Source organism: Salvelinus fontinalis, chromosome 5 (genome assembly GCF_029448725.1).
Source record: "Salvelinus fontinalis isolate EN_2023a chromosome 5, ASM2944872v1, whole genome shotgun sequence".
NCBI lineage: Eukaryota > Metazoa > Chordata > Actinopteri > Salmoniformes > Salmonidae > Salvelinus > Salvelinus fontinalis.
This window is the reverse complement of record NC_074669.1, coordinates 24588974-24733152: the sequence shown is the minus strand read 5'-3', so window position 1 is coordinate 24733152 and position 144179 is coordinate 24588974. Positions and strand designations below refer to the sequence as shown.

Here is a 144179-nt window from a genome sequence, read left to right as displayed (position 1 = left end):
TCACATATGGAAGGCTAAGTGTGGGTTTGAGTCTGGACTGCGATAAACTTCTTAACAATAACTGCAATACTGCCGTCTGTAGGATGATAACGAGAGTGCAACCTGTAATCCTACTCTATTAGTCTTCGTAATGCTTGTTCTCCAATCAATTAACCATAACGCATATGTGACATAGTATATGACCATAAAAATGCATGTGAAACATTGTAGGCTTACATTTAGGTGTACACCTCCATGTAATATAGCCTATGCAACATGATTATGAGGCCATAGCAGTGTGTTTGTCTGCAAGGCTGAATAAAGAGATAGCTCCTTATTAAATGAATTCTTAATCTTCATTTTCAACCTGTTGGCTGTAGGCTACATCCCTTCTACATACTAAAATAATAAATGCAATTATACGTTTCAAATGGGGGAAAAACTTGTGAGATTTCAACCCCTGCCACAATCCATGACAATTACGAGGAGCTAGGCACTCTACACAGAGAGCAATGTGACCAGTCAGTCAAAAACATGTGATGTAGTTGCTTTGATTTTCAGATAGTGCTGTTTGACTTACAGTACCAGTCAAAAGTTTGGACACACCTACTCATTGAAGGGTTTTTCTTTATTTTTACTATTTACTACATTGTAGAATAATAGTGAAGACATCAAAACTATGAAATAACACATATGGAATCATGTATTGACCAAAAAAGCGTATATATTTTATATATATTTTATATACTTTGAACACTCTTGGCATTCTCTCAACCAGCTTCTAGAGGTAGTCACCTGGAATGCATTTCAATTAACAGGTGTGCCTTGTTAAAAGTTAATTTGTGGAATTTCTTTCCTTCTTAATGCGCTTGAGACAATCAGTTGTGTTGTGAAGGTAGGGGTGGTATACAGAAAGAGCCCTATTTGGGGAAAGACCAAGTCCATATGTCCTTGCTGTTTCTGAATCCTGGCTTAGGAAGGCCACAAAAAATTCTGAGATTTCCATCCCCAACTACAACGTTTTCCGTCAAGATAGAACTGTCAAAGGGGGAGGAGTTGCAATCTACTGCATAGATAGCCTGCAAAGTTCTGTCATACTTTCCAGGTCTATGCCCAAACAGTTCAAGCTTCTAATTTTAAAAATGAATCTCTCCAGTGTCACGAATCCCGCCGAAGATGGTGCATCTTCCTGTTTGGGTGGTGCTCGGCGGTCGTCGTCACCGGCCTACTAGCTGCCATCGATTCCCTTCTTTTTGTTTCTGTTAGTTTGGGCTGATTGGGGACACCTGTTTTGAGTTTAGTTTTGTGGGTAGGCTATTTAAGGGCAGTAGGCCCGCCGGCTTTTGTGTGGGCTTGTTTTTTCTGTTCATTGGTGTTGGAATTTAGGTGGATGCTATTTTTCCGGACAGTTTAGTCCTGTGTGTTTGGACTGGTATTTTTCATGCGCCTGTGTGTTGGGCATGACCGTTTTCACTGTCGTCAGGAATAAAGATCCACGTTCTGAACTAACCTGCTCTCTGCGCCTGACTCCTCCACCCAGTACTCCTAGAAGCCTTAACATCCAGAAATAAGTCTCTCACTGTTGCCGCTTGTTATAGACCCCCCTCAGCTCCCAGCTGTGCCCTGGACACCATATGTGAATTGATTGCCCCCCATCTATCTTCAGAGTTCGTTCTGTTCGGTGACCTAAACTGGGATATGCTTAACACCCCGGCCGTCCTACATTCTAAGCTAGATGCCCTCAATATCACACAAATTAGCAAGGAACCCACCAGGTACAACCCTAAATCCTTAAACATGGGCACCCTCATAGATAAAAGCTTTCCAGAACTTGCAAACTGCTTTTTATACTGTTCAACATACCTTGTGTCAGTTGAAGCTTATCCTCAATACTGACAAAACTAAACTAATGGTGTTTTCTAAAGCAAGAAATAGACCTCTGAACCTTTCACCTATTACTACCTGTCAGGGCAAGGAGATTGAGGTTGTAACCTCATATAAATATCTTGGAATTTTAATTGATGACGGCCTCTCTTTTAAATTGCATATTCAACAACTTACAAAAAAATTGAAGCTGAAATTGGGAATATATTTTAGGAATAAGGCCTGTTTTTCTTTTGAAGCCAGAAGGAGGCTAGTATCAGCTACATTTATGCCTTTACTAGACTATGGGGATATTTTATATATGAATGCTTCCGCTCAGTGTTTGAGATCAATTGACACCCTTTACCATGGCACTTTGAGATTTATTTTAAACTGCAAAACCCTTACGCACCACTGCACTTTGTATACCAGGGTTGGCTGGCCTTCTCTAGTCACTCGTAGGCTCAGTCACTGGTATACTTTTATTGATAAATCCATTTTGGGTTTACTACCTTTTTATTTGGGCATTTTTATTGTTCAGAAATGTGGTGGGTACTCTCTTCGTTGGCTGGACTTTATCCTGCTAACTGTACAAAATGTCCGAATTGAATTTGGTAAAAGGGCTTTTATGTACTCTGCGACATCGTCTTGGAACGCCTTACAAAATGCTTTTAAACTGGAGGAACTTGTCCCGATTGGTTTTTTAAAATCACTGATGAATGATCTTGAGACTGATTCCCTGACCTGTCAATGTTTTTAATTTGCTGTTTTTTATTTTTGTTGTACTCTTGGGAATTCTATGGTTTTTACTGGATTACTTGTAGTTTTTCATGTTGTTTGTCTGTAATTTTTGTAATGACTTGGTGCTGCCTATCTTGGCCAGGACGATCTTGAAAAAGAGATTTTAAATCTCAATGAGCCCTTTCGGGTTAAATAAAGGTTAAATAAATAAAATTTAAATAAAAATATTATCCTGACCAACTTGCCCTCCAAAGACACCTCTGCTGTTTTCAATCAGGATCTCAGCGATTACTGCCTCATTGCCTGCATCAGGAAGTCAGGAACTAATACACACAGTCAAATAAGAAAGCAAAGGCTAGCTTTTTCAAACAGAAATTTACATCCTGTAGCTCTAACTCTAAAGTTCTGGGACACTGTAAAGTCCATGGAGAATAAGAGCTCCTCCTCCCAGCTGCCCACTGCACTGAGGCTAGGAAACACTGTCACCACCGATAAATCCACGATAATCGAGAATTTCCATAAGCAATTCTCTACGGCTGGCCATGCTTTCCTCCTGGCTACCCCGGGCCAAAACAGCTCTGCACCCCCTGCAGCAACTTGCCCAAGCCTCCCCCATTTCTCCTTCACCCAAATCCAGATAGCTGATGTTCTGAAAGAGCTGCAAAATCGGGACCCCTACAAATCAGCTGGGCTAGACAATCTGGACCCTCTCTTTCTAAAATTATCCGCCGAAATTGTTGCAACCCCTATTACTAGCCTGTTCAACCTTTCTTTAAGTATCATCTGAGATCCCAAAAGATTGGAAAGCTGCCGCGGTCATCCCCCTCTTCAAAAGGGTTGACACTCTGTTACACCCAAACTTTTACAGACCTATATCCATCCTGCCCTGCCTTTCCAAAGTCTTCGAAAGCCAAGTTAACAAACAGATCACTGACCATTTTGAATCCCACCGTACCTTCTCTGTGCAATCCGGTTTCCGAGCTGGTAACGGGTGCACCAGAGCCACGCTTAAGGTACTAAACGATATCATAACCGTCATCGATAAAAGACAGTACTGTGCAGACATCTTCATCGACCTGGCCAAAGCTTTCGACTCTGTCAATCACCACATTCTTATCGGCAGACTCAACAACCTTGGTTTCTCAAATGAATGCCTCACCTGGTTCACCAACTACTTCTCAGATAGAGTTCAGTGTGTCAAATCAGAGGGCTTGTTGTCCAGACCTCTGGCAGTCTCTATGGGGGTGCCACAGGGTTCAATTCTTGGGCCGATACTTTTCTCTGTGTATATCAATGATGTCGCTCTTGCTGTGGGTGATTCCTTGATCCAACTCTACGCAGACAACACCTTTCTGTATACATCTGGCCCTTCTTTGGACATTGTGTTAACAAACCTCCAAACGAGCTTCAATGCCATACAACTCTCCTTCTGTGGCCTCCAACTCCTCTTAAACGCTAGTAAAACTAAATGCTCTTCAACCGAACGCTGCCCGCATGCACCCGCCCGCCCGACTAGCATCACTACTCGGGACGGTTCTGACTTAGAATATGTGGACAACTACAAATACCTAGGTGTCTGGCTAGACAGTAAACTCTCTTTCCAGACTCATATTAAGCATCTCCAATCCAAAATTAAATCTACAAACAGCTTCCTATTTATCAACAATGCACCCTTCAGTCACGCTGCCAAACATACCCTCGTAAAACTGACTATCCTACCGATCCTCGACTTCGAGGATGTCATTTACAAAATATCCTCCAACACTCTACTCAGAAAACTGGATGTAGTCTATCACAGTGCCATCTGTTTTGTCACCAAAGCCCCATATACCACCCACCACTGCGACCTGTATGCTCTCGTCAGCTGGCCCTCGCTACATATTCGTCGCCAAACCCACTGGCTCCAGGTCATCTATAAGTCTTTGCTAGGTAAAGCTCTGCCTTATCTCAGCTCACTGGTCACATAACAACACCCACCCGTAGCACGCGCTCCAGCAGGTATATCTCACTGGTCATCCCCAAAGCCAACACCTGCTTTGGCCGACATTCCTTACAGTTCTCTGCTGCCAAAAATCGCTGAAGTTGGAGACTTATATCTCCCTCACTAACTTTAAGCATCAGCTATCTGAGCAGCTTACCGATCGCTGCAGCTGTACATAGCCCATCTGTAAATAGCCCATCCAACTAACTACCTCATCCCCATATTGTTTTTATTTACTTTTTTGCTCTTTTGCACAGCAGTATTTCTACTTGCACATCATCATCTGCACATCTTTCACTCCAGTGTTAATTTGCTAAATTGTAATTACTTTGCTACTATGGCCTGTTTATTGCCTTATCTCCTTACTCCATTTGCACACACTGTATATAGATGTTTATATTGTGTTATTTACTATACTTTTGTTTATCCCATGTGTAACTCTGTGTTGTTGTTTTTTGTCGCACTGCTTTGCTTTATCTTGGGCAGTTCGCAGTTGGTAATGAGAACTTGTTCTCAATTGACCTACCTGGTTAAATTAAGGTGAAATAAAATAAAATAAAAATAATTTAAAAAAAATATTATGGCAAGAACAGCTCAAATAAACAAAGATAAACAACCATCTTTAAGAATTTCCTGTCAATCCGGGAAAATTTCAAGAACTTTGAAAGTTTCTTCAAGTGCAGTTGCAAAAACCATCAAGCTCTATGATGAAACTGGCTCTCATGAGGACCGCCACAGGAAAGGAAGACCCAGAGTTACCTCTGCTGTATAGGATAAGTTCACTTGACTTACCAGCCTCAGAAATTGCAGCCCAAATAAATGCTTCACAGAGTTCAAGTAACAGACACATCTCAACATCAACTGTTCATAGTAGACTGCGTGAATCAGGCCTTCATTGTCAAATTGCTGCAAAGAAACCACTACTAAAGGACACCAATAATAAGAAGAGACTTGCTTGGGCCAACAAACACGAGCAATGAACATTAGACCAGTGGAAATCTGTCCTTTGGTCTGATGAGTCCAAATATGAGATTTTTGATTCCAACCAAAAAGGTGGAGGGATGATCTCCTCATGTGTGGTTCCCACCGTGAAGCATAGAGGAGGAAGTGTTGGGGTGCTTTGCTGGTGACACTGTCAGTGATTCATTTAGAATTCAAGGCACACTTCTTTTAACCTTTATTTAACTAGGCAAGTCAGTTAAGAACAAATTCTTATTTACAATGACGGCCTACCCCAGCCAAACCCGGACGACACTGGGCCAATTGTGCGCCACCTTCTGGGACTCCCAATCACGGCCGGATGTGATACAGCCTGGATTCAAACCAGGGACTGTAGTGACACCTCTTGCATTGAGATGCAATGCCTTAGACCACGGCGCCACTCGGGAGCCCATTTAACCAGCATGGCTACCACAGAATTCTGCAGCGATACCCCATCCCATCCGGTTTGCACTTCGTGGGACTATCACTTATTTTTCAACACACCTCCAGGCTGTGTAAGGGCTATTTGACCAAGAAGGAGAGTGATGGAGTGGTGCATCAGGTGACCTGGCCTCCACAATCACCCGACCTCAACCCAATTGAGATGGTTTGGGATGAGTTGGACTGCAGAGTGAAAGTGAAGGCAGCTAACAAGTGCTCAACATATATGGGAACTCCTTCAAAACTGTTGGAAAAGCATTACTCATGAAGCTGGTTGAGACAATGCCAAGAGTGTGCAAAGCTGTCATCAAGGCAAAGGGTGGCTACTTTGAAGAATCTAAAATATAACATGTATTTTGATTTGTTTAACACTTTGTTTGTTACTACATGATTCCATATGTGTTATTTCACAGTTTTGATGTCTTCACTATTATTCTACAATGTAGAAAAGAGTAAAAATAAAGAAAACCCCTTGAATAAGTAGGTGTCCAAACTTTTGACTGGTACTGTATGTTAAGGATGCTTCTATGAACAAGTGTTGAAACACGTCCAACTACGTCTACGATTTTAGTTGGCTGATATGGAATTTGTTACAGGAAATAATCACGGCCATCTGGTGAGGTTAGCATAGGGCTAAATCTGCAGTTTTATGTAATCGGAACAGCTAACATGTAGCCTTTGATCAAATGCCTCTGCGTCGACGATTTCAATTGGCTGATTCTTAAACATGACCTTGATCTTTTTCTAGTGTTTGCATGTATGGCCCCCCAGTGTTTTCCTGTTAGCAGCTCTTCAGTGACACATTGTTTATTTGAACTTCATCTTAATTCTGTAAATGGGTGAGTTGTGTAACCATGCTGCTGTGCTGCCAGTGATGCAATGCTTCCACTGAGTGTGTCCTCCTGTGGCCTGGACGAGAGGCAGAGTAGGAAGTCAAGCTCTCCTCCACTCCTCACTCTGACTCTCCCCGGCTGTGTTTACAATGCACATACCATGCCTCTGGCTGCTGTGCTCTAGAGTTGCAGTAAAAAGGCCTGGACTAAACGTCTAAACGTGTATACAGTGTGTGTGTGTGTCTGTGTGTGATTGTGAATCCAAACTTTGGGCTATGTTTATGTCTACTGTCCCCTGGGCATTTTGGGTACCACTGACATGCTGCTCCATTATTGGATAATAAGATGAAGTCGGCCGCTGACACACCGCGCTCTTATTGGATAAGAGGAAGTTAGACACTGACACGATATTCACTCTTCACCCTTGTCTTCTTTCGTCTGACTTCAATTGTAGCTTTTCGTCCTCTACCTCAGCCCCCCGCACCTCTCTGATTCAGAGGGGTTGGCTTAAACGCGGAAGACACATTTCAGTTGAAGGCATTCAGTTGTACAATTGACTAGGTATCCCCCTTTCCCCATGATCGAAATATAATTTTTAGAGAGAATGAGGGCGGGAAGGATAGACGAATTTTTCCAAACAATTAACCATTCATGTCACTAAAAAGTCCAGTGATGTTTATCTGTGTGTCGTGTATCTGAGCATCTTCGGCTGCGTTTAAACAGGCAGCCCAATTCTGATCTTTTTTCTACTAAATGGTCTTTTTCACATCAGATCTTTTCACATCATGTTTATTGTTTACTCCATGTGTAACTCTGTGTTGTTGTCTGTTCACACTGCTATGCTTTATCTTGGCCAGGTCGCAGTTGCAAATGAGAACTTGTTCTCAACTAGCCTACCTGGTTAAATAAAGGTGAAATAAATAAAAATAAATAAACATCAGATCTTTTTCAGAGCTGCTTGGATTGTTCAAAAGACCAATTAGAGAAACAATTGATGGATTGCTGACACAACCAGAGATATATTAAAACTGTTAGTCCAACAGAAGGGGCTCTCCACATAGTTTATGTTCTTTTACAGGTGTCTTTCATCTGAGCGATATTTACTGAAAGACAAGTTGTGTTCAGATAGTTTACTTACTGCTATCATCCTCCCCTGCCTCTTTCCTTACCTTGAACTGTAGCCCCCTTTGCTTCTCTCCCACTCTGCTCTCTTCCTTGGAAACTTTGTAACAATATATTTTGCCAAATGTCTTTGAATGACTGGAAGAAGAAGTAGTGGCCATTGGAGGTCAGAGTTCAGCCTTTATGCCTAATCCGTCCCTGGTCCCTCTGGTCCTGTCACAAACACAACAGGACAACAGGAAGGGGGAACCATAAATGGTGAAAGCTGTTTACACAGCAACTGTTGCCATGGCACAAGCTCTTGTCTGTCCAGAGTAAATGATTAGCTGTGATGTGTAGTGGAGTGCTCTGTTAGCCAGCAGGGGACACTGGCCAGGGAACAGCCTCCTAGTTAGCATTCCACAGCTCTGAGGAGGAGACCCATAGATAACCTAGAGAGTGTATGTGTGTGTATCTCAATGTGTGTGTTTCTGATTTCGTATGTTTATGTTTTTTGTCTGGTGTCCATGTTTCTCCCTAACAATTATCTTATTGTATCTAGTGTGAATACACCCCCCCCCCTCACCCCACACTACTAGCCACCACATCCACACACACTAAATACATTCCAGCCTGATAAGCTATTGCATTCCATCCTCCCTGCATTAATAGCTATGGGGAGTAGTTGAGAAGTGTGTAAGGGGAACATTTAAAAGAGGTAACACTCAGTCATTGCTGTACAGCATCCCCCAATGCTAACAGAGTCCAGGTCAATGATAGCAATGACTCTCAGAGAGAACGCACCTCCACTCTGACAGGCTGACCAATCCAAGATTAGGTGCATGGAGTTGCATGCTGATGAATGTTAGGAGTGGGCTATAATACTGTATGGGCTGAAGCTGACTCAACATTACAGTAAGCATTTGAATGGAATGTATGTCTAGAAAAAGTACACCACTTTAACATAATGTTTTTAATCACAATTGGCTATAGGCAGTGTAATGCTAAAAGGTGTCTAATAGTTTACCGGTATGTGCTTGGAATGCTTTTGTCAGTGAATGTGTGTGAAAATGAGATACTAATCAGCCCTGCAATGGGACTGAAGTACAGTGGAGAGAATTATGCCATGAACATGTTTCACCTCTTTATCCCCCTCAGTCCTTTTCCCATCTGTGGTAAAATGTCCTTACTGTGGATACTTTTCCAAATCTTTGTCATGTCAATAGCCAAACTGTTTTCTGTCTCTCTTTCTCTCTCTCTTTGAGAGTGAGAGCAAGAGATAATGTGTGTTTGAGATTGTCCCTCCCCAGAGTGGATTCCTTTTCATAGCTCAGAGGTGTAGCCCAAAGCAGATTGAATTTGGCACCAATTTGAATCTGGTCTGTGTGAGTGTATGTGTATGAGAGAGAGAAGGAGAGAAGGAGAGAAGGAGAGAAGGAGAGAAGGAGAGAAGGAGAGAAGGAGAGAAGGAGAGAAGGAGAGAAGGAGAGAAGGAGAGAAGGAGAGAAGGAGAGAAGGAGAGAGAGAGAGAGAGAGAGAGAGAGAGAGAGAGAGAGAGAGAGAGAGAGAGAGAGAGAGAGAGAGAGAGAAAATATTAGCAACACAATTAGATCCAACCAAATCATGAGAAACCAAAAAGAAAATTACTTGACACATTGGAAAAATAACAAAAAATACAGAGCAAACTAAAAATATATTTGGCCCTAAACAGAGAGTACACCGTGGAAAAATACCTGACCACTGTGACTGACCCAAAATTAAGGAAATCTTTCACTATTTACAGACTCAGTGAGCATAGCCTTGCTATTGAGAAAGGCCTTTGAATGCAGACCTGGCTCTCAAGAGAAGACAGGCTATGTGCACACCGCCCACAAAATGAGGTGGAAACTGAGCTACACTTCCTAACCTCCTGCCAAATGTATGACCATGTTAGAGACACATATTTCCCCCAGATTACACAGACCCACAAAGAATTTGAAAACAAATCCAATTTTGATGAACTCCTATATCTATTGGGTGAAATACCACAGTGTAACATCACAGCAGCAAGATGTGTGGCCTGTTGCTAATAGAAAAGGTCAACCAGTGAAGAACAAACACCACTGTAAATACAACCTATATTTATGTTTATTTATTTTCCCTTTTGTACTTGAACTATTTGGACATCATTACAACACTGTATATATACATAATATGACATTTGAAATGTTTTTATTCTTTTGGAACTTATAAGTGTAAAGTTTACTGTTCATTTTTATTGTTTATTTCACTTTGGTTTATTATCTATTTCACTTGCTTTGGCAATGTAAACATATGTTTCCCATGCCAATAAAGCCCCTTAGATTGAAATTGAATTGAGAGAGCGAGAGAGAGAGCGAGAGAGACAGAGAGAGAGAGACAGAGAGAGAGAGAGAGAGAGAGAGAGAGAGAGAGAGAGAGACAGAGAGAGAGACAGAGAGAGGGAGAAGGCTTTGCATTATGCGGAGTGATAGCAGGATGTGAGATGCAAGGTCAGGAAGTCAGGGGTCTGGAGCTCTACTTCAAGTTGCTCCCAAATAATTTATCAAACTTGACACAACCTTCCCTACAGGATCCAGACAGTCCGGACCATGCGAGGAGCCAGGAGTGGCCAGCACTTGCCCACCCACCACTGTGGCAGCATAGTCTGTCCGAATGACTCCAACACATAAAACCCTGTGCGCTGACGAGACTACTTCCCCATGGCGGCAGCCATGTGCCTGGAGACCCGTTAGTTTACAGTGGACATAACAAGAGCCATGTCCATAAACTTGTGTGTTTGATGTATTTGATACCATTCCGCTCCAGCCGTTACCACGCGCACGTTCTCCACAAATAAGGTGCCACCAATTTCCTGTGATAGAAAGTCCACTCGGTAATTTCCTAGCCAGCGCGCTAACCAGTGTAGGCTAGTGTGCGCGGATTTACGCCTCCAGAGAGACCACTGACGCTAGATGATGCTGTTGCACCAAGGCGTCTCACTCAATGGTTTTTAATTTAATTGCGGTATGTTTGTTAGGCCTACTTACTGTCTATACTGATACTATAATGTCGAACGAATATGCTTAATGCGAAATTACGCATATATATTTGTTTTTGGCTGAAAAATATATAATATATTGAATAGGCTACGCATATTGAATTAGTCTGCATTAAATTATATGATTAGGCTAGAGGTCAAATTGGAAATGTTTGATGGAAAATTATCTACATATTTAGGCCAAATGCTCTTTAACATAATGTTAAATAATTGCCAAGTTCTCTCCTATCCAACGTTGCTTTCCTTTCCCTCTGCCCTTTAACGAGGTAGAGTATGCTAACCCTTTATATAGACTATGCATTATTGCTACACTTGTTCCTGCTAATGCGTCAAGGGATTCGGGGTAATGAAACAACAGTTTTAAACCGTAACGCTCCTATCTATTTTCTGAACGGGGTGGGATAAAGGCATCATTTTACTCGGGCTACTCTGCTGAGTTCGGCAGCCCCCATAAAGTCGTAAATTATTTACAATTCACATCACCGACAGAACTCAGTCAAAGGCTCTTATCTTGGATAAATATTTACTTCCCTGGTTTATGGCCCGGGAACAGACAAAAGCATCTCTGTACCGCCGGCGTTTTCACACCTTTAGGCTACACGGAATAATGTAATGTAAGCAACAAAAACACATTCGGCCCAGTCGAATTGGTTTGGTGTAAACACTCCGGACAAACGAAAGCAACCCAGAGAAAACGCTCTTTATGGATACATTACACATAAATTACACACGACAGATGAAGGAATAAAATGGTGGTGCTTACACATCTATCTAGGCTCATGATAAAACTTGCTCACTGACAACACAGAAAATATAACCCGAGGGTTGCGTGACTTTGAAAAGGGTCCTACCCAAGTGTGCTCGTTTTCTGCGCGCAGTACGACGTACGTAAACAGCTCACAGGGGATCCCCGCTCTTAAAATAACAGAGGCGAAGACACCCAGATCTATACCTTGTTTTGCTCTAGGTTTACAGACACGTCTCTCAAGTATTTCTGGTAAGTTCAACCTTAGTGTTCGCCTTGTAGGGATATTACCTTATTCGATGGGAAAATGTTTTTTAAGTTTTATTTTAAATGCAAAGAAAAAAGGTTTAATAGAATGTATGTAAAACGTGTGCAATTGTCATCCAATTTATACAAATTAGGTCTACTTCGTATGGCTATATCCATTCAAAGTAAATCCAAAGTAATGTATAAATATAGGTTTTTCATTCATAAAGTGATGTCAGTTTAAGTTCATGTCTGTGATAGGTCCGTTGCTGGTTCTGGCTGGTCTCTGGTTGGTTTTTTATTTGTTGGGGTTGTGATGTCCAGGAGGAGTGGGCTGGTTATCGGAGTGCACCTAGGGAGAGCGCAGAGACAGAAGTTCGCACCAGTTTGCCAGTCGGAGTCTCAATAGCAGCCGCGCGGCAGGGGACGGACGCGCAGCCAGAACTCAGGAAACCTACCCACTCAGATTCTGAAACAAGGCTCAACCCTCCAGAACTGCCACCAACTAACCAGACCTGTAATCCGATTGCCACCACACAAGAACTGACTCGAGGAATCTATTGGACAGTGAAAAGGACAACTGTTTTGCATTTTTTTCCTTAATTCTTAACATTTTTATTGTGGTCTCATAATTGTTGCGCTGGTTAGGAAAAAGCAACATATCCATACAACTTTCCAACTATTTTCATCATCCCTAAACCTGAAAGGTAAGACGCTCATTCATAAAATATTTAAATGTATCCGTGGCTCATTAGATCTCTGTTTTATATAAATATCCCATGAAATAGCCTAAACTTATGAATGCCAAATCACATCGATTGAAAAGGCTGCTTTCGGGCAACATGCTTGCGTTTTTGTAGTAGCCTGGTCTACTCTATATGGTTTGTGGAGCACTTTTTGAGCATAATGAGACGGTTCCATACAAAAGAAAAACAGAGAGGGACTCTCCGATTAAAGAACGCTTGCCTTTGAAAATACTGCCAGATAGAGAGGAAAGGGTTTTGTGGTTTACAACTCCGGGAAGTTAAGGTTTTCAAACACATTTCAATCAAGCCCGGGCTCGCATGCTCTTTTAATTTGGTTCCCTTAGTTTGGCTGTGGCCACTATTTCACTTGGCACGGTTAATGTCGCGCAAAAAGGATGAACTTTTGAGGGAGATGAAAAGGACACGCGGAAGACAGTGTCCACGGGCTCGGGGCTCTGGATCTGAGGCGCGCTGCTTTGTGCTCTTAACTGGGTTCCCATGCTCCCAGGGGTGACGGAGCACCCTCCAAAGCCGCCAGACGCAAATCAGCAAGATGCGTTATCACCCCATTCTATAGTGCGTGGCATACATTCTCTTCACTTGCCCTTTTTTATAGTGCTGCTGCCGATGCAACATGCCACACATGTTGGGACATCTGTTTTTTTTTTTAAATGGGACATCAGTTTTTGTAATAGTTTTCCTCAACCCTGTGCGAGCCCCCGCACCTGCACTATAACCGCTATCCCGCTCTGATTACTCTCTCACACAAATATATTCACATTTGGAGACCCTTAAAAATCATATTAAATTTAAAACAAACTACTGCATTTTTTAAAACAATTGATCATTGATCATATTAATCCTCTCTTATTAACTTTTTTTAGAAATACATTTATTTGAGTCGTAATAATATATTTTTGATTTATTAAACGTGTTATTCGTTTATAAATTATTTGTATAAATTAATGGATTTTACGTTATGAATTTTACGCAAGGAAATCAGAAGGGAAGGAATTCCAAGTTCTGTGCTTCTGTTATTCACCTCATCCATCCCTTGGTGAGACTTGTTTTTTTCCTCAGCTGCATTCCCCATTGGGCTCAGGAGTATAATGAGAGACAGACTCAGAATGGGAATTTGAATAACTGTATTTAGTAGCAGAGAGAAGCCACACTGCCTCCCGTACTTTCTCAGGAGAATGAATCATGAACAAAAAGTCTGAAAATGGGAAGGTCTGTGTTGCATACCGTAACTAAACCGTGATTTGCATATGAAAACTCTGGGCTGAAAGAATTCCGCCAGTGTTGCTACTGCAATTTATGCGTCCGGAGAAGTGACGAGCTGCAGTATATACAGTCTTCTTCTCGTTGCGTTTGCTTTGTGCGGACCGCTGGAGTGGGATGTCACGTCCAGAGTCGTTGCTGGAAGATTAAGGACATAGCGACAGGTTTTTATCCCCTTCATTAAACTATTCATTTTATCCACCCACACCCTCTCCCAGTGTCCAAAACATTCACTCTGCAAATCCCTCATTATGCCTCTTCAAATGGACACAAGCAGAGGCAGTGCCCTCAGACTGACGGATCTCTCTCCTGAAGAAGGGGTCTGTGCTCTCTGCCCAGCGGAACATAATGGATACATGACTGCCTCATTTCCCACGATGCTGGTCTATGCCCTTATCGTTGATATGCTGATGGGCAGAGAGTGGACCACTTCTTTCCCATGGGGCTTTTTGTGAGCTAATCTTGTGTGCGCTTCCCTTTAGTCATAATGACAGCAACGAAGTGCACATCAGTCAAAGGTGCGCCCCTCATTTGAATGGCTCATTTGTTGTGCAGTAATAGAAAGTGCCCTATGACCTGACCCGCTCCACCAAGTAACATTCCAGGATGCCGTGCTAACCACTGCCTCGCTCAGAGATGGACCATAAAACAGAACAAGAGAGAGGCAGGCAGGCAGGGATGGAAAATAGGCTCCCCTTCCTGAACACGCTATTGTGCCAGCAGCAGCAAAGTATTTGAGTCTTTGTGGGCTGATGATGATGATGATGTGGGTGGTTTAGAGACAGAATATGAGTGATGATGTAGACTTATACACACTCTGAGGAATTTGACGGTTTAGAAGACATACACAAACAGAGAAACTCACATTGTGCACAGACAAAAGTCCTGCCCCTGGACAGGAGCCTAAACCACAGTCTCTACCAATTCATTAATGAGCTGTTTGGCTCTCCAAGAGCACCAGACGTGCTCTGGGTTTGGCTCTCCGTCAGAATGGGCCCAGGTTATGTGTGGTTGGTTCCATCTCAGGCTCTGAGCCCTCAGCCCTTGCCTGCCTGTCTGTCTGTATCCCCAATCCCCCGGTTGGCCCTGAATTGACAGCACAGCAGTGATGGAGTCTGCTACTGAAGACCTACCGACCGTAAATATGCCTTCAGAGCAGCTTTAAGAAATCAAACAAAGGCTCCAGGTCCTGTGAGCCCTGCCAGGCGTCTCGTTGGGGAGAATCTTAAATGTCTCTTTATTTGTGTTGAAATTAAAGTGTATTTGTTTCCTTCCCGTCCTGCTAATGAGCTCCATGTGGGAGCAGGCATGAGGTTTACCCGTCCTGACAGGGAGTCATGGAGCTGGGGGAGGGAGGATGGGGTTGGGACTGCGGCTGGATGGAGAGGGCAACCCAGAGAAGATATTGGAGGGATGGAGAGATGGAGGGGCGATGTGGTAGTGTAGGGGTAGTCGGAGGCCTGGTATATACCCTGGCAGGCAAAAACGCAGACACGCACACACAATCTTCTTTTACAGACAGATGCTTATACATTCACACACACACACACACACACACACACACACACACACACACACACACACACACACACACACACACACACACACACACACACACACACACACACACACACACACACACACACACACACACACACACACACACACACACACACACACACGCAGAGGCCCTCACACACACTCCACATGGGTCTTTCATGTTGGACAGTTGGAGGGCAGGACTATTGCAGGGCCGTGTGAATGACAGGCGTAAGCTGCTCCGTTGTGCATACATGTTCTCTATCACTCAGGAACACTGATTAGGTGTGCTAGTCATCAGGCTGTGCTGGGCTAGCTTCACATTGACTGACTGACTTCTGGAATACCAGCTGACTCACTGACTCACCAACTGATCTCAAACCGTACATACATATAGGGTGCGTTTGTAAATTCACACTGGCTATCTACTCCGATTTCAGAGCACTCTCGTCTGAGTGTGCCAGAGCGCAGAATAACTGATGAATTTATGAACGCTCAACACCCGTTGAATATGGCCGGTGTCGGTAAAAGTCTGCAAAAAAAGGGCAATTAAATTGTTGCCAGCAGCCCAGATACATTCATCAACACTCTGGATAACATGAAAACAGCCTAACCAGCTCTGCTAGGGCGAGTAAAATGGTCAGAGTGAGGTGTTCTCTGATTTGTGCCTTGAAGTAGCTAGCAAGCTAGCCAACGTTAGCCAGCTTGGGCGCTTGACTGATGTTGTGATCAGAATGCTCAGATCAACCCTACTCCTCGGTCAGAGTGTCCAGTGTAGTGCAAAACGCTCTGACTTTACCAACAGACAATCTGACAATGCTATGAATTTACGAATGCCCAGAGCGCACTCCAGATGAAATTTACAAACACACCCATAAAAACATTCATAAACAAACATCTACATCCTACAACCAAACTGACCATACACAATGACTTCTTTATCATGTAATACATTTCATTTGTTTCATGTATGGATTGATTGAGACATAAAAATGGTATCCACGAGTTCATCTGACTCTGGGGAAGTAGATAAAGGGACCTCATTGCCAAAATCCATCGGGGTATCCCTTTAACATTGTTATTTGGCTAAGTTGTCATTCACATAGTTCTGGTAAAGGCAGGATATAGGCACAGGGTAAACACTGGTTCATTTGTTGTTGTCATAGGAATTCAGGAGGAACTAACCGTCATTGTAACATCATATCATTTAGATGGTTATTACGTAGTTATTACTATGGGTTAAACAGTTGAACTGTGACATACCTTTATTTCCATCAATTACTATCTTAATTATGCTTTGTGCACCTAACCTGTTCAGTATTATCCCCTCCCCCTCCCCACCCCTCAAGCTGCCACAACTTACCATTTATTATGCATTAGACTACTTCTTTAACAACCAAAAGAGCTTCAAGTTTTGAACAAAGTTCTAGTCGGAGTGAAACTGAAAAATAAATGAATATATAAATATACAAAAAACAGCAGCAAAACAAAGTTGACACGATTGTGGCCGACTCTGCCTTCAAATTATCCTCCCCCCAAATTACGATCATACATTCTCCCTCACTCTAATTAAACATTAGGCTTTATTTGTTCCAGATGCAGCTTTTTTGAAGTTTTATTTCGGTAAAGGGAGCCTGTGAATGGTAGAGGCAGGCCTGCAGTCTCATGCATGCACAAACATTCCACATTCCAGCCTGTATGACCCATACATACTGCCTGTGCTGCACCACACAACCTCAAGGTCTAGACATTAGCACAGTCAAATCCAACTGTTTTAATGGGCAGGTGTCATCTTTCAGTAGTGGCTCATACGTGGGATCTGAGTCTGGATAGAGGAACGTAGCATTTAGTGGTAACGCTTCTCAGACTTGGGATACGGCTGCACTTTGACCAACTCAAACCCAAGCCATTAGTTTGAATCAGTAATATCACACGCGGTGGGCAAGTTGCTTACATTTGAAACAGCACATCAAGTGCATGTTGGGTTATGCCACAAATGTTTGCAAGCAAATCTTCTGGACGATTCCACACTAATTAATAATTGAGAGCGCACATACCCCATATCTGATGACATCAGTCCGGTAGTGTCATTATGTGGGCTTGGTGCAGCAGAGACTGGGGCCTCTTTGTTTTGGGGCTGAAGAGTGAGAGACAACTCTGTAGAGCTCTGTACATACCACCCCAGGACTGTCTCCAGTATTAATAGACATGTCTTTGTTCCGCCCGACACGCTTCTGAAGTGGAATAAGACAAGCGGAGATAAGGATCTCCTCTCTATGAGTCAAATCTCAAAGTACCACTTAGAAGGCTTTCCTCCACCTCTCTGAAGTCTGGCTGAATGAGGGAAGGCTCAGCTCAGACACGAGAGGCATAAAGGGAAAAATTTACACAGCTGTCAAGGGCTTTTCTCTGGCTTGTGTTTTAAAAGGAAGACAATGTAGTAATGAAGCCATGTTTGTAGCATGGAAGCATGTCCAGCTTTGGGTTCTCTGGTTTGACTTATCTGTCTCTCCAGAGGGAGGGAGGAATGATAGGATGTATGTGTGACAAGGACAGAAAGAGGGAGGGATGGAGATTGTATGTGTGTGCAAGAGACAAAGATGAGCTATATTTGCAACAGAAAAATAGATGGAGAGCTAGGGTGGAAAAGAAAGAGGGAGAGAGAAAAGGAGAGCAAGGAGGGAGAGAGAGGGGTCATTAAAAGGACACACTCTCACTTGCTGTAAATGGCAGTAAAGTATCTGGCTAATCTGCTATCATTATCCTGATTAAATCACCAGGGATTTGGCTTTCCCATCAGCTGCAATCAATGTGGCCAAATCAATAGACAGAGGATATCTGAGTGTTCCTGATCTTCAGTGAGCTGCAAAGACCTGTGTATTGAGCCACGTCCCATAGCCGTGGGGATATCTACTGAACAGTACAGTTTAGCGGCTGGTGCCAATCTCTTCTCCTTTTCTATCCCCTTCAATCTAGTTTCTCTGACCTTGGGGAACCTTTCTCACACTAGCCGCTGTATTCCTCTTGATCTTCTCCCTCTTTCTGATCCAAAGTGTCTTCTCTCTTTTTGTCTGCCTTTCACTTTCTCTCTTTTTTCCAAGAGATGGGGCCTCTGTCCATCTCTGTCTCTCACTTTCCTCTCTTTGGCAGCGTGTTACTGGTTTCCCTTCCATTCTGATAGACTTAACAGGCAAAACTGGAAGTACATTTTCAAGTTCCTCGTCCAAGTATTTATTGAAAGATGTTCAATATTCACTACTTTTGCTTTTCTAATGTGAATTCTACTTGTTCTGACGGTCCTGCATATCTGCTTTATGTGTTACAGGAGGATGAGGCTGGATTTTGGACCTCAGGGCTGGCCTCTGGCCCTGGCTCTACTGCTGGGTGTTGTAGTGGGCCAGAAGCTGCCCACGCGAGACGAGGGCCTGTTCCAGATGCAGATCAGAGACAAGACCCTGTTCCATGATTCCTCCGTCATCCCAGACGGAGCCGAGATCAGTGGATACTTGTTCAGGGACACGCCCAAAAGGTAATGAGTTTAGGTCTATGTAAAGACAGCCGTCACTATCAATAACCATTACCAACATGTAGGTTTACTGCTCCAAACATGTACATGTACTGTATGTCTTATCTTACTAAATGCATGAGGCCAGGTTGAGTATCACTCAAAAACAGCGTCGTAGCCTTCCCACACTAAATAGCACTGTAGGCTCTGTATGACGACTTATGGCAAATGGATGCATGGGGAATATGGAATGCATTGTAATGTATACTAGGATGAGGAAATGCATTATAGATGAGAAAGAGATGTGCATGTGATTTAGGTCATGTCTGCTGATAGAGACCCATGTCATTAGCATTCCATAGAGTGACCATAGACTTAGTGTGTAGGGTGATTTCAGTAGTTAACCCTGCAGTTAACCCTGCATTCTGTTTGATCCCTGTCATTTACCTGGGCAATACTTGTTGTTTCTGAAGGTACTACTTTGTGGTGGAGGAGGACAACACCCCACTGTCTGTGACGGTGACACCATGTGATGCTCCTCTGGAGTGGAAGCTCACTCTGCAGGAGCTGCCTGAGGAGGCCAGTGGAGAGGGATCAGGTATTTACATATAAATATGATTTATAGAACTGATAGCTAATGTAAATTTGGCTATTACAATAATAACATTGTAAAACTTGTGAAATATATGTTTGATGTACAACAAGTACATAAACAATCACCTCACTAATTTATCAGGATGAAAATAAACTAACAACAACATAAACATTTGATTGACATAGTTTTGAATAAAACGAGAAAGACGTTGTACATTTTGTTGTGGTTGGGCCGTGTTTCTGGTCAGCTTTTTTGGTGTGGTTGTGATATGGTTAACTAACTAGTGACACAATGTCTGAACTGACCACACTGAAGTCTGAATTGACCACACCTCTGTAGTCTGTGAAAAGGGAACAGAGCTCTGAGTAGAACAGACTGCCCTTGGCTGGCTGGTTGGTTGGCTGGCAGACAAACACAGTGTATGAGTAAAGAGTTTAGAATGTGATTAAGCCTTCCTCGATCCTCCCCCATAAACATATTTATATAGCTAGGTACAATAACCCCCCTTGTCCATTCCTAACGTATACTCCCTTTGTCCTCCAAAGGGAAGACTCTCTCTCTCGCTCTTTCTCAACCCTCTCATTCTCACACACTCAGTCACTCTCTCTCCATCTGGACATTGTCTTAGAAACACAAGAAATCAATCAACTCCCTCAAGCCCAGTCCCATTAGAGCACAGACATGGACTGCAGCGGTGGTTTTAGAGTGTGCATAATGTGAGGGTGTGAAAGTACATGTGTGCACGTGTAGGACTATATGGGTGTGCATGTGTCTGTGCCAATGAATAAATGGGCTCCTTGCCTGATAGCACCTGCTTTTTTGATGTTCACACACTGTCCTAATAGATTACAGAATAGAGACTAAATACTGCAACACAGTTCATCTCCAATACGTGCTACATATGGCAGCTTAACATAGACCGAGCAGCCATTCACATAGGCTGAGTGGAGCACTAGCCATCAGGATTGCATTAGTTTCCAGTGTAAATACACAAATGCACAACCTCTCTGTCTGTTCATATGTTTGCTCCTCTCTCTGCTGAATGTCTCGGCCTCGGATCGGATCTTTCAGCATTAATTTAGAACACCGTTGAGCACACTCTCTGGTTGACAAGCATAATATTATGTTTCCTTGCTCAGCTGAAATAAGGCCTGCAACTGACTCCCTCATGGATAGGCTACAAGGTGCCTCTTTGTAGCATAGCTTCACAAGTTCCCAGGAAGGGCCAAGTGAATACCAGCCTGGGATTTTTGGGGATGTTTAGAGTGAAAACATGGTCGCTGGCTCGTGAGGGGCTAATCGTCCGTACGGCTCGGAGAGAGCTTTACCATGACCTCATCAGGATCAACACATTAAACGGGTCATTTTTAGCCACCTGTGGAAATTATTTTACTTCAGAGCCCGAAAAAAATTAAATAGACATTAGGAGGGGTTAGCAAAAAATATCTCAGGAGGTGATGGGTATGCTGTGATATGAAAGGAACTCATGTTACGTTCGTGTGTTTTCCAGGTGAGCCAGAGCCCCTGGACCAGCAGAAGCAGCAGCAGGTGACAGTAGATGAGGGCACAGAGCTCTTCTCCTACAAGGGGAATGATGTGGAGTCCTACGTGGCCACCAGCTCTCCCTCCGGCCTCTATCAGCTGGAGATGCTCTCCACAGAGAAGGACAGCAACTTCAAGGTGTACGCTACCACCACCCCAGCGTCTGACCAGCCCTACCCCGAGCTGCCCTACGATCCCCGGGTGGACGTCACCGCCCTGGGCCGGACCACTGTCACCCTGGCCTGGAAGCCCACCCCTACGGGCGTTCTGATGGGCCAGCCCGTCCAGTACTGTGTGGTCATCAACAAGGAGCACAACTTCAAGAGCCTGTGTGCTGCCGAGGCTAAGATCAGCGCTGACGATGCCTTCATGGCCGCTCCAAAGCCAGGCCGGGACTTCAGCCCCTTCGACTTTGCTCACTTCGGCTTTGTCCCCTCAGACAATAACTTAAACCGAGGTCTCACCAGCAACAAGATCTCCCGCTCCTACACAGCCAAACCCAAAGCCTCTGACATTCAGAAAGTCTGCATTGGTAACAAGAATATCTTCACCGTGTCGGACCTGAAGCCGGACACTCAGTATTACTTTGACGTGTTCGCTGTGAACTCTGCCACCAACACCAGCACCGCCTATGTGGGCACATTCGCCCGCACCAAGGCAGAGGCTCGGCAGAAGACGGTGGAACTGAAGGATGGCAAAGTGTCCGACGTCTTCATCAAGAGAAAGGGCAGTAAGTTCCTGCGCTTCGCCCCTGTCTCCTCCCACCAGAGGGTCACTCTGTTTGTACATGCCTGTCTGGACTCTGTTCAGGTGCAGGTTAGGCGTGATGGCAAGCTGTTGCTCTCCCAAAATGTGGAGGGTGTACGGCAGTTTCAGCTGCGAGGGAAGCCCAAGGCCAAGTACCTGATCCGTCTGCGAGGCAGTAGGAAGGGAGCGTCCACCCTGAAGGTGCTGGCCACCACAAAGCCCAGCAGCAAGCAACCCTTCCCATCGCTACCCGAGGACACGCGCATCAAGGCCTTCGACAAGCTGCGTACCTGCTCCTCTGCTACTGTGGCCTGGCTGGGAACGCAGGACCGCAACAAGTTCTGCGTCTACAAAAAAGAGGTGTCCGAGAGCTACGGCGAGGAGCAGCGGCGCCGTGAGCAGAACCAGTGTGCCGGGCCTGAGACGCGCAGGAAGTCAGAGAAGGTCCTCTGCAAGTACTTCCACAGCCCAAACCTGCAGAAGGCCGTTACCACGGAAACCATCACAGGGCTGGAGCCGGGCAAGACCTATCTGCTGGACGTTTATGTTGTGGGCCACAGTGGTCACTCAGTCAAATACCAGAGCAAACTGGTGAAAACGAGGAAGTACTGCTAATAGACTGCACAGAATAAATCTATTATATATATATATATATATTAAAAAAGTTTTATTTAACTCTAAGTGATATTCTACTAAGGAGTGTATACAGACTGACCACTCACACAGCCGATGAGCCTGTGGCAGAGACTTAACTGTTTGCAGAGGGAGATATCAACCTGTATATTTATGTTTACATTTCATTGTTGGCATGTTTTTGGGCGATCCATAGGTGAGAGGTGCTCACCTATGGATCGCCCTGTGCTTGGGGTCCCAGAATCTCGTTGCCAACAGGGAGACTTCAGAGCTTCAGAGAAGAGACTGTTTCATCTTGTGCATCTCTCTGTCGCTGCATGACTCTTGCGTTCCTCTGTCAAAATGGTTTGTTACTTCAGTTTCAATTTAAGTTGACCTGCAGAGATAAAATAGCTACCAGCCGTGTATAGTTCTCTCAGTGCATCATTTACATTTAGGAGAGATTTAAATTATTTTATACTTCACCTCTTTTGATTTGATTGTTTGTTTTTATTGATCATGATGACTATTACTGTTATGAAGAAATAATTCAAATTCTATGAGGAAATTGTCATTGTGGAGACATTCCGTTGTGTAACTCAGCCAGTGTGCGCTCTAGAGCCTGTCTGTAAATGTGTTCTGTGCTGGAGGTCTGTGTGTTACCACTGTATCGCTGTGTGTGTCACATGTACAGAGTTGTCCTGCCAATATTCATGTACATAAACACTAAATATAGAACAAGTAATCCCTGTGTCACCCTGGGTGTCATGTTCTTCTGTGGGCTAGTTAACATCACATACTGTAGATATATGGAGGGTGTCAGGCAGCAGTGTATCAGCAGAAAGGAGAATAGGAGTGTTTATAGATTTTACATTAAGCCTACATTATGTCCACGTACGCATAACATGATCCTTGATTTAAATGATTACTGACATAAGAACAATTTCCCATGGACATACAGTACCAGAGTGAATGGGACTGCCAGAGTGAATTATTTGGATGAATGTATTTGAATTTTGGTAAATGTTGTCATATGCCAAGTGTCAAAAGTCGCCAAAAGTACTCTCTACACCGGAACAACGTAGAACTAATGTCACATCAGTGTCTGCGATCGTTTCGTGTTTACATGTGTTTTAGGATGTAGGGTAACCGTTTTAACCACACATACAGTACTCTTGCCACATATAAGAGAAGAGGAGGAGTTCAGCATGCACTGGCACACACCGACACAGACCCGATCACACACACATCCACACGTTGTAATTAAGAGTGGTCACAGTTGAGTGGAAAAGTCCTGACTGTTGTGGCTAAGACAAACAGCTGTTCCTTGTGACTCTCCATGTTTCCATCACAACTCGATTCTGAGCAGTAACGCTCCGATTCTCCACCACAACTCCCTGTCAATCAAACAACCCCGTTCAGAGGAAGCGTAGAGGAGGCTCCACCTGGCTTACATTAACCTGCTGTTGCCCTGGAATCATGTGGAGCTCCCAGAGAGCTGTGGGAATGTCATGGACAGGCCTGTAAACTCCTACTAATAAAGCCAGTAAGTAGGGACTGCTAGAGCTATGCTCTAAGGGTCAATACACTCATGAATAAGGTCTGAATGGAGGTAGATGAAGTTTTAATGAAGCCAAGGCCCCCCTTCGTTCTCTCTGTACTAGTCACTTAGGCGGTATAAGCCTGAAAAAAATACAAACTCACACTTCTTGATATACACACAGACAAACCACAGAGTAAGCCACACAGAAAAGCCTTTTTTTCTGGAGCTCACAGACAGGAGATGCTGCTTTCTCTCTCTAGTTAATGTCACCTCTCCCAGATCATACTGACACCTACCCTCTTTCCATTTACTGTTTTATATCTTGCAACCTTTCGCTTACTAGTCCAACACTCTAACCACTAGGCTACCTGCTGGTTACTAGTCCAACACTCTAACCACTAGGCTACCTGCTGGTTACTAGTCCAACACTCTAACCACTAGGCTACCTGCTGGTTACTAGTCCAACACTCTAACCACTAGGCTACCTGCTGGTTACTAGTCCAACACTCTAACCACTAGGCTACCTGCTGGTTACTAGTCCAACACTCTAACCACTAGGCTACCTGCTGGTTACTAGTCCAACACTCTAACCACTAGGCTACCTGCTGGTTACTAGTCCAACACTCTAACCACTAGGCTACCTGCTGGTTACTAGTCCAACACTCTAACCACTAGGCTACCTGCTGGTTACTAGTCCAACACTCTAACCACTAGGCTACCTGCTGGTTACTAGTCCAACACTCTAACCACTAGGCTACCTGCTGGTTACTAGTCCAACACTCTAACCACTAGGCTACCTGCTGGTTACTAGTCCAACACTCTAACCATTTACATTTACATTTAAGTCATTTAGCAGACGCTCTTATCCAGAGCGACTTACAAGTACATACATTCATACTTTTTTTGTACTGGCCCCCCGTGGGAATCGAACCCACAATCCTGGCGTTGCAAGCGCCATGCTCTACCAACTGAGCTACACGGGACCCCGCAGGTAACCACTAGGCTACCTGCCGCCTGTAAGAAGCATCCTCACCCACTGAACACCGACCAACACCGGACATCCATGGACGTTGAAAAGTAGTTGAAATTTGGTCTGGACCATACAAATATGGTCTTGTTTGGGGGCAGAGCTTATTACAATAATAGCCAGTGAATGATATTAATTTCCATAATTATGCATTTTTGTATAGTTCAGATCAGGGACCCATGATGTAATTCCGTTACTTAATTACTTTACCAGAAGTAAATCCAATTCACCTACTTGTAGTTCAAAAACCAAAATAAATGTTTCAAAGTCAAGAAGTCATGTCATAGCTGACACCCCATTCTTTCTGCAGACATCTTTGAGTCTTAATTCAGAGCCGATATCTAACTGAGTGTTTGGAAAATGTGGTCGCCTAAAAGACAGATGGAGATTGTACCCTAATTCTATCACTGGGCTCCTGACTGGTGCAGCGTCTAAGGCACTACATTTCAGTGCTAGTCACTACCGACTCTGGTTCAATTCCAGGCTACATCACAACTGGCTGTGATTGGGAGTCCCGTAGGGCGGAGAACAATTGGCCCAGCGCTGTCTGGGGTAGGGTTTTTCTGGTGTATACCGTCATTGCCTAGTTAAACAAAAAATACATCAAAAATCACCAAACTTTGCATCTGGACAGATATTCCAGTAAATGTGTTTTTGTGACATTTTCTGTGTAAATTGTTCAAAGTCCTTCTGCATAGAGTTGTTTGGTTTGTTAAACTTTTAAATAGACAACGTTTTTTGTTTGGCATACATGTTTTATTAAAACATCAGAGTCAAAGTGTAATTCAGTCTGGTGGGCTGTGTATATTTGTTTTTTAACATAGTAATGCTTTGATCTGTGAGTTATGTATATATGCAGCTGAATGAAGAGTGGAGATATCCATAACACTGCAGGTATGGTAGAATGGCGAGACTTGTGCACTGGAGACCCAGCTTTGATCCTTGGCCAGGGTTAGCATGACTTGCCTGCCTCTCAAATTCACTATGCTGGTTTCGGGAAGTTACCTAGGCCAGTGTGAGGCATGGCAGACTGCTCTGGAGCAAGGGCCAGTTTAACAATCACAGGACTGCTAGTTGAGCACAACTGCAGCAGATAGACAAAAATATATTGTCAGGGAAACAATATATTTTTATGTTAGATGTATACTTACAAAAGATACATGGCAGTGTGTGAGCATGTACAGCCATTTTTTGCCGAAAAAATACCGGGAATAATTTATCATTTTATTTATATTTATCCCGAGAGTCTCGGAATGTACCGCATAAATCGGAAGTGCCTATTTTAAAGCGTTTACAATCAAGATATGGTCACTATGCCAGGGTTCTCCCAAAATTAGATTGTTCCTGTGCCACATTACCGGCTTGGCTGCTCCACTATGTAAAGATTTCACAGCTTTTAAGTAATCATAGAGTAACTGATCGCTAATGACATTGTTGTGAATAGCGAAACAGGCCTTTCATAAATTCCGAGCGTTATCATGTTCCTCAATCATTTCAGCGCATTTCAGTAGTAGGCCCTAGAGACAGAGCGTGCTCAGGACTCGGAGCGTGCACCCTGAGTAGGCTGTAGCGTTTTAAAATCATACAAACATTCCATTTGCAGTCAAACAAAAGTCAATTGACTAAAGTTGCTAAACTTGCTACATAACCTCCAACGAATTACAGAATATCTTCTATTTGGCAAAATAGAGTTGATGATTATACGGATAGCAGATCAGCTCATGAATAACGGGGAGATGCATAGAGGAACTTGTTAAATGTCAAGGTATCTTAACGGGACCAACTCTTTTTTTAAGTCCATATCTACCTACTCTCCTATCATTAGTTAATCACACATTGTCTACGGAAACTCTCATAAGGGCAGCAAAACGAGACAGCGGGGGAAATGTTATAGCGCTATTTTGACATGCATAGGCGAGACGTGCTTTGATAATGCAACCTATGGATTACAGAATAAAGTTAGGAATTTTCATGCGAGACATGAGTCAGGATTTTGGGTTTCAGTGGGATTGGAAAAATAGGAAAATAGCCTAGGCTCTATATAAGGCTACTACATGAGTCACTACATAGATAATGCACTTGATTTAGGCTACATTATTTCATGCTAAATTATTTTGATCGTTGATAGATGAGCAAACGAATACATGAGCTACCACTTCCACTTGTCCAGCCAGAGATCTTTTAACCAAATATACAGACAGAGATTCAGTTCAACAAATCACATTGATTGATTATCAGACAAGTCACAGGCTTTTGTTCGGGAGTAGAAGATCAACATCCAATTGTATAACATGCTAGAAAAATGTTCTGATTAGCTAATATATGAGCAGACTAGAATAAAGAAAGTCATTAGCACTCATCTCAATCTAGCTAACATAACCCCGTGCTAATTGTTACCAAATATCCAAAGTGTAACAGTCCTGACCTATTTATGTTAGTTTTTATGTGTTTTTGGTCAGGGCATGTGTTTTGGGTGGGCAGTCTATGTTATCTGTTTCTATGTTGGTTTCGGTTTGCCTGGTATGGCTCTTGATTAGAGGCAGGTGGTTTGCATTTTCCTCTAATCAAGAGTCATATTTAGGTAGGGCATTTCTCACTGTTTGTTTGTGGGTGATTGTCTCCTGTGTCTGTGTCAATGTTTGCACCATACGGGACTGTTTACGGTTTGTTCATTTCATGTAGTCTGTTCCTGTTCATTTCGTTCTTCACGTTGTATGTAAGTTCGTCGTTCAGGTCTGTCTACTTTCGTTTTGTTATTTTGTATCATTTTCAAGTATAGTTCGTTTTGTCTTGTTAAATAAATTCATCATGTCATTTCAACGCGCTGCACCTTGGTTCAATCCCTGCTCCTCCTCTTCTGATGAAGAGGAGGAGGATTATCGTAACAGAACCACCCACCAACAAAATGTGACCAAGCGGTATGGGAAAAATAAACGGAGTAAGGGACAGAAGAAGGAGCAATGGACATGGGACGATGTTCTGGATGGAAAGGGTGTCTACACATGGGAGGAGATCCTAGCGGGTAGAGATCGCCTCCCATGGGAACAGCTGGAGGCACTGAGGAGAGCGGAGGCTACCGGAGAGAGGAACCGGAGCTATGAGGGAACGCGTCTGGCACGGAAGCCGAAAAAGCCCGTGAGTAACTCCCAAAAATTTCTTGGGGGGGGGCTAAAGGGTAGTGGGCCAAGGGCAGGTAGGAGACCTGCGCCCACTTCCCAGGCTTACCGTGGAGAGCGGGAGTACGGGCAGGCGCCGTGTTACGCAGTAGAGCGCACGGTGTCTCCTGTACGAGTGCATAGCCCGGTGCGGGTTATTCCACCTCCCCGCACTGGGAGGGCTAGATTGGGTATTGAGCCAGGTGTCATGAGGCCGGCTCAACGCGTCTGGTCTCCAGTGCGTCTCCTCGGGCCGGCATACATGGCACCTGCCTTACGCATGGTTTCCCCGGTTCGCCTACATAGCCCGGTGCGGGTTATTCCACCTCCCCGCACTGGTCGGGCAACCGGGAGCATTCAACCAGGTAAGGTCGGGCAAGCTCAATGCTCAAGAGAGCCAGTACGCCTCCACGGTCCGGTATTTCCGGCACCACCTCCCCGCCCCAGCCTAGTACCTACAGTGTCTACACTACGCACTAGGCTACCAGTGCGTATCCTGAGCCCTGTTCCTCCTCCACGCACTCTCCCTGTAGTGCGTGTATCTAGCCCGGTGCCTCCAGTTCCGGGTCCACGCACTAAGCTACCTGTGCGTCTCCAGAGCCCTGAACCCACTGTATCTTCTCCCCCTACTAATCCTGATGTGCTTGTCCTCAGCCCGGTGTCACCAGTGCCGGTACCACGCATCAGGGATAGAGTAGGCTTTGAGAATACAGTGTGCCCTGTCCCTGCTCCCCGCACTAGTAGGAAGGTGCTTGTCATTAGCACGGTGCCTCCAGTTCCGGCACCACGCACCAGGTCTACAGTGCGCCATATCCGGCCAGAGCCATCCGTCTCCCCAGCGCCATCTGAGCCATCCGTCTCCCCAGCGCCATCTGAGCCATCCGTCTCTCCAGCGCCATCTGAGCCATCCGTCTCCCCAGCGCCATCTGAGCCATCCGTCTCCCCAGCGCCATCTGAGCCATCCGTCTGCCAGGAGCCTGCAAAGCCGCCCGTCTGCCATGAGCCTGCAAAGCCGACCGTCTGCCATGAGCCTACAGAGCCGTCAGCCAGACAGGAGCCGCTAGAGCCATCAGCCAGACAGGAGCCGCTAGAGCCGCCAGCCAGACAGGATCTGCCAGAGCCGCCAGCCAGACAGGATCTGCCAGAGCCGCCAACCAGACAGGATCTGCCAGAGCCGCCAACCAGACAGGATCTGCCAGAGCCGCCAACCAGACAGGATCTGCCAGAGCCGCCAGCGAGCCATGAGCAGCCAGAGCCGCCAGTGAGCCATGAGCAGCCAGAGCCGTCAGAGAGCCATGAGCAGCCAGAGCCGTCAGAGCGCCATGAGCAGCCAGAGCCGTCAGAGCGTCGAGAGCCGTCAGAGCGCCATGAGCGTCGTGAGCCGTCAGCCTGCCATGAGCGTCGAGAGCCGTCAGCCTGCCATGAGCGTCGAGAGCCGTCAGCCTGCCATGAGCGTCGAGAGCCGTCAGCCTGCCATGAGCGTCGAGAGCCGTCAGCCTGCCATGAGCGTCGAGAGCCGTCAGCCTGCCATGAGCGTCGAGAGCCGTCAGCCAGCCATGAGCATCGAGAGTCGTCAGTCAGCCATGAGCTGCCCTTCAGCCTGAAAAGGCTGGATACCCAGAACTGCCCATCAGTCCAGAGCTGTCTCTCTGTCCGGAGCTGCCTTTCAGTCCGGAGTTGCCCCTCTATCCTAATCTCCCTCTCTATCTTCATCTATCTCTATAGTCTTATCTATCCCTCTATCTTGATTTATCTCTCTGTCCCGGTGTTATCCTTATTAAATATATTATTAAGAGAATTGTGTGGGGGAAAAAAGAGGGTGGACATTCTTTGTGGGAGGAAGTTAGGATGGATTATGGTGGGGTGGGAACCGCGCCCGGAGCCTGAGCCACCACCGTGGTCAACTGCCCACCCGGACCCTCCCCTGGACTTTGTGCTGGTGCGCCCGGCGTTCGCACCTTGGGGGGGGGGGGTACTGTAACAGTCCTGACCTATTTATGTTAGTTTTTATGTGTTTTTGGTCAGGGCATGTGTTTTGGGTGGGCAGTCTATGTTATCTGTTTCTATGTTGGTTTCGGTTTGCCTGGTATGGCTCTTGATTAGAGGCAGGTGGTTTGCATTTTCCTCTAATCAAGAGTCATATTTAGGTAGGGCATTTCTCACTGTTTGTTTGTGGGTGATTGTCTCCTGTGTCTGTGTCAATGTTTGCACCATACGGGACTGTTTACGGTTTGTTCATTTCATGTAGTCTGTTCCTGTTCATTTCGTTCTTCACGTTGTATGTAAGTTCGTCGTTCAGGTCTGTCTACTTTCGTTTTGTTATTTTGTATCATTTTCAAGTATAGTTCGTTTTGTCTTGTTAAATAAATTCATCATGTCATTTCAACGCGCTGCACCTTGGTTCAATCCCTGCTCCTCCTCTTCTGATGAAGAGGAGGAGGATTATCGTAACACAAAGGGAGATTCAGTGAAAACAAAAATCTGACACTGATTGATCTGATCAGTTCTGATTTATCTAGTCGGCCCATGCTTGTGTCAAAACAGTGCTGAAATAATCTAGGTGACCACACACGACTATTGCTTTACATTAGTATAACGGTTGGATACAATTTTGGGAGTTTCAGCATAAGTAAGAATTTGATAAATGCCGTCAATTGTATTAGCCTACTTTATTCCAGTATTTTCATTTAGTTGATCATCACTAAGGTGAGTTTTCTGCTTTCTGTGCTTTTTCTAGGCCTAATGGGTGTTTTCTCATTTCCTCACTCCTCTACAGCCCACCTCAGGAGCTTTGTTCTCAAACCCAGTTATATCAATATAGCCTACTGTAGTGTTTTCTAAAAATCTGTCTTTTTATCGGGTTTGGGAGCATTTAATTGGTGTGATGTAGAACCAGGCCTGGGCGTGGGCTTTCAGTAAATCAGCTAGGCTAAAGGCTTCCATGCAACAACCTGTTTGGAAAATGTGCTATTTTCTTTTTTGAAAATCTGCTGCTGGCATGTTGTGTATTTTGTGGAATTGCATAAATTCGACATTGGGGGACACATTTTGTAATTTCGCAGGTCTTGTGATTTTATTTTTTCTGGAAATGTGAAGATTTGACACTCCAGGGATCCCGGTAATCGTTAATGTACAATTTGGGAGAGTTTGTGAAGGAGAAATAGCCACTAGAGTGGCAGGTATGCATACAGACCCACAGAGACAGACAGCCATGCACCACACACACACACACACACACACACACACACACACACACACACACACACACACACACACACACACACACACACACACACACACACACACACACACACACACACACACACACACACACACACACACACACACACACACACACACACACACACACACACACACACACACAAACACACAGCCTCTGTTCATGACACTCTCATGTGATTTGAAACTTAAGAAGAACATGGAACGCTTCTCAGAGATGATTATCCCTTTGGCAGAGAAAGCAGTGAAACTGTAGACTCTCTGATGACTGTTATAAGCTTTGTAGAGCAGAATGAGGCCAAGGCACCTAGGCTACTATCCAAGGCACCTAGGCTACTATCCAAGGCACCTAGGCTACTATCCAAGCACCTAGGCTACTATCCAAGGCACCTAGGCTACTATCCAAGGCACCTAGGCTACTATCCAAGGCACCGAGGCTACTATCCAAGGCACCTAGGCTACTATCCAAGGCACCTAGGCTACTATGGGGAAATAAGATGTGGACTGAGTACGGGTTTAGTCAGACATTTCAGCTCCACATTGGGGCCAAATTAATATTTTTCTAGGATCTCGCGATTTTCCAAGTTAGTGTAATACAAATCATATACACATGCACATGCGCACGAACACACACACACACACATACTGAGCCCTGGCAGGACAATACAGAGGGGTAGACTATGATGAACATGATTCTACTTTTGCGTCTCAGGGTATAGATCATTGTTGGGGTTCTGCTACAAACCAGCATAAGGTCAGGCAGGCGGAAGTCTGGGGCTGATGCCCAGAGCCATCCCTTGCACTCAGTGTCCTGTCCCAGGGCAGAGACATGTGACCCCCTGTCTTCAAACGACCTCCATCTGCAAACCCCAGCTGAAGGACTCAACTAATGTATGGCTGCTGTGATAATACACTAACACTGAATTCACTGTTTAACTGCCGGTCATTTACCATCTAGGAGTGTGTGTGTGTGTGTGTGTGTGTGTGTGTGTGTGTGTGTGTGTGTGTGTGTGTGTGTGTGTGTGTGTGTGTGTGTGTGCTCATGAGTATAATACATGAACATGAAAGGAAATATGTGTTTGTGTACACTTATTATAATATGAATGCCTAGGAGGACCCTCGTAGGGGTGGTCCCTCGGTTCTCTGCTCACTCCTAAGTGCCTGTAATTTCTCACCCTTCATCAGTACTGTAATCTCTGTAGACGCCCTCTGAAGAACCTTCTCTAACAGGGTCCGTCGGGGACCAGGGGTTGACAAACGAAAACATAATTTATCCAGTGACCTCGGAGCTGCAGGAAATGGTTTGCTGGCTGTTTCACAATAGCCTTGAAATAGGGGGTTGGGGTGGTAGGGGACTGATGGGGTTTGTGAAACATGAAAAGGTGTTCTGGCCTCTAAACCTACAGTATCAGGTTTGGGTATTTCAACAAAAATGCACACATACATTTGGAAAATCCTGTATGGAACCATTTGTGTGTTTGCCAAACTGAGGTTTCCCTGCAGTGAAAATATTTACTTAGAAAAAAAGAAACTGAAAGTGTTTATTTCAGTGCAATCTTCTGCCATGTCCTAAATGTGATTTCTGTGCCTTTTGGCCTTCTGAGTCGTCATTGGCAGTACAGAGAGAGGATGGCTGGATCCTAGGTTCCATGGCACACTGCTCTTTGTGTTCTAAGTCCTAGTCCTTGTCACGTTCCTGACCTTATTTTCCTTTGTTTAACTTTGTTTAGTTGGTCAGGACGTGAACTGGGTGGGTAGTCTAGGTTATGTGTTTCTATGTTGGGTTCAATGTGTTGCCTGATATGGTTCTCAATTAGGGGCAGGTGTTTGATGTTTCCTCTGATTGAGAACCATATTAAGGTAGGCTGTTCACACCGTTTGTTTGTGGGTGATTGTCTTCCGTGTCAGTTTATGTACCACACGGGACTGTTTCGTTTTGTCTAGTCTGTTCCTGTTCGTGCGTTCTTCGTTTTATGTAAGTTCTCATGTTCAGGTCTGTCTACGTCGTTTTGTTGTTTTGGAATTTATTCAAGTGTACTTCGTGTTCGTCTTGCTAATAAATTCATCATGTATTCATCACCCGCTGCATTTTGGTCCGATCCTTGCTCGATTTAGACGCCCGTTACAGTCCTGTTGTATTAGTGATCTTCTGGCCTTTTTTTGATTCAGTATAATGGTCTGATAGATGTTATGATATGACACTTTTGCTGATCTAACCTGAATTTAGCAGTCTGGGTAAATCCAACTGTCGCAACCTACTGAAGAAGGCACATTAACACAAGACCTGATGAAAAGCCCAGGGAAACCGGTGGCCATGTTATGATAGTGTTTCTGTCTGACTGTGTGTCTGACTGTGTATCTGAATGTGTGTGTGTGTGTGTGTGTGTATGGTTACTGGTCAACAGTAGATGACCAGGGTTGGTCTGAATCACCTAGGGGTAGTCATGAAAGCTGAGTGAAAGTTTATGGGTAGGACGTTCTACAGGGGTCTATAGAAGGCATGGTGGAGAAAGGGTTCATGGCCTTTAATCGTCTTGGTCCTGACCCTCCAGACTGTGGCACACAGGGATGTCAGAAGGGGACAGGGGGGGGGGGGGGGGGGGGGGGACGACAGGAGGGGATCGGGGGCTGGGGGCACACAAAGAGCCTCTCAGTCCACTGGTCACTCCTGTCATCCAATAGGTCCGCCTAGACTTCCCCCTGACACTTTCCATAGGCCTACTGCTCTTCTATAATGTCAGTGGGGTCTTATAGCACAACTGGAACACTGATTAGCGGTTAGACAACCTCAAATACAGAGATGAACTGAAACAATACACAAATAGACGAGGAGAAACAGACAAGACTTTTAAAGAATACGAAGATTAGTTCCTTCAGGTCTCGTGTGATATAACGTAAGGGACAAGTTGGAGCCAATTTTGTTACCGTATAAACTGCATTTCCAGGTGGCATGTATAGTTTCAGCATAAACAACGTGTCCCCTTTGAATTTATGGCGATATTGTGAAAGTAAATATGGTAGGCTACAACACACACATAGACACACACGCAGAGCATTGATTATTGATCATGCAGACAGCAGAGAAGAAAATGCTGTATTAAGACAGATTTAGACATTGCATATAATTTAACAGTTCCATTTCACATTACACTGTTGATAGAAAGACTGTATTTGCCTATAATTGACCGGTTTCTCACAATTATTAATTTCGGGAAAGAGGAGTGGGTTTGGGTGGGTCTTGGTAAAAGTCTTGGTAAATCCCGGTAACCCGGTTCCCGCCAGCATGCCACGTTCACGTACTAGTCGGAACTAGGAACCTCTGAAATTTCTGACTCGCTAACTGGTTGAACGTGGCACGTGTATATCTACAACCAATTAGAAAGTTGGAAATTTCAGAGGTTCCTAGTTCCAACCAGCACATAAATGCGGCATTAAACCCAAATGAGCACCAACATGTGAACTTCATTTTCCATCCTAAAATTAGGAATAAGCAAAGGCTTTCATTTCTGGTCAAACAGATGAAAAAGGGTCTTAGACAACATCTAGCAGAAAGTCATAAAATGTATTAGAAATACATTAAAACACAGTAATGTTGAAGTTAAGACCCTTACAACTAATATCAACATTTCTATTTAATTTAGCAGAAATAATTTGCCTTCTGTAAGTTTAAAAAATATTGCATTGTATCTTGTCATCTTGTTACAAAAAACCTGCAAATCATTAAGATATTTTCTAAATTCCCTCCCTCACGAGTGAAGAATAACAACAGAATAATATCCAAAAATGCAATAGAGGATATTGCATTTTTCTACGTTTGTGTGACTAGTGAGGATACATCACAATGAATACATCACATATCTATAATTACGCATTTACAGTGCATTCGGAAAGTATTCAGACCCCTTGACTCCAAATTTTGTTACGTTACAGCTTTATTCTAAAACGGATTAAAAAAAAAATCCTCAGCGGTCTACACACAATTCCCCATAATGACAAAGCAAAAGATGTTTTTAGAATTGTTTGCAAATTTATATATATAAAAAAGAAATACCTTATTTACGTAAGTATTCAGACCCTTTGCTATGAGGCTCGAAATTGTCCTGTTTCCATTGATCATCCTTGAGATGTTTCTACAACCTGTTTGGAGTCCACCTGTGGTAAATTATTTTGATTGGACATGATTTGGAAAGGCACACACCTGCCTATATAAGGTCCTACAGTTGACAGTGAATGTCAGAGCAAAAACCAAGCCATGAGGTCGAAGGAATTGTCCGTAGAGCTCCGAGACAGGATTGTGTCGAGGCACAGATCTGGGGAAGTGTACCAAAAAATATCTGCAGCGTTGAAGGTCCCCAAGAACACAGTGGCCTCCAACATTCTTAAATGGAAGAAGTTTGTAACCACCAAGACTCTTCCTAAAGCTGGCTGCCCGGCCAAACGGAGCAATCGGGGGAGAAGGGCCTTGGTCAGGGAGGTGACCAAGAACCCGATGGTCACTCTGATAGAGCTTTAGAGTTCCTCTCTGGAGATGGGAGAACCTTCCAAAGGACACCATCTCTGCAGCACTCCACCAATCAGGCCTTTATGGTAGAGTTTATGGTAGAGTTTATGCTAGAGTGGGCAGACGGAAAACTGTCACTTCAGCGTCATTCTGTTACCAATGAATTGCCCATATACTATGTGAGAAAAAACATTTGTAGTAATGAAATGTTTTGTTTTTGTGTCTTTGAAAGGAGACAAATACATAAAATAGACACGGTTTAAATTTGACACTGAAAGGGAAACAAACAATCACCAGCTTTACTAGGATTTGGACGATGGAGTCTAGAGTTCTGAGTCTTAAAAAATGTTCCTACCCATGGAAACTCATCCTCTTTCAAAGAAACAGAGCAGAGATTTATGCCAGTTCATTGACTCTCCAGTAAACAAGAACATCATGACGCAAAGGCACTGTGGTAACCTAGTCAACTCACACTGATCATGTGAGTCAATCATGGCAGTGTGGAACGCGGACCCATAATGCCACAGGAAGTCATTAAGATAAACAAGAGCTACAAACACTGTAAACAACACTATCACAATGCTGACACAACACTGATTGGAGAGAAAGTAGATTTGTTGAAGATGTGCATCCAACAACATATACAGTTCTTCAGACAGACAAACACACCAACAGAACCAGAGTATATGTATACTTGATTACACTCATCTCTATCCTGCGGGGTAAAAGTCAACAAATCAAGGTGGGTGATGTATTTCTCCATCACTAATGGTCTGAGATTGAGTTTGAACTGAGACCTAATGTATTTGTGTATAGTCTCTCATCCATCTTTCACATGTGAAGTCACTTAGACAGTGTGATGTCTGCCTGCACAGATGGTTTCTAAATACAGAAAGGTATATTTTCTAGTTAATTGGCCGTAGTATCATACTCTGACCTAGATAGGCAGATAAGGAGGTACATAAGATCTACAACGTAGAAAAAGTGCAAGATGTTTAGCTAAGGATAGCAAATCCAACACACACACACACACACACACACACACACACACACACACACACACACACACACACACACACACACACACACACACACACACACACACACACACACACACACACACACACACACACACACACACACACACACACACACCACACCAGACCAGACCAGACCAGACCAGACCAGACCAGAAGCCATAAAGAGAATATACAGACAATATTGGGACAACAATTGGATCAGAGTACCATAGTTATTTTTAAAAAAAAATGCTGATTTTGGCTCAGTGTTGGCCCTAGAGCAGTAACTGATATTATGCTGTACACCCACCATCAGTGGGTTCCTAATGTTAGGCCAAAACTTTTACATTTTATCATAAGGGGTTCATAAAACTGTCATTATAACTGTCACAGAGGCATTACACAAACCATTTCCAGGTAAGCTAGTTTGGTAGAGGTACGCCAAGTCAATTAGCATGAAACAGCTTCCATGACTGTTTATGCCATTATGTTACATTTATCTGAATTAATCATAGACAAAAGCAATGTCATGGTGGAAATGCAATTATTGTCATCAAGCTTTCAATTCGTCGGGTTTAATAGGCCTACACTGTTTATATGTTCATAGAAAGGCATATTGTATATATATATATATATATACACACACACACACAGTTGAAGTCGGAAGTTTACAGACACTTAGGTTTTAGTCATTAAAACTCGTTTTTCAACCACTCCATACATTTCTTGTTAGCAAACTATAGTTTTGGCAAGTCGGTTAAGACATCTACTTTGTACATGACACAAGTAATTTTTCCAACAATTGTTTACAGACAGATTATTTCACTTATAATTCAGTGTATCACAATTCCAGTGGGTCAGAAGTTTACATACACTAAGTTGACTGTGCCTTTAACAGCTTGGAAAATTCCAGAAAATGAAGTCATGGCTTTAGAAGCTTCTGATAGGCCAATTGACATAATTTAAGTCAATTGGAGGTGTACCTGTGGATGTATTTCAAGGCCTACCTTCAAACTCAGTGCCTCCTTGCTTGACATCATGGAAAAATCAAAAGAAATCAGCCAAGACCTCGGAAAAAAAGTTGTAGACCTCCACAAGTCTGGTTCATCCTTGGGAGCAATTTCGAAATGCCTGAAGGTACCAAGTTCATCTGTACAAACAATAGTATGCAAGTATAATCACCATGGGACCACGTTGCCATCATACCGCTCAGGAAGGAGATGTGTTCTGTCTCCTAGAGATAAATGTACTTTGGTGTAAAAAGTGCAAATCAATTCCAGAACAACAGCAAAGGACCTTGTGAAGATGCTGGAGGAAACTGGTTCAAAAGTATCTGTATCCACAGTAAAACGAGTCCTATATCGGCATAACCTGAAAGGCCGCTCAGCAAGGAAGAAGCCACTACTTCAAAACCACCATAAAAAAAGCCAGACTACGGTTTGCAACTGCACATGGGGACAAAGATCGTACCTTTTGGAGAAATGTCTTCTGGTCTGATGAAACAAGAATATAACTGTTTTGGCCATAATGACCATCACTATGTTTGGAGGAAAAAGGGGGAGGCTTGCAAGCCGAAGAACACCATCCCAACCGTGAAGCACGGGGGTGGCAGCATCATGTTGTGGGGGTGCTTTGCTGCAAGAGGGACTGGTGCACTTCACAAAATAGATGGCATCATGAGGGAGGAAAATTATGTGGATATATTGAAGCAACATCTCAAGACATCAGTCAGGAAGTTAAAGCTTGGTCGCAAATGAGTCTTCCAAATGGACAATGACCCCAAGCATATTTCGAGTTGTGGCAAAGTGACTTAAGGACAACAAAGTCAAGGTATTGGAGTGGCCATCACAAAGCCCTGATCTCAATCCTGTAGAAAAATGTTGGGCAAAACTGAAAAAGCGTGTGCGAGCAAGGAGGCCTACAAATCTGACTCAGTTACACCAGTTCTGTCAGAAGGAATGGGCCAAAATTGACCCAACTTTTTATGGGAAGCTTGTGGAAGGCTACCCGAAACATTTGACCCAAGTTAAACAATTTAAAGGCAACGCTATCAAATACTAATTGAGTGTATGTAAACTTCTGACCCACTGGGAATGTGATGATGTAACGGCTATCGTCATATTCTTCCTCCTCCTCGGACGAGGAGAGGCGAGACGGATCGGACCAATACGCAGAGTGGTTAGGGTTCATAATGATTTATTATAACGAAACTGAAACTGACTTAACAAAACAAATAAACGAAGTGCATAAACCGATACAGTACCGTGTGGTGCAACAAACACAGACACGGAAACAAACACCCACAAAACACACGTGAAACCCAGGCTGCCTAAGTATGATTCTCAATCAGGGACAACGATTGACAGCTGTCTCTGATTGAGATTCATACCCGGCCGAACACAAACATCCCAACATAGAAAATCAAACATAGACAAACCCACCCAACTCACGCCCTGACCAACTAACGCCCTGACCCTACCACTGAGGAAGTACAGTTCCCGCTCAGCCCAGTCAAAACTGTTTGCTGCTCTGGCACCCCAATGGTGGAACAAACTCCCTCACGACGCCAGGACAGCGGAGTCAATCACCACCTTCCGGAGACACCTGAAACCCCACCTCTTCAAGGAATACCTAGGATAGGATAAAGCAATCCTTCTGCCCCCCCCCCCCCCCCTTAAAAGATTTAGATGCACTATTGTAAAGTGGCTGTTCCACTGGATGTCATAAGGTGAATGCACCAATTTGTAAGTCGCTCTGGATAAGAGCGTCTGCTAAATGACTTAAATGTAAATGTAAATGTAAATAAATACAAGAAAAAGGAAAACAGGTCAGGAACGTGACAGATGAAAGAAATAAAAGCTGAAATAAATCATTCTCTCTATTATTCTGACATTTCACATTCTTAAAATAAAGTGGTGATCCTAATTTATTAGGATTAAATGTCAGTAATTTTATTAGGATTAAATGTCAGTAATTGTGAAAAACGGATTTTAAATGTATTTGGCTAAGGTGTATGTGAACTTCCGACTTCAACTTTATATACAGTGTAACCGTGATGACCTGCTTAACGTTAGTTTTGGCAGGCATTTGTGGTTACCGTTTGTCATCTAAAGGTAGGGGACAGACGGACTTCAAAGTGCACGAGCATCCTTCACTAAATATGTAGCTCCTGGTAACAAACTTTCAACCAATCAGGACGCTCCGCCACAGTCTTGCAGCAAGAGTGGAAGTTGAACCTGGACCAAATTACGGAAAAACTACCCGCTGAAAACTCTCTGCTCTGTGCGAAAACAGACAATATTCATTACTTTTGCCGGCGGCATTGTTTCGAATGATTACTTTAGGGATTCGTTTAGAGTAATGACAATGTTGGGTATGTATGTGCCAGATAGATTTTCTTTGAAATCATCTAAGGTCCAAGATGGAATCGGGCTTTACACGGCGAGACGAGTGAAAAAGGTTTGTTCTTTTGGCCAGGACAACTTTGTATGTTTTGGGTATGAATACATTTACCAACGTGCAAAACTAATTCGGTGAAATAGAGAAATAGGCAGTTTTCTGTTCGCATTTTGTGTTCTTTTGCGAGTCGCTTCCAAAACCTAAAGCCGTAGCCTACACGAAAGCTGCTCTGACGTAAAGTGCCACGTAGCTAGATACTGTAACTGTGATTTCAGTTCTACTGTAGCTCACTCCACAATGCCCAGTCAGGACTCTCGTATGTTACACTTTAACACATTTGTTGATACATTATAACATTGCTTCATTGCATAATGCTGTCATTTAACTTTCACACTCAACATTAATCGGGGTTTATAGGCTATTCCACAATATTGTAGCAAAGTTGATATTGTAGCAATTTTTTAAAACTTAAGGTTCATTCGTTATGTAATCTCACATTGTTCAAAACATTAAACGTGAAAGCTTCATTCATTTGGAACACATTGACCCCCCCCCCCCCCCCCCCCTCTCCTGTAGCGTGTTCTAACTAGTCTACTACTACTAGTGGGTCCAAACTGAAATGCATAGGATGGATTCATGGACAATACTATTTATTATAATACTATATAGTCCTATACTGTTGTACAACTGCAAATTTTTTAAAGGCCTTTATTACATCGCACAATTTATATATGGTTACCTTCACATAGCCCCTGACAGTTCTGGAGAAGACCTCTAGTAAAAAAGAAAATGAATATCCTGTACCCTATTTCTGACAATGTGTGTTTTTTCCAAGGGGGAAAAGTTTGGCCCTTTCGCTGGAGAAAAGAAACTGCAGAGTGAGCTGGATGAGAGCACAGACACCAGACTGATGTGGGAGGTGATAGCACTGCAGTCACAGCACATATTTCTCTTCATAAGCACAATAGATAGATGATAAATGTACTATATACACTGAGTGTACAAAACATTAGGAACTCCTGCTCTTTCCATAACAAACACTGACCAGGTGAAAGCTACTGTATGATCCCTTATTGACGTCACCTGTTAAATCCATGTCAATCCGTGTAGATGAAGGGGAGGAGACAGGTTGAAGAAGGATTTTTAAGCATTCAGATGGGCCTTCGCGCTTCAGCAAACAAAGGAAATGAGGGTTGTTCAACAACAATGACAGAAATCATGAGAAGAGCTTACCAAGAACAACTTCCAAAAGGACTCATTTGAGGTTAAAAGGAGTTGGAGCACTCAACCCAAAAAAGGCAGTGTTTAGCCCGTTAAGGATCAACAGTGTCTAAGGAGTACTGCCAGAATCACCTATGTATATTTTGACATGGCATTTTGATTAACGAGACACACCCTTTCTCTTATTATTTTGTGTTATTATTTGCCATTTACCTTGAAACATATTATCATTATACTTGTTTTACATTGTTGTGTCTCAATGGGTCACTGGGATATAAATAGGAGCTACGTGCAATGGCCAGGTCACTGAGGAAGATGTCAGCTTGACGTCCAAACGTCAGTCACCTGTTCGCGTCCTGTACAATGGATTAAAGTGAGCAAAAATAAATCAATCTCTGCCTTTTTTTGGTTGGGTGCTCCAACTCATTTTTGCCTTGAATTAGTCCTTTTGGAAGTTTTTCTTGGTAAGCTCTTCTCAAAGATTTTTAAGCCTTGAGAAAATTGAGATATGGATTGTGTATGTGTGCCATTCAGAGGGCGAACGGGCAAGACAAAAGATTTAAGTGCCTTTGAACAAGGTATGGTAGTAGGTGCCAGACGCACCGGTTTGAGTGTGTCAAGAACTGCAACGCTGCTGGGTTTTTCAAGCACAACAGTTTTCCGTCTGTTTCAAGAATGGTCCACCATCCAACATCCAGCCAACTTGACAGAACTGTGGGAAGCTTTGGAGTCAACATGGGCCAGCATCCCTGTGGAACGCTTTCGACACCTTGTAGAGTCCATGCCCTGACAAATTGAGGCTGTTCTGAGGGCAACTCAATTATACACTCAGTGTATAATACAATGCATTATATTTCTTTTCAGTGTAGGCCTACCATTAAAATGAAAGGATAAATAGTTGATCAAATGCACTCTCTGGAATTCTGTGGCAGTTCAGATACAGTACGGGTGATGCCTAATCGGAGCAGCTAGTTTGATGCACATACTCTTCTTGACTGTAGAGTCTTGGTTTTCTAATGAGTCTTGGTTTGGCAAACTCCACCCATATGTTGTGCCTCTGTTAATCAAAGTGCAATTCTGTTTTATCCCCATCATGGGTTTTTGAATTGATTTGATATAAGGGACATGCTTAATAAAAATGTTGATCAGTGAGATTATGTGTATCTGTAACGGCATATCTATCAGCTATAAATAATTCAGGTGTGGTTACATCTGAAATTACAGTATAATCATCTAGTAGCCTATAACTGTCATGTTATATGGGATAGAACCACATTGTTTTATATCACAGATTTTTGTCATAGCAACTGTGATTTAGTTTATTAAAACTGCATGTCCAGATGAACAGAAAGCTAGATCAAGATGCTACATCTGTATGGAAATAAGACATGAATGCGAGCCAACAGTATTTCATGTCCTTGATAGGCATGTTTGTTCTCTGTTGCAGGTCCGAGGTAGTAAAGGCGATGTGCTCTATGTTTTGGATGCCAGTAACCCTCGCCATGCCAACTGGCTGCGTTTTGTCCACCAGGCGCCATCGCAAGAAGAGAAGAACCTGGCAGCCATCCAGGTACAGCCCCACTCTGAAGATAGTAAGACCTTCAGACCTATCTCCACAGGGACAGACACAGGCAGAGCTCTGTGTGAGCACACATCTCAGAGAGAGAAGGGGGGGAAGAGAGAAAGAGAGAGAAGATTGGAGAGAAAAAGATAGAAGAGAAGAGGGAAAGTTACTTAGTGAGTTGAGATAGATAGTGGGAGTGAAGTGAAGATGGAGAATATGGATTTTCTTGTTTTGTCTGCCTGTGCAGATTGCAACATGTGCTGCTGATCAAGCCTGCCATATCAGAAGGAGATATGAAGGTGGTTTTGCTTGATGACTATAACATGAGGTGTCTTTCGTAGCTGTAAGTAACTCCCACTCAGTGTCTGAAATTACGATGAAAATCTTCTCTAATACCTTGTGCATCGCTTACATTCTAACAGATGAACATCCCTTCTAAATTGAACAAACCATGTCAGTCACTGTGATTAAGATCAGATTCATTATATCCATAATCCCACAAACACAGACAACCCATACACAATTAGATCTATTAGCCAAAGTCATGAACGCACACATCATGTATGTGGGAGGCAGGTAGCCTAGCGGTTAGAGCGTTGGACTTGTAACGAAAGGTTGCAAGATTGAATCCCTGAGCTGACAAGGTAAAAATCTGTCGTTCTGCCCCTGAACAAGGCAGTTAACCCAGTGTTCCTAGGCCGTCATTGAAAATAAGAATTTGTTCTTAACTGACTTGCCTAGTTAATTAAAGGTAAAAAAAATGTGTCCCGGGCCTTAACTTAAACACAGAAACACCTTTCTTTTGCTGTCCTTGTGGGGACCAAACAAATGATTCCCATTCAAAATCCTATTTCCCCTAACCCCTAACTTAAACCCCTAACCCTAACTCCAAACCCTGAGCCTAATTGTAACCTTAAACCTAACCCCTAAGCCTAAAATATAATTTTTCCTTGTGGGGACCAGCAAAATGTCCCCACTTGTCGAATTTTCCTTTGTTTTACTATCCTTGTGAGAACTTCAAGGATAGTTAATCGAACACTCTCACACACACACACACACACACACACACACACACACACACACACACACACACACACACACACACACACACACACACACACACACACACACACACACACACACACACACACACACACACACACACACACACACACACACACACACACACACACACACACACACACACAGTCACGGTTTGGCCTGGGAAATGTCAGCTCTCTAAGAACGTAATGGTTCACTAGAGGAAGAAGGGAAAACAACTGTAGAAGGAAGGGAAGAAGAACAGGACCTGTGGTCGTCTGGCTGAGGTTCTGTCATTAATTCCAGAGTGCTAAAATTGATTACTTATTCAAAGGTCATTCATGTGTGTTAGAGCTCTGTGTTACATCAAAAGTGACATTTATTGTGTTTTTCCCTGTTAAATTAATATATATGTGTATTTATAAATCCCTTAGCCAAAAGAAAATTACGCTTTGATTTCATTAGAGCATGACCTTTAGGTATATGGAAGTTAATGACGACATGTTAGGAGTTTGAGTGCTTGACCTCTGACCTTAATCAAGCCTTAGCAGATGAGTGTCTAGGTTCAATGAGTTCAACCTTCAGCTAACCCCTTTTTTCCTCTGTCTGTGTGTGTGTGTGTGTGTGTGTGTGTGTGTGTGTGTGTGTGTGTGTGTCCTGATCTCTCAGGACGGAGAGAATATCTTCTACCTGGCAGTGGACGACATTGAGACAGACACAGAAATGCTGATAGGCTACCTGGACAGTGATATGGAGGAAGAGGAAGAGGATGAGGAAGAGGAAATCATCAAAGAGGAAGATGAAGACAGCAAAGAGGCCAAACATCTTATTGAAATGGGTACATGCCTATCAAAGTTTTACACCAACCATGTTTATAAACCCTGTTTTGTCGGTCCAACAGTTTGCTTGAAGTGTGTAATATTTGCGCGCGTGTCCGTGTGTGTGTAATGTGTGTGTGTGTGTGTTTGTGTGTATAGAACTGGTGATCAAGAAGGAGGACCACCCGTGCCTGCTGTGTGAGAGCAGCTTCCCTAGCGAGGAGATCCTAGCAGCCCACCTCCAGAGCCTGCACCAGAGACCAATCACAGAGGAGAAAGAGTACAAGTGCAGGAACTGTGGCAAGAAGTTCCCCATCAAACAAGCCTTGCAGCGCCAGTGTGTAGCCTACATCATCTCTCTACTCTACTTACCTGACATTCTTTGAGTTACACAGAAGTATGCTACCAAATGGATCATATAGTGGAACTGACAGATTTGCACACACTCCAGTAAAATATGTATCCACCCGATTCAGCCTCGTTAAAAACAATATAAAAAATATCTAACCTTTTATTTAACTAGGCAAGTCAGTTAGCAACAAATGCTTCTTTAGGCAAAAGGCCTCCTGCGGGGAAGGGGGAAGGATTAAAAATATATTTTTAAAATATAGGACAAAACACATCACGACAAGCGAAACACCAGAACACTACATAAAGAGACACCTAAGACGACAACAACACAGCATGGCAGCAACACATGACAACATTGCATGGCAGCAACACAAGATGACAACAACATGGTAGCAACACAACATGACAGCAGCACAACATGGTAGCAGCACAAAACATGTTACAAACATTATTGAGCACAGACAACAGCACAAGGCGCAAGAAGGTAGAGACAACAATACAGTAAGAGTGTCCATGATTGAATCTTTGAATGTAGGCCACTTGGATTTTTTTTTTGTATAGTATTTTCTTCTACAGCATTTCTGTTAATATCTTTATTACCCCTGTCTGACTCTACGTCTCCTTTATCTTCCCCTCAGTGTTCTGCACTGTGCCGAGACCCTGGGTCATTCAGGAGACTCCTCCAGAGGCCACCACCAGTGTTCCTTCTGCCACATCACCTTCAGCTCAGAGTCCAGGTAGGCCTACATAACTAGAACACAAACCTACATAGTAGCATAACATGCACACAGGGTCTGCTATCTGTCTGAGTTGTTGTATGAGTTCCTATGTGTGTGTGTGAGTGACTGTGTCTGTATTCCCTGTGCGTGTAGTTATGACCAGCACAAGGAGGCGTGTAGAGGAGACGCCAGGTTCATCTGTAAGGCTGAGAGCTGTGGGAAGAGGTTCAAGAGCAAAGACGCTCTGAAGAAACACAAAGGGAACGTCCACACAGGTCGGTCTCCGTCTCACACATACGCAGGTAGTCAATATACAGTGGGGCAAAAAAAGTATTTTGTCAGCCACCAATTGTGCAAGTTCTCCCACTTAAAAAGATGAGAGAGGCCTGTAATTTTCATCATAGGTACACTTCAACTATGACAGACAAAATGAGAAAAAAATTCCAGAAAATCACATTTTAGGATTTTTAATTAATTAATTCTGCAAAATGGAAAATAAGTATTTGGTCACCTACAAACAAGCAAGATTTCTGGCTCTCACAGACCTGTAACTTCTTCTTTAAGAGGCTCCTCTGTCCTCCACTCGTTACCTGTATTAATGGCACCTGTTTGAACTTGTTATCAGTATAAAAGACACCTGTCCACAACCTCAAACAGTCACACTCCAAACTCCACTATGGCCAAGACCAAAGAGCTGTCAAAGGACACCAGAAACAAAATTGTAGACCTGCACCAGGCTGGGAAGACTGAATCTGCAATAGGTAAGCAGCTTGGTTTGAAGAAATCAACTGTGGGAGCAATTATTAGGAAATGGAAGACATACAAGACCACTGATAATCTCCCTCGATCTGTGGCTCCACGCAAGATCTCACCCCGTGGGGTCAAAATGATCACAAGAACGGTGAGCAAAAATCCCAGAACCACACGGGGGGACCTAGTGAATGACCTGCAGAGAGCTGGGACCAAAGTAACAAAACCTACCATCAGTAAAACACTACGCCGCCAGGGACTCAAATCCTGCAGTGCCAGACGTGTCCCCCTGCTTAAGCCAGTACATGTCCAGGCCCGTCTGAAGTTTGTTAGAGAGCATTTGGATGATCCAGAAGAAGATTGGGAGAATGTCATATGGTCAGAAGAAACGGTGGTCAGAGGTAAAAACTCAACTCGTCGTGTTTGGAGGACAAAGAATGCTGAGTTGTATCCAAAGAACACCATACCTACTGTGAAGCATGGGGGTGGAAACATCATGCTTTGGGGCTGTTTTTCTGCAAAGGGACCAGGACGACTGATCCGTGTAAAGGACAGAATGAATGGGGCCATGTATCATGAGATTTTGAGTGAAAACCTCCTTCCATCAGCAAGGGCATTGAAGATGAAACGTGGCTGGGTCTTTCAGCATGAGAATGATCCCAAACACACCGCCCGGGCAACGAAGGAGTGGCTTCGAAAGAAGCATTTCAAGGTCCTGGAGTGGCCTAGCCAGTCTCCAGATCTCAACCCCATAGAAAATCTTTGGAGGGAGTTGAAAGTCCGTGTTGCCCAGCAACAGCCCCAAAACATCACTGCTCTAGAGGAAATCTGCATGGAGGAATGGGCCAAAATACCAGCAACAGTATGTGAAAACATTGTGAAGACTTACAGAAAATGTTTGACCTCTGTCATTGCCAACAAAGAGTATATAACAAAGTATTGAGATAAACTTTTGTTATTGACCAAATACTTATTTTCCACCATAATTTGCAAATAAATAAATAAAAAATCCTACAATGTGATTTTCTGGATTTTTGTTCCTCATTTTGTCTGTCATAGTTGAAGTGTACCTATGATGAAAATTACAGGCCTCTCTCATCTTTTTAAGTGGGAGAACTTGCACAATTGGTGGCTGACTAAATACTTTTTTGCCCCACTGTATACAGACGCAGCCAACAATGATGATTAGTAGAAATACGTATCTGCCTTGATCTTTTAACTGGTCTGGTCAGTATTAGGAGTGTGTTGGCGAGGGGGGATGTGGTTTAGCTCTACAGATGTGGCACACGTGACTCATAAATAAATGATGAGAATGGGGGAGTTCAGGTTTTGTCACCATAATGAATTGAGCTTTAATTGTCCAGTAAATTTTTTGATGAGCCCAGTGGTGGCAGACGGCTTTTATTAGTGCCTTTTTTATGCTACGTCTTGGTTGCCCCGACAGTCGGAAGAGGACATTATTGGCACCCTTGATAAAGATGAGCAAAAAAGACTGTATAAAATAAATAATACAAATACTGAGCTACATTGTGTGCTAAAAAAAATTGCTAAATTATATTATTTTATACTAATACAATTGCTCAGAGAAACCGATTTTGTTTAACAAGTAATACAAATTAAATAAAGACAGGGGTCACTGTTTTCAATAATACTCCAGCACACCCCCTTGTGAGGATGACACTGAGCCTTTTTCTAAAAAATGTCATGAGATTGGAGAACACATTGGGAGGGATCTTAGACCATTCCTCCATACAGATTCTTTCCAGATCTTTGATATCCTTCGTCTGCGTTTATGGACTTTTCTCTTCAAAAAAGTCCAGCGACTGAGATGGCCGTTGCAAAATGTACATTTTTGTGTCAATTAACGATTTCTTTGTGGATGCTTCCGTTTTTCGACGCCAAACCCACCACTGGTGTGCGTGGCCAAAAAGCTCTATTTTCATGTCAACTAACCATACCACCGGTTCAAATCCAAGTGCCAATGCCATTTATTGAACTCCAAGCGGTACTATGGCCAGATGACATGAAAATAGAGCTCTTTGGCCACGCACACCAGTGATGGGTTTAGTGTCGAAAAACGGAAGTATATGCAGAAAGTACCTCATACCTACTGTCAAATATGGTGGTGGATCTTCAATGTTATCAGGCTATTTTGTGTCCGCTGATCCTGGGGCCCTTATTAAGGTCAATGGCATTTTGAACTTTACCAAGTACCAGGACATTTGAGCTAAAAACCTGGTTGCCTCTGCCAGGAGGCTGACACTTGGCCTTCCAGCAAGACAATAACCCTAAACACACATCAATATCCACAAATAAATAGTTAATTAATCACACATTTTTCAATGGCCAGCTCAGAATCCGGACTTGAACCCCATTGAAAACCTGTGGTCTGAATTGAAGAGGACAGTCCATAAGAGCAGACAGAAGGACCCCATTGAAAACCTGTGGTCTGAATTGAAGAGGACAGTCCATAAGAGCAGACAGAAGGACCCCATTGAAAACCTGTGGTCTGAATTGAAGAGGACAGTCCATAAGAGCAGACAGAAGGACCCCATTGAAAACCTGTGGTCTGAATTGAAGAGGACAGTCCATAAGAGCAGACAGAAGGACCCCATTGAAAACCTGTGGTCTGAATTGAAGAGGACAGTCCATAAGAGCAGACAGAAGGACCCCATTGAAAACCTGTGGTCTGAATTGAAGAGGACAGTTCATAAGAGCAGACGAAGGATATCAACTATCTGGAAAGATTCTGTATGGAGGAATGGTCTTAAGATCCCTCCCAATGTTTGTTATAAAACATTTTAGAAAAGGCTGTGTTGTTATCCTCCCAAGGATAGGGTGCTGGGGTACTGAAAACAGGGGTTGGCCAATAATTTTGACCCCTATCTTTTTAAAGGTTGACAAAACAAAATCTCTTTCTCTGAGAGAAAGTATTAGTATAAAATAATATAATTTTCCGATTTTCTTTTAACATACAGTCAAGGGTGCCAATAATGTTGGACCTGACTGTACATCTGGTGGTTCAACTTTGACCTCAAGTGATTATCTGATTCAATATGTGTGCTTGTCTGGCTGTGCTTCAGATGGAATTGGCTTTGCTATCAGGTGAGCGATGATGCTGTTCACTAACATGTGGAATGCCCTGACCGTTGTTGTCATTGCTAGCCACCACATTATCACACTGTAAATTGAGACATTTAGAGCAGGATTGGTCACTCTGCTTGTCCAATCATTGTGTTTCAGGAAGTTCCAGGCGGAAGCTTATGTGCACCATCTGCAACAGGAAATGCTCCTCCTTACTGAATCTCCAGGAACATCGTAAGGTCTGGCTCCTACCTACAACATCATTGTCTCACCTTCCTAACTGTCTCACTGTTACACTGTCTCTGGCCAACCCTTAGCCTGTATTCCTGGACACAGTTTGGTCCTTCAGACATCTGGAAGCTGTATGTTTTATTGGCCCCACCTATCCCTCTGGTATTAGGGTCCGGGGGTAGTGCTGATTTCACACTGGCCATGTCTCTTCCTTTAAGGTCTATTTCCTTCATATCCATCCATCTCTTTTTGTTCCATTCCTTTGTGTCCCTATCCCTTTCCTAATCTCATGCTCACCGTCTGCTCCTGTCTCACTCTTCTTCTCTCTCAGTAGGAGGTTGGCTTTATGCTAAATCTGTTACATTTTCAGACCATGTGACAGTAGAGAAAAGTTGGTTTTTATTTCACAAGCTCATCCCCACAGACTCTCATGAAACTTAAGAGGCACGGTGAGTAGACAACAAGGCTAACCCTGGCGTCAGGATTCTTCCTCTCAGAGATTGACCTCTTTAGGAAAGAAAATTAACGGAAAAATGACAGGACCACAAAACCATTATATGACATTACTTTTAGAGATTAATGGAGGTAAGGTATTCCCATCACAAACTATCTCACAGTGAGGCATTTTCATCTGCATGAAATGAAATATGTTTGCAGTGAGTTATTTGATTGTTTTGCGATTGGTTTGGCTTCCCATCCAAATGAGGGTTTGATATTTATGACCAGTGAACTCAGCTGGTGTTTGGGTAAGGCTTCATTTTCCCTGTCAACATCTATCCAATATATTAATCAGAAGACATTACTTTTACTCCACTCTAATGAACTGAACAGGGTCAGAAGAGATTCATCACAAACACACTTTATCAGCAACTGTTAATCACTAAGAAATGTTTAGATCGGTGGATTGATCTGTTGTAGAACTATCAACCAACCAACCTGCCAGTCAATCAATCAGTTTTCATATTGTGTTTCTAAACTTCCACCTTATGTATTTGAGTGCGTTGCCATATTCTGACCTTTTTCATGCTGTCAAAAGCCAGTTCTATAAATTCTATATGTGGTACATGTGAACTTGAAGAAGTTTTAGCAGGATTTGCTGTGTTAATGTCTTTGTCTTTGTGAGAGGCTCTTTCCTCATTGACAGTAGTCACAGAAAAATGTGATTTGATAGGGAGATGTGGGTCAGTCACAAACTTGAATTCAATGAGTGCTTCATTCTTCTCTTGTATGATGTAGGTTACTCAGAAATGTTTTAAAAGTCATTGGAATAATCATTTTATGAGGTTTAAAAAGCATTACGCAAAGAAAGAGGAACAAATAGTTGGACCGAAGTTCTATGGAACAGAAGACATATTACTGCTGAACTTCAGACAAAGACACTTTAGAACGTAGCACAAGAGTGATCAAACTTTCCATAAAGACACGTTTGCACAAAAGCTTCTTAAACCAGCTATTGTGATAATTTGCCTGAACTGCTCAATCTTAGTTTTATTATAGAAGCTCTGAGCAGAGGAGCTATTCAGTCTTAGCATTTTGTAGCATTAGGCAGAAGAGCTATCAAATGTGCTATTGTTACAACCATGCTCAGAGCAGACGAGGGATTCAAACTTTTCAGCAGTTTAATTATAACTCTGTGTGCAGACATAGTTGAGTAAGGAGTAAAAGTGTGACTGTGTGTCTCTGAATGTACTCTCCTACCTGCAAGTGTGGAAAAGGTCACACAGTGTCATGTATAGAACACAGAAAAATGTGCTCTCTTTCTGTGTCACCTCCAGGTTTGGGGTCAGTTAGGAATTTCTGACTGTAATTCAATTCAAACAATTCATTTGCAAGGATATGCCACAAATTAATCTGAAGAAAACACATACCATTTCAAATATGCGTTTGATTATAACTCAAAGATGTCAAACAGATTTTTTTGTTGTCAAAAGATGTTAGATTGTTCACTTCCATACTGCAGTGTTTGATCTAATGCAAATGTATTTTTTCTGATATTTAAACACATTAAGGGAATTATTATTATTATAGACAACCCACAACATTATCTTAGAATATTTCCTTACCAATGTAGTTATTTACATTTTCTTTTAGAAGAATGAGTTTTAAAAATCAAATGTTTCAACCTTACGCTACATGGTTTTGGTAACCATACATAATGTCAAAATAAAAATGTCTATGGTGATGTGTAGAATAAATAAGCCATTTGAATTTCATTGAGTTAAATTCTACTTCCTTTCATTGAAGTTGAATTACAATTCTGCTTCCTTGGAATTAAAGAGCAATTCGCAACTCAATTCAGAATTGACCTCAACACTGATCACTTCACACCACGATCTCTAACTCTTACTTAACCACCCTGTGTGTCTGGTCTTTTGGGTACTGTATGTATCTCTAGGTACACGAGATATTTGACTGTACTGCCTGCGATAAGAAATTCATCTCTACCAATCAGCTCAAGCGCCACATGATCACTCACTCAGGTAAGAGAGCACACGTCCACTCAGAGCTACACTCAGACATTGTATACTATCTCACTATCTCTCCCTCGCTCTCTCGCTCTCTCTGATTGTCTGTCTGTCTCTGGTTAGAGAAACGTCCGTACACCTGTGAGATCTGCAGTCGTTCGTTTAAGCGTCTGGACCAGGTGACGGCCCATAAGATCATCCACAGCGAAGACAAGCCCTACAAGTGTAAGCTGTGTGGGAAGGAGTTTGCCCACCGGAATGTCTACAAGAATCACAAGAAGGTGAGCAGAGAACAGGAAGGGTCTGAAATCTCCCGATTTAAATGGGTGGTTTTTAATATGCAAGTTCTACTGATGGAGATAATGCTGAAACTTAGGCAAGATTTTAAGTGATGGCATGTATAGCCTAGTATAAGCAAGCACATACAGTGCATTCCGAAAGTACTCAGACCCCTTTACTTGGTTTCCTCTATTGTAATCGCTCCTTTTTCACCCCAGCTGCCAAACTAACCCTGATTCAGATGACCATCCTACCCATGCTAGATTACGGAGACATAATTTATAGATTGGCATGTAAGGGTGCTCTCGAGCGGCTCGATGGTCTTTACCATTCGGCCATCAGATTTCCCACCAATGCTCCTTATAGGACACATCACTGCACTCTCTACTCCTCTGTAAACTGGTCATCTCTGTATACCTGTCGCAAGACCCACTGGTTGATGCTTATTTATAAAACCCTTTTAGGCCTCACTCCCCCCTATCTGAGATACCTAATGCAGCCCTCATCCTCCACACACAACACCTGTTCTGCCAGTCACATTCTGTTAAAGGTCCCCAAAGCACACACATTGCTGGGTCGCTCCTCTTTTCAGTTCGCTGCAGCTAGCGACTGGAACGTGCTGCAACAAACACTCAAACTGGACAGTTTTATCTCCATCTCTTCATTCAAAGACTCAATCATGGACACTCTTACTGACTGTTGTGGCTGCTTTGCGTAATGTATTGCTGTCACTACCTTCTTGCCTTTGTGCTGTTGTCTGTGCCCAATAATGTTTGTACCATGTTTTGTGCTGCTGCCATGTTGTTCTGCTGCCATGTTGTGTTTCTTAATGTTGTTGTCAGGTGGTGTTGATACCATGCTATGTTGTCTTAGGTCTCTCTTTATGTAGTGTTGTGGTGTCTCTCTTGTCGTGATGTGTGGTTTTTTTCCTATTTTTTTTATCCTAGCCAGTGTCCCCGCAGAAGGCCTTTTGGTAGGCCGACATTGTGAAGAACTTGTTCTTAACTGACATGCCTAGTTAAATAAAGGTTAAATAAATAAATAAATCCCTTTTTCCACATGTTGTTATCTTACAAACTTATTCTAAAATATATGATAGTTTTTTCAATCTAAACACAATACCCCGTAATGACAAAGCGAAAACAGGTTTTTACAATTTTTAGCAAATTTATTACAAATACAAAATAGTAATATCTTACTGACATAAGTATTCACACCCTTTGCTATGAGACTCGAAATTGAGCTCAGGTGCATCCTGTTTCCAGTGATCATCCTTGAGATGTTTCTACAACTTGATTGGAGGCCACGTGTGGTAAATTCAATTGATTGGACATGATTTGGAAAGGCACACACCAGTCTATATAAGGTCCCACAGTTGACAGTGCTTGTCAGAGCAGAAACCAAGTCATGAGGTCGAAGGAATTGTCCTTAGAGCTTCGAGACAGGATTGTGTCAAGGCACAGATCTGGGCTAGGGTCAATAAAAGATTCTGCAGCGTCCCCAAGAACACAGTGGCCTCCATCATTCTTAAATGGAAGAAGTTTGGAACCACCAAGACTCTTCCTAGAGCTGGCCGCCCGGCCAAACTGAGCAATCAGGGAATAAGGGCCTTGGTCAGGGAGGTGACCAAGAACCCGATGGTCACTCTGACAAGCTCCAGAGTTCCTCTGTGGAGATGGGAGAACCTTCCAGAAGGACAACCATCTCTGCAGCACTCTAGCAATCAGGCATTTATGGTAGAGTGGCCAGATTTAAGCCACACCTCAGTAAAAGGCACATGACAGCCTGCTTGGAGTTTGCCAAAAGGCACCTAAAGACTCTCAGACCATGAGAAACAAGATTCTCTGGTTTGATGAAACCAAGATTGAACTCATGAACGTCAAGCGTCACGTCTGGTGTAAACCTGGCACCATCCCGACTGTGAAGCATGGTGGTGGCAGCATCATTTTTCAGTGGCAGGGACTGGGCGACTCGTTAGGATCGAGGGAAAGATGAACGAAGTAAAGTACAGAGAGATCCTTGATGAAAACCTTCTCCATTACGCTCAGGACCAAAGACTGTTGTGAAGGTTCACCTTCCAACAGGACAACGATCTTAAGCACAAGGCCAAGACTACACAGGAACAGGACAAGTCTCTGAATGTCCTTGAGTGGCCCAGCCAGAGCCTGGACTTGAACCCAATTGAACATTTCTTGAGAGACCATAAAATAGCTGTGCGGCGACGCTCCCCATCCAACCTGAGAGCTTGAGAGGAACTGCAAAGAAGAATGGGAGACACTCCCCAAATACAGGTTTGCCAAGCGTATAGCGTCATACCCAAGAAAACTCAAGGCTGTAATCACTGCCAAAGGTGCATAAACAAAGTACTGAGTTTTTTTTCAGTTTATACATTTGTAAAAACCTGTTTTTGGTTTGTCATTATGGGGCATTGTGTGTAGATTGATGAGGAAAAAACACAATTTAATACATTTTAGAATAATTCTGTAATGTAACAAAATGTGGGAAAAGTCAAGGGGTCTTAATACTTTCCGAATGCTCTGTACATACACATAAGCAAACACACAAGCATACTCTCACTGGTTCAGAGCTAATATTATTATTGGTAGCCTAAAACCAGAGGTCTCTTCAGTTGTCTTTGGAGTTCTGTAGGGTCAGTGGCCTGTCTCCCCCCTGAAGACCCATGTTTACCTAAGGGAATGCGGTGTCACTCAAACACAGGTCAGAGCGGGGGAACAGATAAACACAAGCACTTTGAACCTAAGCCCCTCAAGCTACTTGTCTTCATCAAGTCAACAAACCAAATCAGCTATGGAGCCTAACCCAAACTCTATCCCCAACACCAATGGTCACACATCTGATCCCACATCAACACAGACTGGAGACAGCGCTCAGATTGAACTAAGATGAGAAGTTTAGAGAACTGTTTAGATATATTTAGCGGGTGTCAGGGCTGTTAGCTCTGCTAGCTGTTCTCATGAACCGACCGCAAACATTAAATACTTATTCACTCTATATCAATACATTTAAATAGAAAAGAAGGAAACTGGTACATTATGTATATACCGAGATGTAGAGACCACAGGAGGTTGGTGGCACCTTAATTGGAGAGGACGGTCTCGTAGTAATGGCTGGAGCGGAATATGTGAAATGGTATCAAATACATCAAACACATGGTTTGATGCCATTACATTAGCTCTGTTCCAGCTATTATTAAGAGCTCTCAGCAGCCTCCACTGGTAAAGAGGAGTAGTGTTCAGTGATGCCGTGTACCTTAAAGGCATACCTCTGGATTTTAGCAATGACTCTTTTTTTCCCTTCCCGTACACACACACCAGCCCCCATAGCCCAATATGCTAACTAGAGTTAGCTAGCATGCAGTCATTGCACGAACACTAGTAAGCATTGGCTCATGAAACTAACTCAAACTCAACTCAACTCAACCTAAAAATTGTATCCACGAGTTCATCTGACTCTGGGGAAGTTGATAAAGGGCCTCATTTTCTAAAATCCTGAAGTATCCCTTTAACCATGAGTGCTTTCCTGTTCTTTCTCCAGACTCACTCAGAGGAAAGACCCTTCCAGTGTGAGGAGTGCAAAGCCCTGTTCCGCACCCCCTTCTCTTTACAGCGCCACCTACTCATCCACAACAGTAAGTATAAGTGTGTTTGTGTGTCTATCTCTGAGTGTAAGAGTGGGTTCATACTACCTTAACTGACTGTAGCCACTAGTACCTACATTCAAGGCCCCTACCAACACATAAGCATACGGTTCCCAAATCCCCATAGATGCTATAGCCCTTAGTTCAAACCTCTCTTTACCAGCAGATACTGAGGGCTTCCACAGCCTCCTTCTGGTCTTTTGTGGTCCTCCTAGCCCTGAGTGTCATAGTCCTGCAGACAGAGACAGTGGTCCTTCAGGACTGAGGAGCCCTGCAGACAGTTGGTCTTGGCAGGATGGAGTCCTGTATGGTCTCCCAGTCGAGACAGATGACACAGAGATTGTGAAGCTCAAGGCATTTCCTTCCTGTGTCTCTGGATACAGATCACTATTCACACAAATCAGTGGGATACTGGACCATGGGGGCTGGTATTATGAATCAGATGCTTAAGTGTGTGTGTACGTGTGTATGGGGAAAAAAAGAGAATGAGAGAAACAGCATGTAGGAAGAAAGTGAGTGAAAATCCATATATATACTGTACAGTACCAGTTAAAAGTTTGGACACACCTACTCATTCAAGGGTTTTCCTTTATTTTTACTATTTTCTACACTGTAGAATAATAGTGAAGACATCAAAACTATGAAATAACACATATGGAAACATGTAGTAACCAACAAAAATGTTAAACAAATCTAAATATATTTTTTATTTTATATTCTTCAAAGTAGTCACCCTTTTCCTTGGTGACAGCTTTGCACACTCCTGGTATTCTCTCAACCAGCTTCACCTGGAATGCTTTTCCAACAGTCTTGAAGGAGTTCCTATATATGCTGAGTACTTGTTGGCTGCTTTTCCCACACTCTGTGGTCCAACTCATCCCAAACCATCTCAATTGGGTTTAGGTTGGGTGATTGTGGAGGCCAGGTCATCTGATACAGCACTCCATCACGCTCCTTCTTGGTAAAATAGCCTTTCCACAGCCTGGAGGTGTTGGATCCTTGTCCTGATGAAAAATACATGATATTCCCACTAAGCGCAAACCGGATGGGATTGTGTATTGCTGCAGAATCCTGAGGAAGCCATGCTGGTTAAGCGTGCCTTGAATTGTAAATAAATAACAGACAGTGTCACCAGCAAAGCACCCCCACACCATCACACCTTCTCCTCCGTGCTTCACGGTTGGAACCACACATGCAGAGATCATCTGTTCACCTACTCTGTGTCTCACAAAGACACGGCGCGATTTCCAACGGTTTAATGTCCGTTGCTCGTGTTTTTTGGCCCAAGCAAGTCTCTTCCTATTTTTGGTGTCCTTTAGTGGTGGTTTCTTTGCAGCAATTCGACCATGAAGGCCTGATTCACGCAGTCTCCTCAGAATAGTTGATATTGATGTGTCTGTTAGCATTTATTTGGGCTGCAATTTCTGAGGCTGGTAACTCTAATGAATGTTTCCTCTGCAGCAGAGGTAACTCTGGCTCTTCCTTTCCTGTGGCGGTCCTCATGAGAGCCAGTTTCAAAGTTCAAGTTCTTGAAAATTGACTGACCTTCATGTCTTAAAGTAATGATGGACTGTCGTTTCTCTTTGCTTATTTGAGCTGTTCTTGCCATAATATGGACTTGGTCTTTTACCAAATAGGGCTATCTTTTTTATACCACCCCTACCTTGTCACAACACAACTGATTGGCACAAATGCATAAAGAAGGAAAGAAATTCCACAAATTAACTTGTAACAAGGCACACCTGTTAATTGAAATGCATTGCAGGTGACTACCTCATGAAGCTGGTTGAGAGAATGCCAAGAGTGTGCAAAGCTGTTATCATGGCAAAGGGTGGCTGCATTGAAGAATCTCAAATATAAAATAAATATATTTTGATTTGTTTAACACTTTTTTGGTTACTACATGATTCCATATGTGTTATTTCATAGTTTTGATGTCTTCACAATTATTGTATAATGTAGAAAATAGTAAAAAGAAAGAAAAACCCTTGAACGAGTAGGTGTGCCCAAACTTTTGACTGGTACTGTATACAGAGAGAGAGTACATATCAGTGTATGTGTTCTGTGTGTTTATGAGATTTGTGTGTGTCCCTCACAGTGAGAAAATGAACCACAGCTGTCATAGCATTTTGACATGAAATAAAGTTGTTGATTTAAAATCAGTGGCTCACATAATAATAAAAGATAGTAACAGCAGTGGTGAATGTGCGTGTGTGGAGAGTCAGTGCAGGTGTTCTAAGGTGTAGGCGGGTAGACAGCTAGGTTCTAGCTGTTCAACAGTCTGATGGCTGATTTGAAAAGCCATAGTCAATCAATCAATAATATAATAATTATTTTAGCAAACATTTTTATTTTTAATTTACAATCCGTGGAAGCTATGAGAATAGGAAGATTCAAATCTTTTGTGAAGCATCACAGCACAGTTGAAAAATATATGGCAAATAAAAATCCGAAATGGATGATGTTGGAAGATAGATGGGAAAGGTTGAGTGGAGCTGAAGGGTGGGACTAATAACAAGATAAACAATGTAGGGCATACGGGATCTGTGAAATGTGTATAGGTGCGGAGCTATTGTGAAATAGCACAGTTACAAGTGGAAATCAAACTGGATGGACAACAGAAATAGAGGAAGGACTAAGAACAAACAAGAGAGAACTATTATAAAGTAGACTGTGTCTGTAAAATGTGTATAAGATGTATAAATTGAAGGTAAAAATAGAAATGTTTATCAGTTTACTCCAATTGGGGGATCGGTGGTAGGGTTTGCGGGGAATAATAATAAAGGTATACTCTTTAAAAAAAGTATGTATGTCTATGTAGGTATGTGTATGTATATATGTGTATATGTATGCATACGTGAATGGATATATATATTTACCCAAAAAAATATGGGGGATTTGAAATGATGCAGACAATTACATTGGAAGCAACATTCTTTCCGCAATATTAAGCTGATCCACCCCACCAAAAAAATAAATAAATAAATAAATAAATAAAACAGTCTGATGGCCCCGATGGTAGAAAAGAGACCTGATGTTATTTGCCTAGCTGGGGCAAGGCCCTCCCTCCCCACCCCTTCAGCAAATCAGATCATGCTGCCATTCTGCAGAAATTAAAGCAGGAAACACCCGTGGTAATGACTGTACAAAGCTGTTCTGGCCAATCAGAATATATGCTACAGAACTGTTTTGATCACGTGGACTGGGAAATGTTCCTGGTCGCCTCGGACAATAATGTCAACGAGTACACAGACTCAGTAACGTGGTTCATTAGGAAATTCATAGAAGACGTTGGCCCAATAGTGACAATGGTACGAATCCCAAACAGAAAAGGCAGTACAGGGACAAAGTCGAATCGCAATTCAATGACTGACGCCGGATGCATGTGGCAAGGACTACTAACGATTATGGTTTATAAAGGGAAAACCAGCTGTGTGGCGAACCCCGGTGCCTCTCACTCAGACGAGCTACCCTGCTAACAGTTCTAGGGAAATACAGAGAATCTTGTTTCTCATGGTCTGAGAGTCCTTCGGGTGCCTTTTGGCAAACTCCAAGCGGGATGTCATGTGCCTTTTACTGAGGAGTGGCTTCCGTCTGGCCACTCTACCATAAAGGCCTGATTGGTGGAGTGTTGCAGAGTGGTTGTCCTTCTGGAAGGGAGCAGGTAGCTGACTGGTGGTGGCTATTCAGCAGCCTGATGGTCTGAGGGTAGAAACTATTGGCCAGTCTTTCAGGTTTTGGCATGATGTGTCTGAGTGATTAAAGCGGGGAGAACAGGGCATGGCTTGGGTGGCTGGGGTCCCTGATGATCTTCTTGTCCCTCCTGCAACACCTGGTGTTTTAGGTGTCCTGTAGGGGAGGTAGTGTACACCCAACAGTGCGTTTGGTTTCCTTACCAGGCTGTGATGCAGCCCGACAGTATGCGCTCGATGGTACTCCTGTAGAACACTGTGAGGGTCCTCTGACACAGGCCAAATTTCTTCAGCATCCTGAGGTCGAAGAGTTGCTGTCGTGCTTTCTTCACCGCGGTGTCGGTATGGTTGGACTATTTCAGCTTCTCTGAGATGTGTGTGCAGAGGAATTTGAAGTTATTGACTGTTTCTACAGTGGGCCCGTTGATGAGGGTGGGGGCTTGTCCAACCTGGTTCCTCCTACATTCCCCAGTTTCTCCAGGCAGAATGGGGCCATGGACTCATGCTGCTTATGCCAAATCCTGACACTGCCATCAACATGAGGCAACAGAAACAGGGATTTGTCAGATCAGGCAATGTTTTTCCACTCCTCATTTGGCCAGTGTTGGTGATCGAGTTCCCACTGGAGCCGCTTCTTCTTGTTTTTAGCTGATAGGAGTGGAACCTGCTGTGGTCGTCTGCTGCAACAGCCCATCCGTGACAAGGACCAACGGGTCGTGCGTTCCGAGATGTCGTTCCGCACATCGGTTGTTTTGCGCCGTTTTTTGCCTGCTTGTGGCCCACCTGTTAGCTTGCATAATTGTTGCCATTTTCCTTCAACTTCTCATCAATGAGCTGTTTTCGCCAACAGGACTGTTGCTGTCTGGATGTTTTTTGTTTGTCGCACCATCCTCTGTAAACCCTGGACACTGTAGTGCGTGAAAAGCTCAGCGAACCATTTTAATGAATGGGGTGGTGTACCTAATAAACTGGCTAATGATTGTATATATGTGTCTGAGGAACTATGAGGAACAATATTTTATTTGGGACACATCCTTAAGCCTTACAGGTTGAATCTAGTAAAGTAGCATCAACTTCAATTTTCATGAACTTCAATTTTTTGGCTCTTCCCTGATGTGTTTATCTTTTTTCTTTGGAGTCTTGATGAACTCAGGCTGGGTTATTCTTTGTAGCAGTTTCCCCTCTGTAGTGGCTTGCGTTTATATCTGATATAGAATAACAGTAGAAGCTTTCATTTTTATTCATTTTAAATGTGAGGTTTGCAGGGTGTCTGTAAGGGCTGTCGCTCTCCTCATCCTCGGACGAGGTGAGGAGAGAAGGATCTTCAGACCAAAACGCAGCATTTGGGAAATAAGCCATCACTTTATTTATACACGATGGCAACACGAAACAAAACAAAACACTTTCAAAACTACAAAACAAGAAAACGACGTGGACGACAAAACCTGAACATGAACTTACTTAACTAAAACGTAAAACTCACGGACAGGAAACAGACTACATCGAAACGAAACGAACAGCCAAACAGTCCCGTATGGTAAATCCATGCAACGACACAGGAGACAATCACCCACAAACAAACAGTGAGAACGCCCTACCTAAATATGACTCTTAATTAGAGGAAAACGCAAACCACCTGCCTCTAATTAAGAGCCATACCAGGCAACCCAAAACCAACATAGAAACAGATAACATAGACTGCCCACCCAAAACACATGCCCTGACCATAAACACATAAAAACCAACATAAAACAGGTCAGGACCGTTACAGAACCCCCCCCTCAAGGTGCGAACGCCGGGCGCACCAGCACAAAGTCCAGGGGAGGGTCTGGGTGGGCAGTTGACCACGGTGGTGGCTCCGGCTCTGGACACTGTCCCCACACCACCATAGTCATTCCCCGCTTCTTTCTTCCCCTCCCAATGATCACCCTAAAACTAACATCCCCTAAATGAATGGCCAGCACCGGGAGAAGGGGCAGCACCGGGACAAGGGGCAGCACCGGGACAAGGGGCAGCACCGGGACAAGGGGCAGCACCGGGACAAGGGGCAGCACCGGGACAAGGGGCAGCACCGGGACAAGGGGCAGCACCGGGACAAGGGGCAGCACCGGGACAAGGGGCAGCACCGGGACAAGGGGCAGCACCGGGACAAGGGGCAGCACCGGAACAAGGGGCAGCACCGGGACAAGGGGCAGGTCCCGGCTGATATACTCTAGCAGATCCAGGCTGAGGGACTCTGGCAGATCCTGGCTTAGGAACTCTGGCAGGTCTTGGCTGAGGGACTCTGGCAGGTCCTGGCTGAGGGACTCTGGCAGGTCCTGGCTGAGGGACTCTGGCAGGTCCTGGCTGAGGGACTCTGGCAGGTCCTGGCTGAGGGACTCTGGCAGGTCCTGGCTGAGGGACTCTGGCAGGTCCTGGCTGAGGGACTCTGGCAGGTCCTGGCTGAGGGACTCTGGCAGGTCCTGGCTGAGGGACTCTGGCAGGTCCTGGCTGGACGGACTCTGGCAGGTCCTGGCTGGACGGCTCTGGCAGGTCCTGGCTGGACGGCTCTGGCAGGTCCTGGCTGGACGGCTCTGGCAGGTCCTGGCTGGACGGCTCTGGCAGGTCCTGGCTGGACGGCTCTGGCAGGTCCTGGCTGGACGGCTCTGGCAGGTCATAGCAGGACGGCTCTGGCAGGTCATGGCAGGACGGCTCTGGCAGGTCATGGCAGGACGGCTCTGGCTGGTCATGGCAGGACGGCTCTGGCTGGTCATGGCAGGACGGCTCTGGCTGGTCATGGCAGGACGGCTCTGGCTGGTCATGGCAGGACGGCTCTGTAGGGAGGAGAAGGAGAGACAGCCTGGTGCGTGGTCTAGGCACTGGCTGCGCTGGAGAGGAGGAAACAGCAGGAGAGAGAACCCGGAGAGACAGCCTGGTACGGGGGGCTGCCACCGGAGGACTGGTACATGGAGGTGGCACCGGGTCTACCGGACCGTGAAGGAGGACACGTGCTCTTGAGCACCGAGCCTCCCCAACCCTACCAGGTTGAATGGTCCCCGTAGCCCTGCCAGTGCAGCGAGGTGGAATAGCCCGCACTGGGCTATGCAGGCGAACCGGGGACACCACCTGTAAGGCTGGTGCCATGTACGCCGGCCCGAGGAGACGCACTGGTGGCCAGATGCGTTGGGCCGGCTTCATGACATCCAGCTCGATGCCCAACCTAGCCCTCCCAGTGCGGCAAGGTGGAATAGCCCGCACTGGGCTAAGCACGCGTACTGGGGACACCGTGCGCTTTACCGCATAACACGGTGTCTTACCAGTACGACGCCTTCTACCTCCACGGTAAGCACGGGGAGTTGGCTCGGGTATCCTACCCGGCTTTGCCACACTCCTCGTGTGCCCCCCCCCAAGAAATTTTTTGGTCTGACTCACGGGCTCCCAACCGCGACGTCGCGCTGCCTCCTCATACCAGCGCCTCTCAGCCTTCGCTGCTTCCAGCTCCTCCTTGGGACGGCGATATTCCCCTGGCTGAGCCCAAGGTCCTCTACCGTCCAGGATCTCCTCCCAAGTCCAGGAGTCCTTGTTGCTCTGTAGAGCATTCCCTTGCCGCTTGGTCTTAGTTTGGTGGGTGATTCTGTAAGGGCTGTCGCTCTCCTCATCCTCGGACGAGGTGAGGAGAGAAGGATCTTCAGACCAAAACGCAGCATTTGGGAAATAAGCCATCACTTTATTTATACACGATGGCAACACGAAACAAAACAAAACACTTTCAAAACTACAAAACAAGAAAACGACGTGGATGACAAAACCTGAACATGAACTTACTTAACTAAAACGTAAAACTCACGGACAGGAAACAGACTACATCGAAACGAAACGAACAGCCAAACAGTCCCGTATGGTAAATCCATGCAACGACACAGGAGACAATCACCCACAAACAAACAGTGAGAACGCCCTACCTAAATATGACTCTTAATTAGAGGAAAACGCAAACCACCTGCCTCTAATTAAGAGCCATACCAGGCAACCCAAAACCAACATAGAAACAGATAACATAGACTGCCCACCCAAAACACATGCCCTGACCATAAACACATAAAAACCAACATAAAACAGGTCAGGACCGTTACAGTGTCCCCATATTGTGTCAGCATCCAAGGGACTACCAACTCAGGTCTACCGACCGGCTTTCTCTCGGGGTAAACGCTATTGTCCCCTGAGACCACTGGGCATTCCCAAAACATATGTACATAGGTCCCGACTGAACCAAGACTGAACTGATTATCGAGATTATGGAAGCGGCGATATAGTGTATAATACAATTTTGGAATGAATTAATAAGTTAACTGGTGAGATTTTTTTTTTAACGATGAGAAAACATTGTTCTATGTCACCTTCCAGTTCAACTGTTCTCCAAAACCTAGGAGTTCTGTTCCAGATGGAAGTGACCGCAGGTGTCGGACGAGTTCAACAGATTTGGGAGTATTCAAAAGAGTCTCAACCATGGGATGGGTGGCAACAAGGGGTACTGCGTGTGCTTTTAGATCCGAGCGGAGACTAAGCAATAACAAAAAAAGAAGTCACTGGGAGATTATATGATTCTTTGAGGTCTTGAAAAGTTCCAAGACCGAAATGATCAAAGATGTCACTGAAGGTCAAAATATTTCTACTAGACCATTGAGATAAAACAAAGGGTTTGAGCCTGATAAGATTAGGTTATTGTTCCATAATGGAGAATGGCTGTGAAAAGGGAATGAGATCATGACATCATGAGATGTCTATTGGCCTGTCTCCACACTTCGACTGCATTAGCTATTATTGGACCCATTCAGAGACAGATGTTTGTTTAACCTTTTAACTTGAAGTGTTTGAGACTTGAACAGCCCTATCAAGATAATTTGGTGTTTAGAGTAGTTACGATGTAGAATATTGATTTCGCCTTCCTACAAGAGACTCATTTGACAGCCAATGATATCAATAGATTTCAGTTTTTTTTTTAAATAAGACAAGTGTACTCTTGTGACCCCCCCAAAAGACAAAGGGTGTTATGATTGTAATTAACAGGAAACTTCATATGAAGGTGGGGGTCTCTGGGGGAGACACTGAAGTATGGTATTATAATGCCTCTTGTAACGTTCGTTCTCCTCCTCGTCTGAGGAGGAGCATGGATCGGACCAAAACGCAGCTTGGGTAGAATACATGATGATTAATTTGAAGAAAGGCGAAGACGGAAAAACTCTTAACAAACTACAAAACAATAAACGACGTAAACAGACCTGAACATGAGAACTTACAGACAACGAAGAACGCACGAACAGGAACAAACTAACAAACGAAACAGTCCCGTGTGGCACAAACACTGACACAGGAACAATCACCCACAAACAAACAGTGTGAACAGCCTACCTTAATATGGTTCTCAATCAGAGGAAACGTAAAACACCTGCCCCTGATTGAGAACCATATCAGGCTAATTGAAAAGAACCCAACATAGAAACACATAACATAGAATGCCCACCCAGCTCAAGTCCTGACCATACTAAACAAAGACAAAATAAAGGAAATAAGGTCAGGAACGTGACACCTCTGTTGCTATTAATGGCACTAAATCATGTTTTTTGTCCTCCATTTATGCACCAAATTCTTTTGATGAATCGTTTTAGACTTCCCAAATTTTGACTGGCAATAAGGATTTCTTGCAGGTTAATGCACAACCAGGGGTAGACCCACATACATTATGGGAAGTAGCTAAGTGTTGCAAAAGAGAAATATTTGTAATTCCTTCTCATCACATCAGATTCAAAAACACAACCTTCAGATTTCTTCATTAGAGAGGGAAATAGCCCGTCTAGAGTTGATGCAAAAGTCTAACTATACTGAAGATGGGGCGGCAGGTAGCCTAGTGGTTAGAGCGTTGGACTAGTAACCGAAAGGTTGCACAATCAAATCCCTGAGCTGACAAGATAAAAATCTGTCGTTCTGCCCCTGAACAAGGCAGTTAACCCGCTGTTCCTAAGCCGTCATTGAAAATAAGTATTTGTTCTTAACTGACTTGCCTAATTAAATAAAGGTTAAAAAAAATGGGAAGATAGAACTCACCACATTTACAATTGAGCCTAAGATGGTGACTAGTTCTAGGGCTGAATTTATTAATTTGAAAACAAGACTATGATAATGTGACTAATGTGACTAATGAGAATGTGGATAGATTGAGTAGGCACAATGAAACTGAAGCAAACTGAAAAAAATGTCATCTATTGATGTCATTAGGAACAATATGGGTGAACTTTGTACCCTTCCCTCCCAAATTAATCATACTTTCACTACTTTTTATTCCAATCTGTTTACCTTGGAGTTTCCTGAAGACTCTAGGAAGAGGTTATCTTTGAAGATGTTATCTCTTTTAACCTGTCTAGCCCCGGGGTGCCGCTAGCGGCACTCCTCCCACATTCCACTGAAAAGGCAGAGCGCGAAATAAAAAAAAATATATTTTTTAAATATTTAACTTTCACACATTAACAAGTCCAATACAGCTAATGAAAGACACAGATCGTGTGAATCCAGCCAACATGTCCGATTTTTTAAATGTTTTACAGGGAAGACACAATATGTAAATCTATTAGCTAAACACCTTAGCAAAAGACACCATCTTTTCTTTGTCCACCAACACCACTAGCTATCACCAATTCGGCTAAACTAAGATATTGATAGCCACTAACCAAGAAAAAAACTCATCAGATGACAGTCTGATAACATATTTATGGTATAGGATAGGTTTTGTTAGAAAAATGTGCATATTTCAGGTAGATATCATAGTTTACAATTGCACCCACGTCACAAATCGACTAGAATAAATACATAGAGCAACGTGTATTACCTAATTACTAATCATCAAACATTTCGTAAAAATACACAGCATGCACTAATCGAAAGACACAGATCCTGTGAATACAGACAATATTTCAGATTTTCTAAGTGTCTTACAGCGAAAACACAATAAATCGTTATATTAGCATACCACATGTGCAAACATTACCAGAGCATTGATTCTAGCCAAAGAGAGCGATAACGTCAACATCGCCAAAATCTATTAATTTTTTCACTAACCTTCTCAGAATTCTTCAGATGACACTCCTGTAACATCATATTACAACATTCATATAGAGTTTGTTCGAAAATGTGCATATTTAGCCACCAAAATCATGGTTAGACAATGACAAAAGTTGCCCAGCTGGTCAGAAAATGTCCTGCGCCATATTAGACAGTGACCTAGTTGTATACATAAATACTCATAAACGTGACTAAAAAATATAGGGTGGACAGCGATTGATAGACAATTTAATTCTTAATACAATCGCTGATTTACATTTTTTAAATTATCCTTACTTTTCAATACAGTTTGCGCCAAGCGAAGCTACGTCTAACAAAATGGCGTCATAAGCGATTAACATTTTTCGACAGAAACACGATTTATCATAATAAATTGTTCTTACTTTGAGCTGTTCTTCCATCAGAATCTTGGGCAAAGAATCCTTTCTTGGGTCTAATCGTCTTTTGGTCGAAAGCTGTCCTCTTGCCATGTGGAAATGCCCACTGCGTTCGGCATGAACTGGAAACGTGCCCAGAGATTCAAAGTGTCTCAGAAATAAATGTCCCAAAATCGCACTAAACGGATATAAATTGCTACAAAACGGTTTAAATTAACTACCTTATGATGTCTTTAACACCTATTACAAGTAAAAACATGACCGGAGAAACATTACTGGCTACACTAATGCTTGGAAAAAGAGCAGGTCGGTGTCCACCGCGCGTCCGGCGCAGCTGGAAAAGAGTTACTACCTACACGTTGATCTGCTTTATAGAGGCTGTGATTGCGCAATCGAAACCATTCAAAGCGTCATCACGTAAAGACATCCAGGGGAAGACGTAAGCAGTGTCTGTATCCTCATAGCATTCACGGGGACCTTTAAACTGACTCCAGATCAGGGGCCAAAATGTGTGAAATCTGACTCCATGTCAGGGAAATTGCTGTAGAATGAGTTCTGTTCCACTCAGAGACAAAATTTCAACGGCTATAGAAACTAGACTGTTTTCTATCCAATAATAATAATAATATGCATATTGTACGAGCAAGAATTGAGTAGGAAGCCGTTTAAAAATTACACGATTTCCAGAAAAAGTGACAACAGCACCCCCTATCCTAAAGAGGTTTTAAGTACCTTGGAACCTCCTTCCCTTTCTGTTAATCAAATCAGTCTATTAGATGCCCCCATCTCCTTGGCAGAACTGAAGACTGCCTTAGATTCAATGTCAAAATCCAAGTCGCCAGGGTTGGATGGTATCCCTCCTAAATTATTGTTGGCTGTGTAGGATTTAGTCTGATCTGTATTACTGGACTCAATCAGCCACTCGCTGACAATTGGGAATTTCCATAGGGGACCAAAAACACCTCTTATTTCCTTGCTATTGAAAGGTGGAAAGGACCTGCTTGATTGTTTAAGCTACAGGCCCTTATCAATTTTGAACTTTGATTTTAAACTTTTTGTGAAGGTCTTGTCAAAAAGATTAGAGACTTGCATATCATCATTGGTTAATCCTGACCAATCAGGATTCATAAAGGGTTGGTTGGCCTCGGACAACATACGTACTATTCCATATTATAAACTCTGCTGTCCTGATTAGATATAGAGAAGGCATTTGATGGAGTGGAATAGGGGTATTCATGGACTGTTTTGGAACGTTTTGGTTTCGGTTGATCATTTATTAGTGTGATCCGCACCCTATATATCGACTCCACTGGCCGTATCCAGACTGGCCATTCTGCTGCCCCACAGTTTGTTCTAAAAATATCCACAAGACAGGGTTGTCCTCTGAGTCCTGGCCTATTTGCCCTTTCATTAGAACCGCTAGCCCAGTCCATTAGGCAAAAATATTAACATATTGCCTATTAAGATCAAAGAAACAGTCCACCATATCTCCCTGTACACTGATGACATCTTACTATATTTGTCCGATGTCTTTAATTCTATACCACACGTACTTGACCTCTTTAATATTATTATTTGGCTTTTTCTATGGCTATAAAATTAAATGGTCCAAGTGTATCTTAATGCCTCTAAACCCCACAATTAAACAAGTCACATTACCCTCTTTACCTATCACTTTAGAATATAAGGGATTACATACCTGGCCATTCAAATTCGATCCAATTGGCAACTCATGATGAATGAGAAGAAAAAATAATGATATTGGGAAAAAAAGGTTTTGGTTATAAAAATGAATGTCCTGTTTTCAATGCTTCCAGTTCCTCCCCCATCTTCATTCTTTAAGGACATGGATATCTTGAGGATAATGGGGAAACGTCAGAGAATTAGTCTCTCCAACTTACAATGCCCCAAAAAGTTTGGAGGGTTCTCTCTACCTTTAAACTCTGCTATGGGGCATTTCAGCTGAGGTCACTGAGTATTTGGCTTGACTCTTCATCTGATGTGCTTTGGTGGAAAATAGAGGAGTCCAAGTCTCACGTAATTAGAATACAGCACCTTCCTTATTCTGGGCTAAAGCATAAAACTGCCTAATCTTTTATGGAATATATTGTAAAAAAAAAAATAATACATTGACTGTATAGTACCAAACCAAATCAATAATTGTCTGGGCACAACTTCTAATTTTCAAGAGTTATCCTATTTGGAATACAATTTAATTTAATTTGGCTCTATGCCCTTTACATTCCCTTCTTGGTCTAAGCAAGGTAGTCATGTTTTGAAGGATACCTGCAAGAGGTTAGTTCCTTTCAAGATCTGAAAGAGTCATATTCTCTCCCTTGTTTTTACTATTTATTGTTTTATTATTATTATTATTTTTTATCTCAGACTCTGTACAGCATTGAAAACCTATGGGGTACCATGGGACACTAAACCAGGCTCCCACTCTTTATTGAAATGATTTTCATGTCCAGGGAAAGACGGAATGGTGTCCTCACTGTATGATAGGTTAGTGACTCATAATATAAAAATCTGCCTGTTCTGAAGGTCTGGGAGAAGGACCTACAAATGCAGAGTTTTGAAGGGATTGGACTACGATATAGGGAAATATTTTTGCCTCTTCTAAGATCCTTGCCCATAACTGTATTAATTTTCAATTTACTAACATGTTTTAGTTTACCCCAGAGCGAAAGCTCAAGATGAAGCCTATGGATACTGATTTATGTAATAAATGTACCCAATCTGAGGTGGGCAATTATATGTTTATGTTTTGGAGCTGTGTACCAGTGAAGTCTCTTTGGGTTCATTTAGTTAATATTTGAATAGTTATTCTTGGCAGGAGCCTACCTGTTTGCCCAGCCCTCCTGCTGCTGGGTTGCAGCCTTAGCATTCAGTTATCTTATGAAGAGAGGCGGATTGTTATGGCTGCAATAACAGCAGGAAGAAAAACGATTCTAAGGAGTAGGTTTGAACCGGGTATTGCCCTTTGCAGATGTTGGTTGCTTATGAACTTGGACATTGCACAGCTGGAAAGATTCACTGCCAGACTGTGTGGGGCCAAGCCCGAAACTCTGGTCAATTGGTCACATGGTATCTCCCACTTGCAAGAGCTAATTTAACAACAATGTTTGGTCGTGCGGATGGAAGATAGCATTGCCCTGCTCGGTCTTTAATCTATTTTCCTATGTGGCTCTGGGTTGGTAGCCTTTGAGAATTACATTTAAATAGATCGATTTGAATTTGGAAATACTGAAACATATTTGTCTTTAATCTGTTTAGCCTTTTTTTAATTTGTATGTTTTTTTGTGTTTTTACATTTTGTTTGTTTTCTTCCTATTGAACTGTACATATTTGTATTGTATCTTGATACTGTATTTATCTAGGACATGCAAGAAAAACAAATATATCATTGTTCACAAAAATAAACCTGCAAAATTGCTGAAATAAGTGAATACTGAGATTAACTGAAACAGACATGGAGTATATTTACATGCACACTAATAATTCGATAGTAAACTGATTATGGCAGTAGGCCGAGTATGATATTACTCACGTAAACACCTTACTCTGCTTATCTTAATCGCCATAAGGTTTGCGTGGGTAAAATCACTGCAGTAGCGGTTCGTGGGTAAAATCACTGCAGTAGCGGTTCGTGGGTAAAATCACTGCAGTAGCGGTGCGTGGGTAAAATCACTGCAGTAGCGGTGCGTGGGTAAAATCACTGCAGTAGCGGTTCGTGGGTAAAATCACTGCAGTAGCGGTGCGTGGGTAAAATCACTGCAGTAGCGGTTCGTGGGTAAAATCACTGCAGTAGCGGTGCGTGGGTAAAATCACTGCAGTAGCGGTGCGTGGGTAAAATCACTGCAGTAGCGGTGCGTGGGTAAAATCACTGCAGTAGCGGTTCGTGGGTAAAATCACTGCAGTAGCGGTGCGTGGGTAAAATCACTGCAGTAGCGGTGCGTGGGTAAAATCACTGCAGTAGCGGTGCGTGGGTAAAATCACTGCAGTAGCGGTTCGTGGGTAAAATCACTGCAGTAGCGGTGCGTGGGTAAAATCACTGCAGTAGCGGTTCGTGGGTAAAATCACTGCAGTAGCGGTGCGTGGGTAAAATCACTGCAGTAGCGGTGCGTGGGTAAAATCACTGCAGTAGCGGTGCGTGGGTAAAATCACTGCAGTAGCGGTGCGTGGGTAAAATCACTGCAGTAGCGGTGCGTGGGTAAAATCACTGCAGTAGCGGTTCGTGGGTAAAATCACTGCAGTAGCGGTGCGTGGGTAAAATCACTGCAGTAGCGGTTCGTGGGTAAAATCACTGCAGTAGCGGTGCGTGGGTAAAATCACTGCAGTAGCGGTGCGTGGGTAAAATCACTGCAGTAGCGGTGCGTGGGTAAAATCACTGCAGTAGCGGTGCGTGGGTAAAATCACTGCAGTAGCGCTGCGTGGGTAAAATCATCACTGCAGTAGCGGTGCGTGGGTAAAATCACTGGTGAAGCCAAGCCAGAAAAAAAGCGATATTACAGCCTATGTGTTTTCTCTATAACCTGTTAGTTCATAACCCTTGCAACCGTGATACTGTAAATAGGCCTAAAGGCAGAGACAATAATATATATATTTTACCTTTATTTAACTAGGCAAGTCAGTTAAGAACAAATAATTTTTTACAATGATAGCCTACCCCGGCCAAACCCAGACGACGCTGGCCAATTGTGCGCCGCCCTATGGGACTCACAGTCACGGCGGGATGTAATGCAGCCTGGATTCAAACCAGGGACTGCAGTGAAGCATCTTGCACTGAGATTCAGTGCCTTAGACCGCTGCGCCACTCCAAAGCCCGAAATAAGACGACACAGTGGCAGAATTAATTCAACCACATCTTTGTTTCATCACAAAACCGGAGAGCAACATCTATTCTGTGAAGTCCACAAAGCATATAGCATGTAACAAACAGTTACATGACCTACAGCCTGGTCAAGAAAGTTCATGTTTCCTACATCTTCAGACTACTACACTTGTATTGATTTAGAACCACGGAGAGTTACTGAAAGTCACAAAGGAAACAGGAGCTGCCTCCACTATTTCAGCACTATTTCAACATCTAAACACCTATGCTTAGTCTAATACAGTGACAACTAAAAGCTACCAAAAACGATTTAGTCCAATCAATGTAAGCTAAATATGATGTGGCTTTCCATGGTTCTGATTTGTGTGTGTTGTGTGTGTGTGTGCGTGCACGTTTGTGCAGTAGAAAAGCATGATGACTCACCCTACTTGTAGAGAAACGCCAATGCCATCCTCCTCTCTTTCATGTTGACGAAACAGTCTATGACTGTAATAGAGTGCAGTCTTTTATTTTTTGTTGTCCTAGCCTACCTGGCTAAAATGCTTGCTCGCTAGCTTAATAGATGGCCTACACGTACAGAGACAGAGGGGCTCTGTTTCGCTCGCTCTGATGCTTTCTCCGGTGAGATACATTCAGCCTCTTGCGAATTGAAGGACAATTATGACAACACAGAGACAACATTTCTTGGTACATTTTTGGGGGGAAACCTGGCTTCCCTTGGCATCAATGAATACACGCCACTGACCGTATGCATGTGACCAATACACTTTGATTTGATTTTACCTTTAAAGTAGGGTCAAATGTCACTCTGTGTTAATCCCTCCACAGAATACCCTTTCATCTCATAATCAGTCATGTTTGTGAATGACTTAAAACCTCAGCATTAATGAAGTCTGTGTTTGGTTGAGTACCTGACTTTAATAGTAATGGAGGGAATGGTTTTATTTGACTACTAGAGCATTAATGGACACAGGCCTCTACTTGTGTCCTACTTTATTGTGCTGACCATCATGTTCATTCTTCGTAATGGGAGAATGAACACACGCTTGGGGCCAAGGCTCACTCTGCCAAGCATACACGCTCTCCAAACCACTCGATGGAAACCAACCCACTGATCCCTCTATAATGGAAAAAGGCACTTTTCAACAAAAGCCTCTGTTGTGTGGAGTCACTGAGTTAAGGCGTAAATAATAACACCATGCTATAGTCTATATGGCTCTGGTTTGAGAACTGCTGACAGTTGTGCTTTTGTTTAATGTCAGAGTGATGTCTGGTGTTTTTAATGATTTTAAGTGAATGAAAAATGTAAGTGTTGGTTGGTGTTTTTTATTGCTGTGAAATAAGAGACCCATTCGAAGAGCAAGCAGCTCTATATGATCAGCGTCCGTCTGTTTCTGTCCTCTCCTTCAGTCTGGGTTGCTATGGATGCAAGATCATTTTAGAAAAAGGGTACAAGGTAAAAGTAAAAAAATAAGTACAGTCCAGATCATTTGTAAAGAAAATTGCAGGGAGCAGTAATGTAACACACAATGTTCTTTAGCCCATACAATTGGCCTGGAGAAATTGTTTTCAGGCCTACTGTGAGTGATGGTTATGCTTTCACAGATACAACAATGGATCCCTCTCTTTCTTGTCATTCTCCCCAGAAAATAAGAGGGTGCAGAAATGAGAGTGACAGAAAGTTGCTCTTTCTTTACTGTGTTGGGTTGGTCTTTTGTCATTTCTGAAGGTGAGAGGACATTCAAGTGTGACCAGTGTGACGCCACGTTCAAGAGAAAAGACACGCTCAACGTGCACATCCAGGTGGTGCACGACGGACACAAGAAGTACAAATGTGACCTGTGTGAGAAGGCCTTCGTCACCCCCTCTGTTCTCAAGAGCCACAAGAAGGTGAGTTCAGCCAGTCTTACGTACTGTAGAGCCCAGTCCAGACATTGCCAGTCTCTCCTAGAGCAAATCCTCTTTCAAAATAATGATCCTGTATGTTTGTGTTTTTTCCTACATTTCGTATGTAAGAATGTCCTTCAAATGTTAAAGGATAGGTTCACCCATTTTGAATGTTATATTGTTTTTTGTATCTCTGAGTGATGTTCTATCGATTCCCTGGGTCATTTCATGTTTTCATGTGTATCTGAGTTATAGGGGTTCAAGCAGGTAGAAATATGGCCAGTATTACATACCACCATGGTAAAGTCTCTATTACTACACTGGAAGTTAATAAGAATATGACTTTTATATAGCGAAAAACATCTATCATACATGTCAAATTTCAATACTGGCTGATGTCTTCTCTCAAATGAGCCATTGAACATACTTTTTAGATATTATTTTTTATAGTTTTTATTTAACTAGGCAAGTCAGTTAAGAACAAATTATTTTTTTCAATGATGGCCAAGGAACAGTGGGTTAATGGCTCGTTCAGGGGCAGAAAGACAGATTTTTACCTTGTCAGCGCAGTTACAAATCCAACGCTCTAACCACTAGGCTACCTGCCACTCTGGAGATAGAAAGGAGATAGAATAAAAAAAAACAAATCAGATTTTGATAAACTCCCATATCTATTGGGTGAAATACCAGTGTGCAATCACAGCAACAAGATTTATGACCTGTTACCACAAGAAAAGGGCAACCAGTGAGGAACAAACACCATTCTAAATACAACCTATAATTATGTTCATTTATTTTCCATTTTGTACTTTATCTATTTGCACATCATTACAAAACGGTATATAGACATATGACATTTGAAATGTCTTTATTCTTTTGGAACATTTGTGTTTACTGTTTACCCAGCAGACTGTTGACCAATCGCGTTCACGTTGTCATGCTGCGTCACGCGGTTGCTCAGCTAATCGTCACACAATAACATTCTCAAAGTCGGTGTATATGTTGAGAAACGTGCCTATTGTCACGATTCCAAAGCTGTACGATACTACAAATGGCGAGTTAATTATCTCCAACCTCGGAAAAGATTTGTAACGTTATACTTCTTGTTGATAAAATTTGTGCTAATGTTGAGTTTTTGAGCTAGCGCCCAATAGACCTCATTCACTCCTTGAAGGAGGGCGGTCCTTGTCCCAGAATTGTCCAGAATGCACCGGTGTCCCCATTGACGTAACACGGGCAACATTCCCATCTCCTCAAAATTATATCTGCCGTTGCGAATGTTAGACTCCACTCTGAGGCACATCGATATGCAGGTTGAACATGGTGAGATTGTAGACTCCTAAACTGATAGTCCAGTTTGTTTAGGCGATTGTACAGCTAACCACGTCACATGCTGATATTGTCTTTGGTTTTATTGTGTAGCTACGTTTGCTAACTTACTAGCTAGCCAGCTCATAGAGAGAGCATTGCATTGTGGATTTTGTAGTCGACTTGAGCTGCAACAGATTTCCACGATGAATTTCCATGTTGCTACCAACCTTATTTATAACGCCAAAAGGAAACATTTGTTCACAAAAAATGTTGTTCTCACATATTAGTGTTAACACTGTAAATTAAAATGAGTGGTTTTGGGTGGATCTTTCCTTTAAAGAAAAGTAAAGGAAATTTACATTGATGTTTTCTTGTGATCTCTCTTGTATGCTGGACCGGAACTGGGCTACATTATATAGTCATCCTCCACCATTGTTCCCCATGCAGCCCAGGAATCATCCGGTCTCTGTTTGTCAATTACACATGGCATTTGGTACATTCGCTCCACAGGGTTTCAAAGCACAGGACAGATTCCCAGAGCAGATTACCAGCCTCAATCTGACATTGTCTGCTTGGTTTATGGATCAGATTGAGACCAAACAGTTTCTTGGCACGCGGCAAAAGAAACAAATCAAACATAACATGGCTTTAGTACAGTAGGACTGAAAACAGACAGGCACATGAGTTGTCTCTCGGTCGGTCGGTGTTCAGAGACTGGAGACTGCTGAGAGAGTGCTCGGTTCTGGCAGTGATTAAAGACAGGTAGCTGAGCTCAGGAACCTGGCTGGGACTGAACACCAGGTGTGGGTCCCAAATGGCACCCTATTTCCTTTGTAGTGCACAACTTTTAACCCAGGGCCCTGGTCAAAAGAGCCTAAACCTCTGGTTAAAAGTAGTGCACTAAATATGGAAAATGGTGCCATCTGGGACACAACTCAGAACTCTGAATGGGGATCTGGGGAAAACATGGAGTACATAGTGCTCTGTGTGCTGTAGTATACTATACAGAGGACAGTCTTTATCCTCCATTTCCTATTCCACTCATGGCAAGAGACTATGGATCGCCTTGTTCCTGTCATCTGCGTTTGTTTTCCTCCAGGTGCTTTTGTCAGTGTGCTGTCTGGGTGTCCTCTCCGCTGCCAGGTTGATCTGAAAATGAACAGTAATGATGTGTTTCTCTGGCAGCCCTAGTTTAGTCTTCCTCTCAGAACACCCTTAAATTGCCGTAATCATTCTTCTTAAAGGCAGAGATGTGTGTACATGGAGCATTTGTTTTCTCTGTATCTGCTGTGCGGTGTGTGTGCAATACCTGTACAGTACCTGTACATTGTTTATTCTGCACTGTTTTTTTGTGTGTTTGTTTTGTGTGTGAAAAAATGATCGAGGTGTTAGCCAAGTTATTAATGTCACATCCGTACTATTCATATTAAAAGGATGATGTAATGGTTATGTATAACCCCAATACTTTCCCAAGGTCTGTTTTGGAACATAATGTTCCCCAGTGAAAAATATGAAGCCTTTTATGAAGTAAGAATACAAAAAACAAACCAAACAACTGTACATTGAGGCATCTGGGAGACATCTGTCCGTGTTTGTGTGTCTCTGAGAGAGGGAGAGTGAGGGAAAGGGTTTATGTAACCTAATGCCGATAGCGTGGGGGTGATGGGGGGATGGAGAGAAGAGGATGGTGGAAAGGAAAGGTTGTATTCCTGTCTGTATTGTTGTACTGCTGTTTAAACTGTCACACAGAATTTGAGCTTCTAATAGTTGTGTTTTATTCTGGGGAATTTACATCAGGCCAGCAGCAGAATTCCCATACTTACCTTTCAGCAGGAAGAAAGAGAAATAAATAAATAATGAGAGAGAGGAAGTCAAGGAGGATGAAGGAGGAGAGAGGGAGGGTGAGAGACATTTAGCCTTGCTGAGGGGTGCAGCACGCTCCTCTTTTTGCGCACATTTTCTGCTGTGTATACATACAGTGCCCGTCAATGGACCTCAGAGAAAAGACTGACCTGAGTGTGTTTGAGAAGCGAGGACAGGAGGAGGGAGAGGGCAGGTCAAGGAGGGGAAGAGGAATGCAGGCAGAGCAGATCCCTCTGGTCTCCACCCTGCTCCTCACCCTCAACCTCCTGGCTCTTTGACTCTAATGATAGGCCTGCTGAATCGTTTGGATTCTTTAATCCAGCTTTCCGCAGAGAGACTGAAACCACCCTAAAGTCAGCCTGTAGCGTTCCAATTGGAGAGCTGGAGAGTTCTCACTGGAGAGCTGTAGAGTTCAGAGCCTGTAGAGTTTCCATTGGAGAGCTGTAGAATTCAGAGCGTGTAGAGTTCCAATTGGAGAGCTGTACAGTTCATATGAACACCAGTGTTTAGTAGCAGTGTCTAGCTCTATCAGCAGCATGCAGATTCCTGCCTAGCACCAGGGAGGTCTGGTCCCTCAGTGGGCACTCCCAGTGCTGAGCAGATCTCTGGTTAAATGACTGACATCAAATATTTGTCAGAAGACCACCCTTGAATACACCCTGAAAGGGGGTCGGCTTTGAGGCTTTGTAGCTTTTGAGTGACAATATATATTAAACAACTTTGACAGCTTATCCAACACTTTATTTAAAAAACGTTGTAAATGGCATATAACCATAGGGCATTTAACTGGAATGGAACCTTTCAAAGTTTCTTTGTTTAGTATCCAAGAGTTTTAGCAGAGCTCATAGTATTCAAGTGGTGGGTATGCTCTAGCAGTGATCGTCATGTGCTTTGTAATGAGGGAAAGATGTACCACTGAATGTTACAATTGTCTTTCCTAAATACCAACAATATGTTTTCTGATCTTTGCCGTACCAGACGCACACAGGGGAAAAGGAGAAGATCTGCCCATACTGCGGACAGAAGTTTGCCAGCAACGGCACTTTGAGGGTCCACATCCGCAGCCATACAGGTCAGTGGCCCTGCCATAACAAGACAAGTTCAAATATATTATCATTTTTTAGTTAAATTCATCAACTGTCATTGAACGTCACATAAAACGGTGTAAGATAAACACCAATCTAGTCTACCAGATCCACACAAGGCCAGTCTGCTCCCCCAGAGCCCAGAATGGTAACAGTATCCCAGAGTGGATGTTCATTAAATTGCCTTTAACTGGAGAGCCACACATTCCAGTCTGTTTCCTTACCAACAGACTAGTGCAGAGACCTGGCACAGTCACACACACTCCATCTACCCCCTACTCCCTCCCTCCTTTTCTTTCTGTTTCTCTACATCTACTTGTCTGTTTGGCACTTGCCTTTCTCCCACTTAGAGACTCTCCCCTACCTATCTTTCCTGCTCTCTCCCTATCCTCCTCTTGCCCTCCCTGTATTTGAGATTGAATCCTCACTCCAGTCCACTCATCTTGTTTTCATGCCACAGATACATCAGCTGAAATCATCTCAAACTAAGTAGCTCCCAACAAACAATGGTTGTTTTCTTTCCCCAATCCCTTCATCTCGGGAATGTGTTTGCAGCTTTAGTACTAACGATTTTCCCCAGACTTTTCTGCCATTGAGATCCAAAGTACACAATCAGTGCTATCCTCACTAGGGCATCTATCACTATCACAACCATCACTGCTATCACATCCTCACTAGTGCATCTATCACTATCACAACCATCACTGCTATCACTGACCACCATCCCATTTAATTAACCGTGTCTCATCTTCCAATCATAGCTACCTAATCAGGGCTCTAGACTATGATTAAGCAATCAAAATGCCTTTTGACAGTTTTAATGAGCTTGCTCATATATTTATTAGCCTAATACCTAGTCCTACCTATTTTGTTAAGGACTTAGTCTAACACCATCTTATTGCCAGCTCAGATCAACTCATCCTCTAGGTTCCAAAAGCATAAAATAAAGAGTGTGGGGGGGATTGTCTGCATACGTGCATACATATGTACAGTGCCTTCAGAAAGTATTCAGACCCCTTGACCTTTTCCTCATCAATCTACACACAATACCTCATAATGACAAAGCAAAAACAGTTTTTTAGAAATAAAAAACGAAAATGTTACATTTACATAAGTATTCAGACTCAGTACTTTGTTGAAGCACCTTTGGCAGCGATTACAGCCTTGAGTCTTCTTAGGTATGATGCTACAAGCTTGACACACCTGTATTTGGGGAGTGTCTCCCATTCTTCCCATCCTCTCAAGCTCTGTCAGGTTGGATGGGGAGAGTTGCTGCACAGCTATTTTCAGGTCTCTCCAGAAATGTTAGATCGGGTTCAAGTCCGGGTTCTGGCTGGACCACTCAAGGACATTCAGAGACTTGTCCCGAAGCCACTCCTGCATTGTCTTGGCTGTGTGCTAAAGGTCATTGTGCTGATAGAAGGTGAACCTTCACCCCAGTCTGAGGTCCTGAGCTCTCTGGAGCAGGTTTTCATCAAGGATCTCTCTGTACTCTGCTCTGTTCATCTTTCTCTCGATCCTGACTAGACTCCCAGTCCCTGATGCTGAAAGAAATCCCCACAGCATGATGCTGCCACCACCATGCTTCACCGTAGGGATGGTGCCAGGTTTCCTCCAGACGTGACGCTTGGCATTTAGGCCCGAGTTCAATCTTGGTTTCATCAGACCAGAGAATCTTGTTTCTCATGTTCTGAGACTTTAGGTCCCTTTTGGCAATCTCCAAGCGGGCTGTCATGTGCCTTTTATTGAGGAGTGGCTACCGTCTGGCCACTGTACCATAAAGGCCTGATTGGTGGAGTGCTGCAGAGATGGTTGTCCTTCTGGAAGGTTCTCCCATCTCCACAGAGGAACTCTAGCACTTTGTCAGTGATCATCGGGTTCTCAACTCTCTGGTCAAGGCCCTTTCCCCTGATTGCTCAGCTTGGCTGAGCGGCCAGCTGTAGCAAGAGTCTTGGTGGTTTCAAACATCTCCTATTTAAGAATGATGGAGGCCACTGTGTTCTTGGGAAACTATAATGCTGCAGAAAATGTTGTGATACCCTTCCCCAGATCTGTGCCTCAACACAATACTGTCTCGGAGCTCTATGGACAATTCCTTTGACCTCATGGCTTGTTTTTTTATATAGACAGGTGTGTGCCTTTCCAAATCATGTCCAATCAGTTGAATTTACCACAGGTGAACACCAATCAAGTTGTAGAAACATCTCAGGGATGATCAATTGAAACAGGATGCACCTGAGCTCAATTTCGAGTCTCATAGCAAAAGGTCTGAATACTTATGTAAATAAGATATTTCAGTTTTTTTAATTTATTAGCAAATAATCTAAAAAACAGTTTTCGCTTTGTCATTGTGGGATATTGTGTGTAGATTGATGAGGGTAAAAAAACAACAAATAAATCAATTTTAGAATAAGGCTGTAACGTAACAAAATGTGGAAATGAATACTTTCCAAGTGCACTGTATGTGCTTGTGTGTGTGGCAGTGTGGGACATGGCTGAGTCTGATTGATTGTATTTATATCTAAACAAAAGAGCGGGCCATGGGGGAATGCAGGGGGAAGGGTGGGAGCGGAGGGGACACCTCAAAGAAAGAAAGGAGGAAGGAGAGAAAAGACCACTCCAAAGAAAGCATCCAGCAGGATGACCCTTGACCCCGACTGGCTGTAAATCTGTCCTCTCATTCAATAGCCCAGAACTCACTCGCCCTAGCTTTTGTTGTTTCTTGAGTAAAGAAAAATAAGATTGAGGAAAAGTGTGAGTAGTTCCCATAAAAAACATTGACAATGCTCATTTTGTTCTCTCACATTGATGAGTAATTTGTTGGGCATACAGTTCTTTCCAGAGTAATTTGAAGTCTTAGTTAGTGTAGCATAATACATTGAATATACATTGGATGCTTAGTATGGGCTTACAAAGGATTCTGTATGAACTGAATCAGTGGTGGGGGTATTTTAATTGGGATAGAGTCCAGTGGCGGTCGGTGCCGTTTAAGATGAGGGAGGGCACATTTTTTTTCATGAGCATGGCCTTATTTCTATTACAGCATGTTGGATGACTGTCATTCATATTCCATTTACCCAGTTAAATGTAACATTGATAGGTTTAGGCTACTACATGATACACAAATTTTCCCTGTACCCATCATGAGGTTGCTACAACCTAGCCTATGAATGAAAGTTTACAATGTAGGGGCACAGGTAGAGAGAAATTTGAGTAATCAAGGTGACAGACATTGACACATTCAATACCGCCTTGCACACTCTTGCCTGCATCTAGCTGATCTAGGGTGTAATTATTAGTCCCAACAGTTGACAACGAGAGTGTCTATTGGACAAATTCAGGTTTTTGTTCCGTTTGCTTCTGTTTAGGAAAAGAATATATACAGAATCGGCGTATTGAATACACCCCTGATCTCATGCAAATACAGTTCACTTTCATAGCAGCCACATGCATACAATACAGAATGATCGTTGTAGAATTTCTTCTCGCATCTAGGCACTCTCCTCATCTCAGCTTTCCCTTCACTTGTGGAATTCAGTGCAGAATACATCAGTTATCACCAGGCGATAAAACCTTTCCAAGCCAAACATTCATATCATAACCGCTAACCGCTACACACAGCCTACATCGTTGTCACCATATTATGTCATAGCCAACATAGCTACTAGAACTAATGCGTTAATAAACCCGCTACAATCATGCAGTACAGTGTACAGTCACAAAGGCGTTTAGCAGTTACACCGGCGGGCCCGGTTGGCAATACATCTATAAAACCAAACGCTTACCTTGATTTGGAAGAGTTCCAGTGTTGGGTAGCCAGCTAGCCAACATAGTATCCCTCTCGGTATGTGAAAGTAAAAATTCAAAAAACTATGAAATACAGCTAGCTTTCTCCATCTCTCGCTTCTCCTTCATTTTTGAAGAAATGAATTTGTTCAAAACTGTTCAAAAATTATCTCTCTTTGAGTCAACTACTCATCACATTTTATGCACTGCAGTGCTACCTAGCTGTAGCTTATGCTTTCAGTACCAGATTCATTTTCTGATCATTTTATTGGGTGGACAACATGCTGCAAGAGCCTTGGTTGAAGGACGTCCTCCGGAAGTTGTCATAATTACTGTGTAAGTCTATGGAAGAAGGTGAGAACCACAAGCCTCCTAGGTTTTGTATTGAAGTCAATGTAACCAGAGCAGGACGGAAACTAGCTGTCCTCCGGCTACACCATGGTGCTGCCCTACAGAGTGCTGTTGAGGCTACTGTAGACCTTCTTTGCAAAACAGTGTGTTTTAATCAATTATTTGGTGACGTGAATATATGAAGTATAGTTTTATCTAAAACTATCTTACATTTTTCCTAAATTCCCTGAGGAGGATGGTCCTCCCCTTCCTCCCATGAGGAGCCTCCACTGGTAGAGTGTCTCTTCTAGTTGTTTGACTTCCCTGCAGGGAGGTAGATGGAGGATTGTAAATTGCTAGATGTCTGGTTGGCTTTGTTAAGTACAGTTAAAAATCAAGGTTCTGAAAGACTAGTGTTGTCTCAGTACTCCACTAGGTATGGTTTTGTCCATGTGGCTGCTAGTTCTGTAAATAAACCTTTAACATGGCTCCTCTTCCTGTCAATAATCTCTTTTAAAGGAAGCCTCCAGCTGAGGTTAAAGGTCTGTGTGTTGACAGTCTCTCTGGATGGTACAAAGTTAAACGCCTGGTATTGTTTGTTTTTACAGTGTCCCCACACAGGAACAGCACAGCTTCACTTATTTACCTGGTAAACACTAATCACACAGGATGCTTTGTAAGGTTTTTCTCACAGCGATTTTCCGTGTGCGGTCACTCGACACTCTGGTCATCAATGTTTCACTGGTCATGAGGAAATTGTCTATATGTTTGGCCATCACATTCATTTGGGATGTGGATTGGCTAACACATGGTAAAGTGGGATTTAGCTGATTGATTCCCACACCTTCTACTAGCCAGACGGACAGGGTGGGACTTCTCCCGAGAGAGTACCGACGATGTCAAGGCATCCTGGCGAGTGGCGACATCATTCACCTTAGAGAGGAGGGAACCTTCCCTGCCACTCACAATCAAACTCCATGACTGGAACTCCAATTATAACTTATTTCGTTCTAAACTAAAGCAAAGAGGGGGACTCCCTCATATTCTCATTAACAGGTGATTCCAGAGAGTATGACTCTTCCAGAGAGTCCCACCCTTATTTGATGATTAATGTTGGCATAAGACTGGTGTAAATGCAAATGACCATAACTAGATCATAGGTCAGTGTGACAGTTTTCTACAGTGTGCAGTGATGATAAATGACAGTCCTGGGGTTGACCAAGGTGCTTACGCCCAAGGAAGTGTTCACAGAACCCAGTGCCCACTGAGTGTTACTGACATCATAGCACATGTCATAGTTTGTCGCTCACAAATTGTCACTATTATAGAATCACCCAGTTCAACTATTTAGTGTCTCTAAACAGAGAAGTTCTTTGTGTGATATTTTGGATTCAGTTTATGGAAATGTAACATTTAGGGTTCCTAATGTATGACTGGCTCATATTACGTACAGTAAAACAGTGAACTTTGCAGTTATTGTTCAAACAGGCGTCATTGAAATCGAGATAAATTGGCAGTTTGGTTTAAAATCCCTGTGTCCTCCGTGTAAGACATGAGTAGAGTAAACGGTTGAGTCATTCCACCTTTGACCCATCACTCTGCATGATGTGTGTAAAGATATTGTACTGCATGTCATTATAAAGACAGTGAAGCAGATGTCTTTAGTTTCCCTCGAAACGGCCAGAAAAGACTGAGTAGTGGTGTGTCTAATGGACTGAGGACGATCGGTAATTCTAAGGGACATGTACTCTGCTGGAGACCAGTGTCTTCACAGTTGTTAAGTATGCAGTAGTCTCTCTGGGCACAACGGGATTCAGATGCAATCCAAATGTACATCTGGCAGACCTCTGGGAACACTGACGGACCACTTAGCTAGTAGCTATACTAGCTGCTAGTTAACTTTAGGAGCTGGATTTGCCTGTCTTTGCAATTTGTTTGTTTGCGCTCTTTAGCATTTAGCTAAAAGCATCCATGAGAATTCGCTATTACTTTTACCTTGTGTGCTATGCCGGTAATACCGTCAATCTCGGGATGGCAGAAGAACGGCATGACGGTTTGAAAATCTGGTTACCGCCCATGCCTAGTACAGTCTGTCACAGAGACTCTCTCCTTCTCTCCTCCTCTTCACCTCTCTCACACTGAGACCTACTGAGGGGTAGTTTCCACTGAACAAGTTTTGTGGTGAGGGTTGTTTCAAAAGTGTGGGTCATTATTGTGTGTGTGGGTGTGTGGTAGAGGGCAGGGTGTGAAGTTCTCTGATACAGGTTGTCTCACATGGGCCAGTTTTAAGAGAAACGTTTCAGGAAGTAAATCAATCTTTGTAGGCCCAGGTCATAATAGAAAGGTCAAGTGTAAAGTTGTTGGGCATTTCTGGGGCTGATCAAAGTCAAATCGCTTATCGGCTCAAATGGATCGATATCACATTACCACAGTGGCCCCTGTCGGCATGCAGAGCGAGAGAGAGAGGGGCCGAGGAGGGCCAATGTCTGGCTGGACTGGAGGAAGCCAGGAATTAATTTCTGATGGACAGCGCTAATGTCTTTCAGACCAGGGCCTGGAGCTACAAAGCGTTCTCCGTAACACGAATGCTGTGTGGCAGGCATGCGACGAGCAAGACCATCTGTTTACCAGACACTCACGCACACACAAGCACACACACAGGCACACTGTCAGAGGTGCCAAACGGATCGATTAGCAGACAAGGGGTGTGAGGAGCACAGTGGGGGGGTGGGTGGCAGGAAGGCTCAGGGTCACAGGGAGATGGTGTCCCATTTCAGCGCATGCTAAATCAGTTACCATCTCCACCACACAAAGCCCAGCCTCCTCACACAATCCTCAAACCATCTCACTCAATCTAGATAATAAGTGGATGGTTTCCAATTACGGTAGTGTTCAACTGAAAGGACATAGCGCCTCTCATATGAACCATACCAGCTCAAGGAAATGATTCCTGAAATGATTGCTATTGTTTCTGGTCTGTGTTTGTATCCTGTAAAGGATTGAGCTGATCTTTTTGGACTATTCTGGATGTCAGGCGTGTGTTAGAGAGAACTGGTCTGGTTTGATGTGAGCGGTGCCAAAGAGTTGGGGTTGTGTGTCAGTCAGCTGTGGATGAAGCATAATGTTACTGAACATGTACGTACGTTTGATTGTAGCGAGCACATTGTACTGCTGTAACAATGGTGAGGACTACTGCCCAAGCTCTCTATTTGCAGGGTGTGGGTGTCTGTACAGTGTATCAGTATATCAGCCTAGTCCTCTGCTCTTACCCAGAGGGATGCACTCTAAGCCGCAGAGCAGAGCACACTGAACCGACCATATTAGAACACACTAATGCCTTCTCCAAGGCCTTAGCCTGATACCCTACCATGCTACATAACAGACAGATTCTCTCTCCTCCGTCTCTATGCACATCTGGGATTCAGATTTTCCTGTTTGTCAACAAAGGCCTCCTAGAGACTGAAATTGAGCAGAAGGATTTTTGGGGGATTGGGATTTTGAGCTGCCGTCTCCGCACGTTTCTGAATGCGTGATCATTCTGTACTGTACGAGGCCTGTTGTTATCCCTTTACAAGCTATATGTTGGATGGATGAAACAGGACAGTACTGCTCTGTCCCTCCCTGGTCCTGGTTAGCTCCCTTGTGGAGATGTCTGGTGTGACAATTCTACCTCGGTGGCCACTGCTGGTTTACGAGGACAGCAAAGTGATGGCTAGCCTAACTTTGATTGGCAAAAATTTACTGGGTTGGAAGAAATGGTCAGACACAAATTGAAAACAAACCAATAGAATCCCATCCTTGAGTTAGAGAGGACTTAAACAGATTGGAAATGTTTTTCCTCCCCTGAAAATGAGTGAATCTGTAAAGGATGCACCCTCGCTGACTGTTCCACTCTCAGAGAGTCTGCTAATAGACAAGGCCCTACAATAATGTAGTGTTTAACCCAAAACCACATCATCTCGTACAGTACATGATGGATTTGAGTTGAGCTTGTGTCAGTGGGGAATTAGCCCCAAACAGAGCTAAATGTTTATTACGGGTGATTATTTCTCTGCTGATGCGCGCTCTCTCTCTCTCTCTCTCTCTCTCTCTCTGTCTCTCTGTCTCTGTCTCTGTCTCTCTCTCTCTCTCTCTCTCTCTCTCTCTCTCTCTCTCTCTCTCTCTCTCTCTCTCTCTCTGTCTCTCTCTGGGTGGTTGTGGTTCCTCTGATTGAATAGGCATCTCTGCATGTTAACTCCCTGTCTCCCCGGGACACTCAGCTCATTAACCTTATTACATACAGGAGCAAAACATCTCCTCCATCGTTTCCTCCTCTATCTAATTAAAACACTCGCTTTTTCCTCTTCAAATTTTTGTCAGTGAAGAGGTATTAGACTACAACAAAGTGTAGGAGGAATTAGATTGTGGTACCCACAAGGACACACACACACGCACGCACGCACGCACGCACGCACGCACGCACGCACGCACGCACGCACGCACGCACACACACACACACACACACACACACACACACACACACACACACACACACACACACACACAATCCCTTAAGGTGGTGTTTTATTAAGTTACAATTTTGCTGTTACACTTCTCCCCCTGGAGCTGTTCTATTTACACTGGCAGGAACAGCTCTTATTCTAAGGGGACTCATTTTGTCCAAAATACCCTGATTCTATTAACCCAGAAATGAGCCAAAAGAGTCTTGTCTTGAGTTTCATACATTGGTGTTACCTGGTCGTGACTGTTGTGGTCTAGTTAACTATAATTTACTGTGATTCTCTGTGAAAGGAATTTAATTCTCCTGACTTCAATTGTTTAGAAGCAGTAAAATACAGTGCCTTCAGAAAGCATTCACACCCCTTGACTTTTTCTTCATTTTGTTGCGTTACAGCCTGAATTTAGATTTTGTTTGTCTCTGGCCTCCACACAATACATCATAATGTCAAAGTGGAAGTATGTTTTTTGACATTTTTTACAAATGAATTAAAGATGAAAAGCTTAAATGTCAATAAGTATTCAACCCCTTTGTTATGGCAAGCCTAAATAAGTTCAGGGGTAAACATTTACTTAACAAGTCGCATAATAAGGTGCATGGACTTACTCTGTATGAATAATAGTGATTAACATGATTTTTGAATGACTACCTCATCTCTGTACCCCACGCATACAAATGATCTGTAAGGTCCCTCAGTCTGGCAGTGCATATCAAACACAGATTCAACCACAAAGACCAGGAAGGTTTTCCAATGCCTCGCAAAGAAGGACATCAATTGTTAAATGGATTTTTAAAAAGCAGACATTGAATATCCCTTTGAGCATGGTGAAGTTATGAATTACACTTTGGATGCTGTATCAATACACCCAGTCACTACAAAGATACAGGCGTCCTTCCTAACACAGTTGCCGGAGAGGAAGGAAACGTCTCATGGATTTCACCATGAGGCCAATGGTGACTTTAAATCAGTTACAGAGTTTAATGGCTGTGATAGGAGAAAACTGAGGATGGATCAACAACATTGTAGTTACTCCACAATACTAACCTAATTGACAGAGTGAAAAGGATGAAGCCTGTACAGAATAGAAAAATATTCTAAAACATGCATCCTGTTTGCAACGAGGCACTAACAGTAACACTGCAGAAAATGTTAGGTTTGGGGCAAATCCAAATCATCACATTACTACAGTTGTACCACTCTCTGTATTTTCAAGCATAGTGGTGGCTACATCATGTTATGGGTATGCTTGTAATCATTAAGGACTGGGGAGTTTTTCATAAAATAAAAAACAGAATGGAGCTAAGCACAGACAAAATCCTAGAGGAAAATCTGGTTCAGTCTGCTTTCCACCAGACACTGGGAGATGAATTCACATTTTAGCAGGAAAATAACAAGGCCAAATCTACACTGGAGTTGCTTACCAAGAAGACAGTGAATGTTCCTGAGTGGCCGAGTTCAAGTTTTGACTTAAATCTACTTGAAAATCTATGGCAATACCTTAAATTGGTTATTTAGCAATGATCAACAACCAATGTGACAGTTCTTCAAGAATTTTGAACAGAATAATGGGCAAATGTTGCTCAATCCAGGTGTGGAAAGCTCTTAGAGACTTACCCAGAAAGACTCACAGCTGTAATTGCTGCCAAAGGTGCTTTTACAAAGTATTGACTCAGGATTGTGAACACTTACGTGAATTAGATATTTCTGTGTTTCATTTTCATTAAATGTTTGAACATTTGTTAAAACATGTTTTTACATTGTCATTCTGATGTATTGTGTGTAGATTTTGAATTCGGGCTTTACTCAACACTTTCTGAAGGCACTGTAGCCATGGTGGAACCCCAAAATACTACCTTACAAGTATTGCACTCTATTTTCCTTTGGAAGGGGTATTTTCACTGCGGTTATATGAGTTACCTCATATTCCATATATAGGTTGGTAATCAGTGCTGGTTGTGCTATCTGGGCTGAGGATCAGCTCTGGGGTAAATAGATCCACGTGTCTGCTGGCTGTTTGACTGACAGCCTGTCACATCCTCTTTGCCATCGTACAGAGCTTGCTCAGATAGGATCTCTGGGAGTTAGGCTGGCCTGTCTTTGATCCACTGGGCCCGGGCTCAGCTCAGCCGGGCCTGTCTGACTATGGGTTGTAGTGTGTTCTTACTTTGGAGCTATGTTATTTTCATGAGACAAGCGGTACTACTGATTGTGAGGCCTTTTCTCTCACTAGAAAGAACACATGGATTAGTGTGACAAATAATCAATCATTATTTCCTCACATAAAACTATAGGCAGATTTGTGAGTGTGTACCATTTAATTTGATTCGAATAAGATAAAAGCAGGGTTTCCTAAACTCGATCCCGAGACCCCAAGGGGTGCACGTTTAGTTATTCGCCCTAGAACTACACAGCTGATAATTTGAATCAGCTGTGTAGTGTTAGGGCAAAAACCAAACGTGCACCCCTTGGGGTCCCAAGGTCCAAGTTTGGGAAACGCTGGATAAAAGGATATTTGATTCTGAGAAGGTTTGTGGGAGTTCTGTTTGCTTTTCTTCATCATTGCCCAGTGAGGATCTTCTCAGAACACACCTACATTATAATAACCTCGACCCAAACCTAACAACCATAGAATCTCTTCATAATTGTTGTTCCTGTGAGGACCTAGAGCCTGGAGAAGGGTTTCCCTGCATAGAAAAGCATCAGAGCACAACCAGAGGCAGCATGGCTAGAGGGAGAAAAGGGCCTTGAGAAGAACCAGATTCATGCTCAGTACAGGTCCGCGGACCAACTTACTATTGAGAGTTAGAATAGTAGAATGAATCCACAAGAAGCAATTTCAAAATGTGGCTGTGCATCAGCAGTTTTTCTCTTATGTCAGTTACTGACATTCCCTCACTCATGTCACCTAACATGGTTTAGATTGGTAAATTAGTCTAGCCACCTATCTAAACTTGTAATCGATTTTGTTAGTCACTCTTACTCAGATATCCTATTAAAAACTGCAAACATTTCTCTCTTCCCCATGGCAAAATGAGTAGAATTGTATGAAATTAGTTCAAACTGCAATGTATTCTCTATGCCCAGTGCTTCATTTGTAAATTGGGAGGTGCCGGAACAAAAAGTTTGTAGCCTAGTGTCCGGGAAGATTTTGACATTTTTTATGTATTTATACATAATTTTACATGACTGCAGACTTTGGCAGAATCTTTTTCAATACCAAAAAAATTAATGAAATGACAGGCCACTTTGACACTGAAACTGAGATCATTAAAAACGTCTTGAATCCATCAATAGCCTAGGCCTAGGTGTGTGGAGACACATATTGTACAATATGAGGAGGAAATTATAGTCCTAAAAAAGCTTTCCAGTTTAACCGAATCATCCAATGACGCGCAGCTCACTCATCAGCGATGGCTGATGCCCTTGTGTCAAAAGCCTCTCTGTTGTTTTCCTTTGCAAAACAATGCTGTTTGCTCAATAGGCCTATTTGGAAGTTGATAACATATTTGGTAGCCTAAAGGCAGATTAGTCTTCTCTTTTCAGCAGGAGCCATTTGCTTTCCAATCTGTGTTTTCCCACGATTGTATTTGCAATATTGCGAAAGCCCTGTTTTGGCTGCATGCTATTCACTGACAGATTTGCCACGTGTTCCCAACTGTAGGCATGGCCTGTTATTGGGCTACACACAATCCACAGCTAGACACATTTAAAAAAAATAAATAAGCTATTGTTCTTCTGTGACTAAATTATAGGCCTACTCCAGGTGTAGTCTTCTGAATTATTACATTTCTTTCTGAACAGACAGCAGTAATTCTATAACTTCTTGGCAAATGTATTTTAATTGATCAGGGCTGCTGCCGGAACCTCCAGAACCCTTCCCGTGGCTATGAGTACATAAATGCAACGCTGGAGAGATGAGTTGCAGGCTAATGTCTATCAGAGCAGAGAGAGGGAGAGCGATCATAGAAAGTAAATGTCATTCTAGTTCTGTGAGAGATACAGGCATGCTTCTCTCTCTCCTTACAGCAATGGACATGCATTTGTCTATAGGCTACAATGTTGTGCAAACCAAAAACCTGGGCCGGACTAACTCAAATCAATTCTTAGAATATCAGGCACGTTTTCACAACGTTTTTTAGTGGGAAGGGGAATTACAGAGGAGGCAACTCAAATTAACCCTGAATGCTTTTATAAAATTTTTTACATTGCAAACAGTGAAGAAGAAAAAATTATGCCATGAGGGGTACCAGATCCTGGCAAATGAGTTCCGGAATGAAACAGTCCAAAACTGAGAGGTGCCAGATCCTGTTCCGGCAGGATCCGGCTCAAATTAAGCACTGTCTACGCCCCATGGCAAAATGTGTAGAATTGCAGGAAATGAAGTGTATAAAACGTTTTTTTCTTTGCTATCAAGAAGGGGGCTGTTCAAATGTTTTGCTCGCAAGGGCCCCCAAAAGGCTAGGACCGGCTCTGACTGCATGTGGGTATGGATGTGGGTACGCAGACCCATGAGCCACTGTGGCCCTCATGATGAGTTCAGATTTTTTGTGGCCCCCATCAGTGTCAGAGTGCAGTGTAGTGCATCGGTGCATGGCAGCGCCAGCAGCTCTAGTTTAGGGGCAGGGGTGGCATAAACATGAAGATCTCCCCTCCCGTCTCTCTGCGGCGCTGCATCAGAGCTGGAGGCCTGGCCGGCAGGAAACAGATAACTTTGATCAGGGTCTGCATGTGGCCAGCCGCAGTGCAAAAATTTGGATTTTCCCCCTACATTTTCTTCATGCCTCCAATTCCTCTGAGCTTAGATCTGCTCTGTTTGAAGATTACCGTGGTCATAGTAGTTTTAGGTGAACGTGTGTGTGTGTATGTATGTATGTCTAGTGTTTGATCATCGTGTAGTATTTTGTGTTTCAAAGAGTTTTTTGCACACTGCCTAGTGTGTAGACAAATGTGCGCTTATCTAAACTACTTAAGAGCATCTGCACACTGTATTTGTAATCTGCTCTGTATTGATTTTGATGTTTCCTTCTCGTAGATGTGTGTTGATCCTTCTGTTGATGCTTCTCTCTAGGTGAGCGGCCATACCAGTGTCCTTACTGTGACAAAGCATTCAGCAAGAATGATGGACTGAAGATGCACATTCGCACACACACTCGGGTAAGTCTCTTTTCCACACCCACTTCTACCACACACTCTCTCCTCTCTTTGTTCCAGGCACAGTTTGGGGTGTTGGTGTTTCTCTGCCACATGGAAATGGTTTGATTTCCCTTTACCTCCTTCTCCTCCTCTTTCCATCCTCACACCCCTACATGTGTGTGTGTGTGTATTCACACATGTATGTCTCTGTATGTATTTGAGTGTAAAAACCAGTCACGAAAGCCAAGGAATAGTGATGGGGGAAAATGTATACAGTTACAAATCGCAATATAAGGTTTGTACAATATTATATCAATATTTGACTCCCAAGTCCCCAGTTTATTTTTTGCTACTGTAGGTAGTGTTATCTAGCGCTAGTCGGCTGTACCTGAGCCAAAACTCTGATATTTTTCATTCTATAGCTTGTTCTCCATCTTCTTTTTAAATAGTGAGCCAACATGTTTTCAGCGCTTTTATTTAATGACTGATCAAAACTCGTTTACTCATTGCTCTCTCTTGTCTCTCTGTAGTAGACATTGTGAGCAATATGTTTGGAACATCAAATCGCAATCGCAGTATAGAATCTAGGGCTGACCCCATTTAGTCGACTGGTCGGTAGAAATGGTAAGATAAATTGGTGTAACCTACAAAGCTGGTGTAGCCTATTACCAGCAACTTCAGGAGTGTAATGGCAGAATCTGCGAAGGCCAGCAGCAGCGGGAGGAGGGGGGTCGGGAATATATATTTTTTCTGGTTAGGCTATCTTGATCTCTGGCTCCCTCTTGAGTCATTTGCGTGTCTTAATTATTTAATCAAACAGCGTGCTTAAAGCATCAGACAAGTTTAGTACTTATAGTTGATTTTATAAAAATACATAGGGTGTGTCTATATATGGAAAAATACATATTTAAACATTTTGACCAATTGATTGGTTGAAAGAAAAAATGACTCGATTGACTAATATTTTTTTGAGGGGTCAGTGACAGCCCTAATCGAATCACAATACATATCGTATCGTAATGTGAGGTCCCTGGCAATTCCCAACCCTACGAAGGAATAACAGTAACATTCTGGATATGTTTTCGTTGAGAGCTGTTTTTGCTGCCGGATGTTTTTAACCTCCAAATGAGCTAGGAAATAACTTCTTACTACGACATGACTTATGGTGTATTCCATAAGTCACATGAAATATCCTTAATCATACTTTTCTGTTTTTATGTAGGAAAATCTACACATGCTACTGTGTTTATATTTGCAATTGTGTGTGTCTAAGATACACTACATGACCTAAAGTGTGTGGACACCTGCTTGTCGAACATCTCATTCCAAAATCATGGGCATTAATATGGAGTTGGTCCCCCCTTTGCTGCTATAACAGCCTCCACTCTTCTGGAAAGACTTTCCACGAGATGTTGGAACATTGCTGTGAGGACTTCAGCCACAAGAGCATTAGTGAGGTCGGGCGTTGACCACAGATTTGGAAGCACAGAATCGTCAAGAATGTACAGTTGAAGTCGGAAGTTTACATACACTTTGGTTGGAGTCATTAACTCGTTTTTCAACCACTCCACACATTTCTTGTTAACAAACTATAGTTTTGTCAAGTCGGTTAGAACATCTACCTTGTGCATGACACAAGGAATTTTACAAACAATTGTTTGCAGACAGATTATTTCACTTATAATTCACTGTATCACAATTCCAGCGTGTCAGAAGTTTACATACACTTAGTTGACTGTGCCTTTAAACAGCTTGGGAAATTCCAGAAAATGATGTCATGGCTTTAGAAGCTTCTGATAGGCTAATTGACATAATTTGAGTCAATTGGAGGTGTACCTGTGGATGTATTTCAAGGCCTACCTTCAAACTCAGTGCCTCTTTGCTTGACATCATGGGAAAATCAAAAGAAATCAGCGAAGACCTCAGAATAAAAATTGTAGAAGTCCACAAGTCTGGTTCATCCTTGGGAGCAAATTCCAAACGCCTGAAGGTACCAAGTTCATCTGTACAAACAATAGTACGCAAGTATAAACACCATGGGACCATGCAGCCGTCATACCGCTCAGGAAGGAGATGGGCTCTGTCTCCTAGAGATGAACGTACTTTGGTGCAAAAAGTGCAAATCATTCACAGAACAACAGCAAAGGACCTTGTGAAGATGCTGGAGGAAACAGGTACAAAAGTATCTATATCCACAGTAAAACGAGTCCTATATCGACATGAAGTGGTGCACTTCACAAAATAGATGGCATCATGAGGGAGGAAAATGATATAGACATATTGAAGCAACATCTCAAGACATCAGTCAGGAAGTTAAAGTTTGGTTGCAAATGGGGTTTCCAAATGGTCAATGACCCCATGCATACTTCCAAAGTTGTGGCAAAATGGCTTAAGGACAACAAAGTCAAGGTATTGAAGTGGCCATCACAAAGCCCTGACCTCAATCCTATAAAAAATGTGTTTGCAGAACTGAAAAAGCGTGTGCGAGCAAGGAGGCCTACAAACCTGATTCAGTTACACCAGCTCTTTCAGGAGGAATGGGCCAAAATTCACCCAACTTATTGTGGGAAGCTTGTGGAAGGCTACCTGAAACGTTTGACCCTAGTTAAGCAATATAAAGGGCAATGCTACCAAATACTAATTGAGTGTATGTAAACTTCTGACCCACTGGGAATGTGATGAAAGAAATAAAAGCTGAACTAAATCATTCTCTCTACTATTATTCTGACATTTCACATTCTTAAAATAAAGTGGTGATCCTAACTGACCTAAGACAGGGGATTTTTACTAGGATTAAATGTCAGGAATTGTGAAAAACTGAGTTTAAATGTATTTGGCTAAGGTGTATGTAAACTTCCGTCTTCAACTGTATGCTGTAGCGTTAATATTTTCCTTCACTGGAACTAAGAGGCCTAGCCTGAACCATGAAAAACAGCCCCAGACCGTTATTCCTCCACCACCAAACTTTACTGTTGGCACTATGCATTCGGGCAGGTAGCATTGTCTTGGCATTGGCCAAACACAGATTAGTCCGTCAGGCTACCAGATTGTGAAGCGTGATTCATCACTCCAGAGAACGCATTTCCACTGCTCCAGAGTCCAATGACGGCAAGCTTTACAGCACTCCAGCCGACGCTGGGCATTGACGTGGTGATCTTAGGCTTGTGTGCGGTTGCTCTGCCATGGAAACTTATTTCATGAAGCTCCCGATGAACAGTTCTTGTGCTGACGTTGCTTCCAGACGCAGTTTGGAACTTGGTAGTGAGTGTTGCAACCGAGGACAGATGATTTTTATGCGTTACGCGCTTCAGCACTCAGGCGTTCCCGTTCTGTGAGCTTGTGTGGCTTACCTCTTTACCCTTTGAGCCGTTGTTGCTCCTAGACGGTTCCACTTCACAATAACAGCACTTACAGTTGACTGGGGCAGCTTTAGCAGGGCTGACATTTGACGAACTGACTTGTTGGAAAGGTGGCATCATATGACGGTGCCACGTTGAAAGTTACTGAGCTCTTCAGTAAGGCCATTCTACTGCCAATGTTTGTCTATGGAGATTTCATGGCTGTGCGCTCAATTTTATACACCTGTCAGCAATGGGTGTGGCTGAAATTGCCAATTCCACTAATTTGAAGGGATGTCCACATACTTTTGTTTTTTATTTGGTGTACCAGTCCCAGGTGTCCATAAATGCTTATCTGCCCATCTCCAGTGCTACGCTTTAGTTGATCTGCTCCATGCTCAGCCAAGCTGTAGAACGTAACACCCAGGAATAGAGGTTCACACACCTCTGCCAGGCAGCCAGGAATAGAGAGGAGTCCTGTCTTGCCAGCCAACGTCTCGCTCTGCAAACATGAAAGCTGGAGGACCTTTTTTTCCATGAGGAGATTCCAGGACACTCACGTAGGCTTCTCCCACAGTGATTTTTTTTTTAAGTCTGGGGAGGATAATGATTACTACTTAGAGCTGTATATGGTGGACTAGAATACATCCACATGTAATAGCAATCTCACAGCATACACTGAGCACAGTCTGAGAAGTTTTGAAAGACTGTGATTGGGTTCCTGACTGTACATTGTGAGGACATGACAGGTGCCGTTAGTGTTGATACGATGAGCATGTAAATGTACACTGACTCAGAGCTTGGACCAAGCTGCTCAGGGTGGGGAGAGGAAGAGCATGGTCACCCTGGTCTCTCATGAGGTCATTTCCTGCCCGTGCCTCTGCACTACTTCTCTACCCACTGAAGTTCTCCACCTAATCACCGCTTTCCATGAAGTGTGTGTGTGTGTGTGTGTGTGTGTGTGTGTGTGTGTGTGTGTGTGTGTGTGTGTGTGTGTGTGTGTGTGTGTGTGTGTGTGTGTGTGTGTGTGTGTGTGTGTGTGTGTGGCCATGGTACTGTATATTTATGCCCTGTCGGTTTTGTTGACACGTTTCAAGTACATTTCCTGTTTGCTCAAGCACACCTCATTACGTTGCACTCTATGAACCTGGACTGCAGGTACAGTATAAAGCTTCTGGCCTAAAACGGTACAGTGGAAACAGGCAGCTGGCGGCACAGGGACACTCCTATCAGCTCCTATTCTCTAGCGAGGACTTGATGAAACATTCATGTTTGAATTGAGACATGGCTTTGTGTGTCCCCGGCTCTGTCTTTGCTCAGAGCACCGTGACGGCAGTAGTGAAATATGGGTTGAGCTGACACACAGCAGAGAGTTGGACGATGAAGTCACCCCTCAGCAGAACAAATGCCATTTGGCTGAAGGAGCTCCAGCTCAGTGTTAATGTATAGTTTAGAGATGGATCTGTTTAGAGTTGTGTGTTTATCCCACATAGCAAACCATCGGCAACTACAATAGAACACATGTGATTCGTATAAAGCGTCTGACATGTTGCCTGGTCAGAGATTTTTTATTAATCTCTTTAAGTTTCTCTGATGGTGACAAGAGTGATCTGACTGTAAACACACTGATTAAAATTCCACTGGTTCCCTCTGTGGGGGTGCCTGTTTGATTTTGTTTGGCTTTGGCCCAGAGTTCTGAAGTTCCATCAGAATCTTCCAAGCTCCTCTGTTTTCAGTTTGGAAACCTCTGAATGGGTTTTACTGTAACACTTTTTCATTGGTCAGTTCTAGCTGGTTCCTATTGGTCCAATATAGCAGTCTCTGATTGGTTCATCACAGCATTAAGTTTAGATGGGTATTAGCAATACGGCAGTTGCTCCACCTTGCCCTCTAGTAGGTTAGGCGGAATCATCACCATATTGCTAATTACCTCCAATTCTTTCAAAGCTATAAGAAATGCCTAGGGGTATATGGACAAGGGTTTGATTTTGTATTGGATTACAGAGGATATGTTGGTTTAGAGATGACCATTGACCACACGTTTGATATGAAATGTGATCCTCCTGGATCTCTTAGAGTACATAAACAGAGCCCTATCCCTCCATTCATAACCCTGCTGGCTCCTGACTGGACAGATTCAGAGATGAGCCAATCAGAGGGTCAGGTTGAATGTCACAAGGGTGAACATCTGCTGAAGAGCAGATACAGATGTTACTGGGGTCACAGTGATGCATTCTGGGTCCTCCACATCACCCCTATACATCTGTGTGTTTTCTTGACCTCTGAACTTGAACCTTTTTTGTTTTTTTGTATGTCATTCAGGAGGAAGTTTTACCCTGAGTGTGAAAGTGATGCTTTATTAGAAAAGTGATACCAGTTAAACTAGCAGGTTTATCTGGCGGTTTACAATACACAAACCGTCACTTATGTTCTGGTTTGGTCTCCACACCCAAGTTTCTCACACACCCACACACACTGTTAGGCGTCTCTCGTTTTCTTTCTCACTCACACTCACGCAGACAAACTCACTCATACACACACTCACAGACATATGCATTGAACCTGATCTTTACCTCCGGTTGTATCCTGTGTCATTGGCCACTCCTTGTCCCTCCCACATGATAGCTATTTTCCCAGGACCCTTACTTCCTGTATTCACCCAGTTCCCATGACAACTGAGCCCTAAATGGGTAGAGACTTTGCTATCAGTGAGTCTTGTCAAAAAGAGCCACAGAGAGACTGTCCACCCAGAAAATCACGCAAACACACAGAAAACACACACACCCACAGAGCGATAGGAGCTTTTGAGTGACACCCAGACAGGCCTCTGAAAGGCACAGAGGAAATGTTCTTTGGTAAACTGATGAGGTGTGGAGAAGAGGGTGATATTCTACAGCCCCAGTGAGCCGGCGCACTCATACATGTTCAAAGGGCTTTTCTGTGCCGTGTTTTCTTATGCTTTAGAGGGATCCATGTGTTCCTTATGGCCCCATACGCTGGCCATTTCCTCCCTACTGCAGGGGCTGTACAATCTCTCATTTCATATCTTCATAAACTCACTAGGGGGGCGGTGGGGTTTGAAGTGAGAGGATATGAGGGGGTGTGTGTGATTGTGGGTGTCCATTGTGTGAGAGTCCATGTCTCTGTTTGAGTACAGTATTTGTGTATAGTATACGGGTTGGCTGTGTGTTGAGAGGTGATCTGTCTGTAATTGTGCGTTTGTTTGTGTGTCCCTGCAGGAGAAGCCATATAAATGCAGTGAATGTAACAAGGCCTTCAGTCAGAAGAGAGGTCTGGACGAACACATGAGGACCCACACCGGAGAGAAACCCTTCCAGTGTGATGTGAGTTCTGGGCCTTTGAAGTTGCACTATGCAGAAATCGCTCCCCCGTTTCCTGATTGCTCAGTAAAAGACACATAACCAAAACTTAAGAACGGGAAGCATAGAAATAGCGCACACGGAACATATCTACCACTTCTTAGACTGCTTTCAAGTAGAATTATAGATCTATAAATCACATTTCAATGTGAATTTGGTCAGGTGGCACCAAAAGTTACATATTTCCACTTTAACCATAACTCCAAATGGTGTGGGGATACAGTACCATTCAATTTTCTTTTATTTTTTACTATTTTCTACATTGTAGAATAATAGTGAAGACATCAAAACTGTGAAGTAACACATATGGAATCATGTAGTAACCAAAAAAGTGTTAAACAAATCAAAATATATTTTATATTTGAGATTCTTCAAAGTAGCCACCCTTTGCCTTGATGACAGCTCTGCACATTCTCTCAACCAGCTTCACCTGGAATGCTTTTCCAAAAGTCTTGAAGGAGTTCCCACATATGCTGAGCACGTGTTAGCTGCTATTCCTTCACTCTGCGGTCCAATTCATCCCAAAATCATCTCAAATGGGTTGAGGTCGGGTGATTGTGGAGGCCATGTCATCTGATGCAGCACCATCACTCTCCTTCTTGGTCAAATAGCGCTTCCACAGCCTGGAGGTGTGTTGGGTCATTGTCCTGTTGAAAAACAAATGATAGTCCCACTAAGCGCAAACCAGATGGGATGGCGCATCGCTGCAGAATGCTGTGTTAGCCATGCTGGTGGTGTGCCATCTAAATAAAGAAATTCAAAATAAATCACAGACAGTGTCACAAGCAAATCACCCCCACACCATCACACCTCATCCTCCATAGGAACCACACATGCGGAAATCCGTTCACCTACTCTGCGTCTCACAAAGACACGGCGGTTGGAACCAAAAATCTCAAATTTGGACTCATCAGACCAAAGGACAGATTTCCACCGATCTAATGTCCATAGCTTGTGTTTCTTGGCCCAAGAAAGTCTCTTATTCTTATTGGTGTCCTTTAGTTGTGGTTTCTTTGCGGCAATTCGACCATGAAGGCCTGATTCGCCTCTGTACAGTTGGTGTTGAGATGCCGGTTACTTGAACTCTGTGAAGCATTTATTTGGGCTGCAATCTGAGGTGCTGTTAACTCTAATGAACTTATCCTCTGCACTTTAACCTGTTGGGGATGGGGGCGCTGTTTAGACTATTTATGCTAATGTGGCTAATTTTTTAAACGGCTTCCCACAAAATCCTTGATCGTACAATATGCATATTATTATTATTATTGGATAGAAAACAGTCTATAGTTTCTATAGGAGTTGAAATTTTGTCTCTAAGTGGAACAGAGCCCATTCTACAGCAATTTCCCTGACATGGAGTCAGATTTGAGAAATGTTGGGCACTTTTCTGAAGTCAGTTAAAAGGGCACTGTCGTTGCTATGACTATACGGACACTTCTTACGTCTTCCCCTGGATGCCTTTACGTGATGACGATTCCAACGGGCTCGATTGCGCGTTCACAGGCCCTACAAATGAAAAAACTCTGAAGCTAGTCATTCTTTGGGAGCTGCGTAACGCGCGTGGAAGACACCGACCCTCTCCTGTTCCAAGCGTTAGTTTAGCCTGTTATATTTCTCCGGTCATCTTTTCACTCGTTATAGGAGTTACAAACATCACAAAGTAGTTAATTTAAAGCGTTTTATAGCAATTTATATCCGTTTAGTGCGATTTTGGGACATTTATTTTTGCAACGATGTGAAAAGTTGGGCACGCTTTTCAGTTCATCCCGAACGTAGTTGACATTTCCACATGGCAAGAGGACAGCTTTCCACCAAAAGACGATTTCTCCCAAGAAAGGATCCTTTGCCCAAGATACTGATGGAAGAACAGCTCAAGGTAGGACATTTTTATTATGATAAATCGTGTTTCTGTCGAAACATTTTAGTGGCTTAGGACGCCATGTTTTTTGACGTAGCTTCGCTTGGCGCAAACTGTATTGAAAAGTAAGGATAAATTAAAAAATGTAATAACGCAATTGTATTAAGAATTAAATTGTCTATCAATCCCTGTCCACCCTATATTTTTTAGTCACGTTTATGAGTATTTATGTATAAGAGTAGATCACTGTCTAAGTGGCGCAAGGACATTTTGTGACCAGCTGAGCTACATTTCACATTGTCTAACCATGATTTTGGTGGCTAAATATAAACATTTTCGATCAAACTGTATATGCATGTTGTAATGTGATGTTACAGGAGTGTCATCGGAAGAATTCTGAGAAGGTTAGTGAAAAAATTAATATCTTTTGGCGATGTTGACTTTTATCGCTCACTTTGGCTAGAATCAATGCTGGGCTGCTAATTGCTATGTGCTAAGCTAATATAACGATTTATTGTGTTTTCGCTGTAAGACACTTAGAAAATCTGAAATATTGTCTGTATTCACAGGATCTGTGTCTTTCGATTCGTGTATGCTGTGTATTTTTACGAAATGTTTGATGATTAGTAGTTAGGTAAACACGTTGCTCATTGTAATTATTCTAGTCCATTTGTGATGGTGGGTGCAATTGTAAACTATGCCATATACCTGAAATATGCACTTTTTTCTAACAAAACCTATCCCATACCATAAATATGTTATCAGACTGTCATCTAATGAGTTTTTTTGTTGGTTAGGGGCTATAAATATCTTAGTTTAGCCGAATTGGTGATGGCTACTGGTGTTGGTGGACAAATAAAAGATGGTGGATTATGCTAATGTGTTTTTAGGTAATAGATGTACATCTTTACATATTGTGTCTTCCCTGTAAAACATTTTAAAAATCGGAAATGTTGACTGGATTCATAAGATCTGTGTCTTTCATTAGCTGTATTGGACTTTAATGTGTGAAAGTTAAATATTTTAAAAAAATATTTTTTTTGAATTTCGCGGCACTGGTTTTTCAGTGGGGGGGGGGGGGGGTGTGCCGCTAGCGCCACGCTGATCCTAGACAGGTTAAGAAACTTTCAAAGTTCTTGAAATGTTCCGTATTGACTGACTTTCATGTATTCAAGTAATGATGGACTGTCGTTTCTCTTTGCTTATTTCAGCTGTTCTTGCCATAATATGGACTTGGTCTTTTACCAAATAGGGCTATCTTCTGTATACCACCCTACCTTGTCACAACACAACTGATTGGCTCAAATGCATTAAGAAGGAAAGACATTCCACAGATTAACTTTTAACAAGGCACACCTGTTAATTGAAATGCATTCCAGGTGACTATCTCATGAAGCTGGTTGAGAGAATGCCAAGAGTGTGCAAAGCTGTCAAGGCAAAGGGTGGCAATTTTGAACAATCTCAAATCTCAAATATATTTTTATTTGTTTAACACTTTTTTGGTTACTACATGATTCCATATGTGTTATTTCATAGTTTTAATGTCTTCACTATTATTCTACAATGTAGAAAATATAAAAAAAGAAAGAAAAACCCTGGCATGAGTGGGTGTGTCCAAACTTTTGACTGGCACTGATTGTATGTGTACATATGTGTGTGTCCGTGCTTTTGTGTCCACGCTTATGTATGTGTGCTTGTGTGTGCATGTACTCGGCTCAGCCAGACTGTGGCACGGGGCCAGATGTGGGCTAAAACTCAATATGAGGAAGATAAAGATCTCTCTCCTCTGGAGAGGTCTAGTCGACTGATCTCACGTAAACACATTGAGAAGATCAGAGGGAGAAATTACCCTCTGTTTATAATACCGCAGGAGTAATAATGATTCTCAGAGAGAAACACGCGACCACGGGTCCTGCTGATGCTCTGGAAGGATCTTTTAAGACCTGTTAAAGTCTCTGGATCCCCCTCACTTTCCTCTTACCATGTCTGGAAATTGAAAACATCTTTCCTTCCACTGTTTTTATTCTGTTTTATGGAAGACCCACAACTGTGTCTTTTTAAATTACTAGAGTTTTACATCTGAAAGCCAATCAAATTGGCTGTTTCCTTAACCCTCAGAACCCTCTGACATGATGGGTCTTTTAAGCCCAGACTGGCTGGGTTAGCACTAGGGGGTTCGGGAAACGAAGGACAGTACTGTTATCAGTTAAGGCCATCTCTTTATTGTAATCATTTCAAGGATGTGTTTGAATTCAATTCATGAAATGCATTGTTTCACTATTAAAGGCTTTGAGTGCAAATCTTTAGTATTTTGTATCTCCAGCCGTCTGTTATGACGTGCATCCTAAATGGTGATTAAACCTGGTTGATGATGTGATCACAGAAACACACACTCTGTCACAGAAAGGTTTACCGCTTGTGAACTTTAGGGGACTTCTCTACTGTTTGCATTTTGAATGGATGATATTTAAGTGTGAAGAAGACATGCTGGGAAGCCTGAGTCCGGGTGTTGAACTGCTGCACCCATGCCAATGCAGGATTAAGGTGACTGGTAGTGTGAAATGGAGTCGTTTGTCGGGTGTGAAAGTGATCATTTGTAAAAGATGTTATGTTTAATTTATTCCCTCTTTATGTCGGGAAAATATGATTTCTATCTAAGCCTTCTCTCGTGTGATTTCCAGTACAAACTAAATGTGGTTCAGTCAGCTGACTGTAGCCATAATAGGGATTGTAAAGCTTAATATTGCTCTGCAGCACACTTCTTTAGTTTAGGACTGAATGAATTCAGTAAGATCCATCAGAGAGCTGCTATAACAGAGATGTGTATGTACTGTAGTTAAGGTCTAATCCGTTCTAATCTCTAACAGAGCTAACTAACACACTTCTGTTTGCTCTGCTCTCTGTAGGTGTGTGATCTGTCGTTCAGTCTGAAGAAGATGCTGAGCAGGCACAAGCTGACCCACAACCCCAACAGGCCCATGGCAGAATGCTCGCTGTGCCATAAGAAGTTCACCAGGAACGACTACCTCAAAGTGCACATGGAGAATGTTCACGGGGAGACAGAGGGCTAGAACCCATCTACTGTATATGATACTACTGAAGATAAACTACAGTGAGCTCCAAAAGTATTGGCACATTGACACATGTGTGGGTTTTTGGTTCTGTACTCCAGCTCTTTGGATTTGAAATGATACAATGACTATGAGGTGCAGACTGTCAGCTTTATTTTGAAGGTATTTTCATCCATATCTAAATTACAGCACTTTTTGTATAGTCCCCCCATTTTAGGGGACCAAATGTATTGGGACAAATCCACTTACAGTATGTGTATTAAAGTAGTAAAAAGTTAAGTATTGTGTGCCATAATCATAGCGCATAATGACTACATGAAGTTTGTGACTACAAATTTGTCGGATGCATTTTCTGTTTGTTTTGGTTGTGTTTCGGATTATTTTGTGCCCTATATAAATGAACGGTAAATAATGTATTAGAAACATATTCTATTCTTATTTACAATAAAAGTGACTACAAAATGACACTATTTACCATTCATTTCTATTGGGCACAAAATAATCTGAAACACAACCAGAATAAACAGCAAATGCATCCAACAAGTTTGTAGAGTCACAATCTTGATGTAGTCGTTGTGTGCTATGAATATGGGACCAAATACTTCACTTTTGGCTACATAAAAGTGAATTTGTCCCAGTACTTTTGTTCCCCTAAAATGGGGGGACTATACAAAAAGTGCTGTAATTTCTAAACGCTTCACCCGAAATGGATGAAAATACCCTCACATTATAGCTGACTGTCTGCACTTTAACCTCACAGTCACTGTATTAATTCAAATCCAAAGTGCTGGAGTGCAGAGCCAAAGCAACAAAACATTTCACAACACTTTTGGAGTTCACTGTATATTTACAGTGTTAAACGTACAGGATGGCATGCTATGCATTTCAGATGTAGCAATAAGCAGTCTTTTCTTTTTCCGATTAAATATATACAAATGCAAAATATGGAAAAGATTAGATTTCAATATCGGAACATATCCTGCACATAGGAATTATGGAGTATGGAGTACATATTCAACTCACAGGGGGTTTGGATGAGGCGCAAGACCCACGCTGTTCTGATCTGCTTCCAAACCGCCCTTCTCTTCCTGTTTATACTTTACATTCAATTGAGTTTTAATAGAAAAGTTTGGGAGTGGCATGTCCAGACAATTCAGCGCAATACAATAACTAGCCTTGCTCCAAAAGTCTCTTTCCTACTTATCAGCTTCTCGGTTCCCATCTTATGCCAACCGTACAGTGCCTTATTCTGTTACAGCTATATGCTTGTGACCAGGTAACACACTTTCCAAAGAGTTTGAAAGACAAAGATGTTTACCAAACACAGCCAGCCTACTCCCTTCCTCCAGCCCACGCATTGTCTGGAAACGCAATGAATTCCTTCTTACTGTTGTCAAAGTTACTGTTACTGTTTGTCAAAAGAAGAGCAACAATTGTTCATAATACTGTATTTCATGTTTGCTAAGACTGTTTTATATGGTTATTTCATATATTGAGGGACCAAGCAGTTTCTTTCTGTTTATACTCCTGTTTTTAAAATCCTGTATGTTAAATGGATAATGTATTTAATGGATGGTGCAATTTTGTATGTTTGTCTGTTCTTTTTATATGGCCAGACCATAGCCTTCCTGTGTTCCACAGACTGTTCCACATTCTGTCTCTTTTACTATTCATCTCAAACTGTGAACATTTCACATCACACCTGTTTTGAAATGGACTTCATAAAAACCTCATTACTTACCAAACAGCCATTTACTCTGTTCATTCTAAGTATGTGTCGATTAACTGTTGACGTTGGGGTATTTCGGAAAACACTTGAGAGTTGATTAAATTTGCTTGCTTTATTGTTGTTAATTTAACCCTTATTCTTGGTTTGGCTGGCAGTCTGCTGGGAGCCTAATTGAAGTGTTTTTTTCCCCCAGTGGCCACAGTCACCACTGATCACCGCTGCCTGATCTCTACAGTTCCCACTTTGCCTGATCTAAAGCAACCCACTAAAGAGGCTATCTGATGGTTGCTCTACTCTCTACTCTCTGCTCTCGCTATAAAGGGACTCACTCGGGCTCATTTCTCACACCAATCCACTGCTGAAGCTCCTGATAGGCTCAAAGGCGTTTTGAAGGGTTTACTGCGTCTGTGAGAATTTCCTGAATGGCAGCTGGATGCTGGATCAGACTCCCAGAGCTGGGAGTCTCTAAGCTTGTCATCAAATAGTCTGTTAAGAGTGGGTATAAATCCTGTCATGTTTGACAGTCAGTCTCCGCAAACACATACTCTGGTTTATAAAACCAATGCATTCGGCATGTTTATTTTCTGTGTTTGGGTGCTTGTTTGTGTTTTAATGTTGTTGCAAAATCCATCAATAAATCTGATGTATTAAACTGGTAACACCTATCCTCCCCAGAGACTGATTAGGCATATGCTACTCTTGCGCGCGAAACACATGGGCGACGGTGGATATGGGAAGCGACATGTACATGTGCTTCTACAGGAGCGTCTCCATTCAAAGTCCCAGTGTCCCTGAGAACTGGGCGGCTGGCTGTTCTGCAGGATTCTCAAATCAGATGTGGCCATGTTAACCTCCACTCCCTCTGAAGCTGGGTTCACCACATGGCCGGGCGTGGTTCAGCCAGCACACAGGTCCCTGCACCCACTCTGCCTACTGGGCCGGCTGTGCTCGCTGTCTGTCTGCTCTTAGTGGGCAGGCCTCAGGGCTGAGCTGACGCTCTCAAACACAGTGTCATTTTTTTACATGTTGTAAACAGAGTATGGGGGATTTTCTCAACTGTGGAATAACCCTTTCCACACCTCAACGGAAAGAGGGTTGATGGCTCTAAAAGATGTTGGCTTTTCCCTTACCAGTGTGTGTTTTCATGGGACAGCCCCCCATCTCCACATACAGAGCTGTAGTATCATGCACACCGGGGCTTCCAGCGAGTCAATGTGTTTCTAATTACATGTTTTTACTGGAAGCCCCAGTTTCCTGCTCTGCCTCCCCATCTGTGAGTGTGACCAGACTGGGCCCAGACCAGACCAGCGTCCACCCACAGCTCCCCACGCCAGCTACGCCCACCGCCATGGAGTGTCATTACCACGCCAGCTGGGGTTTACAGCAAAACCACCGTCACGTCGGGAATCACACGGACAATGTTGTCTCGCCATGCTGTTTGGCCTCCGTTGCCGTGGTAACGGATAGTCCGGAACACTTCCGTGACCAAGGGAATGCGGAGTTGTTGGGTGCCCGCGTGCAGGGTTCCATCCATGTGCATTTTGTGTAGGGAGGGTGTGTGGTCTATTCTGGGCCTCTGTACCAACATTCCTAGACATTCCTTTAAAGCTGAGGGCCTGCGTCCATGGAAACCGAGGGAGTGGCACATGGGTACCAAAAAACCCTGGTGCCCAAAACCACTTAGATGTCAAGAACTTGACAGTCAGTAAGACAACACCAGCAGGAAAAAGAGTCGTAGAAAAGTGTAGTAAAGATAATTGAGTGTTGTAGGTGGAGAAAGATGAAATATCTCTAGTTTGACCTCAAAGCCTCTGCTGGTCAAAGAAAGCACTGCAGTGGAATACTCAACACAATTGTATCTGTCCTTGTTCTGTATGTGTGTGTGTGTGTGTGTGTGTGTGTGTGTGTGTGTGTGTGTGTGTGTGTGTGTGTGTGTGTGTGTGTGTGTGTGTGTGTGTGTGTGTGTGTGTGTGTGTGTGTGTGTGCGCGTGCACATATTAAATGAGGAGATGGTCTAACCTCATCTCCAGTCTCCCAGACTGCATGGAAAAGGAGGTGTCTATCAGGTCAGGTAGACAGGGATGATTTAATTAGTAGCAAATTGGGAAAGGCATTATCCCCCAATTCCCAGCCTCATACACGCACCAACATAAACGCTTCCTGAAGATTCAAAACATGAGAAATGCATTTTAGAAAATGGTATCCTCCTCTAACAGTATTCAGCCCAGTATCACAAGCAAGATGCATCAATCAATCAATCAAATGTACTTTATAAAGCCCTTTTTACATCCATTCATAGATGACCAGCAGGGTTAGATTATAACCATGGTGGCTGTAGAGGGTGCAACAGTTCAACACCTCAAATATCAGTTGGCTTTTCATAGTCAGGAAAAAGTGAGAAAGGAACAGTGGTGTTCTCACATTGTTATAGAAGATGCAGATTTGGAGGTCAGACATTGTGTTCTTATTGTTTACCCTGTAAATGCCAGGATGTGGGACTTGATTTGAACACGATGCCTCAGACTCCAGGCTGAGGCTGAAGCTCGTGAGAAACGCCATGAATGTAACAATGTACAGAGAACAAAGCTGGACAGGCATTGTCCCGAAACAGAATGTTCAGTTCAAGAATGTCAGCTTCTTTTATATGACTGTTTTTCCAGTTCTGTCAAATACGCTGTTCCTTCTGAGCAGTACGTGTATTTCAGGCCTGGGCTCTGAAATACAGGCTCTAACCAATATCTGATGAATGTGTTGAGGTTTCTCTTGATCCAACAAACACTCTTCCCCTCTTTTTCTCACAGCGGAGAGAGTGGGATGATGAAAGAGGAGAATTGGACAGAGGTCTAGAGGCAGGATGAGAGAAAAGTAAAATACCACAGAAAACATGGATGTTGATAATGAATGTCTAAAGAGTAAAAGGCATCAGTCAGTAAGTCCACCTCTATAGCCCCAGCGGTCTTCAGTCCTGTCATCGGGTGCATTGCGTGTGCCTTCACTCTGCAGTGTCATTAGTGACCACAGCCCTGTCTGCACCTTACAAGCCATGACTGGGAGAGACTTGGGGAATGTCGTCAAGCACATTATTATACCTAAAGAAAAGGAGATCCTCCTCTGCCTCCTCTGCCCTATTCATTTTAAACTGAAACAGATATCAGGTGTGTTCTTCAGGATGAGATCCTTGTGTAGAGAACTTGTACAGTATACAGATAAAATGACCAGAGTTCAACTTCACACCTCACATGACAACTATGGGCGATTCCACGGCAGCAGGAGCAGAAAATATTTGTGGTATCTCAGAATGTTCGGCCAATTCTCACATAGAAACTTCATTGAGAAGAATTGTGTTTGAAATGCTTTGACACTAAGATGTTGTCTGTGTCATGTACAGTTAACATATCATAGGGTCTTACAGGAGGCATGTATACAGTAGGTCTAGAAAGGGCCTAAAATGGCATGATTTTCCCCAAAAAATGGTTAGTGGTGCAAATGTAAAAACATGTCAAACATTCTTCCTCCCAATTAAGTTTCTATGTGAGAATTGGCAGAACAATCTGAGATACCAAAAATATTTTCCGCTGCCATGGAATCGCCCCTAAGAGCATTTAACTTTTCTCCATCCAAAATGTTCTTGACAAAAACTCACTTTAACAGAAAACCCTATCAAATTCTGAGCGGTTGCCAAGGTTCAATGTAGCTCACGAAACTAGAAACAAATGTCAAGAGCCACCGCATAATCTAATTCAACACATCATTTTTTATTAGTTTGGGAATGTTTGGGAAGGCTGTTGCTGTGTAATGGCTGTCTCTCCTCTCCCCAAACCAGAGCCATCTTTACAAAATCCCATTTCCTTCCCACAATATTCACTGATAGCTGTTCTGGGAATTAGGTGATTTGCGATGACAGAGAAGTCTTAATTGGTCTAGTCAAAACATTTGTGCGGATGTGATGAGAGTTCCACCATATTTCTTCTCTTTCGCATTTTCTACTCATCCCTTTACCTGCCTCCTCCCTCTCCTTCAGTCTTCCCTCTCTCTTTCTTTTCCTCTGCCCTCCAAACCCGTCTTTTAGGGTTCGGCTACATTGAAACGCCCAGCACAAATCTCCCAAGAGCACACTGGAGCTCATGAACCAGTTAAGACAAGATGCCAAGGGTAATGACACGCAAAGAAATGTTTCAACGCCAGAATGCACAGAGAGACATACACTGAGGCCCAAGGGCTCACCCACACAGACATGCACAATAGCACTGGTAAATGTAGCCATTGACTGACTCCCACCATTTGTGCTTTGATATATTATCAACACAGGAGCGCAGAACCACAAGTAAATACATGTAATGATATGTAATATCAGTAAACAGCAGGGAGCTGAATGTTAACACTGACATAAGGCTGTAGTTGTCACTTTGCAGGATGAAGCTCTGTTTTAGATTTGTGTTTGTGTTTGAAAGTGAGCTGGTTGTACAGAGTCCCACTTGTGGGAGAGATGGAGAAACCAAACACCAGACTGAAGATCTGTTTCCCGTCAGAGCAGGGAGAGGAGCAACCCTGGATACACACACACACACACACACACACGCACGCACGCACGCACGCACGCACGCACGCAAACACACACACACACACACACACACACACACACACACACACACACACACACACACACACACACACACACACACACACACACACACACACACACACACACACACACACACACACACACACACACACACACCCAGAGCTGTGACTTAGACACTGAGAATGACATGCAGTGTCTCTGTCCTTTTCACAGCTATGTGAGGTGAGACAGGGCCTCTGTCTGAGCTCTTTACATTAGACACGCTGAACCTGCTACTCCCAGACCACACACACAGGCAGACACACACACATACGTGCACTGAATGGTAATTCCCCCGCATACAGGGACATTATGCAAGGGGAGTAACTCTGCTGCCAGAATGAACAGCTGCCTGGGCCAAAACACATCTATCTTTCACAGGAAGTTATTGGTCAAACAAATGTAATTAATCCAGTGTTTCTGTCCTTTTTGTTTGAGCCATTTGACCGTGACTGCATCTTTCTAACACACTCTAACACACCCATATACACACTGTCCACACACTCAAACACACATGATTCAAACACACACACACACACACACACACACACACACACACACACACACACACACACACACACACACACACACACACACACACACACACACACACACACACACACACACACACACACACACAAACACACACACACACACACACACACACACACACAGGTAGCCTAGCGAATAAGAGCGTTGGGCCAGTAACCGTAACTGGTTTGAATCCCCGAGCCGGCAAGATGGAAAAATCGGAAGATACATTTCAGTTGAATGTATTCAGTTGCGCAACTGACTAGGTGTCCCCTTTCCCTATATACACACCCAGCTACTGTAGAGTGGAGACAGAAGAGCAAGGCCGGGGTCCTGCTTCATAAAAGGTGGCTCACTCCCATATGCATTGTGGTTTCAGTGCTTTGCAAACCCAGACTGCCTATGTTGCACTGAGAGCAGTTTATCTGAACACATACATACTCTCACGTGTATTTACTTAGTGGTGTTTCTTCTGGGGACATCAAGGGTGACATTATGACACTATGATGGCAGAAAATATTGGTAGTATTGTCACATTAGATGTGAATTGCCCATACCTAATATTCTACTTTGGCCGCCATATTGAATTCGGTCATATCCATGGTGGCCCCTGGACATAATTCAAATGATATGAGCTCAAGATGCCAAAGCCACTGAGAAACTTTCAACAGTAAATGGCTGGCACCTGTCTATTACACTCCAACCAGTGGAAGCTGCTGAGCGGAGGACAGCTTAAATTTGATGTATTTGATACCATTCCACAATTCCACTCCAACCATTACCACAATTCCCTTCTCCCCAATGAAGGTGCCACCAACTTCCTGGGACTCAAACTAAAGATGACTAAAACAGTACAACCACAGACAGCTCTGTAACAGTACGTTGCCACGGTAAAAAAAAAGAAGCAGCACACATGTACAGTACAGATGTCCTATCTTCATTTGCCCAGTTTCTTACAGCAGGAAAATAATCCAGCAGCAACAGAAAATGTGAATTATTATGTGGATTATAATTCATTCACATTTTTGTTGATGCATTTTTTTTAGGATAAATCAGGTCTGACATTTTCACGTGGAAATTACAATTTTAGAAGCCTTTTTAAACCTTGAATACGCTACAATTTGCATTTCCTGCTGCACAGGAAAATGATCTGCGACAACAGTGATCAAATTAAGATAGTACATCTGTATGAGGTCAGCTACTGCTCTCCCTCACTGCCTCTGTGCTGCCCGGTGATTTACGGAGGCATGTGTTCATGTTCACATGTTGGTAAGCTGCTTAAATAAGGAAGTGTATTAGATACCTGCTCCCGGAGCGAGCGGTGGTCTGGGAGCCATCAGCCTTGATCCCATAACTCAAGAGCCCCAGCCCTGGACAGTCATGTCAGCCTGAAGGATGAAACACAGACAGAGAGAGAGAGGCTGACCTGGGGACAGAGTGGCCGTGCCCTTCAACCAACCAACCATCCATTATTCCCTTGTTATAAATACAAACCTGGCTGTCCACACTCTGCAACTGGAAGAACCAGGCTTCTGTGTACTGTAAGCCACAGTCAATAGCTGATAGCATCATGTGCATCATCTTTGCAAGGAGGAAAGTGATCACACACAACGGAGCACAATGATAGGATTAAAAACAGGCACAGAAACATGACATGCCCTACTGTTGTTTGTGTTCATCGGATAGATAGACTACAACCGGACATTGAATCTAAACAACCATTGAATCTGAAAACGAATGAAAGACACCCTGATCCTATCCTCAGGTTCCATTGTGTGTGACTGAGACTGTTTACCTCTATGTCCTTGAGATAGTCTTTGATGTGTGGGGTAGACCAGGGCTCTGTGTCTAAACTCCAAACCTCTCTCGATCTGCTTCAATAACACACAATGGTGTGTGTAGGACTTTCCACTTGTTTCTCCCCGTGAATGTGGGCAACCCGCATATTTAACCTCTGCAGCAAACCTTTACAATCACTGATCTCACATCTCACATCTCTTTATCCTGCCGGTTAGTTTAAACTGATACCATCACCAGTTCACTCATGCACAACACAACTGTGGACCGCTCACGCTGCGGTGCGCTATACCACTCTGTAAGAACCATTGTGCTCCGAGTCATTTCAAACGGCGTGTTCTTCACAGCCAATGAGCAGTGAGCGTCTCCTCCCAAGCTCCATTAAGCAGGAGCAGAGTTATTTATCGGTTCTGAGCGTCGCTGGCCACAGGTGCAGTCTGACCTACAGACCAGGGCTCCAGGGGCGGCCGGGCGGCCCACCAAACACTGGGGTCTCAGAGGGGAGAGGTATTAGGGGAAGGGCTGTACAGTAGCCCTACAACACTGTGGGGTCCAATGGTCAGGTCACTGACCTCACTGTGACCTCAGGGCTCGAGGATTGAAGGCCTATGGTCTACGTGGTGTAGTTGGGCTGAAGATGTTTACTGTAAAATGGATGATACAAGATGCGATAGATAAGCACATCAGCACCCGCAATCTAACTTGCTTGAGGCGCTTTTCTAGTAACCTCACATGTAACTCCCATAAACAAACGTGCATCACTCAAAACCCATCTGCAATCTAAAGGGAAGATCTATGAATCTTTAGACTAATGAAATATAACCTGCTCAGGTAAACAATCCAATCATCGAATCAAAAATCTTCCACGATGCACTGGCAAGATACAAAGCTTGTGTGGCGTTTAATGAATGTTTTACTTGGGTGGAGGCAGTCCAAGGTGGGCTTGAAGCTGCATGCCGTTTCCTTTGGTTCTTCTGGGTGGAACGCCCCACTGCTTAACAACAGATACTTTAGTGATTTATAACATTCAGTAAGTCATTTTCATTTCCAATAAATCTCTCACTCCATCATTTTTCACAGCAACATACGTTTGTGTAGGATGGAGTTGTAAGGCTTTTTAAAGCTGCTGTGAAAAGTCATAACTTATCTGCGGACATACATATTGTTCCATTTGCGTTCGATACTTTTCATGTGTCCTCGCTGCGTCTGAGATAACTCAACACTTCATGTCCCAAGAGCACATTTGTTAAGGATTACCGTTCATTTAACAGATTTTTGAAATCGTTTCTCATCTTCAAAGCTTTGCCAGTTAGTTTCAGTAGCCTCTGCTCTCGGCCTCTACTGCTCTGGAAGTCAAAACCACTTTAATTGTAGTTTATGATTATGCCATTGAGCTTTAAAAACAATACGTAACTCTAGACACCAACATTAAAACATGCAGCTTTCATTTATCTACCTGTTTGGGAGAGAGATGGGGAACTGGCTGCTTCAGAGACGTCTTGTTTACAGTTGGACCATCATGGTGATAGAGCCGAGAGCACCCTCTACCCCAGGTCACCTCTAACGCTTTTGATTCTCCCTCTTTGTTCTGTGATCTGAAATGTGTTCCAGTTTGAGTTTCATTAAAAGCATGTCCTGAAATTGGATCCATCCCTTTGTACACCAGCTAGTCCAAGAGGAACAGTGTGCAATCTAACTGGAAGCAGACTGGCCTCATCTCGGCGGATGTGTGGACGTTGTTACATTAGTGTTGTGTGTGTGTGTGTGTGTGTGTGTGTGTGTGTGTGTGTGTGTGTGTGTGTGTGTGTGTGTGTGTGTGTGTGTGTGTGTGTGTGTGTGTGTGTGTGTGTGTGTGTGTGTGTGTGTGTGTGTGTGTGTGTGTGTGTGTGTGTGTGTGAGAGTATGTGCCTGCGTGTGTGTGTGTGCGTGTATGTCTCAGTACCTGGGAGTCAATCTGGACCAAAGTGTCACTTTCTCCTGTGAAACAATATCCTAGTCTTACACAGCCTGACGGCTGCACATTTATTCAGTGTGCATGACATCATCATAGTACATTGCACCCCTCAGACACATGAATGGTTATTTCACTTGCTCATCTGGCCAAGGAAACACCTTGACAGAGTACAGCACACTTACCATCCACTTTCCACAGGAACCAAGGGCCCAAACAGCTCACTGTCAGAACTAACTGGCCCAGGGTGACACTGACAACAGTGTACAAGACTCACTCTACCCACTGCTATTGCTATGTTGTATGTAGGTAAGATTTGCATTTACTTAGGTTGCTGCCACACCTGTACAATGCAAATGGCATCAAAGGGTTGTTTCTCCATCAATTTTGTTTTAGATGCCTTTTTAGGGTGCAGACCAAATTTCAAAAAATGCCCATACCTTTGAAAAAATGTTACATTCCGTACTTTTAAATTCCGGCCTGAGAAATCCCCTCAGAATAAACCAGGTGTGAACGCATCCTTACAAGAAAGGACATATAGCCTAAATGGCATAGTAGGAATGATTTAAATCCTGTCTTATTGGACAACCAAATCCTTGAGCTGGTGTACTATGTGTGTCCCGACTACTTGAACTTCAACACAATGAGGTCTTGGTTTGCCCCTACACATAATCGCAGGAGTTTCACAGTCCCAGCCTATAGGAAAGCAGAGAAATGTCTATGAGAATGGCTATGTAGCAGACCCACAGAAGAGCTTCCAGATGTGACAGGTCAGCATCAATGACACCCAATGAAGGGGGATGAGTGACATGCTCTCAAAGTGGATTGAAACATCACTCAGGCAGAGAGAGAAAAAGAATCGCCTCCTCAGTGCCAACCTGTGTGTGTATCTATCAACACAAGGGCATGTTTCAGTTTATGCGTGTGAAAGTGGCAGTGCTTTTCTGTATGCTTATGAACATGTCTTTGCGTGTTAAGGAAGTGTGTGTCTGTTTGCATGTGTATAGTGTTAGTTTGCATACATACACTACAGTAGATGTGCTTGTGAGTAGCACGTCTTGCTCTAAGCGGCTCAAATGGAATGTATAATCAGACAGGGGAATCCCAGATAGAGGACTAAAGAGAAGGAATGCTGAATTCCTGAGCATGAGAACAGGTCCAGACCAGACAGCCAGTCCCTGTGATGGAACAGTTCCACTGGGGCTCACACACTCGGGTAGAGGATTAGCACATTTCACCTACCCAGGGTATAACCTCCTCAGCCAGAAGGTCAACACCAAGACATACGCCTCCATTACGGCTCAAAGGTATCATTCAGGGCACACGTCCATTCTGGCTCAAATGGCATTAGGGAAAGGATTAGGACCTGCAGTTTCATGCTGGGCACAAAGTTACTCTCCCAACAGCCAGGCGGGGCAGGCAGCTAGCCATATGTCAGCCAGATGCTGCTGGCCTTACTCCCCTTCAAAGAAACAATTAGGGACAATTATCGCAACATATAAATTAATTTCATCCATGATTAAAATGTTTGGTGAAGGGGGGAGCTGGACTGCACTGCCAGGTGGTTGTAATCTTGAAGTCAGTCGTAGTGGGGCTTCAAAAAAATTGATGGAGAGAAAGAAAAAAGCTGCCAAGCTGTTTATTCAGGCACTTGTGCGTCTGGTCAAGTGTACCCCCCCTGCGCTCCACGTTCACCCCACCAGCAAAGGCATCTGTCCTCTAGCTAATACTGCTTTAATAATGGAGGTCATTCATTTTAATAGTGCCTCATTTCAAACTCCAATAATTAGGGCATGTAGTGCTCTCATCTGGGTGGTAGTGTTGCGGCAGGGCTAGCTCTCCAAATAAACAGTCCCCCTGCGAGCAGCGGGCGTCTCAACCACGCCGTAATCCACCCAGTTGCCCAGTTCACGGTCACAGAAAGGGGAAAACTCAGCCCTGCTCCTCGAAGGAGAAATCGAAACCATGTTAGGGAGATGAAAAGCACATTTTGGTAAGTGGCAAGGAGGAGGAGGACGGGGTGGCTGGAGCTCGGTGCACTCAGGATAACAGAACAATCAAGTGTAATTGTGTTTGAAATGTGGAGAACACAGGAGGAACCGCCAAACGATACAATGAAAGTCTGATGTCAGCCCCCTTCCACCCAGAGTACATTATTATCGTCCACAACTCTATCCATCTCCAGCAACACACAAGCCAAGTAGAGCCCCCCCGACCAAATCCTCCCCTAACCTGGATGACGCTGGGCCAATTGTGCGCCGCCCTATGGGAATCCCGATCATGGGGATCGAGATTCCTGCAGCTCGGGATTATCCTACAGCCCGGGATCGAACCCATAGTAGACCACTGCACCACTCAGGAGGCCTATTATGATAGATTTCTATTGTAAATCATGCCAGGTTCACAAGTGAGGAAATAATATCAGGGAAGATCAAATAATTACTATTATCAACAGTTTTATGGTTATTAGTGATTTTTGCTGGTATTCTCTGTTCGACTTCAACATACATCTGTTAATCCTCGGACTTGAAACCATCTTCCCATTGCTAAGTGTCTCCCGAGCTGTAGGATAATTTATGTGTTTACGCCTCAGATAAAGAGATCCATCTCTGAGGTGTGTCACCTACCCAGCATGCCTTGCCGTTTCCTGGCGTCAGTCTGCATAACGTTGATGCACGAGCTGTGAAGAGCAGAATTGCTTTATCTCCCGCGTGGTGACACGGGATGGTCGTTTTATCTCCTGTGCAGGAAGCATGTGATGCTCCACCATCGCTCCTGGCCTGTCTGCCCGGAGAGGGCCTGATGAAAGCACAGGGCCACATGGACAGTGCACATCCATCAGACCTACAGCCTGTCAGATCAACAGGCCCAACAGGGGCACAGGAGAGTCATACTCTGCCCCTGGGAGCACCAAGGTTCCTGGCCAGGTTCAATGAGGCTTTATCTCACCGACGCTACACACAGACATACGCCCACATACTAGTCCACGTAAGCAAAAAGGTACATACAACATATGCTCACACAGGGAAGTTCACACTTGAATTCTGCCTGTGACACATGTTAAACACTTCCTACTGTATATATTTGTACTTGGAAGTGCACATTCACTCACACCCCATGTGGTGGACGGAGGAAGACATTCTTCCCTGTTCAAAGAGGGATTTCCCCTCCTGCTAATGGTTCTACATCTCTACAAGCGTACTCCACTGGGACACTGTTCATACAATGCTGGATGATAGAGAACACAGACGATAAAAAGTCATTATTGGATGGGCGGTTTGTCTATTATTGAAAATGCTGAGGCACGCTCATATGCAATGCACACACACACACATCACAGTCACATAATATCAGTCATATGGTTGACAATGACTTCCTAGGTACACCAATAGAAACAACATGAGACAAAGACATGGAAATGTTTGGTGTTCTCTTACATTCCGCTGAGTGACTAAGGGGCTTTGAAGTGGCTTTCCAGGGCTGATGATGGGCATGTAGCCCAGACACACAAAGCAAATGTTTCAATTTTCACAAAACAACCCTTCATCCTCCACAGACAAAAAGGCAACAATGCTGCAGCAATTGCTGAGACAATTGCACAAGCCCTCACACCAGAATTTATTTCAACAAGCACTTTATGAGTTCCATAAGTTATCCTAAGGGCTTGGTGACGCACAAGTCTGTGATCGCGCAATTATTTTCTCTCTCTTTCTCTCTCTGTTTACTGATTGTTTCCAAACACTGAAGGGGAAGTCCAGCTGGAGACTGTAAAAATAAACTCTCCATGTTTTAAAATGGGGAGATTAGCCCTTTTTTTATGGGTTTCCTTTCATCTCCGTGTCCCTGTGTGTCCAACCTGGTGAGGGAGAGCAGGTTCAGAACAGAACAGAGAGAGGAAGGTGATGTGCTCAGTATGCCAGAATGGGAATGTGTAGGAGTGAGGTTTTGGAAGTGATGAAAAACACTAATTGGCAAGGGAGCAGAGAAAGCCCTGCATGCTGCCAGATGTTTCGGTAAACACATTTCTGTGTTCTGTGTGTTCTGCAGGTCCGGAGTGAGGTGTCGGAGGCCTACACATGTAGAACCAGAAACACTCGCAGCAGTCCAGGACCAGCGCCTGATGCCATTTTTAGCTTGCTGTGGGCACAGGGCAAACCTTGCTTCCTGCCTCTCTACACGGCTGGGTTACATGTTGCATCACATTTAGTCTGACTGGTCAGCGATAATACGGTACCTGTATGTTATTGACTTCTGGATGTCCATAAGGTACACTGAAGCTCTACTAATTCCATGACAGTGCTTCCTTGTTTTAGTGGCATGGTTAAACAAAGGATGTTGATGGATTCAAAAAGGGGGCATTTATCCCAATCTCAATCTTAATCGTAATCTTTCAACATGGCGATTATCTTCAGGTTGACTTGTTCTGCTTCACAAAGCCCTTATCTGCTCTGTCTTCTCGGTATAAACAGGTGAACACAGAGAAAGACTTCCTTTCATAAACTGCGCACATGATGTCAGTTGGGGAAGCACAGTGACATCCAGAATCATATCATTGACTACAGGAGGATTTGGGGCTCTCCTGTCTTAATCTCAATGGCCTCCTCTGTTTTCACCTATCATGAATGGTTTGTATGTTGAACGATAAGATGATTTTTCACGTCCTCGGCTAGGCCTATATTGCACAGCTCCGGCTTTAATCACGTGTAGTATACTGTATCATTTATACATTCGTTCACCTATATTACTGCATATAATACATAATTACACTGCCATATCACTTACATGAACTTCCATATCACTTACATGAACTTCGTAGACTTAATAAACACTGGGGCAGTTTAAAAGAACATGACTTTGAAGATTAGGTTTCATTTACCGTGTTCATCAAGTGCTAAACAAAAAGTGTTTGGCTTAATTGAGTTTGTAAGGAGCAAGTTCTTGTCGTAGCTGTCCCCCGGTTTTCAACAGTCTGTCGTTTCTCTGTAACACATTATGAAACCCATTACTCTTCACTCATCACTCTGGGAGGAGAAGACATGGAAAAAAGCGGCTCAAACTGAAGCGCCTGTGAAGGTAATTACAGTAAGCTCTGTTTAATAAGCAGAGTACGTATCATGTGTCTCAGTTGAGCCGCTATAAGTGGAAAGAGGAACCTTCAGAAGCCCTGAAATGCCTGATATTTATGTATAAATGTATACTGCTGCATGCCAATGCTGAAGTGAGGAACTGTCTTACTCTATGGTGCCATGTAACAATCTTCTTTGGCTGTGATCGGATCGCCTGTTTAGGTTATGTTGGCTGTGTTCGGCTGCCATGTTGGATGTGTCTGGTGCAGATGGGAATGGGAAGAATCATGATATGATTTCAGGCTTATGATTGTGAGTGCTGTAAGAAAAATGCATACAATTACAACATAAGACATTCTCTCCTGTCTAATTGGACAAAGACGCTGATGTCTAACACACATGATGAGATTTTTATCAAGCGCTGAATTACTGAGAGAACTAATTGAATATTGATGAACACATAGTTGGGGTTAAGTATCAAATGGCCCATGAGGAGTCAGTGGTGTCAAAATACATTTCATGTCTCCGATGTTTTTTAAATGAATCTCAGGTTAAGGAACTGTATTGTGTCCTTCCATGGCTTCCTGTTTCACTGGGGTATAAAAATGAGGCAACACGCATGAACAATCTTTTTGTCATCCATCACCATGGGGAAAGGCAAGGAACTCCCAAATGAAAAGAGACAAATGGTGGTCGACTTTCAGAAATCAGCCAATGGATACAAAAAAACACTAATCACTATTAGGGCAACAATGAAGAAGTTTAAAACCACTGGAACAGTGGTAAACTTGCCTGGTAAACGACCCAAGTGTATCTTGTCCCCATGCACAGTGAGGAAGATGGTTCGGGAGGCAAAGAAAAGTCCAAGAGCCACAGTTGCACAATTACAGAACTTGGACGAATGTTACGGTCACCAAGTCTCCAAATCTGAAGATAGATGCCACCTCCGTGAGAGCACCCAACAAATGTAAACACCAGGAGATTGCTAAACAGCATTGGCAGTTGGATCGCTATGACAAAAATAGAGCTCTGGCCAGGCTCACCAGTGATTGGTTGGACCTCGAAAGAAGGATGCATATGCAGAAAAAAAACTCACACCTGCTGTAAATATGGTGGTGGATCTTTTATGTTATGGGGCTGTTTTGCTTCTACTGGTCCTGCGGCCCTTGTTAACTCTAGAAAGGCCTCGTTTCACTCCTCTTCCTGCCAATGAGGAATAATTTTGACTCTAACATTCTAACAGTCTAATAAATATATTTAATGAATACTATTGGAAAAACAATAATTTGGTTGTGTTCATGAAGGTCTTGAGTATCATTACTATACAAACAAAGTTACTGTTTAAAATAGTACAAAAGCATTTTCATTACTTTTGTAATGGCCGGGGTGTAGTGGAGGAAAGAGTCAGACACAGGAGACAGAGAGTTCAGAGTAGCGTAACTTTTAATCACCACAAAGGTGAAACACGACGCTACTCCAGCCAAATGCCCCAACACACAAGGGGAACAAAATAGTTCCGAAAATACAACTACCACGAACCGTGACATACACGAATGTACAAACAGTACACAAAACAATCCCGCACACCCAACAGGCGGGCCTGCTGGGTAATAAAGCCCTACTAATCACCCTAACTAAAAACAGGTGTAACCAATAAACAAATAGGGAGGGGGAGGAAAAAGTCAGTGGCAGCTAGTAGGCCGGTGACGACGACCGCCGAGCGCCACCCGAACAGGAAGGGGAGCCACCTTCGGTAGGAGTCGTGACAACTTTATGTTACTGTAGCCATGTGCATCACGTTTTCCAAGAATAACCACTTTTCCAATAACCACATTTCTGAAGCTGGTAACTCTAATGAACTTATCCTCTGCAGCAGAGATAACTCTCGGTCTTCCTTTCCTGTGGCGGTCCTCATGAGAGCCAGTTTCATCATAACGCTTGATGATTTTTGCGACTGCACATGAAGAAACGTTGAAAGTTCTTGAAATGTTCCGGATTGACTGACCTTCATGTCTTAAAGTAATGATGGACTGTCATTTCTCTTTGCTTATTTGAGCTCTTTTTGCCATAATATGGACTTGGTCTTTCACCAAAAGGCTATATTCTGTATACCACCCCTACCTTGTCACAACACAAATTATTGGCTCAAACGCATTAAGAAGGAAAGACATTCCACAAATTAACTTTTAACAAGGCACACCTGTTAATTGAAATGCATTCCAGCTGACTACCTCATGAAGCTGGTTGAGAGAATGCCAAGAGTGTGCAAAGCTGTCATCAAGGCAAAGGGTTTGCTACTTTGAAGAATCAAGTATATAAAAAAAGTATATTTTGATTTGTTAAACACTTTTTTAGTTACTACATGATTCCACGTGTTATTTCATAGTTTTGATGTAGAAAAAAGTACAAAGACAGAAAAACCCTGTAATGACTAGGTGTGTCCAAACTTTTGAGGTTGGATGGGGAGCGTTGCTGCACAGCTATCAGGTCTCTCCAGAGATATTATATCGGGTTCAGGTTCGGGCTCTGACTGGGCCACTCAAGGACATTCAGAGACTTGTCCTGAAGCCATTCCTGCGTTGTCTTGGCTGTGTGCTTAGGGTCGTTGTTTGAAGGCGAACCTTCGCTCCAGTCTGAGGTCCTGAGCACTCTAGAACAGGTTTTCATCAAGGATCTCCCTGTATTTTGTTCAGGTTTGCCTCGATCCTGACAAGTCTCCCAGTCCATGCCGCTGAAAATTACCGCCACAGCATGATGCTGCCACCACCATGCTTCACCATAGGAATGGTGCCAGATTTCCTCTAGACGTGATGCTTGGCATTCAGGACAAAGAGCTCAATCTTGGTTTCATCAGACCAGAGAATCTTGTTTCTCATGGTCTGAGTCTTTAGGTGCCTTTTGGCAAACTCCAAGCGGGCTGTCATGTGCATTTTACTGAGGAGAGTCTTCCGTCTGGGCACTCTACCATGAAGGCCAGATTGGTGGAGTGCTGCAGAGATGTTTGTCCATCTGGAAAGTTATCCTATCTCCACAGACAAACTCTAGAGCTTTGGGTTCTTGGTCACCTCCCTGACCAAGGCCTGTCTCCCCCGATTACTCAGTTTGGCCAGGTGGCCAGCTCTAGGAAGAGTCTTGGTGGTTCCAAACTTCTTCCATTTAAGAATGATGGAAGCCACTGTGTTCTTGGAGACCTTCAATGCTGCAGACATTTTTTTAGTACCATTCCCTAGATCTGTGCCTTGACACAATCCTGTCTCGGAGCTCTATGGACAATTTCTTCAACCTCAAGGCTTGGTTTTTACTCTGATAAGCACTGTCAACTGTGGGACCTTATATAGACAGGTGTGTGCCTTTCCAAATCATGTCCAATCAATTGAATTTACCACAGGTGGACTCCAATCAAGTTGTAGAGACATCTCAAGGTTGATCTATGGAAACAGGATGCACCTGAGGTAAATTTTGAGTCTCATAGAAAAGGTTCTGAATACTTAAGTTTAAAAGGTATTTTTTGATTACTTTTTAAATCCATTTTAGAACAAGGCTGTAACGTAACAACATTTGGAAAAGTTCAAGAGGTCTGAATAACACACCTACTCATTTCAGGGTTTTTCTTTATTTGTACTATTTTCTACATTGTAGAATAATAGTGAAGACATCAAAACAATGAAATAACACATATGGAATCATGTGGTAACCAAAAAGGTGTTAAACGAATCTAAATATATTTTTGAGATTCTTCAAAGTAGAAAACCCTTTGCCTTGATTTGTATGGCAAGAACAGCTCAAATAAGCAAAGAGAAATGACAGTCCATCATTATTTTAAGACATGAAGATTAATCAATCTGGAAAATGTCAAGAACTTTGAAAGTTTCTTCAAGTGCAGTCGCAAAAACCATAAAGCACTATGATGAAACTGGCTCTCATGAGGACCGCCACAGGAAAGGAAGACCTAGAGTTACCTCTGCTGCAGAGGATGCATTCATTAGAGTTAGCAGCATCAGAAATTGCAGCCCAATAAATGCTTCACAGAGTTCAAGTAACAGACACATCTCAACATCAACTGTTCAGAGGGACTGTGTAAAACTGGCCTTGATGGTCAAATTACTGAAAAAGAAACCACTACTAAAGGACACCAATAAAAAGAAGAGACTTGCTTGGGCTAAGAAACACGAGCAATGGACATTAGACCGCTGGAAATCACGTTTGTGAGACGCAGAATAGTAAACAATTGATCTGCACATGTGGGGTTCCCACCGTGAAGCATGGAGGAGGAGGTGTGATGGTGTGGGGGTGCTTTGCTGGTGACACTGTCTGTGATTTATTTAGAATTCAAGTCACACTTAACCAGCATGACTACCACAGCATTCTGCAGCGATACACCATCCCATCTGGATTGCGCTAAGTGCGACTATCATTTTTTTTTCAACAGGACAATGACCCAACACACCTCCAGGCTGTGTAAGGTCTATTTGACATGAAGGAGAGTGATGGAGGGCTGCATCAGATGACCTGGCCTCCACAGTCACCCGATCTCAACCCAATTGAGATGATTTGGGATGAGTTGGACCGCAGAGTGAAGGAAAAGCAGCTAACAAGTGCTCAGCATATGTGGGAACTTATGAAGACTGTTGGAAAAGCATTCCAGGTGAAGCTGGTTGAGAGAATGCCAAGAGTGTGCAAAGCTGTCATCAAGGCAAATGGTGGCTACTTAGAAGAGTCTAAAATGTAAAATATATTTTGATTTGTTTAACACTTGTTTGGCTACTACATGATTCCATATGTGTTATTTCATCATTTTGATGTCTTCACATTCTACAATGTAGAAAATAGTAAAAATAAAGAAAAACCCTTGAATGAGTAGGTGTTCTAAAACTTTTGACTGGTACTGTATATATCAGTTTAATATATATATACTGTATATATTTATTTATATATATATTCTTCGGACTCCGACATTGCTTGTCCTAATATTTCTACATTTCTTAATTCCATTCTTTTACTTTTTAGATTCATGTGTGTTGTTGTGTATTGTTAGATGTGACTTCACTGTTGGAGCCAGGAACACAATCATTTCGCTACATTCGCAATAACATCTGCTAAATATGTGTATGCGACCAATAACATTTGATTTGATTTGATCAAACTACTGAAAACAAGGCTACCAAAATGTTTTAAACCTACCTTTTAGATATTTGTATATATTTATTTTAAACAAAATATTTTTCTCTGAGCAATAGTATTAGTATTAAATAATCAAATTGTCTAATTGTTTGAGCACACAATGTAGCTCAGTATTTGTCTTATTTATTTTATACAATCTTTTTTGCTTTTCTTTATCAAGGGCCAATAATTTTGGACCTGACTGTACATTATCGGACCTGCTCTGATACACACATGCAACTATTGAAAAGTAACCCAAATCCATTCTGGCTCCTCTTGCAAATCATTGGGTTACTCCATAAAACCCTCCACAGAGAGATTGCATTTACAAGTGTTGCTGGAGTGTGGAAAAGAGCTTGTGAGATCTATAAATATAAAATGGGTGATTTCACTTTTATAAAAAAACACCCAAGAAACAGCTGTAGATTTATGAGTATGGCAGGTCTGTAAAACAGAGCTAACTATCAGCAGAGACGATGGGAATCACACGTGTTTACGCACTCTTCACCCCTGAAGCAAGATAAAGAGAGAGAATGTGTGTGTGTGTGTGTGTGTGTGTGTGTGTGTGTGTGTGTGTGTGTGTGTGTGTGTGTGTGTGTGTGTGTGTGTGTGTGTGTGTGTGTGTGTGTGTGTGTGTGTGTGTGTGTGTGTGTGTGTGTGTGTGTGTGTGTGTGTGTGTGCGTGCGTGTGTTTGTGTGTTTGTGTTTGTACATGCCTGGGTCCATGTGACTGCATGTATTATAGTGTGTAATGCCACAAGTTCCTGTCCATTATAAAATAACAATATTACGAAACCAGAAAACAATACATATTTTGGGGTTACTCTTCTTGTTCGATACAGATATCACATAGTGTTTGTCATCAGTTTGTCATTACATCAGATATACTGCATGCGGTCTATACAGTGATCTGGTTTTGTAGTTTACAGAGAAAGGTAGTCTTCTACATCCTTATCCTGATAACAATACCACATTGTCTAACGTAAACTGGTGCGAAGCTGAGGTCATTTCTATTAACGTCATGCTTTCCACATCGACTCTGTGCATGTAGTACATCCTACCACACTACTGATCCAAAGTCACATTAACAATAACTACTGGTCGTTAAAAACATAGAAACACAAATATACATCTCACCTCATCACCAGTAAATGGGGGCTTCCCAGGATGACAAAAGCACAAAGGCTTTTTAAACATTGACAGATCAGCTGCTTGCGGAGAACATAGAACATAGAACATAGAACATAGACGTTTCTTTAATCAGATGGTATCAGAAAGCTGTTTTCCCATTTTCTCTTTTTTTATCTGATTCTGCATTATTTTCACAACTGTCATCGCTCATCAAGAGTTAGACCAGACCAAAGCCCATGCTGTAGCTCACTACAACAATTGTAAACATTCCGGCATCAATATTCTACAGAATACTGTATTTCAATTGATGTCTGACATACAATCTCCATGGTAGTTAGGTACTTCAGGGAATAAGTCTGGTATTTCAGATCGCTTGCCCAGCTAGCCAATTATAAATAAACACCTGGTTTCTTGTGATGGAAATCTCTATGTGTGGGGCTCTGGGGAATAGCCAGAGACAGTCAGACAGCCTTTATAAACTTCACAGAGACCAGATGCTTTAAACAGCAAAACTTGCCCATCAACTTGCCCTAATCATTATCAGATTAGTCACTATGGGAGGCTATGATATTATAGCTCTATGGACAAAAACAATCATCACACACTTCTCGATTCAACGTTGTTTCCATGTCATTTCACAAAAAAAGATGTTGAAACAATGTAGAATGGACGTTGAATTGACGTCTGTGCTCCGTGGGTGTTGTTGAACGATTCCCTTAAACACAGGGATGTACTAGCCTTATTAAAGGAACGTACCAGCCTTAAAGAATGCAGTCTTCTCACAGTCATACGGGACAGAAGTTATGTCTGCGGCCTGTTCCAGGTTGCTGTGCTGTCGTCTATCTATGGGTTAGTTCAGTTCTTAGAGCTTTGTCCTCTTCAAGGGGAGATGAAGGATTCTAGTCTTGAGCAATAGCCTGAAACTCTGAGCTCTAATCTGGGCCTGTTGATTGACATTGTCTTCAGTGGGTTTGTTTGTATAAGGTCCCCCGTTGGCGTCTGTCATCAAGTCACCTCTCATACATCTCATTAAGTTGCCCTCTGTCCCTCTCTGTCTCACCCTGAGTCAGGGCAAAATATGAAGACCCAACATCAGTCCACACACAAACTAAAATCCCACATGCTCTTTAGTCACAGGCAATAACACTCTCTCTATAGTTAGGAAACACATCGTTTAAAGTCAGGCAATTCACATGCACAAAGCGTAAAGTTACATCCACTTGCTCACTCCACGCTAAATAGGTCTCAATGATACTTCCTTTACTTATCGCTGAGGAGTAGTCTCATTTTCTCACCTTTTAGTATTGGCTTTGATTTGTGAGTTCTGAGTTAGAGTAAAGGATATATCTAAGTCAGGTAATTACATGCTACAGTAGTAGTAGTCTCTGAGTTCTGAGAGCAACAGACCTCCTCTCTATGGCATGTCTCTGTGATAGGCCTCTGGGTAGGGAATTTCCCAGCAGTCTGTGCCCTTTCAGGTGTTCTAGTGAGGCTCCACTGGAGGATACTCCAGAAGTCTTTGCTGTTTGAGGGAGGTAACTGATGTTATGGTTCTGGTGGAGCGTGGAGGGTCTTTGATGAATAACCTGAGCTCATCAGAAACACTTCTTGGTCCCCTTTTATATGGGTGGTTCATTCATCAAAGATGTTCTTCTCCCAATCCAGGAGACATAAATTATTATGGACGTTTACCTGTAATGCAGGAAGTAAACAGGGGAAAAACAGCAACCTTTCATGGAGGACAACTTTGAACTGCGGTGGCATGATCAAACCCGACTGAATCGGAGTGAGCACTGGGAAAGAAGGGGGACGGATTGGGTTTCGTTCAGGAATAATTTTAACGCTTCTGGAATGTTTCACGTCAAACACATGGCCTGGGCAGGGGGAGAGTTTTATTTCACCGCCCCAACACAGCCATGTGTGCTGCATGACATCAGTTTCCCTGTGCTCTTTTCCCTTCTGTCTGTTTGACGCAGGGCAATGTCACCCCTCACACCTCAGTCTGCAGATGCCAGCGTGTAACACTGAATGCCCTATCTCCTGCCTTGGGCACCACGAGATTACTTTAGTGTTTAGTCTACAAGCCTTGTGGGCTGTTACCGGTTTGGCCCCAAAAAACATGGATCATAGGCTTAGGGTTGGTTTAGGGTAGAGCCTGGATGTGGAAATTAAGCTAGGTTTAGGGAGAGGGTTAGGGTCAGGCCTATGATACAACAGGCCTCATACAGCTTAGAGTAAGTTTCAACTGACAAGCCAGTCTTCCTTAATGTACAGTACAGAATCTCAAGCCTCTTACAGATTACCCTATTTGGTAGCAGGCAATGACTCCACACTGACAGGGGCTCCTAGGAGCCCTCTCTCCACTACAGCCATGATGGAATACACAGCCCTTACATCATAGTGCACACACACACACACACACACACACACACACACACACACACACACACACACACACACACACACACACACACACACACACACACACACACACACACACACACACACACACACACACACACACACACACACACACATACACACACACACACACACACACACGTAACCACAGCCCCATTAGGACATGGAGCCCCTGAGTCATTTCGAGTCCATCACCACGTCAAATGCTTCGATGCGTAAAATCACCTGAGTTGTGATCACCTCACTCCATTTTCCTGATATCCGTCTTTCAGCACCGGTGATTAAACATGGCCAGGTTGTGTTCAAAGCATTTCAGAGATGTTTTGGTGTAGTGAGAGGACGGCGGGTGGCAAATTGACGCCACACAGCCTTCCAGCTCACCATCATCACTACAATATTAGAGATGATTTATTAGTTAGAAATCTGAAATACAGGGAGAGGCCTGTAATTGGTTACATGCTTTTTGAGTTATGGCCTGCGCTCAGGGTTTGATGAGGGACTGTTATTTTTAGAAAGTCGTGTCATATACTGAAACGTCGGCCCTTTCCATATCTATCCTCATATCACCGCCTAACCAGCGTGATAAATCACAACAGCCAGCAGCTTTTATGAGAGTATCAAAGGCAATTCAACATTGACTGCCTCTAACCATGTTGGGGCAGGAACAAAGCTACACAGCCATGTTTTTCATTAAGACGCAGAGTGAATGTACATTAGCAACAAACAGTTCCATAATGAACTTGGGAATGTTTTCCTAAAATGTCTACACTTGTGTGGTTGTCTGTGAAGAGAGAGAACACCTTTCCTGCAGTTGCTGTGTCGCTGCCAGATGCTTAATATGGCTGCCGTCTCAGTAATTCTAATATACAACCCAGACAATTTATTAGGTACATCACCCTGTACACGAAAATGGTTTGCACCTACAGACAGTGAGTCACGTGGTTTGCTATATGAAGAGACAGATTGTAACGATGTGCGCTGAGAGTCGGGAAGCAAGTTCAGGGAGTGAGTGTTTTAATTAAATATACGCAACATAACATGAAACATGAACAACGCACAGACATGAAACTGAAACAGAAACAGTAACGCCTGGGGAAGGTGTCACGCCCTGATCTGTTTCACCTGTCTTTGTGATTGTCTCCACCCAGCTCCAGGTGTCTCCTATTTTCCCCATTAGTTACCGGTATATTTATCCTTGTGTTTCCTGTCTCTCTGTGCCAGTTCGTCTTGTTTTCCAAGTCAACCAGTGTTTCTCCTAGCTCCTATTTTTCCCAGTCTCTCTTTTTTCCTAGCCCTCCTGGTTTTGACCCTTGCGTGTCCTGACGCCGAATCCGCCTGCCTGACCACTCTGCCTGTCCTGACCTCGAGCCTGTCTATCCCCTTGTACTGTTTGGACTCGGACCTGTTCACTGAACCCCTGCCTGTCCTGACCTCGAGCCTGCCTATCCCCTGGTACTGTTTGGACTCTGACCTGTTCACTGAACCCCTGCCTGTCCTGACCTCGAGCCTGCCTATCCCCTGGTACTGTTTGGACTCGGACCTGTTCACTGAACCCCTACCTGTCCTGACCTCGAGCCTGCCTATCCCCTGGTACTGTTTGGACTCGGACCTGTTCACTGAACCCCTGCCTGTCCTGACCTCGAGCCTGCCTATCGCCTGGTACTGTTTGGACTCTGACCTGGTTTATGAACTCTTGCCTGTCCCCGACCTGCCTTTTGCCTACCCCTTTTGTTATAATAAATATCGGAGCTCAACCATCTGCCTCCTGTGCCTGCATTTGGTCTCACCTTGTGCCCTTATAGAAGTAACCAAAGGGAGTGACATATATAGAGAAAGTAATCAGGGAAGTGATGGAGTCCATGTGAGTCTGATGCCACGCGTAGCGATGGTGATAGGTGTGTGCCATAATGAGCAGCCTGGTGACCTAGAGGCCGGAGAGGGAGCACACGTGACAGTACACGTGGGACGCCAACCCAAGGGATGATCCTGGGGATCAGGAGCGGACCGGTCACCCCTGGTGATGCACGGGAACCTGTTGCTGGCTGGGACGCGGGAACCTGACAGACCATGCTGAGGCATGAAAGCCTGGCGAGCCGGTGGACGCAGGGGAGCCTGGCTATCCGACGAAGGCATGAAAGCCTGATGTGCTGGCTGAGGCAGGGGAGCCTGGTGATCCGGCTGAGGCAGGGGAGCCTGGTGATCCGGCTGAGGCATGAAAGCCTGTAGCGGCTCCCGGACCTGATGTCATTCCACCTGACACAATTTTTTTTAAATTAAAAAACACTCCCTGATGTTTCCCTTAGGTGAGGCGTTATTCTGTAACGATGTGTGCTGCGAGTCGGGAAGCAAGTTCAGGGAGTGAGTGTTTTTAATAAATAAACACAACGAACAACGCACAGACATGAAACTGAAACAGAAACAATAACACCTGGGGAAGGAACCAAAGGGAGTGACATATATAGGGAAAGTAATCAGGGAAGTGATGGAGTCCAGGTGAGTCTGATGAAGCGCAGGTGCGCGCAACGATGGTGACAGGTGTGCACCATAATGATCAGCATGGTGACCTAGAGGCCGGAGAGGGAGCTCACATGACACAGATAGGCATCGAGGCATTCAGTTACTGTTTGATTGAACGTTTGAATGGGCAAAACGAGTGACCTAAGTGACTTTGAGTGTGGGATGATTGTTGGTGCCAGGCGTGCGGGATCCAGTATCTCAGAAACGGCCGGTCTCCTGGTCTTTTCATGCATGACAGTGTCTAGGGTTTACCGAGAAATGTGCTACAAACTAAAAATATCCAGTCAGCGGCAGTCGTGTGGGCGAAAACAGCTTGTTGATGAGAGGTAGACGGATAATGGGAAGAATCATGCAAGCTAACAGGCGGGCCACAAACAGGAGAATAAAGGAGCATTACAACAGTGGTGTGCAGAACCACATCTCGGAACGCACAACTATTTGCTCCTTGTCACAGATGGGCATCAGACGATCCCACCGGGTTCCACTCCTATCAGCTAAAAGCAAGAAGAAGTGTCTCCAGTGGGCACACGATCGCCAACACTTTTCCTGAAACACGTTAGGTCCCTTAATACCAATTTCCATGCCCCAAAGACTTCAGGCTGATCTTGAGGCAAAGAGGGATCCGACTAGAGAAGGAACGATAATCGGCCGAGCTGATATATTGTGTCAATATTGGCCTTTTCTTGTCTATCGGCTATTGGCTACTTGCCGATAGTCCCTATACATTGCAAAACAGCTATGCCAGCCGCCACTCACTGCCTGAGCAACGAGCAATGCACAATGCAGAGGATAATCTAATTGGGAAAATCAGCTCCAGCAAGCTAGCTCATTCTGTAACGGCGGTCCTCCTCCTCTACATCTTCGGAAGAGGAGGAGTATTGAGGGAACCAAGGCGCAGCGAAGTTTGAACACATATTTATTTAACAAAAACAATAAACGATCGTGAAGCTAAATAAACGATGTGCACACACAGGCTACAAACGTTTAACATAGACACGAACTTGTATAAACTAACAAAATAACAAAACGGTGTAGACAGACCTATACGACGAACTTACATAAAACAACAAGAACGCACGAATAGGACAATTAGACTACACAAACCGAACAAACCGTAACAGTCCCGTATGGTGCAAACAATTACACAGACACGGAAGACAATCACCCACAACGAACACTGTGACAACGCCTACCTAAATATGACTCTTAATTAGAGGAACGCCAAACACCTGCCTCTAATTAAGAGCCATACCAGGCAACCCAAAACCAACACAGAAACAGAAAACATAGAATGCCCACCCAACCTCACGTCCTGACCAACTAACACACATAACAAACTAACATAAATAGGTCAGGAACGTGACATAACCCCCCCCATAAGGTGCGAACTCCGGGCGCACCAGCACAAAGTCTAGGGGAGGGTCTGGGTGGGCATCTAACCACGGTGGTGGCTCAGGCTCCGGGCAAGGTCCCCACCCCACCATAGTCAATCCCAACCTCCATCTACCCCTAAAAATGTCCACCCATATCCCACAAAATCCTCTTTGTAACATCCATGACAGGGACAGCACCGGGACAGAGGAATAAATCAAGACAGAGGGATAGATAAGAATAAAGAGGTAGATCAAGAAAGAGAGGGAGATCATAATAGAGGGGCAACTCCGGACTGAAAGGCAGCTCCGGACAGAGAGACAGCTCTGGACTGAGGGGCAGTTCTGGGTATATAGCCATTTCTGGCTGAAGGGCAGCTCATGGCTGACTGACAAATCTGGACGCTCATGGCAGGCTGACGGCTCTCGACGCTCATGGCTGGCTGACGGCTTTCGACGCTCATGGCAGGCTGACGGCTCTCGACGCTCATGGCAGGCTGACGGCTCTCGACGCTCATGGCAGGCTGACGGCTCTCGACGCTCATGGCAGGCTGACGGCTCTCGACGCTCATGGCAGGCTGACGGCTCTCGACGCTCATGGCTGGCTGACGGCTCTCGACGCTCATGGCTGGCTGACGGCTCTCGACGCTCATGGCTCTCTGACGGCTCTGGCTGCTCATGGCTCGCTGGCGGCTCTGGCAGATCCTGTCTGGTTGGCGGCTCTGGCAGATCCTGTCTGGTTGGCGGCTCTGGCAGATCCTGTCTGGTTGGCGGCTCTGGCAGATCCTGTCTGGTTGGCGGCTCTGGCAGATCCTGTCTGACGGGCGGCTCTAGCGGCTCCTGTCTGGCGGGCGGCTCTAGCGGCTCCTGTCTGGCGGACGGCTCTGTAGGCTCATGGCAGACGGGCGGCTTTGCAGGCTCATGGCAGACGGGCGGCTTTGCAGGCTCATTGCAGACGGATGGCTCAGACGGCGCTGGGGAGACGGATGGCTCAGATGGCGCTGGGGAGACGGATGGCTCAGATGGCGCTGGGGAGACGGATGGCTCAGATGGCGCTGGTGAGACGAATGGCTCTGGCCGGATAAGGCGCACTGTAGACCTGGTGCGTGGTGCCGGAACTGGAGGCACCGGGCTAAGGACACGCACCTTCATACTATTGCGGGGAGCAGGGACAGGGCACACTGTACTCTCAAAGCCCACTCTATACCTGGTGCGTGGTACCGGCACTGGTGGCACCGGGCTGAGGACAAGCACATCAGGATTAGTAGGGGGAGAAGAAACAGTGTGTACAGGGCTCTGGAGACGCACAGGAGGCTTAGTGCGTGGTGCCGGAACTGGAGGCGCCGAACTGGATACACGCACTACAGGGAGAGTGCGTGGAGGAGGAACTGGGCTCAGGAGACGCACTGGTAGCCTAGTGCGTAGTGTAGGCACAGTAGGTGCTAGGCTGGGGTGGTGAGGTAGCGCCGGAAATACCGGACCGTGGAGGTGTACTGGCACTCTTGAGCATTGAGCCTGCCCAACCTTACCTGGTTGAATGCTCCCGGTCGCCCGACCAGTGCGGGGAGGTGGAATAACCCGCACCGGGCTATATAGGCGAACCGGGGAAACCATGCGTAAGGCAGATGCCATGTATGCCGGCCCGAGGAGACGCACTGGAGACCAGACGCGTTGAGCCGGCCTCATGACACCTGGCTCAATACCCAATCTAGCCCTACCAGTGCGGGGAGGTGGAATAACCCGCACTGGGCTATGCACTCGTACAGGAGACACCTAGCTCTCTACTGCGTAACACGGCGCCTGCCCGTACTCCCGCTCTTCACGGTAAGCCTGGGAAGTGGGCGCAGGTCTCCTACCTGCCCTTGGCCCACTACCTCTTATCCCCCCCCCAAGAAATTTTTGGGTGTTACTCACGGGCTTTTGGGCTTCTGTGCCAGACGCGTTCCCTCATAACTCCGGTTCCTCTCTCCGGTAGCCTCTGCTCTCCTCAGTGCCTCCAGCTGTTCCCATGGACGGTGATTCACTTTAGCCCATGGTCCTTCTCCGTTAAATATTTGCTCCCAACTCCATAAGTCCTGTATACTTCCCTGTTGCTCCAAATTACGCTGCTTGGTTCTGGATTTCTGGTGGGTGATTCTGTAACGGCGGTCCTCCTCCTCTACATCTTCGGAAGAGGAGGAGTATTGAGGGAACCAAGGCGCAGCGAAGTTTGAACACATATTTATTTAACAAAAACAATAAACGATCGTGAAGCTAAATAAACGATGTGCACACACAGGCTACAAACGTTTAACATAGACACGAACTTGTATAAACTAACAAAATAACAAAACGGTGTAGACAGACCTATACGACGAACTTACATAAAACAACAAGAACGCACGAATAGGACAATTAGACTACACAAACCGAACAAACCGTAACAGTCCCGTATGGTGCAAACAATTACACAGACACGGAAGACAATCACCCACAACGAACACTGTGACAACGCCTACCTAAATATGACTCTTAATTAGAGGAACGCCAAACACCTGCCTCTAATTAAGAGCCATACCAGGCAACCCAAAACCAACACAGAAACAGAAAACATAGAATGCCCACCCAACCTCATGTCCTGACCAACTAACACACATAACAAACTAACATAAATAGGTCAGGAACGTGACACATTCTCTCAACAGAAAGGTGTAGTATTGATAAATGGATGAATTGACACAGCGACCAAAATCTAACTTCTGTTGCAAATATTAGTTTAGTTAATTCACTAATAATAAGGCTTGTGTCGACATGCTCAGACATGCATGCAATAAGCAAGTTAGCTAAGCAGATAGCTTTGTGACCTGTTAGCAAAGATTACGATAACTAACTCTCTCATCTGTGGTGTTAGCTAGCTAGCTGTGTTAGCTACTATGCTAGCTAGCTGGCTAGATAAACTTGGTGCTAAGATATCAGATAGGAGCTGGTTTTGAACACACAACATTTTTGGCAACGAGCTATCTGACTTGCAGTGTAACGTTAGCTATTTCCTGGTGTGCTGAACTGACCAGCCACAATTGTATCCGTAAATTGACAGTTGATAGTCAGATTAGATGACTGTCGTAAATAGGGAAAGAAGGGAGTGTTTTAAATGCCTAAATAAAGGTTGACAATAGGTTTAGCTACTAAAAATTTTCCTGCATGTTTATGGACCAAGAAAGCTGTAGATGTGTGTGCAGTCTCACTTCTCAAACTATGGGTAGATTTCAGTTATTCATTCAGAACGTGCATCATTGTTTCATCTTTTTTCCTTGCCTCGCTCTCCTTGTTAGATATTATGCACATTTATGGCTTGGTAGCAAATGTCATCACCATTGAGCTAGTTCTCATAGTAGCAGTAAACAGCAGCAAGTGATATGATCGATGGAGTAGGATCAAGTTAAAACCCGCCAATGTCTTGACAGATTGCTGAACTAGCCAATTGAGTGGTTTCAAATTTCATCCTGGCAGCTCAGTTGTTTAGAGATGCGTCCTGACAGCTAAAAAATACAACATTTTCCCGATCACGGAAAATGACAAAAAATTCTAGTTTCATAACCATCGGTGATCACAAATCATGTCGTTACGTTGGACCCATTTGCATTGAATAGATGTTCTTTTATATTCTCAAACTAACAGCAGTGCTTATATGATGTCCTTCCATACAGGCGTGACATACTGGAATGATGCTTCTATGCAATGTTGTTGATCAGTAGGCTTATATAAGTCCCAAATTGAAGGCAAACAGATTGTCATCTGTAGCACCATAGACTCCACTGATCAGCCAAAACAAGCTCAATAACACAATGCACACACTCCTATTGAAAATGAAGCATTCACTGTATTGTGAGTAGACCTATGCCATCTTAATTTACCCAGTCTATCAAGAGCTTTACCATTGAAATACAATTATTACTATTATATTGTTAAATAGTTATAATGCTAAAACTAAGTGACATTAATTGTTTTATTTAAACAATTTCTGCATTTTTTTTTTATTTCACCTTTATTTAACCAGGTAGGCTAGTTGAGAACAAGTTCTCATTTACAACTGCGACCTGGCCAAGATAAAGCAAAGCAGTACGACACAAACAACACAGAGTTACACATTGAATAAACAAACATACAGTCAATAATACAGTAGAAAAAGTCTATATACAGTGTGTGCAAATGAGGTAGGATAAGGGAGGTATAAGGCAATAAATAGGCCATAGAGGCTAAATAATTACAATATAGCAATTAAACACTGGAGTGATAGATGTGCAGAAGATGAATGTGCAAGTAGTGATACTGGGGTGCAAAGGAGCAAAATAAATAAATAACAGTATGGGGATGAGGAGTTGGATGGTGTAACGGCTGTCGTCCTCCTATTCTGACGAGGAGAAGCGAGAAGGATCGGAGGACCAATATGCAGCGTGGTAAGTGTTCATGATATTTAATAATAAACAAAAACTGAACACTGAATAACAAAACAACAAAGAAACAACCGAAACAGTTCTATCTGGTGCAGACACACAAAGACTGAAAATAACCAGCCACAAAACCCAACAGAAAACAGGCTACCTAAATATGGTTCCCAATCAGGGACAACGATTGACAGCTGCCTCTGATTGAGAACCATATCAGGCCAAACACAGAAATAGAAAATCATAGAAAAACTAACATAGACAACCCACCCAACTCACGCCCTGACCATACTAAAACAAAAGACAAAACAAAGGAACTAAGGTCAGAATGTGACAGATGGGTTATTTACAGATGGGCTATGTACAGGTGTGGTGATCTGTGAGCTGCTCTGACAGCTGGTGCTTGAAGTAAGTGAGGGAGAAATGAGTCTCCAGCTTCAGTGATTTTTGCAGTTCGTTCCAGTCATTGGCAGCAGAGAACTGGAAGGAAAGGCGGCCAAAAGAGGAATTGGCATTGGGGGTGGCCAGTGAGATATACCTGCTGGAGCGCGTTCTGCGGGTGGGTGCTGCTATGGTGACCAGTGAACTGAGATAAGGCGGAGCTTTACCTAGCAAAAACTTATAGATGACCTGGCGCCAGTTGGTTTGGCGACGAATATGTAGCGAGGGCCAGCCAACGAGAGCATACAGGTTGCAGTGGTGGGTAGTATATGGGGATTTGGTGACAAAACGGATGGCACTGTGATAGACTGCATCCAGTTTGCTGAGTAGAGTGTTAGAAGCTATTTTGTAAATGACATCGCCGAAGTTGAGGATCGGTAGGATAGTCAGTTTTACGAGGGTATGTTTGGCGGCCTGATTGAAGGAGACTTTGTTGCGAAATAGGAAGCCAATTCTAGATTTAATTTTGGATTGGAGATGCTTAATGTGAGTCTGGAAGGAGAGTTTACAGTCTAACCAGACACCTAGGTATTTGTAGTTGTACACATATTCTAAGTCAGAACCATCCAGAGTAGTGATGCTGGACGGGCGGGCAGGTACGGGCAGCGATCGGTTGAAGAGCATGCATTTAGTTTTACTTGCATTTAAGAGCAGTTGGAGGCCAATGAAGGAGAGTTGTATGGCATTGAAGCTCGTCTGGAGGTTAGTTAACACAGTGTCCAAAGAAGGGCCATAGGTATACAGAATGGTGTTGTCTGCGTAGAGGTGGATCAAAGAATCACCAGCAGCAAGAGCGACATCATTGATGTATACAGAGAAGAGAATCGGCCCGAGAATTGAACCCTGTGGCACCGCCATAGAGACTGCCAAAGGTCCGGACAACAGGTCCTCCGATTTGACATACTGAACTCTGTCTGAGAAGTAGTTGGTGAACCAGGCAAGGCAGTCACTTGAGAAACCAAGGTTGTTGAGTCTGCCAATAAGAATGTGGTGATTGACAGATTCGAAATCCTTGGCCAGGTCGATGAATACAGCTGCACAGTATTTTCTCTTATCGATTGCGGTTATGATGTCGTTTAGGACCTTGAGCGTGGCTGAGGTGCACCCATGACCAGCTTGGAAACCAGATTGCATAGCGGAGAAGGTACGGTGGGATTCTAAATGGTCAGTGATCTGTTTGTTAACTTGGCTTTCGAAGACCTTAGAAAGGCAGGGTAGGATAGATATAGGTCTGTAGCAGTTTGGGTCCAGAGTGTCTCCCGCTTTGAATGAAGGGGATGACCGGGGCAGCTTTCCAATCTTTGGGGATCTCAGATGATACGAAAGAGAGGTTGAACAGACTAGTAATAGGGGTTGCAACAATTTCGGCGGATAATTTTAGAAATAGAGGGTCCAGATTGTCTAGCCCGGCTGATTTGTAGGGGTCCAGATTTTGCAGCTCTTGCAGAACATCAGCTATCTGGATTTGGGTGAATGAGAAATGGGGGAGGCTTGGGCAAGTTGCTGTGGGGGGTGCAGGGCTATTGAATGGGGTAGGGGTAGCCAGGTGGGGTAGCTTTGGCAGTTCTATCTTGTCGGAAAATGTTATAGTTAGGAATGGAAATTTCAGGGTTTAATGCATACATGGGTGTGGCTGGGAAATGTTGTCATCAAATTTTTCACATTTAATGATATTGAATATCAGCCTAAAATATTGGCCTCCTTAACCCCCCAAGATCGTTATCGGCCCTAAAGGGATGAGAGAGCCAAGCCTATGGGTTCGTAGCCTCAACCCCGCAGCACACACATCAATTGAGTAATGGACTGCTGAATGTATATATTTTTTTCTTGCTTTATCTGCTCTTTTCAATATCATGTCATTATTATCTCTCATAAATAAGCTACCCAGGAAAGGGATGAAAATAGCCCATATTAATATATGTAGCCTTAGAAATAAGGTTTGTGAAATCAATAACTTGCTAACAGATAACCATCATATATTAGCCATTTCTGAGACTCACTTAGATAATTCATTTGATGATACATCAGTAGCGATATAAGGATATAACATTTATAGAAGAGACAGAAATGCTTATGGGGGAGGTGTTGCTGTATATATTCAGAGCCATATCCCTGCAATGCTTAGAGAAGATCTCATGTCAAGTGTTATTGAAGTGTTGTGGTTGCAAGTTCACTTGGCACATCTAAAGCCTTTTCTTTTGGGGTGTTGCTATGGGCCATCAAGTGCTAACAGTAAATATCTAAATAATATGTGTGAAATGCTTGATAGTGTATGTGATGTAAACAGAGAGGTCTACTTTCTTGGGGACTGTCACGACTTCCGCCGAAGTCAGTCCCTCTCCTTGTTGGGGCGGCGTTCGGAGGTCGACGTCACCGGCCTTCTAGCCACCGCCGATCCAATTTTCATTTTCCATTTGTTTTGTCTTAGTCTTACACACCTGGTTTCACTCACTCACTTACCTGTTTATTATATAACCCTTTGTTCTCCATGTTTGTTTGTGAGTGATTGTTCTTTGTAAATCGGTCGGTTATTGTGGGCTCGTATATTTGCCCTGTATTTTTGTATTTTGAGTAAAGTACGTTGATTACTCATTTCTGCTGTCCTGCACCTGACTCTCTACACTAGCTACACACAGGACCCCATTACAGGGACCTGAATATTGACTGGTTTTCATCAAGCTGTACGCTCAAGAGGAAGCTTCTTACTGTAACCAGTGCCTGTAATCTGGTTCAGGTTATTAATCAACATACCAGGTTGATTACTTTAAATAAAATTATGGGCAGAAAGACAAATTCCACTCCATCTTTCTTTGAAAGTGATGGCTTATTCATCACAAAATCATTTGATGATGCCAATTATTTTAATGATTATTTCATTGGCAAAGTGGGCAAACTTAGGATGCGTCTCCAATGTCAAACATGTAAAGTGTGGTGTACCACAGGCCAGCTCGCTGGGCCTTCTACTCTTTTCTATTTTTACCAATGACCTGCTACTGGCATTAAACAAAGCATTTGTGTCCATGTATGCTGATGATTCAACCATATACACATCAGCAACCACAGCTAATGAAGTCACTGAAACCCTTAACAAAGAGTTGCAGTCTGTTTTGGAATGGATGGCCAGTAATAAACTGGTCCTGAACATCTCTAAAACTAAGAGCATTGTATTTGGTACAAATCATTCCTTAAGTCCTAGACCTCAGCTGAATCTGGTAATAAATGGTGTGGCTGTTGAACAAGTTGAGGAGACTAAATTACTTGGCGTTACCTCAGATTGTAAACTGTCATGGTCAAAACAAATAGATTCAATGGTTGCAAAGATGGGGAGAGGTCTAGCTGTAATAAAGAGATGCTCTGCTTTTTTGACACCACACTCCAAAAGGAAAGTTCTAATCTTGATTATTGTCCAGTCGTGTGGTCCAGTGCTGCAAGGAAAGACCTAGTTAAGCTGCAGCTGGCCCAGAACAGAGCGGCACGCTTTGCTCTTAATTGTAATCAGATTGTAATCAGAGGGCTGATATAAATACTATGCATGCCAGTCTCTCTTGGCTAAGAGTTGAGGAGAGACTGACTGCATCACTTCTTTTTATAAGAAACATTAATGTGTTGAAAATCCCAAATTGTTTGCATAGTCAACTTACACACAGCTCTGACACACACACACTTATCCCACCAGACATGCCACCAGGGGTCTTTTCATAGTCTCCAAATCCAGAACAAATTCAAGAAAACGTACAGTATTATATAGAGCCCTTATTGCATGGAACTTCCATCTCATATTGCTCAAATAAACAGCAAACCTGGTTTCAAAAGCAGATAAATCAACACCTCGCGGCACAACGCCTCTTCCTATTTGACCTAGATAGTTTGTGTGTATGCATTGAAATGTAGGCCTTTTAAAAAAGTATGTAGTTCTGTCCTTGAGCAGTTCTTGTTTAATGATGTTCTGTATTATGTCATTCAGTATTATGTTTCATGTTTTGTGTGGACCCCAGGAAGAGTAGCTGCTGCTTTTGCAACAGCTAATGGGGATCCTAAGAAAATACCAAAATATCCATATAGGTCACTCTCTAGGTCCAACCCAGTTCTAGACGGGTGTACCTAATAAAGTGTCCACTGAGTGTCTATTGAAGTCAAGGAAGGATGATGAGGAAAGTAGAGGGAAAGCATGAGTTAGATCTAAGCTCAAGAGAATAAATGAGTGGCTTCTCTTTCCAGCCTTTGATTCAGATGGAACCTTCTATTACTATAAGTTCTAACATGCCGTCTCTCTCTATTCCTGTAGCTCCAGTCCTACAATACTGCAGATGTAGGATCTTCATTTGAGGCAGTTTTCTACAGCAGGAAATACTCTTGCAGGGAATGTGGGAATGTGGGGGAATGGGAATATAGGGAATGTGAATTAGGGAATGTCGGGATAGGGAATGTGAATTAGGGAATGTAGGGATAGGGAATGTGAATGATTATGTTGATTATAATTATTGGACATTTGTGTAGGGGTTGATACATTTTTCATAAGGCAAAATCAAGTCTGTAATTTCAAAATTACAAAAGCCTTTTTAAACCTGAAATACACTAAAAGTTTTAAATGTCCAGCATTGCAGGAAGGTTCTCCTGCAGCAGAGTGATGAAATTAGAATCCTAACCCTGTACACAAGTTTAGCATACTTGTTAAGTATCTTGAACTTCAAAGACAACAAACCCAGGTAAACTGTACTGCTGCCAATTACTCATCACTGTGCAGAACTGAAAAGAAGCCGTGAGAGAGACGTACACACCAGAGGAGGCTTGTGGTGGAGCTACAGGAGGACGGGCTCATTGCAATGGCAGGAATGGAATTAATGGAACGGTATCAAACACATCAAACATAAGCCTCTACTGGTACACACACAGAACGAGAGGACTATATTTTGATGACAGTAATTAAAAGCTAAAGTATGGTCCCGAGGCATCGCAGCCCCAGGCTAATTAGCAGTGTCTTCTCCACACAACCTCCAACCACTCAGAGAAATAAGCATAATTAGCTCTGGAAATGTTTCGTCTCTTCCGGTAATCTCTACTGCTGAGCCGCAAATGTTCAGTTGGAGTACTGATTTGTTTGTTCTCTTAATATCTGTTTGTTCTTTTGTAGAGCGTGACCTGTTGATGCATTCCAGAGAATTGAAGGCGCATTTTCTGTCTCCATCTCTGTCTCGCAGTCTCTCGCTCAGTCTCTCTACACTAAATCACAGGGTCAACAGTTCCTCCATCTCTGCAACTGTTACAGGCCTCCCTTCCACATAAATCCTCTCTGACACTGTCATCCTCCCAGGAAGTCGTGAAAACGGTTCCTGTGTTACGGATGAGCCAGTAAAGCCATGTGTTGAAGGCTTTTAGCACTCAGTGTGGGTCAGGCCAATGGAGTGTTATCAACAGACCAGCCTGATCTGAGGACTCATAGTCACTGCACCCAAAGACAACCCCGGCAACATACAGTAAGAGATTCCATTCTGTCTTCACAATGCACCTACAAGATGTGGTCCATCTTCTCATTCTCCTTGATCACAAAGGGACTGTATAGACCAGGACTCTACAGCCCTGCACCTGTAGAGAGCTACCATCCTGTAGGTTTTCACCCCAACCCCAGTTGTAACTAACCTGGTTCAGTTTATCAACCAGCTAATTATAAGAATCAAGTGCGCCAGATTAGGGTTGGAGCTAAAACCTATAGGACAGTAGCTCTCCAGCAACAGGGTTGGAGAACCCTAGTGTAGACTATAGTTATTAATACACAAATTAATCAAATGAAAGATTGAACTTGGAATCTCTATGACAATGTTCTGAAGAGAGCATCATGTGTGGATGAGCTTCTCAAGGCTAGAGAAGGACTGGGGTGGTACATTAGAGTTGAGTACCTCCAGACTGCAGATAACTGAAGGGAAGTGCAGTGTGTCTGTGTGTGTGTGTGTGTGTCTCCAGACTGCAGATAAGAAAGGGCAGAGAGAGAGAGAGAGAGAGAGAGAGAGACAGAGAGAAAGCGAGAGAGACATGGTATCCATTACTCACAGGATGCCTATGGAGAGCAGAAGAGGCAGCCGCACCTGAATCTTGTTTAATGGTGGAAATGGATGCACACTCCCCTCGGAGTAATCCCCTTTACGGCCAACACTCACCTCTGATATATGGAAATAAGACAGATGCCAGCGCGGGAGGTGGGGGGAGGAGACAGGGGTGATGGGAGAGATTCTTAAGGTGATGGGGAGGCTGCACATACCTTTGAACTCATGCCACGGTCCAGGGTCACAGTGGGGGTGATAGAGTTCTGCCGTGTCGTGTCTCCCAGAGGAGAGGGAAAAGTAGCAGAGCATCTTTCTACCGTCTGTACTAGACCTTGGGAGACCACCCCAACACCCAGGTCCCAGGTTCTAGGGCTCTGTACACTCACCTATCACCCTCAGGTTCAAAGTAATATGCTGTATCATTTCACAGGAAAATAAGGATGACAGGGCTGTGTGCATTACTGTAACCAAGCTTCTGTCGCCCACTGTAACACCTACTCAGATCTTAGCCCGTTTTAGCAGTCCAATGCTCCATCCAGTATCCACCACTCATCCAAACCCTGGCATCAGTAACTGCCACCACATCTGCATGACTAATGTACAGTGACCTCTGATCCCTGGCCTGCTCAATCTCTATTGGCCAGAGGAGTGGAGTGAGAGACTTTGATACATGTGTGTCCTGTTATCCCCCCCCCCCCCCCCCCCCCCCCCCGCCTCCTCTTCCTCTACTCCTCTACCCTGAGGCCAAAGGTCTTATTGGAACATGGGCCGGAGGGGAAAGGAGAGATTACAGGTAAACTAATAGAGGAAACAATAAATGAAGAATATTAGCTACCTACAATATTA

General features: G+C 43.5%; 2 protein-coding genes across 3 annotated transcripts; both read left to right on the top strand.

Annotated features, from left to right (window-relative positions):
* The first annotated feature begins 11869 nt into the window (after positions 1-11869).
* LOC129855366 (protein NDNF) lies at positions 11870-23281 on the top strand. 2 transcript variants are annotated; one of them, XM_055922937.1, is made up of 5 exons: positions 11879-11975; positions 12294-12676; positions 18861-19064; positions 19514-19638; positions 21146-23281. In XM_055922937.1, exons 3-5 carry the CDS (start codon positions 18865-18867, stop codon positions 22537-22539), a joined length of 1719 nt encoding a protein of 572 aa, XP_055778912.1. In that variant the 5' UTR covers positions 11879-11975; positions 12294-12676; positions 18861-18864; the 3' UTR covers positions 22540-23281. The 2 variants fall into 2 exon arrangements, with proteins under 2 accessions (XP_055778913.1, XP_055778912.1); XM_055922938.1 differs by lacking the exon at positions 12294-12676 and having other exon boundaries at positions 11870-11975.
* Positions 23282-40221: 16940 nt separating this feature from the next.
* On the top strand, positions 40222-104953 carry LOC129855365 (PR domain zinc finger protein 5-like). The gene is made up of 16 exons (XM_055922936.1): positions 40222-40480; positions 41256-41339; positions 43089-43211; positions 44916-45084; positions 45224-45401; positions 46054-46152; positions 46288-46409; positions 50128-50207; positions 52595-52679; positions 52788-52945; positions 56499-56592; positions 74326-74486; positions 78636-78729; positions 92426-92511; positions 99068-99172; positions 103973-104953. The coding sequence occupies exons 1-16, from the start codon at positions 40382-40384 to the stop codon at positions 104135-104137; spliced, it is 1902 nt and encodes a 633-aa protein (XP_055778911.1). The 5' UTR covers positions 40222-40381; the 3' UTR covers positions 104138-104953.
* Positions 104954-144179: the final 39226 nt, after the last annotated feature.

Coding starts and splice junctions, on each gene's coding strand:
- LOC129855365 (XM_055922936.1), top strand. CDS start 40,382: ATGACAATGTTGGGTATGTATGTGCCAGATAGATTTTCTTTGAAATCA. Junction 78,730..92,425: donor CCACATCCGCAGCCATACAG/GTCAGTGGCCCT, acceptor GCTTCTCTCTAG/GTGAGCGGCCATACCAGTGT. Junction 99,173..103,972: donor AGAAACCCTTCCAGTGTGAT/GTGAGTTCTGGG, acceptor TGCTCTCTGTAG/GTGTGTGATCTGTCGTTCAG.
- LOC129855366 (XM_055922938.1), top strand. CDS start 18,865: ATGAGGCTGGATTTTGGACCTCAGGGCTGGCCTCTGGCCCTGGCTCTA. Junction 19,065..19,513: donor TTCAGGGACACGCCCAAAAG/GTAATGAGTTTA, acceptor TTGTTTCTGAAG/GTACTACTTTGTGGTGGAGG. Junction 19,639..21,145: donor GGCCAGTGGAGAGGGATCAG/GTATTTACATAT, acceptor TGTGTTTTCCAG/GTGAGCCAGAGCCCCTGGAC.